The 111,980-nt window shown below is 41.3% G+C and overlaps 2 protein-coding genes across 15 annotated transcripts in view; both read right to left on the minus strand.

Annotated features, from left to right (window-relative positions):
• Positions 1–5,527: 5,527 nt before the first annotated feature.
• SNX14 (sorting nexin 14) lies at positions 5,528–84,310 on the minus strand. 6 transcript variants are annotated; one of them, XM_073336592.2, is made up of 29 exons: positions 84,055–84,310; positions 81,683–81,803; positions 80,629–80,705; positions 80,442–80,520; positions 76,208–76,251; positions 73,342–73,429; positions 62,789–62,873; positions 56,455–56,611; positions 54,725–54,800; positions 53,759–53,803; positions 53,591–53,671; positions 53,316–53,430; positions 51,932–52,087; positions 51,419–51,543; positions 46,086–46,144; positions 44,157–44,183; positions 41,550–41,682; positions 33,995–34,196; positions 32,891–32,974; positions 32,666–32,766; positions 32,216–32,327; positions 29,059–29,099; positions 28,772–28,891; positions 24,396–24,519; positions 23,694–23,858; positions 22,616–22,711; positions 13,871–13,962; positions 13,604–13,660; positions 5,528–5,725 (listed from the first exon to the last, which is right to left on the minus strand). In XM_073336592.2, the coding sequence occupies exons 1-29, from the start codon at positions 84,198–84,200 to the stop codon at positions 5,687–5,689; spliced, it is 2,847 nt and encodes a 948-aa protein (XP_073192693.1). In that variant the 5' UTR covers positions 84,201–84,310; the 3' UTR covers positions 5,528–5,686. The 6 variants fall into 6 exon arrangements, with proteins under 6 accessions (XP_073192693.1, XP_073192697.1, XP_073192696.1 ...); XM_073336594.2 differs by lacking the exon at positions 5,528–5,725 and adding an exon at positions 11,675–12,553; XM_073336596.2 differs by lacking the exon at positions 53,759–53,803.
• Positions 84,311–110,066: 25,756 nt separating this feature from the next.
• SYNCRIP (synaptotagmin binding cytoplasmic RNA interacting protein) overlaps positions 110,067–111,980 on the minus strand; it is an 81,701-nt gene continuing 79,787 nt past the window's right edge. For 5 of the 9 annotated variants that reach the window (XM_073336599.2, XM_073336601.2, XM_073336604.2 and 2 more), the window contains exon 11: positions 110,067–111,728. In XM_073336599.2, the coding sequence (XP_073192700.1) occupies positions 111,700–111,728 (29 nt within the window). In that variant the 3' untranslated portion in view covers positions 110,067–111,699. The remainder of the gene's footprint in view (positions 111,729–111,980) is intronic. The other 4 variants (XM_073336602.2, XM_073336600.2, XM_073336611.2 and 1 more) reach the window with 1 other exon arrangement.

A 111,980-nucleotide genomic window follows, 5' to 3' on the forward strand; every position in this document is an offset into this window, starting at 1 on the left:
CCAGCCGTGTTGTTTGACTCCTTCAATGGAGATGGAGGAAATACGGAAGCAGGTTTTGGGGACGAAGAAGATGATGATGAGGAGGAGGTTGTAGATAGCTCACAGCAAGCAAGCGGAGAAACCGGTTTTCCCGACAGCCAGGAACTGTTTCTCACCCTAGACCTGGAGCCAGTACCCCCCGAACCCACCCAAGGCTGCCTCCTGGACCCAGCAGGCGGAGAAGGGACCTCTGGTGAGTGTACCTTTTAAAATGCTATACATGGTTTAAAAGCAAGCATGTGAAAGGATTACTTTGCCCTGGCATTTGCGGTTCTCCTAGATGTAGTCCTAAAGCCTTTGCAAAAGGTTTCTGGGGAGGGCAGCCTTATTTCGTCCTTCATGGTAGGACACTTTATCACTCCAGGCCAGTAACACATACTCGGGAATCACTGTAGAACAAAGCATTGCAGTGTATGTTTGCTGGCATTCAACCAAAATCCGTTCTTTCTCTCTCTGTGTTATCCTCAGGAGAGTGAGATATAATTCATGGTCACCTGGTTGAAATAGGGTGCTTTTCTTCAGGGACACTCAGAGGAGCCCATTCCTGCTGGGCTGTTTGCGTGTGGCTGAACAGAAATGTTCCCCGCTGTTAGCCACAGGGAGGGGGGAAGGTTGAGGGGGTAGTCACGCGGTGGGAGGAGGCAAAATGCGACCTTGTAATGAAAGCACATGTGCTATGTATGTAATGTTAACAGCAAGGTTTACCCTGAAAGAGTGTAGCGACTGTTTTATAAAATGTCTCTTTTTAAATACCGCTGTCCCTTTTTTGTCTCCACCAGCTGCATGTGTTTCAATGATCACAGGATCTTCTCCTTCCCAGAGGCTAGTGAAGCTTAGAAAGAAAAAAAAAACGCACTCGCGATGAAATGTTCTCCGAGCTCATGCTGTCCTCCCACACTGACAGAGCACAGACGAATGCGTGGAGGCAAATAATGTCAGAGTGCAGGAAAGCACAAAATGACCGGGAGGAGAGGTGGAGGGCTGAAGAGAGTAAGTGGCGGGCTGAAGCCAGGGCTGAAGCTCAAATGTGGCGGCAGCGTGATGAGAGGAGGCAGGATTCAATGCTGAGGCTGCTGCAGGACCAAACCAGAATGCTCCAGTGTATGGTTGAGCTGCAGCAAAGGCAGCTGGAGCACAGACTGCCACTGCTGCCCCTCTGTAACCAACCGCCCTCCTCCCCAAGTTCCATAGCCTCCACACCCAGACGCCCAAGAACGCGGTGGGGGGGCCTCCGGCCAACCAGCCACTCCACCACAGAGGATTGCCCAAAAAAAAGAAGGCTGTCATTCAATAAATTTTAAAGTTGTAAACTTTTAAAGTGCTGTGCTTAAAGTGCTGTGTGGCATTTTCCTTCCCTCCTCCACCACCCCTCCTGGGATACCTTGGTAGTCATCTCCCTATTTGTGTGATGAATGAATAACGAATGCATGACTGTGAAGCAGCAATGACTTTATTGCCTCTGCAAGCGGTGATTAAAGGGAGGAGGGGAGGGTGGTTAGCTTACAGGGAAGTAGAGTGAACCAAGGGGCGGGGGGTTTCATCAAGGAGAAACAAACAGAACTTTCACACCGTAGCATAAAACCACCATAAAACTGGTTTTCAAAGCTTCTCTGATGCGTACCGCGCCCTCCTGTGCTCTTCTAACCGCCCTGGTGTCTGGCTGCGCGTAACCAGCAGCTAGGCGATTTGCCTCAGCCTCCCACCCCGCCATAAACGTCTCCCCCTTACTCTCACAGATATTGTGGAGCACACAGCAAGCAGTAATAACAGTGGGAATATTGGTTTCGCTGAGGTCTAAGCGAGTCAGTAAACTGCGCCAGCGCGCCTTTAAACGTCCAAATGCACATTCTACCACCATTCTGCACTTGCTCAGCCTGTAGTTGAACAGCTCCTGACCACTGTCCAGGCTGCCTGTGTACGGCTTCATGAGCCATGGCATTAAGGGGTAGGCTGGGTCCCCAAGGATACATATAGGCATTTCAACATCCCCAACAGTTATTTTCTGGTCTGGGAAGAAAGTCCCTTCCTGCAGCTTTTGAAACAGACCAGAGTTCCTGAAGATGCGAGCATCATGCACCTTTCCCGGCCATCCCACGTTGATGTTGGTGAAACGTCCCTTGTGATCCACCAGAGCTTGCAGCACTATCGAAAAGTACCCCTTGCGGTTTATGTACTCGCCGGCTTGGTGCTCTGGTGCCAAGATAGGGATATGGGTTCCGTCTATAGCCCCACCACCGTTAGGGAATCCCATTGCAGCAAAGCCATCCACTATGACCTGCACATTTCCCAGGGTCACTACCCTTGATATCAGCAGATCTTTGATTGCGTGAGCTACTTGCATCACAGCAGCCCCCACAGTAGATTTGCCCACTCCAAATTGATTCCCAACTGACCGGTAGCTGTCTGGCGTTGCAAGCTTCCACAGGGCTATCGCCACTCGCTTCTCAACTGTGAGGGCTGCTCTCATCCTGGTATTCATGCGCTTCAGGGCAGGGGAAAGCAAGTCACAAAGTTCCATGAAAGTGCCCTTACGCATGCGAAAGTTTCGCAGCCACTGGGAATCGTCCCAGACCTGCAACACTATGCGGTCCCACCAGTCTGTGCTTGTTTCCCGAGCCCAGAATCGGCGTTCCACAGCATGAACCTGCCCCATTAGCACCATGATGCATGCATTGTCAGGGCCCATGCTTTCAGAGAAATCTGTGTCCATGTCCTGATCACTCACGGGACCGCGCTGACGTCGCCTCCTCGCCCGGTATCGCGTTGCCATGTTCTGGTGCTGCATATACTGCTGGATAATGCGTGTGGTGGTTGATGTGCTCCTAATTGCCAAAATGAGCTCAGCGGCCTCCATGCTTGCCTTGGTATGGCGTCCGCACAGAAAAAAGGCGCGGAACGATTGTCTGCCGTTGCTCTGACGGAGGGAGGGGCGACTGACGACACGGCTTACAGGGTTGGCTTCAGGGAGCTAAAATCAACAAAGGGTGTGCCTGTACATCAAGGAGTATTTCAGGCAGGACTGCACGGAGGGTTCCAATAAGAAATGGTGCACCAAAGTTATCGTTGTTATTGGAACAAGGAGGTTAGCCTGGCCTCTGATTGATACATGGCTAGATTAACCTCGCTGCGCCTTCTCTGTGACTGACTGCAGTGTGATCTAGACAGGGGAGGAGGAAAATGAGTACAAAACAAATCTGGTCTATTTCTTGTTCTGACCCACTCCATCTATCCTTTACATCTTTGGCTGGCAGCAGACGGTGCAGAAGGACTGCATGCCATCCACATCTCATGGCTGCTTGGCAGAAGATGGTACAGTACGACTGCTAGCCATCTTCATCTCTTGCCTGCCTGGCATAAGATGGTACAATACGACTGCTAGCAATCCTCATCTCTTGCCTGCCTGGCAGAAGATGGTACAGTACGACTGCTAGCAGTCCATATCGCCTGCCCGCTCACCATAAGACGGTTCAATAGGACTGCAGGACTAAAGAGAATGACCTGGTCAAGTCACTCCAAATTTAGTCCCTGCGCCCATGTCTGCCCAGGCGCTCCCAGCCGACGTGGCCAGGAGCACCTCGGACACGACGAGGAGAACTACCAGTCGTATTGCACCGTCTGCTGCCAGAAGGCAATGGGTTGCTGCTACTGTGCAGCAAAGCCGTACCGCGTCTGCCAGCACCCAGGAGACATAGGGTGATGGTTACCTGAGCGGGCTCCATGCTTGCCGTGGTATGGCGTCTGCACAGGTAACTCATGAAAAAAGGCGCGAAACGATTGTCTGCCCTTGCTTTCACGGGGGGAGGGAGGGTGGGAACGGGGTCCTGACGATATGTACCCAGAACCACCCGCGACAATGTTTTAGCCCCATCAGGCATTGGGATATCAACCCAGAATTCCAATGGGCAGCGGAGACTGCGGGAACTGTGGGATAGCTACCCACAGTGCAACTCTCCGGAAGTCGACGCTTGCCTCGGTACTGTGGAAGCGCTCCGCTGAGTTAATGCACTTAATGCACTTACAGCATTTTCTGTGGGGACACACACACTCGAATATATAAAACCGATTTCAAAAAAACCGACTTCTATAAATTCGACCTAATTTTGTAGTGTAGACATACCCTAAGACTGCCACATTCTTAGAAAGGTGGGTTCCCAGGAAGTTGCAGAGTTTTTGGATTTCACATACCATTTCAATAGTATTCTGTACTTATTCCTTCAACAGGTACTCTCTTAGAGGCAGCAACTTCCACTTAGATAAGAAAATGTCAGAGGCAAAGACTTCCAGCAGAATAAAAGTTAGTCTGATTTACAGATCAGTGTCTTTTAAACAGACATAAAAAAACCAACAAAAGGTTACACCTATGGGCCAAGAAGCATCTAAACCTTGTAGATAGCTTCTGCTGTATCCTTCAAGTTATCCAATGAGGTGGATTTGGCCAGCGGAATTAACATTTTAGCTATCTTTGTGCAAAAGGGAGGAGGGAGTAAATGGGAAGGGGATATAAAAGTTTTGTGATTCAGAGGTTGACCAAGAACTCTAACAGAGTTTCAGATTTGTGTACTTGTTTTAAACTTCTTGTTAGAATACAAAGCTATCTTATTTGGTGTTGACATTTTCTGAAAGTGCTGCCCAGGAGTATCTGTGAAAAGGTATAGCATGGACATGTAATATGTAACTACAAAAAATAAAACTAGTTTAAAAAGGACTTGTCAATGGGTTTACTAATATCACTCAAGCAGAGGATTGTGTTATTTTGAAGGGGGAAAAAAAGCTTAAAATGCACATGGGGCAGGAGAAGGGAGGGCATCTCAACATGGAAAGATTCTTTAAACATACTCCATCAAGAACAGATGGGGCTCCTACTTCAGTTTTTTAGTCCTCTAAGGAAGACTTTGGCAAGACTTCATATTTGTGATATTTTTGAAGTAAAAACAGAAAAAAAAAAACCCACCAACCTAATTATGTCTGAAGTGCTTCATATTTCAACATCAGTTGCTAGATAAACTGAACACTTAATGATCATTTGCTCCCCGTTCTCTACAAAATGTAAGTACTTTTCATGCTAACAAAATATGAAAGGCCAAAAACTTAAGCTTTGAGATAATGATTTGCTTGCAACAGATTCAATTTTTTTTCATAGAAAGTGAAGACAGACAGAGATTTAGTTTGGGGAAATTTTTAGCAATATTTTACAACCTTACTCTATCAAAGCTAAGTTTATATACAGTAGCCACCTCCCCACAAAATCTTCCTAATTCCAGAGTTTTTCAAAATATCCTTTCAGGACGATGACCCCTTTGTTTTTAGCAGTACTCATTTACGTCCTCTACAGGTCTGCTTTTCAATGTACAATAAACATTACCATATTCTCTCCTACACTGACAATTCTTTGTAAAATGAATATTTTGTCTATTAGCAACAGTTACACTTTAGAGAAGAGGGGTAACAAGTTCAAATAGTGGACAAAGTTCTTTAATTTCAATCAGTATTAAATTTGAATTAATCTTTATTAGGCAAACAGACCTTCAGAAGTTAAATTTCACTGTTATTTACAAGAAAATATACAATTCAAGACTAAAATGTTTCACATCCATTAAATTAGTGCACTGCAGACATTTCCATTTGGTGTTCATCCAAGCTCCTGCTTTTACATCCAAGATGATACAGAGGTAGCTTCCTTCTGAACCTATTATAAGTAGTAATTGAGAAAAAATTTGCACTGTAATTTACTGACGTATGGAAACATATATTTACATAGAAACAATCACAATGAACAAAATATTTTAAACACATTAGAAACCATCATAATAAATATGGAGGTCCAGAAATTAAAGGATAATGTTCACAATTTTTCCCCCCTACTGTGCCTTAAATCAGGAAATGTCCTTTCTCTGTAATTTCCTTCTGTTCCCAAACCTTAAACCAGCTTTTCTCAACACAATCCTATGATCTAGAATCCCTCATTCTGAAATAAAATCTTTAGTCTTTACCTCTCATTTCTCTTCATCCCCTGCTGTGATTTCTTCCTCCCTCTATCATCCCAGCTCACCACCCCAGGGTTTCCAGATTAGATGTACATTGTGTTTGAGACTGAGTTTATATAATGGTACTTTACTGCTCTTCTAAAAAGACAGCTCTTATATAATCTATTTATGAATGTTTATTTGGGTGTTAAATCCAGTACATCTGAAATGATTAAATGTATACTGGTAATGACAAGTCTAGTCTTTTTGAATCTTTGCCTTTACATGTTGATGCTTGGTGTCCTTACCTCTCCTGCTGGTTAGCAGATTCTATTACTAAGGAGCCTGGAGGAGGATGAGAAAACAAGGGCTCATATCCTTTAGAACAGTTGTTGTACCTCCTCTTGGCCCATTTTGTTGTAGGAGATATGGGGGTCTACTCAAGTGCCTTAACGGTCTTCATAATTGCTTCATGAATCGCAGCGCCATTTTAGAAAGGGCCATTGGTAACAGAATGTCCACTAACTTGTGAGAGCTCTCACAGACCTCCTCTGCCTGAATGTCAAGAACAAGAGACTACCCTTCTCAGTAGATCTTGATGAGCCTCATGGTCCTCTGGTGGTGCTTAAACCTGCCACCTTTACAGCCTTGTCTGGTGATGAAGAGGAGGACACCACAGGATGCTGAGGTAGTGGCTGCTCTGAGTCTTATGGTGGAGAAGCCACCCAAGTGACTTCTGGATGCTCTCAGTACCAGGTACTAGAGAATGTTGTCTGTGGTGCCAATTCTTTTGGTGCACCCTTGAGGAAACCAAACAAGGAAAGTGAATAGAAGTACTAGCAGGTGGGGGGGATTCCCCACAGCATCCAGAATGGCAACAGATATGGGCCTAGGACTCCTGCTTGACTGGGCCATTGCCCCTGAGGAGGCAGCCAGTGCTGTAATTACTGTGACATCCATGGTCCCCAGTTCTCTGAGAACTAGCTGGGACACAAGAATGCACCCCCAAGTCTGACAAAGAAGAGCCTGAGCCCTCAGAAAATGGAAGAGCACAGCCAGTGAGAACTGGGGATAGGTAGCCAGAATCCAGGGATGGCAGTACCAAGGATATCATTGCTGTCTTGCCTCTCAACTGCACTGGCTTTTGTGGAAGTGTGGGCTGTAGTGGTACCGAATGCTCCTGATGTGGTGACTGGAAGCCTTTCTGTACCACTGGGGATATTGGCACTGAACGGCTAAGCAGGTCTTCATATGCCTCTGGAGTGGTTGGTAGTGGTAATGATTCCTGACACAAGGATTTTTCACAGGTCAGCCTTGATGGACCTGGCCAGGTTCCAGAGGCAGTGATCCCTTCTTTCTGGTCAATGAGTGCTCTAGGAAATGCCTCTAGAGTCTTTTCTAGAGCTTCTGCCTCTAGCTGGCTATGGTACTGGTGAACTTGACTGAGGCACCCAGCTAGCGGAGGGTGTCTGCGTTTTCTGCAGCACCACAAAGATCGAAGAGCTGCAGAATCTCTGGTGGGGCATGCTGCATCGAAGCTGCATTCCTAATGGATTCCTAATGCAATGACTCCAATGGAGTGGAAAGTATATTTATAAAATCTGCAGAAGACACAAAGCTGGGAGGGTTTGCAAGCACTTTGAAGACCAGAATTAGATTTCAAAACAACCTTAAATTGGAGAACTTGGCTGAAATCAACAAGATGAAATGCAATAAAGACAAGTGCACTTAGGATGGAAAAAAATCAAATGCACAACTACAAAATGGGGAAAGCTGGCTATATGGTAGTACTGCTGAAAAGGATCTTAGAGTTGTGGTGCATCACAGATTGAATATGAGCCAACAATGTGATACAGGTGCAAAAAAGGCTAATATTCTGGGACATATGTGACAGGGGAGTTGTATGTAAAACAAAGCATTAACTGTCTCACTCTGCTAGGCACTGGTGAGGCCTCAGCTGAAGTACTGTTTCCGGTTCTGAGTGCCACACTTGAGAAAGATGTAGACAAACTGGAGAGAGTCTAGTGGAGAGCACCAAAAATGATAAAAGGTTTGGAAAATCTGACACGTGCGCAAAGGGTAAATAAATTGGCATATTCAGTTTTGAGAAAATACAACTGAGGAGGGGGACCTGATCACAGTCTTCAAATGTGTTAAGGGCTGTTGTAAAGAGTGATCAATTGTTTTCTATCTCCACTGAAAGTAGGACAATGACTAATTGACTTAATTTTCAGCAAGGGAGAGTCAGGTTAGCTATTAGAAAGTTTTCCTGCATAGAGAGTCAAACATTAGAATAAGCTTACAAGAAAGGTTGTGGAATTCCTGTCATTGGAGGTTTTTATGAACAAGTTAGACAAACACCTGTCAGTGATGGTCTAGGTATACTTGGCAGAGAGCGCTGGGCTAGATAACCTCTCGGGGTCCCTTCCAGCCCTACATTTCTATAATTGTACAATTCTATGATCTTCAATGGGATATTTCAAAAATAAACGTCCTCATTTAGGTCTTCTGAACAAGCAATGCTGCCTCAAAATGCAGATTCATTCCCAAAATCCCAAGCAGTTGCTGAGGGAGAAGCATAAACACTTGATTTATTTTTTGAAAATTAGCTGACTTCTCTCCTGAGTCCCAAGATGTGTCTAGTATGTGAGTGTGAAACACTATACCTTGGGGGAGTGCCCTGTAACCCCCATATTCCTCATTTATATACAATTGTGATCTTGCATTTAAAGCATGCTATGTGAGGTATCAAGGGAAAGGTTATGATCTGCTGAAAGCCATTGTTCTATATAAATCAGGGCTGTCAATCACAGATAACTCACGCAATTAACTCAAAAAAATTAATTGCAATTAATTGCAGTTTTATTCGCACTGTTAAACAATAGAATACCGATTGAAATTTATTAAATATTTTTGGATGTTTTCTACGTTTTCAAATTTATCGATTTCAATTACAACACAGAATACAAATTATAAAATGTTCACTTTATATTATTACAAATATTTGCACTGTAAAAATGAGAAAAAAGAAATAGTATTTTTCAATTCACCTCATACAAGCACTGTAGTACAATCTCTTTATTGTGAAAGTGCAACTTACAAATGTAGATTTTTCTTACATAACTGCACTCAAAAACAAAACAATGTAAAACTTCAGAGCCTACAAGTCCACTCAGTCCTAATTCTTGTTCAGCCAATTGCTAAGAGAAACAAGTCTGTTTTGCATTTATAGGAGATAATGCTGCCTGCTTCTTATTTACAGTGTCACCTGAAAGTGAGAACAGACGTTCGCATGGCACTTTGGTAGCCAGCATTGCAAGGTATTTACATGCCAGATATGCTAAACATTTGTATGCCCCTTCATGCTTCAGCCACCACTCCAGAGGTCATGCTTCCATGTAGATGATACTCGTTAAAAAAATAATGCATTAAATAATTTGTGACTGAACACCTTGGGGGAGAACTATATGTCGCCTTTTCTGTTTTAGCAGCATTTTGCCATATATTTCATGTTATAGCAGTCTTGGATGATGACCCAGCACATGTTAATTTTAAGAAAACACTTTATCCGATGAAGTGAGCTGTAGCTTACGAAAGCTCATGCTCAAATAAATTGGTTAGTCTCTAAGGTGCCACAAGTACTCCTTTTCTTTTTGCGAATACAGACTAACACGGCTGTTACTCTGAAACTTTATCTGTGTGATTCATGAGTGGCTCTGGGAGCATTCATACAATCTAGCTGGCTGTGGGGCTCCACACGCAGTTGTGTTGAGTGATCACAGCTCCTGGAGGGGTTTGCTGCTTGTCACTAGCAAAGCATTGTGAGAGACTGCCCTGGCTGGAGAGTTAAGGGGGCACAGTGGTCCCACAGTCGCAGGCTGCACCGCAGGGATCCCGTCACAGTGAGTGTTCTGTAACAACAATGCTCCAAAAGCTAGGTTCAGCCTCTCTTTAAATATTGATGGGAGGAGCTCTCATTTTGTGTGTTCTTGCTCAGAATCTGAATATATTTTTAGTTTTAATACAATTCCTCAACTGGACAAAAAGAAAGCCAACATTAAACAGGGACCATTCTGTAGGTAACTAGTTGTAACTCTCTAATTTTTATAATGAACATAAATCTCAGAAGTCTTAAAGTAACTCTGGCCAGACCAGACACTTGAGTCAAGACTTTTGCCAAAAAAAAAACAGTTAACTAATAACTAAGCAAAAACCGGATTGTAATTTCAGGGCTCCCCGCCTCCCCCTCATTTATTGGAGGGAAAGAAGAGGAGATTCCCTTCAAGGCTCTTTCAAAAAGGGTAGCAGGAAGGGCATTTTTAGGAGGGAGACTATATATGAAAATTTCAGCTACCAAATCAATGGGAATTAGACAGATAGATTGGAGGAATGGGGGTGAAATCAAAATGTAATCCCCAACCTAGAATCAAGCGACTATCACCTATTTTATTCTCCCCTGTTTTCTTGGTACTTTGGGACTCCAGATCTTATCCCTCATCCTGTGCCATGTTTTCCACCCCTCTCATACGAGTTGTCTTTCTTCTGCCAGTCTCTCTTCTGCTGCCTCCCCCCAACCCTGATCCCAGACCTGTTATCTCCACTAGAATGCTTTTGCCTCCTAGGAGAAAAGGTCCCCTTCACACATGCCAAAGAGGGAGTAGCTGAATTTGTCAAGTGGGGGCCTCATCTCTGCCCTTTTTCAGCCACTGAAGTCCAAGAAAGAGACCTAGACCCTCTCAGCTTCCACCAAGTGGGAGGGGAAAAGAGTATCAAGCTTCCAGAGCTAGGGCCATAGCTCTTTAGTCAATTAGGCCAGTGGCTGCAGCAAGGAGTAGTTTCAAAGCTCCTTCTGCCCAGCTACGTGGCTGAAACATTAAGCAAAAGCAAAGTCAATCTTGCCTGAGTTAAAGGAATTGTGATGATGGCTTTAAGGGTGCAAATCCTTGTGATCACAGCCCATTTATAGCCCAGATTTTAATTAATCCTGTTTGACTTTCTTTGATTTAGAGAAGAAACTCAATTTGAGTAATGTACCATACACACAAACAGAAGGCTTGGCGTTCTTCCTGTACATCATCATCATAGCTAATTGCTTTAAAACAACAACCAAGACCTGGCGTTAGCACTTATCTCCACATATCAAATAGTTCCTTCTGCAGTGGAAGATACTGATAGAGAGCACTGCATCAGACTGTGTTCAAGTGGTTGTCTAGGCCAGTGGTTCTCAACATATTTATCACTATGGGCCACATATGTGGCCCAGAATATGTTACATGGGCCGCAGGTTGAGAACCGTAGCGCCCCCCTGCAAAACCTCCCACAGTCCCCTATGCCCAGTGTCCCCCACCCAGAGATCCCTCCACAGAGCGTGGCCAGGAGTGGAGCCCTGGGTGTGGAGCTGGGCAGCTGGGACCCAGACCCCACCACGCGAGGCTGACCAGGCAGCCAGGACCACAGGCCTGGGGCCAGGAGCAGAGCCCCACTAAAACCTAGGGGTGCTGCAGTACCCCAAACCTCTAGTTCCCACACCTATACTGCCCAGCGCCCCAACCCCCTCTGTGCTCAGAGCCCCCCCATAGACCCACTCTCCCACACCCTGCCCCCTGCAGCACTCACCTGCCCCCTGCTGGCAGGAGCGCTCCAGTAGGACTGCCAGATGCTGTCTCCCCTCATCCAACCCCACCCTCCGCCAGACTGGAGCAGCAAATTTTGAATTTTTTTTTTTTAAGCAGACAGCTGGGCCGCAGCTGTGTGCTAATTGGCCCACAAGTGGCCCGCAGGTTGAAAGCCACTGGACTAGGCTCTCCACATTCACATTTGGGGTCATTTATCAAATTCCGCTTGGTCATAGTATCACAAGGCTTTACCACCCTAGCTCTCACGTGATTTAGAGCAACCAGTTCGAGGTGTCTGGAGGGAGTTGTTCTGAAGGTTCTCTGGAATCATTGGCATTTCTCTCCTTCCACAATGGTATTCTGAAGTATGGGATATTCAAAGGCAAGTATCTTTCTGGACTTCAGCCTCTTGGATGGTGGAATGTGTCCATACAATGCGTGTCTTGGACCATGCATCTGTTTTAGTGTCCTTTTTACTGAAGGCATCCCACCTCACTGATGGTGGTGCAATCCCAAAAGGCAGTATAGTGACAGTGTGGGGGTCAGTTTCAAAGTCCCTGTGATGATCCTACAGGATTGACTGAGGTCAGTATCAATTGCGTGTGCATGGATGGAGCATGACCATACTGGTGCACAATACCCGCAATTGAGTAACACAAGGAGTGACTAGTTGCTTGGAGTATTTGGGGGTGAACTCCGCATTTTGTACTGGTCAATTTCTGGAGTACATAATTCCCAGAGTTCATTTTCTTTTTCAGCTTCTTGATAGGTTCTTTGTACATCCACATGCAGTCTAGCATGACTGCAGATTATACAATTCAACTTGTCCTGTAAGATTTTTAAAAACTTGAGCCATTTTTTTAACCTTCATTTTGAAGTCTTCAGTTGAGGGACTGGTTAATGTTACTGGTGATATAGCGTTAAGTACCAGGACACCTACAGAAATAGTTCAGTGCATTAGAGTAGCAGCCTGATAGTCTTGGGCCATAAAGCTACTTCTCTTTTCCCTTTACTTATTTCCACTGCCCTCAATTTGAAATCACTAGAACGCATAAATACAAGAGGAATTAAATACGAGTCCGAGGCACAAAGCAGTTTCAACTAAGTAAGTTAGGTCTCTCTTTCGTGAAAGTAAGTAATATAGATGGCCTCCATTTCAACCTCCATTATTAACTTATATTTACCAAGAAAAACTGAAATATTAATTTGGCTCCAACAACAGGGTATTATTTTTGAGTTAAGTGCTAAAACTCTGCTTGGCACTGCAAACTCTAAGATGCAGCTCCTGTGCTGTGGTGCTTACAATCTCAGTTGTTAAGATGCAAGTTCTATATTTTAAATAAAATATCAAAGTTACTTGGCTAACAAAAAACTCATTATGCAATTCTTTCAAAAAGTTTGACATACACAGTAGATACAAACACATCACACCCCTCCAGATTACTATACACTATATAAATAGTGCTTAGCCCTTATACAGTACTTTTTAGCCATGTGATTACTCTCTCCTTTATCTGGACACTGAGAATTCCAGAAAGCAATAACCAAAACTAGGTACAACAAAATACACATTCGATGGGAAAAATGCTGAACCTCCATCAGAATGCAACAAGCAGGATAAATTTTCCAAAGGCAGCATCTGCTGAAATTTGACAGTCAATAATGACAAGGCATATGGGGATAGCCCGCTGGCTACCCTGCACAGTTTCACTGGCACCTCTACTTCTAGCACAACTTACAGGCCTCATGAGAAAAATTTTAATCAGCAAAAATTAAAAAGTTTGGCCTTGGAAGATCTGAAGGCATCTTTCAACCTAACAAAATACAGACTCCTCAATGAAGTTAACCTTTCAATGGGTAATGATAACAGTAACTGTTGGGATTTCTTGTCTATCTGCTTGTGATTAATATAGTGGAGGAGTTTAAAGTGACTAAGATTAGAGGAGATCTATTCTGCAGCACTTATATGGGTTTGTCATCACATACCTTATTGAGCTCTGGGAACAGTTCTTGTATCCCAATATCCAGCAGAACATAAGTCAACTAAAAAAAACAGAAAAAGTAGCTGTTGTAAAAGGGTCAAGGTCAGTTCTAATGACAACCCTTAAGAACAACTATATTGCTCTTCATTTTTAATAATTAAAAGAGAATTTGCATTTACCTGGGATACACAAAAGATCACTGAAAGCCTTTATGAAACACTACACCAAGCGGTAAGGTTTCTCATGTAATTGTTTTCAGAATTAAAAGTACCTGCTTGTTAAGCACTGGCTGCTGCATTCCATCAAACAGAAGTCTGATGCCTTCATACTTGGCGTCTTCTCCAATGCATTTGCCTATCAAATCTAGACCAGATACCAACAAATACTAATCACAAAAAGCCATTACAAATTAGTTATGTGCTACAGTAAAGCATGGCTAGACCAAAATTCAGTAGATCATATCCTCCGCACTTCCAATAGCTCTAAACTTGTATGCTATAACTTTACCTTTCAAATGAATTTGTTTTTATAACCACGTAAGTCAAAAATCTTTCTGAACCCCTTTGATTATACTATTTTAGCTAAGAATTAGCCAAAGTGTGTACTAAATGAATTTCAAGAGGTACAAGTGGAAGCTTATGTCTTCAAGTTCTTAATATGAGATAAATTATTCCTTCATTAGCCAACTCACTGCAGCGATATACACATATATCTTTTCACTTGTAGTTTTACTTTCAATGGCATAGAACTAAGTCACTGCCAGATTTTAGGTGAAAAAAATACAACCCGAGTTTACTGCCCTAATGCTTTGTGTAATAAAACATAAGTTCCTTATCTGTACACGGAGGTTCTTTGAGATGTGATTTCTAGCAAGTAGCATCCATTAGTCCATGCCTGAGCAGTTACTCCCCTTCATGCTCTGTACTGAGGGTATAAGGAGAGATGTTGTGATAAATGAAGGGGGGAGCTCCCTTTTTTGGGCACCTAGCCAGATAGTTACCTATAAAGTCCCTCTTGGTGGCTACTTGCTTCACCTGTAAAGGGTTAAAAAGTCCCCAGGTAAAGAAAAGGGAGTGGGCACCTGACCAAAAAAGCCAACGGGAAGGCTAGGACTTTTTAAAAGGGGAAAAGCTTTCCCTTTGACTCTCTGGGCTGGAGACAGGGGTATCTGGAATGCTGTGTAAAGTTTGGACCAGGTATGAAAATTCATCGTCCATACCTAGAAGAATTCACTGGGACACGGAATGTTTAGATAAAAGAAATAACCCTAATTGCATCTATTTTCCGTAAGGCTTGTGGACTACTCTGTGCTAACCCCAGATGCTTTTGTTTGCTTGTAACCTTTAAGCTGAACCCCCAAGAAAGCTATTTTGGGTGCTCAATTTTTGGAATTGCTCTTTTAAAATCTAGCAAAAGCCTAAGTTCCAGATATATTTTCTTTTTTGCTTTTAATAAAATTTACTTTTTTTAAGAACCTGATTAGTTTTGTGTCTTAAAAGGTCTGTGCATGCATTTTTCCATTAGCTGGTGGCAACAAATAGGTTTCCCTTTTGTTTGTTTCTCGGCTTCCCTGAGGGAGGGGTGGAAAAGCCGAGGGGCCTCAGGGAAAACTTCCCAAGTGAGTTTTTCCAGGATTTGCAAGAGACAGTTTTTCACTTGGGGGGGTGGCAGCATTTACCAAGCCAAGGTCAGAGAAAAGCTGTAACCTTGGGGGTTTAATACAAGCCTGGAGTGGCAAGTATTAATTTTTAAAATCCTTGTGGGACCCCACCTTCTGCACTCGGAGTGCCAGAGTGGGGAATCAGCCTTCACAGGTGTGGACCAATGTCTCTCCAGTTCTTTCTCTTACTGAAAATCAAATAGGATCCAAAGCAGAAAGTAAGGAGGAAGGGGTGTGGAATACAGATAGAGACCATACTTCTCGAAGAACCTCAGGCTACAGGTAAGTGACTTTCATTTCTTTGAGCGCTGGTCCCTATGTGTATTTGACATGTGGATGATGGGTAAGCAGTATTCAAACAGGACAGGAGGTATCAGGATACAGTTACCATAGAGGTCTATAATACTGCTGTTCCAACAGCTGCATTTGCAGAATAGGCCTGGACTAAGGAGTGATGTTTCAGGTATGAATAGAAGTAGCATTTCCCCAAATGCTTTGCAGCAGGGGACACCAAAGCCGGCATGCTCCAGAAAGAAACTTCACAGGCTCCAGGACCGCATCATTAATAGGGAGGGTCATTCTCCCAGGAGCAGATGGCTGCAGGATATCCAACAATTTATGGACATTCTCCTGCAGGGAGAATGCCCAGGAAAAAAGTCATACACTGCAAAATGTCATGGTAGACCCTGAAGTCTTCAGGCACCGAAGGAAAGGAAGAGCCGAGCATTGTTGAATCATCTAAGGATGATGAAGAGGCAGTTAACTGCACCAGGACTGGATCCTGTTCTTGGACAGGTGGTCCTGGATGAGACAACTCTGGAGGCTCCACAATGGGAAGGCTCACTGGTGCCTGAACCTGTGGGAAGTCAACGTCCCTCACCACAGACATGCCTAGTGATCTCGCCTTGGAGCGAGATGTGGAGTGCGACCACCATGACTGAGGAGCGCCCCGTGAATTCTATGGAGGCCACTGGGCATAATGAGAGTGCATTAGTGGCCAGTAGGTGCAGGGCATGAGATCCTATCCCAACTGCCACACAAGTGCCAATCCCAGTACCCACAATATTCCATGAATGGTTCCCAATGTGGGCTACGTGATGGAGAATGGAAGGAGGAAAATCCCAACCTTGACACCAAGTCATCTTGGGTTTCCAGGGATAAAAATAGAGCCAGCCCTGAGGGTGTGAGCTAATGGTCTGATTAATCCGTCTCCCAAAACCAGGGAGGGACTGACACTGATGGTAGAAATTGCACCGCCGACACCAAGTACGCCTCCATTGTTTCTGGTGCTCCGAGTGGCATCGGCCCTGAAGTCAGCAGCAGTACTGATACATCTGACAATGCCGAAGTGGAGGGTGAGGAGTGCTACCATGGTAACATTGGTGGTGCAAGATGCTGCATGAAACCTGGAGGGTTTTGATTGGTCTTATGCGATCTCTGCCTCGGTGCACTTGATGGGAAGCAGCTCCTCCATCTCTTCAGATAGTCACCAGCTCCAGAGAGCAAACTGGCAGCACTCTCAGAACCTGACCTCGGTGTCAAAGCAGGCTGCATGGACCCTTTGAGCAGGTGCTGCTTTAGGCAAAGGCCCCATGCCACCCAAGTCCATTTTGTGAACAATCTGCAAATCAAACACCATTCTTTGACGTGAGCCTCACCCAAGCACAGCAAGCACCATGTGTGGAGATTGTTGTTAGGGGTAACACTAGGAAGTACTAACTAAATCTAACACAAACTACCACTAAGGGTACTAACTATATACGACAGGGTAAGACCATAAAGAGAGAGATTGGGAGGTTAAGAACCACACAGAGCTCCAACTCCAGCCACAGGGGGTAAGAAGCAGCTGTGGGGGTTTGAGGCAGCACTGCCTCATATAGCCAGGGGAGGCACTATGAGCGTGAGGCATGAGTGCTGCCTCCTATGGGTACCACTAGGCAAAATTCTCTGGCTCCGGTGCTCTGAGCAGTGCACTCACCTAAGTGGAATACATGGCTGCATCTACTCAAAGAGCTGCTTCAGGTTGCCACCTTACAAATTTCCAGCATAGATACTTCTCAGAGAGATAATATTGAGGTTGCCTATGCTGTAATGGAATGGGCCTGCACCCCATCTGGCAGTGCATTATATGCCAGCTGATAAAGAATGATATAGCCAGAGACCCACTTAGAGAGTCTCTGGGCAGACGCTTGTCCCCTTGATTGTTCCACTAGAGCAACAAATAGTGTAGGCCTTTTCATAATTGGTTAGTTCTTTGCAGATCAGAAGGGCTTTAGCATTCTATGTCGAGAGAGAGTAATCGTCTCATTGGTTGCATGAGATTTTGGAAAGAATACTGATTTATTGATTTGTTATTTAAGATAAGTTGATTTATGTGAAGTTTGGAAATTACCTTAGGGAAGAATTTTGGGTAGATGCAAAGAGAAACTCTCTCATTATGAAATGTGGAATAGGGCAAGACAGCTATGAGTGCTCCCAGCTCATTCACTCTTCTAGCAGATGTGATGGTGACTAGGAAAGTGACCTTCATGGACAGGCAGGACATGGAGCACATGGCCAGTGGTTCAAAGGATGGTCTGGTAAGTACTGAGAGGTCAAGATTGATGTCCCATAGCAGCGATGGTTTCACCACCAGTGGGGAGGTCCTAATGAGACCTTATTGTTGATAAGTAAAAACAGAACCGCCTTCCACGAGAGGATGGAAGGCATTGACTGCTGCTAGGCGGACTTGCAGTGAGCTAATGGAAAGTCCCAATGTCTTGAAGGTGAGTAGGTAGTCTAAAATAGCAGGTATTCCTGTTGATTTGGGGGATAATTAGTTCTGTTGTCTCGAGGTAGAGAAACATCTCCATTTAACTAAATAGCATTTTCTGATAGTCTTTTCTGCTTTGATTGAGGTTATCTTGAACAACCTCCAAACACAAACATTCTAGGTCTGTTGCCCATCCAAATACCAAACCATGAGGTGAAGAGGGTCCAGGCTGAGATGTCTGATCTTGTATTCTCCTGAGTTAACAGATCCAGGAAGGGGTTGAAGCTGATGGGAGAACAGGAGGACATTTGTAAACAGCAAACAGAAATATCTGAGCCAGTTGGATGTATGAGCATGGCTTGAGCCTTCTTGTGACAAATCTTTTGCAGAACCTGTGGGGAGGAAAGGTGTACCTCAGGTGGTCTGTCCAGGATAGAGCATTATTGCCCCCGGAGACCTGACCAAGTGCTGCTCTGGAGCAGTCTAGGTTGAACTTCTTGTTCATCCGGGAGGTGAACAGGTCCCAAGATGATGTTCTCCACTGGGTGAAGATTTTGTTCAGAAGAGAATTGTGTATCTCACATCTGTGGTATGTGGGAAAGTGTCCGCTGAGACTGTCTGCCAGAGAGTTCTGCGCACCTGGTGGGTATGTTGCCAAGAGCATGATGTGGTTCCCAATGCACTAATTCCATAATTGACTGCCTCTATACAGAGAGGAAGATATTTCGCTCCACCTTGTTTGCTTATATAGAAGATCATCGTCACATTATCTGACATTATCTGAATATGATGGAACCATGTAAGTTGAGAAATGCATTGCAGGCTAGGCAGACTGCCCTTAATTCTAAGAGACCAAGTCTGTATTTTCTCTGTTTACGCAGGTTCCCAAAGGTGGCAGAAGACAGAGTAAGGATATGGTCACTGACTGGGTGTCCTGACCAATCTGCCAGTTATGACCTAATGGTCCAGGTAGGGGAAGCTGGTATAGTTGCTTTGTCTCATCTGGACTGCCACCACTGGGATGACTTTAGTGAGGACCCTGGGTTCCAGTGCCAGCCTGAACAGCAGTAGTCTGAACTTGTAGTGCTCTTGTCCTACCAGAAATCTGAAGAACCTTCTGTGGGCCAGATGAATGTCATTGTGAAAGTAAGACTCTTCATGCTGAGAGCCACAAACCATGTGCCCTTCTCTGGGGCGGGGTGGGGGGGGCGACTTACTGATGCCAGATTGGTCATGTGGAATTTTGGATTTGCAAATAAAGAAATTCAACTGACATAGGTTGAGAATGGGTCTCCATTCTCCTTTCTTCTGGGGAACTATGATATATAGGGAGTAAAACCCTTTGTCTTGATGTTAAGGTGGCACTCATTTTAGTAGTGTCTACCTCCCAAGAGAGGATTTCCTTGTGAGAGTAGTTCCTGAGGAGGGGCCAGGAAGAGAAACTTGATAATGCAGCCAGAGTGGATGATCTCGAATACCCACTTGTCTGTCGTTATTGCCCTACAGTTGTGGATGAAAGGGGCCAGGTGGCAGTTGTGGGGGGGGGGGGAGTAGTAGGAAATTGCATCAACAAGGGTACACAGTTCTTGAGCATGCTGTCAAAAGTAACTCCTGGTTGGTGGGTGAGGTAGAGTGGCTGCAGCTGAGGTGGAGGATGTGCCCAGCTGGGTCTTTGTACTCCCTTCTCTTTCCACGACAGTTTGTAAGGGAACTGGTGGTAGAACAGCTGAGGGAGAGCTCTCGGCTTATATTCCTGTGTGTGGTATTTTCTCTTTGGAGCTGGGATATAAATGCCCAGGGGGTGGAGGGTTGTCCTGGAGTCTTTTAGCAAGTGTAAAAACTTGTTAGTCTTTTCATTGAAGAGATCAGACTCAAAAGGCAAGTCTTCAATACTATTCTGGACATCCTTGGGGAACCCCCAGGAGTGGAGCCAAGATTCACCCCCTCATAATTATTGCTTTAGCTATAACTCTAGATAAGGTATCTGCTTCATGAGGGCTTGGAATTGAGCCATGTCCTCCTGAGGGAGTTTGTCTTTGAATTCCAAGAATTTGGAGTAATTTGTGAAATCTATTTTGCTAACCGGGCCTGGTAGTTAGCAATTCTAAACTCAAGGCTGGTGGATTCAAATACCTTCCTCCCTAGAAGGTTAAGGCGTTTAGCTCCTTTGTCTGCAGGGGGTGCCTTGGTGTTTTCTAGCCTGGATTTCACTGTGGCAACAGAGAAAATATGTGGCTACTACTAGAGAGTTGGGACCAGAGTGAATAAACAAACAGAAACTGCACCTTTAGCGGGTATAAAATATTGCCTTTCAGACCTTTTTTGGGGTGGCGGGAGGGGGACGGGGGACGGAGAGGGGGCGCACAGGAAACAAGAGTATGCCAAACTGCCTTGGCTGATTCCATAATGGCCTCATTTATTGGGAGAGCCATCCAGCTTGGGCCTGAGGGCTGCAAGATATCCAAGAGCCAATGCTGTATAACATGGATTGCTTCAAGAGGAATCTGGCACTTAGCCACCACCCTTTGCAAGACCTCTTGGTATTGCCTCTGATCATCAAGCAGAGATGGTGAAGATGGGGCAACTGCCTCATCAGGTGAAGAGGATGAAATACCTATTGGTACCTGTGGATCTGGATTGATTTCCTCCTCTGCATACTCCAAAAGAGCCAGCTGGTGTCAGCTAGGAGGAGAGGGTGCAGTGGGATTCATGTTCAGATCTGGAGTGCCTAGCATAGGAATCCTGTGGTGCCCAATAGGGCCAATATGAAGAGTCAACAAGCTGGGGGCGTGGGGGGGAGACGACTGCAATGCATCAGGTACCATCAGTCCCCTAGGTTGTCATATCTGGGTGGAGGATGGGTCCAAGACCTCCTAGAGTCTCTGTCCAAGCTAGCCTCCCTGTGGGTCAGGAACATCAGATTCTGATAACGAGAAGGCAGGTTCTGGTTCCACTAGCGATACCGGTGGATGAATGTGCCAACTTATGAATGGGAGTATCCGCTTCTCTTCAAAGGGGTTTCTTCCTCTGGTGTCAAAATGTCCTTCAGGAGGGCTGGACTCAAAAGGACAGGAGATTGAGGGTAAGGTAGGGTGAAAATATTTTCTGGTGAGGTATAGGTTTCAGTCCATCCCAGGGCATGAGGTGTCCCTGTGATCAGGACTGACTGATCCAGTGCGTCCAATGGCACGGCAGTCAACGGATCCTTCTGGGAGCAAGTTACTACTGTGGAAGAAGAGTTCAACCTGGAGTTCTCAGTTGGTGTCAATAGGTGCTGATCTTTTGTATAGCTGTAGCCACAGCTGGTACCAATAGATCCTTTCTCCTAAACACCTTACCTTCATGGTTGGAAGGCTGAGGTGGACCTAAGTCTTTAGGACCCAAACATTAGGACTCACCTGACTGGACAGTCAGGAAAGGATCCTTTTTTGTAGGAGCAGATCTGTCTGTGTTCATGAGAGCACCCCAAGGCATTGATTCCTTGGGCTTAACAGCTCTGGCATCTGCTCCTGAACGCTTGCTCGGAGGAGCACCACTCTTAGACTGAGGCCAATGAACCAGGGGATCTCCTTGGCCTGGATCCTACTGGGTCTCATGGCCTTTTCCAAGGGGTACTTCCTCAGTCAAAGTTCTCATGCCACATGGGTCTGGAGAGAGGAGGAGAGTCAGATGCTGCAGCTGGCAGAAACATGAGCCTCACCAAGGCAGTAAAGGGAGCAATGGTGCTCACTGTTGACTGAGAACAAGCAGGGTCAGAAGACAGTTCTTAAACCTCAGGATTCTGGGCACAGTACTTCTCCCCAGGAAGACGATCCCTGAGGCAAGGGAAACTAAACTAAACTATAAACACACTAAGAATACTAAAACTATATACAATTATATTTCCAGGTTTTTGAGTGACAATGCAAACATAGCTTTGGACACAGAGGATTCCAACTCAGGCCATGCACCGGTGTAAGGAGGAACTGGCATCAGTTTACATAACTCCATATATCCTTGATATGGAGCACAAGGGGAACAAGTATTCAGGCGCAGACCAATGGATTCTACTTGCTAGAAATCTCCAGTATCAGGTGCATGGAGCTCATGCATACCCATATGCAGAACACACAGAGATCAGCACTCAAAGAACAACTTCAAATAACATTTGCAATGAATTATTATTGGATGACCTCTAATCACCAGATTTTTTTCCTAATTTATATAGGGAAAGTACAGCTCAGATGAGATTCTTCTTCAGGTTTTCACTGCATCCCTGCTTTTTACTCAGTTTTCAGCTGGGCCAAATGATGTACAAAGAAGTGGAGTGACTTGCTCAAGATCAGTGTCAGCCTTTCAACTGGTTCAGATCCCACGCTCCTCCTGACCTGCACAGTGTCATTACTGAACCATTACACCAAAGGCCTAGGGGTGCAAGTAACCCTTGTTAAAACTATGGAAGTTTGAAAATGAAAGTCTCATTAAGCAGCGGCATTTTAGGCAACTCTTTAAAACCTCAGCCAGATAACTACTTTATGGATTGGAAAATTAGCATTATTATATTATATTTGGGCTAGGTGCTTGACTGAAGGATTAAAAAGCTTATATAGGTATAAATGTGGAACCTGGAATGTATCTCATCATTTCTTCAAAGGTCTGCTTTGCTCGTTTCTGTTTATCTTGAAGTGAGCGAGGTTCAGTATTCTCACAAAACACAGCATCTGTAACCACCAAAAGAACAAAAATGTCATTTAGGAATTGGTTTTCAGTAAAGTCATACATAGTGTTTTGCCAACTCATTCCTTGTGTTAAGCTGTTTTTAAAGAGCATCACAATTCTGCAGCAGCACAGAATTCTGGCTAAATTCCACTGTAGGTTAATTATATGCTGCTTAACTATAATTCCCCCTGTACTTATAACTGTATAAAGATATTCTTCACATTATGTCAAACAGCCCTGCAGTACTGATGGGGCCTATTGCAAAGGACATATTTACTACAGAGGACTAAAAATATTTACAACGTTCACGAGCAGCTACCACTTTTGGTTTCAGTCACTCAAAGCTTCCTCGCTTTAGTTTCATTCATTCACAATAACTCTTCGGAAGCTGTAATTTTCATAACTGGCCTCCACCCAAGTTATTTTCCTAAATATGCCAATTTTGTTCAGTCTATGGTCAATTGGTACTTGTTAGCTAGCAACTGTGGGCTTCATTTTCTCTGCCACCCTTATAAAAAAAGGGAAACAATTAAAAAACCTAGCATTAATTTCCCCCCAAAAAAGATGAAAATATAACATACGCTTTAGGAATTTCCTACACTCAATATATATACTGCATCATTAGCTCCACCATGTTGATCATTAGTCTTTTAGTCTTCTTTTCCTTGCTCACTATAAGCCTTTGTGGATTATTGTTCACAATACTTAATTCTATAATAAAATATCAAGGATGTGCAACAAAACCAAACTAACACTGTGCAGAAACTAACTTTTGGAATCTCTTGACTCATTTATGTTGCGCAAGTGTTCTTTTTCACATGTTGCACTATATAGTTTGCAAAGCACTTTGGGTTGCTCACAAAAAAGGGTGCTACAAGTATAAAATTAAGTCATCAATATCTTATAAATAAGTACCACTGCAGTTTAAACATGTACAAGAAGCACATGATAAAAGAAGAAGTATTTGCATGACTTTTCACTAACCTCTCAGGAGTGTTATCAGTGATACCAAGCGGTGCTCCTGAAATAGCTGTTCTAATTTGTACTGTAGATAGTAGTCTGTGTACATCTCCAATGTGTTTTTGAAGATAATTCTTCCCCCCATCAAGAGGTGGTGCAGCCAGTCAGGAACACGGAAAACAACTCTACCTGCAAAGTTGTTATTACACATATGAAGAAGGCTCCCATCATCATTGTATCTTGCTTTATTTCTTAAAAAGTGTGCACACTGATATTTCCAAAAAAAAGAGATAGCTAACTTCATGCAATGTGACCTCATTCCCCCCAACCTACAGCAGATCCTTTAGCTTTTAAATCTGTTTGTGTTACATTTACTACAAAAATACCAAGTGTTGGTATTATTTATTTAAATTAGAGTGGCCACAGGAAGACATGGTCTATACCTCAAGCAGCTTTACACTCTAAATACAAAACCTAAGTGTGTAGGGGAGAGGAGGGGAAGGGATACAACATGCAAGCAGAGCAATCAGAGTGATACTGCTACATTTGTGACACCCTAGTAGCAAGAACTTTAAAAACAGGATAGTGTCCCTAACTGGCATCTTCCTTGTTATAACAAACTGTAAACTTTAGACAAACTTTTCAAACAGCACTCTAATCAAACACCCTGAATTTTTGCACCTCTGTTATACTTCATACCAAGTACAAAGAAAAATAATTTCTTACCAACATACATTAAGTAGTCATAGACTCCTTCTACCGTTATCATCTCTATAAAGTAGTTCTGATTTTGTCTTCTCTCTGTATTCTCAGAGCGGTTTGCATTGTTCTTGAACAGATCATTGAAAAGCTAAAATAGAAACATTACATCTTGAAAAACAAACAAATTAAAGAAAACTAGAGCAGTGGCTCCCAAACTTGTTCCACTGCTTTGCAGGGAAAAACCGGTGCGGCCCGCCAGGGGCTGTTTACATGCCGCGTCCGCAGGTTCGGCTGATCGCGGCTCCCAGTGGCCGCGGTTCGCTGCTCCAGGCCAACAGGAGCTGCTGGAAGTGGCGCCGGCCGAGGGATGTTGGCCGTTGGCCTGGAGCAGCGAACCGCGGCCTCTGGGAGTCACGATTGGCCGAACCTGCGCACACGGCAGGTAAACAAACCAGCGCGGCCCGCCAGTGGCTTTCCCTGCACAAGCGACGGAACAAGTTTGGGAACCACTTAACTAGAGTAAAAACAATCAGTACTAAAAAGTTCAGACTGGTCAAGATTTTCAATGGAAAAGACTTTGAACTGTTTTTCAATGGAAAATTTGATTTCAACGATGAAGTTTTTCAGAGAAGATGTTTACTTTCCAAAGAAAATTTCAATATTTTGTTGAATGTTGTAATGGGGTATACTGGCCCTTTAAGAGTAGAGGGGGCCAGAAGACTCCATTCCAGAGAGATGGAACAAACAAAGGCCCAGGAAATGGCCTGGTAATGGATGATAGGAAGCAGTCCTGGGTAATTCGGAGTTGTCCTGGGGTTTCCCCACCATCCACTGTTCCTTTACGGGCCGGAGATCAGGAGTTCTGTAACACAGGGTGAGGCTGTGCTCCCCTCTCTTCCAGCCAATCAGGAGGAGCTCTTTCAAGGAGGGCAGTATATAAACTGCGTTCTCCCTCAGAACTGAGGAGACACTGGCAAGAGAAGGAAGCCAAAGCCAGAAAGCTAAACTCTAGGGAAAGCTATGAAAAGGTGACCCTCTGAAGAGCAGGCTGTAGCAAAGGAAGATCTCTGCCATCCATGCAGAAGAGCTAGAGATAAGTGTGAATCTTTGGATTACAGTAATGGACTTTTTGTGGTCATTAAACCAGCCCCAAGTGGAGGACGGTAGGACTTCTAAGAAAGGCTGCGGGGAGTCTGTAAGGGGCCCCAACAAGGAAGAATGGAGGGAGGCTGCTGCAAAGGGCACTGTGGCCACAAGGGACCACTCATTAAGCAGCAGACCTGTTACAAATGCCCCCAAACCAATATATTGCAGCTAAAAAATAAAATATTTCAATTCAAAACAGGCATTGCAGTGCTTTATAGGAACTGTATTTTGATTGCTTTATGCTCTCACTCTTCCATCTGGTCTCGGTTCACTGGAAAAACTGCACTTCTCTTGTGTGGCCCAAGAGAGTTTCAGACAACTTTAAACAATTGCTTTGGATGTTTTAAACTAATCCCTTTCAAATTAACCACTAGAAATAGCGGGGATCATATGTATAAGACTGCCTTAAGACAAAATGCGACTTTACTCTTCGGAGAATTACTTGAAGAGTGATAAATGTATTAGAAATACTAAAGAACTGACTTATGACTGTAAGTAAATATAGAAAAATCAGTCAAATTCCTTACTATAGTATAACTGGTAGGCCCCAATACAAATAATAAATAATCATAACACTTATTCATGTCAATTGCTTGCAAGACTGCAAGTATACTTTATGTTCATTACATCTGGTAAATATGAGCCTATAATACAATGCATTGGCAAAAAGGGCTAATATTCTGAGGTGTATTAACAGGAGTGTGATATAGAAGATACAGGAGGTAATTGTCCCACTATACTTGGCACTGGTCAGGCCTCAGCTGAAGTACAGATGTGGACAAATTGCAGAGAGTCCAGAGGACAGCATGAAAAATTATAAGAGGTTTAGAAAACCTGCCCTATGAGGGAAGATTGAAAAAAACAGGCATGTTTAGTCTTAAGAAAACATGACTAAGGAGGAACTTCATAACATTCTTCAAATATGTTAAGGGCTGTTACAAAGAGGACAGTGATCAATTGTTCTCCATGTCAACTTTGTGTACTACCTTCAATGATCAGCTTAATCTGCAGCAGCAGATATCTAGGTTAGATTTTAAGAAAAACTTATAAGTAGGGTTGTCAAGCGATTAAAATATCAATCAAGATTAATTGCACTGTTAAACAATAGAATACCATTTATTTAAATATTTTTGGATGTTTTCCACATTTTCAAATATATTGATTTCAATTACAACACAGAATACAAAGTGTACAGTGCTCACTTTATTTTATTACAAATATTTGCACTGTAAAAAAAACAGTATTTTCAATTCCCCTAATATAAGTACTGTACAAATGTTGAATTATGTACAAAAAAAATAACTGCATTCAAAATAAAACAATGTAAAATTTTAGAGCCTATTAAGTCATACTAGCTCAGTGGTTTGAGCATTAGCCTGCTAAACCCAGGGTTGTGAGTTCAATCCTTGAGGGGGCCATTTAGGGATCTGGGGCAAAAATTGGGGATTGGTCCTGCTTTGAGCAGGGGGTTGGAATAGATGATCTCCTGAGGTCCCTTCCAACCCTGTGATTCTATGAATAACTAACTCTATAATAAGTCCACTCAGTCCTACTTCTTGTTCAGCCACTCACTCAGATAAACAAGTTTGGTTACTTTTGCAGGAGATCATGCTGCCTGTTTTTTGTTTACAAAGTCACCTGAAAGTGAGAACAGGCATTCGCATGGCACTTTGTAACTGGTGTCGCAAGTTATTTACGTGCCTGATGCGCTAAAGATTGTTATATCCATTCATGCTTCAGCCACCATTTCAGAGGATACGCATCCAGGCTGATTACGGGTTCTACTCGATAATGGTCCAAAGCAGAGCAGACTGATGCATGTTCATTTTCCATTATCGAGTCAGATGCCACCAGCAGAAGGCTGGTTTTCTTTTTTGGTGGTTTGGGTTCTGTAGTTTCCGTATCTGAGTGTTGCTCTTTTAAGACTTCTGAAAGCATGCTCCACACCTTGTCCCTCTCAGATTTTGGAAGGCACTTCAGCTTCTTAAACCTTGGGTCGAGTGCTGTAGCTTTTTTTAGAAATCTCACATTGATATCTTCTTTGCATTTTGTCAAATCTGCAGTGACAGTGTTCGTAAATCAAACAACATGTGCTGGGTCATCATCTACGACTGCTATAACATGAAATATATGGCAGAATGCGGGTAAAACAGAGCAGGGGACATACAATTCTCCCCCAAGAAGTTCAGTCACAAATTTAATTAACGCACTATTTTTTTAAATGAACATCATCAGCATAGAAATATGTTCTCCGGAATGGTGGCTGAAGCGTGAAGGGGTATACAAATGTCTAGCATATCTGTCACGTAAATACCTTGCAACGCTGGCTACAAAAGTGCTATGCAAACGCCTGTTCTCACTTTCAGGTGACATTGTAAATAAGAAGCAGGCAGCAGTATCTCACATAAATGTAAACAAACTTGTTTGTCTTAGCGATTGGCTGAAGAAGTTGGACTGAGTTGACTTGTAGGTGCTAAAGTTTTACATTGCACTCAAAAACAAAACAGTTACGTAACAAAGAAAAAATCTACATTTGTAAGTTACACTTTCACGATATAGACTGCAGTACAGTACTTGTATGAAGTGAATTGAAAAATACTATTTCTTTTGTTTATCATTTTTACAGTGCAAATATTTGTAATAAAAATAATATAAAGTGAGCACTGTACACTTTGTATTCGGTGTTGTAATAGAAATCAATATATTTGAAAAGGTAGAAAAACATCCAAAAATATTTACTAAAATTCAATTGGCATTCTATAGTGTAACAGTGCAATTAATCATGATTAATTTTTTTAATCACAGTTCATTTTTTTTCATTAACTGCGTGAGTTAACTGTGATAATTGACAGCCCTAATTATAAGGATAGCTAATTGCTGGAATAGGTGACCCAGGGAGGTGTGGAATCTGCATCACTGGAGGTTTTTAAGAGCAGGTTAGACAAACACATCAGGGATGGTCTAGGTATACTTGGTCCTGCCTCAGTGCAGGGAGCTGGACTAGATGACCTCTGAGGTCCCTTCCAGGCCTATGTTTCTATAAATTGTACAGACTCCAATCCATCCATGGATAAACATGGAGGTCAGCTGTACCAAGATGAATGGACGCTGGAAAAAAGGAAAAACCTCCACCCACCACCACAAGAACAGACATGAACATAGGCAGTCAAGCTGTCATCTTTATAGCTTCTCCCCTTTACTCTTCACATTCTCAGGTAAGGGTCAGTATTTCCCCCTCTGTACATTTACTGCACCTTCTTGTTGTTTTCAGAAGTGGGACTGAGAATTGTAAGCTCTGGTCTACTTGGTTTAGGCTTGGGAGATTCACAGGAGTTAATGAAATTCATGATGAATGGCTCCAAATGCTGACCTTTCTGAAATTAAATACACAGTGAACAATAATGATAGTTAAATAGTTAAAAAAGTGACAGTTTCCAAACTAAAATTTGTGCTGGACCAACATGTAGCAACCTGTCAGTGGACAGTTAAAGATACTAACTATAGTCACAGCATAGACTACTGAGACACGGTATTTACTCACCTCTTTCATTAGCTTTCCTGGAACAGATTTTATAATTTTCCCTACAATTAAGAACAAAAAAGTATATATTACCACATGCCCTTCTGAATATCATATCTGATATCTATTAGTTTCCTTCTGTTCTCCTCCCCTACCCCACTTATCTGTTTTCTCTATTTAGACTAAGATCTCCACGGCAAGGCTCGTCTTCTACCATGAATATATGATGTTTCTGACAAATATTTGCTGGGGCATTTAAGAGCTATTGTAATACAAATGAATAAGCCGCCATGATCTATAATAAACTATATTATAAATTTTTACAGAAGTGAAGCAAAAAAACCTACACATGGTCTCATTTTACCATCTCAGTCTGAAACTGATTAGCTTACACCACTGATATCTATGGCTTCATTTTAAGCATCATTGCACAATCTTTTTAAAGAAACATTTGAAAGAAATAAATTACCGGTACTTTGAAAAGATACTGAGTACATACAAGAAAGTTATGGAATTTTGGGTGCATCGAACTTTAAAAAGGAACTAAATATGTGATACCCATCAGCAAAAGCTATTTCAAATTACAAACATGCAAGAAAGTTTTCACATTCATAAAGAAATCTAAGTCCCATAGATTTTCTTCTGTAGTTTTCTAAAGGACCATGGAGAGATGAACAGCCTTATCTCCAAGTAGTGTGGATGGGAGGCATGTGACCGTAAGAAAAAATAGCAAGAGGCATCCTGAGGGTGCAGGGATAACAGGGACAATACAAAAAAGACCTAAACTGTTCAATAATTTAGGCTCCAACGATTTTTCTGTTTGAATGATCTGGATAAGAATAATTTTTCAGTTCTAGTCACTTATTCTCTGCAAGCCTTTATCACACAAGAAAGTCCTAAACCTCAGACTTCTGAGACAGTATTTACTCTCCTCTCCCCCAGTAATAAGAGTCATCCAGTCTGCACAATGTATTGAAATGCACAATGTTGCAAGTTCAAGAAAGTACTCATGTTAGAAAGGATTTACAGGGTTGGGGAGACTGTAGACCTATTCTTAAAAACTACCCACATTAACCTGAATAAGAATATCAGAAGCACAACAGAACAGTTTAAAAGGTAATAAAAATGAAAAATATAGTTTAAAAATATTGTAAAATTAAATATCAAATTCAATAATTATGATTTTCTTATCTTTAAATATTATAAAAGGGAAATTTAGGGAAGAAATTATATATCGTATCAACATTTCACAAAGTTTCTGGTCAGAGATTAGTAATTTTAAGACTGTTGTGAGATTATCTAGATAGCTAGATCTATATCATCTCACAACAACAGTCATATATCAATAATTTTATCTCACAACAAACTAACCTCTGACCAGAAACCTTGTGAATTGTTGAGAGGATTTCTATTTACTAAAAGCAAATGTAAGTTTGGGGAGGCACGGCACCTAGCTTGGGACCAGATAAGACATGCCTCTTCAGAACACCTGACACATTCACCCACCACATACATTTGTTTGGACATTGTGTCATACCAACAGGAAAAAAAACACTTCTACTGAAAAAGATGCTCACAATTGCCAAAACAAAAAAAAATGGGCCTACAGCTAAACAGGTCATCAGCAGAAACACAAATTACCATCTTGTTTAACTACATAGGGTGCTGTGTTGAATTTCGGACACCATGTTATACAATACACAGACTCAACATTAGTACGCGAAATTGACATTAATTCTGGTAGTTCTCAAATGAACTTAAATAGGGCCTGTCAAGGTTCCTCCCCCACTCTGAACTCTAGGGTACAGATGTGGGGACCTGCATGAAAAACCTCCTAAGCTTATCTTTACCAGCTTAGGTCAAAACTTCCCCAAGGTACAAAATATTACACCCGTTGTCCTTGGACTGGCCGCTACCACCACCAAACTAATACTGGTTACTGGGGAAGAGCTGTTTGGACGCGTTCTTCCCCCCAAAATACTTCCCAAAACCTTGCACCCCACTTCCTGGACAAGGTTTGGTAAAAAGCCTCACCAATTTGCCTAGGTGACTACAGACCCAGACCCTTGGATCTTAAGAACAATGAACAATCCTCCCAACACTTGCACCCCCCCTTTCCTGGGAAATGTTGGATAAAAAGCCTCACCAATTTGCATAGGTGACCACAGACCCAAACCCTTGGATCTGAGAACAATGAAAAAGCATTCAGTTTTTTACAAGACGACTTTTAATAAAAAATAGAAGTAAATAGAAATAAAGAAATCCCCCCTGTAAAATCAGGATGGTAGATATCTTACAGGGTAATTAGATTCAAAAACATAGAGAACCCCTCTAGGCAAAACCTTAAGTTACAAAAAAGATACACAGACAGAAATAGTTATTCTATTCAGCACAATTCTTTTCTCAGCCATTTAAAGAAATCATAATCTAACACATACCTAGCTAGATTACTTACTAAAAGTTCTAAGACTCCATTCCTGTTCTGTCCCTGGCAAAAGCAGCATACAGACAGAGACAGACCCTTTGTTTCTCTCCCTCCTCCCAGCTTTTGAAAGTATCTTGTCTCCTCATTGGTCATTTTGGTCAGGTGCCAGCAAGGTTACCTTTAGCTTCTTAACCCTTTACAGCTGAGAGGAGCTTTCCCCTGGCCAGGAGGGATTTCAAAGGGGTTTACCCTTCCCTTTATATTTATGACAGGGCCGATCAGCTAACATTCAAAGATAAGTTAAATCAATACACTGCCTCTATCAACATTAAAAAAAACCCCAAACAAACAGCTGCCTTCTTGGACTGATTCTTGAAAATAAAATCTGGGCTAATGCCATACATCATCTTGAATTACTTGAAGACGTAGAGGATCTGATCTCCATGAGCAATGGATTTTGGAAGTACTAGGCTTAGATATTCAGAAGGTATCCATATGCAGACTAGATTTTCCAAAGCTTCACAATACTTTCCCTCCTGGGAATGGATAGGAATGTAAGCGTCAAAATATCTGACTCTTGGAAAAATGACTGGATTGTAACAGCTGTATAGCAGAAGAGACACATCACATTTCACACACCCAGAACTTATGAAAGTTCAGTCTCTCAGTACTAATGGGCCCTCACTTAATTTTGGTGTATTAGTTTCTACAAGAGTGCTATTTACCAGAATAAAGAGCAACTATGTTACCTACCAAGATTTACATCAGGCAACATTTTATCGAGAAATTGCGTCTCTCCACCATTGGGAGACAGAAAGTCAGCCAAAAGCTGGCTGTTACTCAGCTCTGGATGTTGCAGAAGTTTCTTTGGGGGACATAAAAGAGAGTAGATGAAAGAACATTGTTAAAAATTTGTTTCTCTACAGTAACAACAGATTTTAAAAACAGTGCTATGGTATCCTAGAAATTATACATTCATCCAAATACTTTTTTTTTTTAAACAGAATTAAATATTTAAATGTTTGAGAATAGAACAATTTTAAACCTGTAGACTAAAAATGCCAGCCAAATATTTTACATAGTATTTGGTCACATAAAATAATTTTTATTATATTTGGGAAAAATTGGCATTTGTTAACTTTTATAAGCTTCACAATTATGCAATCTACTTAAAAAACGGAACAACAGTAGATTGTCTGGTACCTGCAGGTACTCCTGAAACTCTTCCCTCTTTGTCTTTAAGAATTCATAGTTCTTTGGACCAATGATCCTTTTTGATGGAAGTTGAGCATCAGGAAAGGTACCTATAAATTAGTAAAAAAGTCAAGCAGATTCATTTATTCTTAAAACCAAAAAGAAAAATTTTAGTATCTTAAATTTCTGCTCAATTCTAAAAAGCAATCACTGAAGTAGGAAGTAAAAACGTACCATGAAATTCTGTTAACTTTGACTCAAGCACATAAAATTCAAGGTATCTTCTATAGACAGACCAGCGTTCAGGTTCATGTCCAACTGAAAAATACACATATTGGAAGTAATATAGGTTCTTTTCTCCCAGGTGGGAGAAAAGAGTTAAGAACAGCAAATATACCACAGAGTACAGAGGAAAAGCCCTCAAATGTGTAAAGTAATCAGTACTGCCAATATTATAATACTACTCTAGCCACACTTAGTTATTTAAATAACTAAAGTAGTGTTAAATCACATGAGAAGCCCAAGGTATGGCTGGTAGACAGGAACGCTACTATGAAGGAAATCTGCATCTAATTCAAGCGTGGGTCTTCTAATTATCTTCTCTCAGTACAGGGCTCTTCCAGTCATCTCCACCAGCTGTTTGTCAAGTGCTACAGTATTCAGATAGCAGAAAGAAGCCCCATTAATGCCCATTTTTACTTCTCTAAAAGGGGAGTTAGATTTTTTTTCTCCCCAAATATCGACATTTCTCTAAACCGATGCTGAAATCCTTGGTTGCAAATAGTTTAAGTTTATTTCTGAGTTACCAAAAAATTTAATTTGCATAAGAAATCTGCTTTAAAGTTTATAAGAAAAAGCCATGTTCCTGCTCTGGAATGTTTAATAGTAAATACCTATTTGTCTACTTGTAACGGTGTCCATCTGAAAGATACCTGGGCACCAACAAATCTACTTAAAACAAAGTACTATTCAAGAAACAGTGAGTAGAGTTTTCCATTTAATGTACCAGCAATATATTTCAAACACATTCAACATTTACCAACATGAATCACAATATTAACATTTTTGTAGAGAAGGAGGAATTCCTAAGCCTTGGTTGGAATTCTGAATAGACTGGACTCCTTTTAGAAGTAATTTGTCACAAGTTCCAGATAGTAAGTGACCATTTTTCCTTCATGCCCACATTACCAAAGACTTAAAATTCATTAGTAAGTCATTACTTTGATGCTAAAATGTGTGTGTGTAGCACATCAGAACAGTCAGATAAATAAAACATAGTAGAATAGACAGTTTGAGCTACATTTTAACATAGTTTTATTTAATCACAAAAAGTCCTACCTGCCCTTCTATCGTTTCTCTCCACGTCAATACAAAACACAGGAATTCTCTCTTTTCTCTCTTTCCTTTCAAGGGAGGGATCATCAAAGAAGTCCACATATGGAATGCAAATTTTCCATGCAGCAAGGTTACGAGGTGTATTGGGAGTGCTAAGAGTCTCCACAGGAGAATCATCTTCCATTACCATAATGCCTTCTTCAATCTGCAGTGAAAGATTTAAGCATCAAGACCTCCCTGATCTGATTTTTAGTATAGGACACAATTTTTAATTTTGTAGAACATATAGAAGATCAATCTTTGCATAAGAAGTACATGTGATCAGGACCAAAGACAACATATTAAAACAAAATTCTGGAAGGGGGCACGTTCACGTAGTTGCTATTTTTAGAACTTCTGTATAAAAATCTCTAGACCTGTAGGTTTGTTTGAAGTTAAAAACAAAATTGTTAACAGTTTCTCAGGTGTCAATCTAATATATCACCAGCTGACTCACAGCATGTTAAAGTTTCTTCCTAGCTCTTGGGGAAGGATGAGGCATTTCAAGTACAATATGGTATACGGCACCATCAAGTTTGGTAGTCCATTACCAGCAAAAACAAAATAAAATAAAATATTTTAAAGATTCTAAAACATTAAAGGCCTTACATCAAAGGTTACATCTTGTTACCACTCCATTGATTAACTTCAAAAGCTACTTATTTCCCCCAAACATGGCTAGACAGAATCATATCTCAGCTGTCTGGAATTTGGCATAGAAATTAAAATGTGTGAGCAAAAAGAACATTTAGATACAGTGTGGTATGTGCACTGGGGAGAGGGGGGGAAAAGGCAGAAAAAGCTTTAAAGTCAATTTGTGCTTCTAAAATCCTAACCCTAAATAACACAGCAAAAATGAGAAAAGCAGAATTTTAGGGGAGATTATTAGGTAGAACTGGGCAACATTTTTCAGTTGAATTTTTTTTGGCTGAAAAATGCAGATATAGATTGACAAACATGAATTCATGTCAATTTCAGGTAACTGTTTTGGACAGAACAAGTAAGTATTTTCAGAAATTTTGATACTTTGGGGCTAGATTCACAGGGGGATTTAGGTGCCCCCATACGCCCAATTTCCCAGTAGTTAGGGAAATCACCTGGATCGTGGGCTACCCAAGTTTGAATTCCTGTTCTGGAGCAGAGACTGGAACATGGCTGTCCCCCCTCCCAGGTGAGTGCCCTAACCACTGAGCTATGGAATCACTCTCAAATTGGAACAGCTTCAACAGGGGAGACAGAGAGAATCACCTAAGAATAACTAATAGCTTGGAGGTTAAGGCACTCACCTGGGATGTGGAAGACCTGGATTCAAATGCTTGGTCTAGAAGACCACCCCCTCTTCCTTCTGTTTTATGAATCTAGCTCTTTATTTCCTTTACTTTTATTTAAACAGTTAAAAATGCCCCAAACAAAATATTTTGGAGCATACAAAATGGCACTTTTCTGACTTTTTCAATATGCAAAAAAAAATAATTAAAAATTGGTTTTGGTTTGACCCATTTTTTATTTTTCAGAATGGCCATCAATCAATCAATCAATCAATCAATCATTTATTTATATATATATATATATATATATATATATATATATATATATATTTATATTTATATTTATATTTATATTTATATTTATATTTATATTTATATTTGCACAGCTCTACTGTTAAGTACGGCCAGTTGATACATTTGGAAAAAACAGATCTTTACCAAAGACAAATACAGTTTTTAGAAGTCAGTCACGTCTTCCTAAATTGTTCAACCTGTCTGCAGTTGCCACAAAGCAAACTGAACTGGATTGTTTTCTTTAGTGGGCAGCCAAGTCCCTTCCCTCGTTGTAGACAGGTCTGGTCCTGCCTCTTCAGTTGCTGAACAGAAGATAAACTCCTGTCGGAATAGTAAACTTGGATATGAGAGAAAAAACCTCAAGGCCCTTCATTATGGCTGAGACTGTCAGCAAGGTTCATGAGCCTGCTTAAACTCCAGTGGCTAGTACTTCTCACTATAAGTTAGTACAGATAGAACTGATCTCCATCTTGAACCGTGGAGTAATAAGTGAACTAAAGGAATATCCCATTTTAAAAATAAATTATAAACACAGTAAATTATAAATCCCCACTTTATAAAATTAAATAAAGCAACTTCAATCAAGAAAAACACTTATGTGTGAATACACATCAAACTAAAGTCATTTTTTCCCCTCCCCTTTGACTTAATAAATTAGGGCCGAACCTTCTCACCTGCTCTAAATTCAAGTCCAGTTTTGCTTGAAGGAGTTCTGCAGAAATTGGGATAATTGAAGCTATCCACAAAAGCTACAGAGTATACCTGGAAGCCGTTCAGGGGTTGCTACCACAGCTCCTTATCCACTTCTATGGAAGGAGGGCAGAGTTGGCTAGAGGATCCACTTTGGCTTTGTTTACAATAAAGCATTCAAGTGCTCATGGACCAGCTAATTGTACTGCAGTGAATGAAGCACAAATAGAAGCTGGGAATGGGAGACAGGGAATGGATCACTTGATGATTACCTGTTCCGTTCATTCCCTCTGGGGCACCTGGCATTGGCCACTGTTGGAAGACAGGATTACGGAGCTAGAGGACCTTTGGTCTGACCCACTATGGCCGTTCTTATGTAAATAACTGAGTACATCATTCCAGTCATCTTTGATTAGTTTAAGATTTGCCCTTGCACCTAGCTAGGGCTGCCCTAACTGATTACCGTGTGGGCTGTCATTCTGGTCATGTTCTTTCCCAGCAATAATGGCACATATATGTAACCTCCAGCTCTGCAATTGAGCCAGTGAACCACTCATTGTTTGCCAGTTACAAATCTTGCTCTGATGAACCATGTAGTTCACCAGCTAGAACTGCAGCAGAACTGATTACTGCATTCTTCATGACCTCATAGCTACCAACTTCCCCCTGTCCCTAAAAGGAGGCACCAATAAGTGAGCTGATAGCTGAAGGGCTGGGAGGAGCCCATTTACCAGTGATGCTCTTCCTACTTCAGTTCCATCTGGTGAGTCAGAGGTGTCTTGCATCTATGTGCATCAGGGCAGGATCTACCATCTATGTGCCTCAGGGCAGGATTTACAGCTGGCAGACTTTCAGTGGTGCACTGGCTGAGGTAGTGCAAAACTATAGGGCATTATGGTGTGTCACCTAGTGTTGAGGAAATAATGTGAGGAGCAAAGAACAGTCTCAGCTGGCAATCCACAGCTAGATGATCTGTGGAGCTGAAGCAGTGGGAGCCCTCTCTCAATTGATGAGCTATGGAGGTTCATCTGAGGGACCATTTCTGCCAGCATGTTGCTTCTATCAAAGCACTCAATCATCTGAGCCTGAACTGAGTGGACCTCTAACAGTGTTTATCCCCTATAAACTATAGGGTAATCTGAACCAGTTGAAGGCCCACCAGCAATCAACCATAGAACTTTTGAGTGAGTGAGAGGCAAGGTGCATTTCAATCTTTTGAGAAGCAACAATTTTTAACCCCTACAAAAGGTCTCCAGTATGAAGCCTTAATCAGACCCTGCAGCTACAACTGGTGGTAGACACTGAGTAAATGGAAAACAATATTTCAGGCCCTGCCATGCACAGTAGGAGCACACTTGTTCCACTGTCTTTTAGTCCTTACATGCCTGCAAAGTTGGTTTGTTTTACATTTTGTTAGGTGGTGGGAGGAGGTAGAGAAAGGATTTTGCACACTGTACCTAGAATACCAAATTTCACCACTCTGTTGCACTTTTGCCCATGTTTAAAGTCGTCACTTCAGATACTGATCTATTTTATTCTACACCTATTACAAAAGTAATTCTAGATATAAACAGGTAAGAGCTAAGTAAGAGTAATCAGAAAAAAAAACCTGTTACTAATCTTTCTGTAACTTATTCTTCAAGATCATAGAACTGGAATGGACTTCGAGAGGTCATCTAGTCCAGTCCCATGAACTCATGGCAGGACTAAGTATAATTTAGACCATCCCCGACAGGTGTTTGTCTAACCTGTTCTTAAAAATCTCCATCGATGAAGATTCCACAACCTCCCTAGGCAATTTATTGCGGTGTTTAACCACGCTGACAGTTAGGAAGTTTTTCCTAATGTCCAGCCTAAGCTGTCTTTGCTGCAATTTAAGCCCATTGCTTCTTGTCCTATCCTTGGAGGTTAAGTAGAACCATTTTTCCCAGTGGCATCCTTCAGGCAAGCTCTAGGGCCCGCTCATGCGCTGGTATAAGGGACCCGACTGGCCCCACACCCTCCCAGTTCCTTCTTGCCAGCTAACTCCGACAGAAGGGCAGGAGGGCGGGTCATGGAATGAACATCAGCAACACATCTCCAAGAACAACAGTTATGGAAAGGTTAGTAACCATTTTTCCTGCTTCGAGTGCTTGCTCATGTCCATTTCATGTTAGGTGACTCACAAGCGGTACCCGAGGAGGTGGGCTCAGAGTTCATGGACATGCAGATTAACAGGGAAAAAACACTAAATGATCACATTGCTGAAGCAAGAGAAGCTGTTTCAACGACCGTCACGGGTGGTAAGAAGGAACTGAGAGGGCACGGGGCTGGCCGGGCTCCTAATATTAGCGCATGGCACCAGAGGGCGCTAAAGCCAGCCCAACGGATACCCCTGAGAGAAAAATCTCCAGCAACAGTGCACGTAGCTCACGCACACCTAACATGGAATGGAGGTGAGCAAGCACTCAAAGAGAAATACAAGTTATGCATTTCTGTTATCAGCAAAAATAATATTGCTTTGGCATAAGTGGCATCAGTCAACTATCCATAAAGATTTTACAAGCAAGCTTATCAAGTTTCACTAAAATTAGCTTCAGGTCATTTTGCCCACAAAAGCCCTGTAACTGGCAACTCACTCAAATTATTTCCAACATGAACAGCCTTTGCTATAGAGCATAATCCCTTACATCATCTCAACCATCCGTTTCTAGAATTCAATAACAGACTGAAGTTGTATATTAATAGTTTTTTTTGTAACTTTGTCTTTCAATTAAAAAAAGACTGAAGTGTAACATAAGTATGTGGAGCTATTTATTTCAATAAATATGAGATTGTGTTTAAAGTTCTTTATACATTTCTGTTATGATCTCTCTCATTGTACCTAAGATGTTAGACTCTTTAACGAATCTATAGTTTTTCCAAAAAATCAAACTTAAAAAGAGTTGATTACTGAGGAATGAAAAATTCAAATACAATTCTGCTTTTCTTGGATAGCTGAAAAATTAGAAGAGAAAAAATACACTCTTGCTTTATTTCAGCCTAGTAGGATGAGAATTAATCCTTTAAGAGCAGGATACTGGACAATCTGTTTTCTGCCCCTTCCTCGGGAGCATTACACTACAGTCCAATGATGAGTGACATCACAAGACCTAAACTCTACAAGACAGCAAAGCAACACTGCTCATTTGAAGATATGATAGTCTGAAGAGCTATCCTATACCTTGTGGATCCTTTAAGAAAAAGGGGAAACATACAGATTCCAAAATCAATTATTCTGTTTTTACCATTTTGGATACAAGTTGGGTGGGGAGGAGCTATGGGGGGGAGGGGAGATGAAAGATTCAAATTCATGTAAACCTTTTATATTTTTAATTTTCCAGTAGTGGAAAATGGACCAGCACAGCATCAAATAACATAGCACAAAGTTGATTAAATGTAATGTACAGTGGAATAGTTATAAGTGCCATAGAAAGTCTCAAATTCACATGACTTAAAAACCAATGTATTTCCATAAATTCAGGAGAAATCATCACAGAAATAAATTTAAATAATTAAAAATTCATGACTATCAGGCAGTTTGTGACCAACTTAATTTCCCTCATTTCCCACACCGTCCTCATATTTCCTTGCCTACATCTGTGCCATGGATACCAGGGCATCAACCTCCTGACAGCCAGTTTGCTATTCAGTCACTGCTGTTGCTGTTTGGTGTACAAGAAAAAATCTAGTTGCAAGAGAAGCCTGGCAAAATAGCTGTGGCAAGCATGAGTTATGGACCCACATGGTTACTCCAGTGTAAACAGCTCATCTAGGATCAGGGAAATGAAGGCAGTGTGAGTGCAGAATATACATATTAACACATTATTTCAATTTATTTCCCTCTGAAGAACAGCTGTAGGGACACCAGGGTTCAGAGATTTTTAATGATTTCTCTTATTGTATCTTGTGTATCTTATTGTGTCACTGTATCTGTCTTTTTAAGGAACTTGTGACAATTTACAATTTAGGCAGTGTCCTATCTGCTCCATATTAGCCATGATCACTAAACCAAATTTCCATCATCTAACAGTAAAAGTTTGAAAAATGTAATCAAATATAAAAACTATGGAAAACCCAATTAGCTCAGTTCCACCTAGAACTGGGATTTCTGCAATAAATCGAAACTAAGGTTCTTCTTTTAAAATACAAGAAAAGTGAATTGCCTTCTAGTCAAGAAACAGCAGAGTACGTGGTCCCACCATCTGAGCTGAAGTCAGTCTAATACTGTATTTTGAAATTTTCCGTGATTTAATAGGTCACCCCACAAAGCAGATGGTTCCACAAAAGAAATAAAGAAAAAAATTGGAAGTAGTCTTAATGCTCTTAAGCCTTACAGGCAATGTTCCATTTTGCCCGTGTGTACAGAGAAAACAGTGTGGTTCCCTCAAACATCCATCCTTTAACCGCAATATAGCGTTGTACCCCACCCAAATCCGTGATCTCCTCTCTCCAGCATAAGGTCAGACATACACTTGGCCTTCAGGAACATAGCTTAAAGGCAGCTATGCCAATTTTTCAGACATCCAGTTCCTATAGCTTTATCACAGGTTGCTTCTACCACCGCCTATCACCAAGAGCTGGAATGGAAAATATTATAAACACACACACACACCCCAACAAACCCCCCCGCAATGGTTTCCTCTGAAATGCTACTAAAAGATACTCTACTTCAAAAATTCATGAGAATGAGACTTATGGAGCAAAACACAGTTTTGTACATTTTAAGTGATACTTGTTTATGTATCAATTATGCAACCAGAAAAATATTTTCAGCCATTAGTATAAAAGCAGTATTGTGAGAGATATTATTCAAATAATTACTAAAGATTTGGCCCTGAATCACGATAGCCCTATGACAAAGAAAGGACTGAGGTATGAAAGACCCCAGGACTTTACTGCAAATATTTACTAGACTGAAAAGTAACAGTTGGTCATGACACTACTTGACAAAGATTACTTTCGTAAAGAGAACATTACTTTCTAATACTTCTCTTTACCCCAGCAATTAACTCTTGGAATTACCCGAACTGGGGAGATGCCCAAATCTTGTGCTCACTGAGTAAATAACTTAGTAGTACTAAGAGAACAAGGAAGCTGGAAAAATGCTGTGACCCCTAGGATGGCACGGTGGAATAGCCTATAATATAAAAAGGAAAGGAAAAGAAGGGACAGAAGCTGAAAGTATTTAAAGATTCTGGAAAACCAACAGCCCTGTGATTTAGGAAAAATGTAAAATTTCTACTCACAAAATCATCCTCTCCTTCAGTTAAACCATAGTTAGGTAGCACAGCTCCTTCCATTGTGTTGCTCTTGAATACTCCTCTAATTTTGCTGCCTAATCTGCTGATTGCAAATGATTCTCCTCTTTTCTGTGTGGCCCTAAGGATTATACAAAAACAAAATTCACAGCATAGGGCAAATTGTAGTACTAGCCACTGAATATAATTTAGAGATAAGAGTGAGCAATTGTATGAAGTATGGAACTGATGTGTAGGTTTACACTTTTTAGTATTACAGATTCACTGGCTGTATTGCATATTACAGAACAATTTAAAATGTATCAGTAAAATACATCTGCTAGGGAGGAAGAAAATGATTTAAAAAAGAGCATTTAGGACATGGACTAAAATTTCAGCTATAAACTAACACTGATGTTCTTATTACAGCATTACTTTGGAATGAAACACACAACAATCTATTTTCATAACACTAACTTCCTAATACAATGTGTTTTAGTAAAAGATTGCAAGGACTGACAATGACCTTTTCAGCGAGTGATTGTAGCAACACAACAGTTTCTGGCATCAGAGCGTTCATCCATATTTGTCAAGTACAGCACATTTAAACACACTGTTTATTTTCTTTATAAACATCAAAACATTTATACAGACGCATGTGATGCAAGATGGACTGTGACTTACTTCAAAGCAGCAGGGAGAGTAGGCAGAAAGCCAGACAGGAGGGTCAGAACTTACAAAACATGAAGGAAAACAGAAACAGATGAAGACTCCTAGCTCAAGAAGGCAATTTGCCCTAGAGATGAAGGCTTAATGCAAATTTAAGTCTTGTTCAGAGCTAGAACTACTTATGATAAAGAGTATCCAAAAGCCGCAAGTTCAAGGAAAAAGGGCAGAGGCATTACGCATGAAGCCTGCAGTCTTCATTGTAGCCACATGTTACAGCACATAAATGCATGCACGCCATATATACTGCCCTTACATCAGACCTGAAAAAGAAAACTTATTTCTTGTACTAGAAATGTACAAATTAATAGTCTGAAAAAACCCTATTGGGGCAGGAGGGTACATATTCCTAATGAATATAGTTATCTGAAGTTTTCATAAAGCTTGTTACAAATCTGCTAGGTGAACTGTAAAACTGAAAATTGTGAAAAAAGTGGATAGCTCATTTGGCATTCAAAGGAGTAATGAACATTTTAAAAAAACTAAAAACTATTCAATGTTTATTTTCTAATTATATGAAAATTTTTAGTAATAGTTACAAAGATTCTTTAAAAATCCATCAGGAAAGCAGAACAGTGGGCAGAGCAGGTGAAGTGTCTTTATTGCCTTAAGAGCTGCAGTGACATCACCAGTTGACTCTGAGGACTTTTTGTTAAAAGGGGACTTGAATGTTTGTTTTCAATCTTACCTGCTTATAACTCTACTCAATTTTTTCTGTATATTGAATTTTAAAATTCAATTGTTATAATCAGTTCTTTGTTCTCCCAAGCCCATTTTGCTCTCCAAAGTCTAATTCACTGTCATCTCCTACCCAAAGACAGGCCCAAACACATACTTATTTTTATAGATGGTGCTCGTAGCGCCCCCTATTATTACATGTCTTACACTTCCTATTATAAGACCCTGTTTTCAGGTGCTTATAATTTTGCCAAAGTTTAACCATTTGTACTGAGTTTTTTCAGATAGACGTCTGCCTCAGGCTGAATTTTGTGGAAGAAATCAGCCAAAACCGTTCTGCCATTTCCAAGAACGAGGCTAGAGGAAAATGCATTGTTTTGCCAATGTTAAAATAATTGAGAAACTCTAACACCCCATGCTTTGGAACAGGAACTTGATGTTTGCCATAAGGTTTGTGTCAGGAATGTGACTTTTGCTGTCCCTGAGAAAATCTGGCCCAATTGTAAGTCTTCACCAATCATGGATTGTACTACTCAGCAGAGACTTGTTAGAGTTTCATAGCTAGAATCTCTGAAGATTCCATCAGCGCTGAGCATGACCTAGCCCAGGGCTGCTACAGGCCCAAGGGGAGCTGGGCGTCATGACTAAGAGCACAGAGCCTGTCTGTCCTGTGCTCTCAGTGACTCCCTGTTGGGTGCAGGTAAAGTGGAGGAAGTAGCTGCCTGATATTCTAATGCCAAGGAAGGCACAATTTTCTTTTCTCTCCTTCTCTCCCCCTCCCCCCCCCCCTTTTTTTTTTTAAGTGATAGGCTCTGGAAGCATGTGACAAGGAGCAAGGAAAAAACTTTGAATAAAGTCTACAAAATAACCAGCACCCTATCAGCAATAAAACTTTGAGACATACAACTAATATGCTAAGTTAATATGAGAGAACAAAATAGGTAAAGGCCAGGAAGATTATATTTTGTATATTTTAATATTTGTGTGTATGAGAAATAGTCATTAAACCAAGACCAAAACCACTGTTTGCTAAAAACTTAGAGAATGAACATGCAGTTAGTTTGCTGTTTCAAATGAATTTAGCCCAAAAAGAGTTTGCATGTGTTTAAAAATGAAACAGTTAATGTCTGTTAAAAAGGCAGTACGATGCAGTCATGATAGATGCAATTTAACATTAACAGGCAACAATTATGGCATATTATCTTGACTTACCGAAAGTCATCCAAACTCAGGCTACCTCTGCAACAACAGGTACAAGAAATTACCCCACAAGCCCAGAAGGAGAGAGACTCCCAAAGACAGAGACAGATTTATTTCAAGCAACACTAAACATCCTAGAACTTTCATTGCAATTAGCATGACTGCTGTTGTATTTATAAAGGTCTCTACCAATCTCCAGACAAATATTCTCAAAATAGCATGTAAATATCCAAAATTTACCAGAGATCAATACACATGCATTTGGCTGGGATAGTTGCATTTAATTTTTAGACCTCAATCCTGAAAACATTTAAGTGTGTTGTAGACGTTAAGCATTTAAGTAATTCCAGCTTAAAGGGACTACCCTCATTCCTAAAGTTAACCATGTGCATAAATGCTTGAAAATTCAGAACCTTAGGCTGTAATTCAGGTTTGATTCATACAGGAATTTACCCTGCTTGATGGAGTCTTTAAAGAAAAAATGTTTTCTGGGAAATATTTATAGACATTTTATAAATGAATAAAACAGTTTGTAAAGAACTTTAAAGATGCAAAGGGCTTTTTATGTTGATTCATAGATTTTAAGGACTGAAGAGACCATTTAATTATCTAGTCTGACCTTTTGCATAATATGGGCTGTAACATTTTCCCAGTAATTCCTGCACCAAGCACAATAACTTGTGGATGAACTAAAACAAATTCATGCTAAAACCAATAATAAACAATGTTCTTAAAGAGAAGTTATTGGTTCTGATACACGGGAGCCCCCACATACTGGATAGAGTAAAGGAAGGGGGAAAAAAAGACTGAGATCAAACTTCCTACACTTCTAACAGTGTTTTAAAAACCACCAACTCATTCTACAAGGTCTCAGACTGTTCTTTAGTCATGTTCACTGTTCCTTCTAAGCTGTGCCCGTGTGCGCACGCACACAGATCCTAAACCCTGCACACACGGCAAAACACCGTGCACACAAAAATTTGCACAGAAGAAATTTTTTGCGCATACGGCCTGTCAAAAATTAGAGGTAACATTGGTCATGTTACTTGTGAAACCTGAATTATGTTCAGCCGAATGGAACCTAACACTGAAGTATAAATAGTACACAGCACAACTTGACAATGATACTGGCCACCATTTTTGGCCTCCACTTGGCAAATCGGTACTGTATTTTGTTGTGTTTCTGATACATCAAAAGCTAGCATGTCTATTTTTTATATATTTTTCTGTATACCTCTGCCACACAGGATAAAGCAGGTACATCCAGAGGTTTGGAAATCTGGGTATACTGTATGGTTTTTGTTTTTTTTAAAACTCTGCCATCTTGGAAGCAAATTCAGAATTGAAAAGATTTTAATTTTTTCTTCCCAAACTCCAAGATCAAGGGTATCTTAAAGAAATCAGATTCAGAGCTTAAATGTGTTTTTGTTATAACCATTAAATATTAGCGGGAGAAATTGTTACAGTTCTCACAGGATCCTATTGAGCTGATTTGTAAAATGAAACATCTCACATGGCTGTTTTCTACAGTTACTGGAAAAAGTGATTCAACGTGGAAATCAAACACTAGAGTCAACTCTTTCTATTTTGCTTTCTCCAGTGTGTTCTGTATAACTCACTATTGCCATATTATCTTAATGTTATTGGACAGGTCCTTAGTTTGAAGGGGTTTTTCACTCTGACATTTCAAAAAAAGGATTGTAAGTCTGAATCTCATACCATTTTTTAAAATAAAAAAGCAATAAAAACACTAAGTGAAGTACTGCTTCACATATTACTTGCTGCTCCTGTAAGTAATCTACAAATCTAAAACTAAGTTTAGAAATCTAAATAAGTTAACATTGAACAGTACTGTATATTTGGCAGAAGATTCAATCATATAAACAAACATTTTTAAAACTTTCAACTGCAAAAACGTATTAAAAGGTTTAACACACCTACCTGTTAAACTTTGAATTGCGTGTTGGGGATTCAGCTCCTCTTAAGAGCTGCCTGAAATACTAAAATAGAACAGTTAATATGCACGTAAGTGTTGGCTTCAAGTTTTCTATTTTTTTCATTCTCTCTCTTTACTAGTAGTTTACAGTTGTAAATATTAATAATTAATTATGTTTCTTGCTTCTAACTTCACAGCTGTTGAGGATTTAATACAAGTATATTAGAAACACTATACAAGTCTCTGCAGTTGAGATATTGTATTTCACATAAGACCACTTTAAATGGTCAGTTCTAAGGAACTTACAACATAATTTATGCTTTCCCAAGGGCAGCCTTACAGGCATGGAGGGGCAGGCTTTCTACTAAAACTAGGTCTTCACTAGAAATATTGCAGCACCACAGCTGCAGCAGTGATGCTATATATAGTGCTTCAGTGTAGACAATCACTATAGCGATGGGAGGGGTTCTTCCATCACTGTAATTAAGCCACTTCACCGAGAGGCAGTAGCTAGGTCAATGGAAGACCTACATTGGAGGTTGTCAGCTTAACTACATGGCTTGAGAGATTTTTCACACCCCTGAGCAACGTAGCTAGGTCAACCTAACTTTTTAGTGTAAAACGGATACGAGTCCTGAAGTGCTGTTGTAGTCTGAAAAACAATTAAGAAGAACATTCATGGTGTTCCACATGTATTATATGTCCATTACTTCTAGACAGAAATTGAAACTATAAAAGTAGAAAAAAGCCTTTTTCTAAAAGAAAAGTAAGTGCTGCAAACTCAACATAATAACTGAAAAGGAAGTTTTATTCTTTCAGGCTCTTGCACCATCAAAAATTCTGGAACTGGAACTAATTAACAGTTCTGTAGATGTGAAAGCCACTAAGAACCTAGCTCCCTTTAGGAGGCCACTTCTACTCCACAAACTTATGTCGATGCAAGTTATATCATCATAAAGCTGTCACTGTTAGTACATCACTTGTGCGACTGCACACTTGGCTCCTTGCATTGGCGCTACGTGTACTCAAAACGAGTGCTTGCATTGATGCATGGTGAGGTGCGCCATGGGCAGGTATCCCAGCGTGAAACCCACCAGATTGCAGTGCTCTGTCTTTTGGAAGTTTTGGCAGTGCATGGTGGGGCCAAAACAAGTTGCACGGGGTGACGAGTAGCTTGAGGTCAATTTCGCAGTGTGCAACTGTCTCCTCCCATAATGTCAACTGTAAACCATAATTTTGCACCTTTTTTTCAAAATCCCACAAAACCCGCACAGCCCTCCTCGCTGACCACCGTCTGACAGAAGCATGAAGCCTACACAGCTCTGCACTGCCATGGGTGTTGGAAACACAGAGCACACGATCATGAACTATTTGCAGAGCTGCAAGAAGAACCGAATCAGTGGGGAACAGGGATTTCTTGGAGGCCAGACTGCTGTAGGAGATAGTGAGAACCAATTCAAGGTTGGTGGCATTCACAAAGTAGCTGCAGATGGTGGAGCACAACTTCTTGGCCCAAGAAACGATCACTGACTGATAGGATTGCATCGTAATGCAGGCTTGGGAGGACAAGCAGTGGTTGCAGAACTTTTGGGTGCACAAGGCAATATTCCTGAATCCATGTGCCGACCTTACCTGGCCCTGCTCTTTTGTGGGCTGTTAGGAATTGTGTGGTGAATGCTGTATGTTTAGGAATATAACATTGTCAATATGTCTATTAATTTTGTTTGCATCTTATCCTATGAGTTGTGTCACACTGTTAGTAAGAGGTAATTGATTACTTTCAGACCTGCTAAGCACTCGGTAGCAGATGTTACAAAATAGTTCTATTAGTTTGCAACTGAATTCACTGTAAAAAAGAAATCGTGAAATTTTAAAACAAATATATTTTAAAAATTTACTAATACTTAAGAGAACAAAACTTAAGAAGCAGACAGAACATTTATGTCCATTTCAGCTATTCCTATGCCAACCTTGGTTTTCAGAGGTCAGTGTACACGAAGCCGTGATTGTCTTTAATGTCTCCCAAGGTAGTGGTAAGGGTAGTGTAGTGACCTCTGATGCCACATGGAGTGTTGAGAGGAGGGTACAGGGAGATCCTGATATGGAGTTCTCAGTGGGTTGCAGAGGAAGGCAAGCCTGGGTACACCAGAGACTGCAGCATCTGTATTTGCTGCCTTAAAAGCCCCATTATGTCCTGGAGCATCTCCCTCTTCTTTTCCTGTACCTTTCTCCTCTCTACTTTCTCCTTCTCCAAGCTGTCCCCAGTGTTCATCCTCCAAGCCTTGTACTCATAGTCCAATGTAGGATATCATTGAACATGTCTGTTACATACCAGTGTGCAGTCCATTCCAGTGAGGGGCTGTGTCACCTTGGCTCTGCAACCTTGGGTGCCTTAAAATGCTTTGCTATAGTAGCTCCCACCTGGGCCGCTCACAAAAAGCCCTCCAGCAAGCAAGTCAGACCCTGAGTGTCTATGTGTAACTGCAACCCGCCAGCCACACTTGGGTTACACTTCTGCAGGGTGACCCCAACACACTCCCAGTCCCAGACTTTCTCCCAAAAATGTATGTTCTGGACTGTCCAGAGATATTAGATCTGTTGTCCCTTTAAGGGAACAAAACACAATAATTTACCATCTTAAATGGAGTTGCCCAACAACTTAACTTAAACACACTATCAGTTTCAATGAAAGAAAAAAACAAGTTTATTTAACTACAAAGAGATTTTACGTGAGCACAACGACGCATAAAAGTTAGAAATGGTTACAAGAAAAACAAAGATAAACTGCTTCCTAGTGCCTACCTTAAACTATACTTGATTCAAAGTAGAGTCCTTACCACATCCTTCTAGCAGCATTACTGACCGAACTTTTCAGGTCAGGACCCATTCCTCAAAGTCCAGCAGCTGTTTCTCTGGTCTTCTCAGGTAGAAAGAGGGAGATGGCCAGGGAGAGAGAGGTCACTTGGGGTCTTTGACCCTCTTTTTATAGTTTCAGTCCCTCTTTTGAAAGGCATTTCCAGCTGACCATAAGGAGACAGCATGTCTGGTGTGGAAGGAGGCTTCCTGCTGGGTTCTTTCACCTGTTTATGTTCAGATGCAGGTTTCCTTTTGTTTCCTCCCTTTCTGTTTGATGACTGCATTTACTGCTTAAATGCAAATCAAGGCAAACACATTTTCTTTTGCTCAAGACAGCCCTGTTTGACAACTTCTCCCTGGGAGCTAACAACGTTATACAGGGGAATTTTATAACTTCACATACAATGTTACTAGATATATTTTACCATGATAAGACTGACCTGTGAGTTATTAGCTTTTAAATGATATCTTACAAGGCATATTTTGCACAAAGATTATTACAGTAGTGTGTAGGTTGTGAATACACCTGCGCATTCCATCATACCACCCCAAGTCCCTTCTCCTCCTTATTTTGGTCAGATGTTCTGCAGGTATGGAGGTGGAGTCCCTCAAGGCTGCAACAGCAGCACCTACAGAAGTAAAACAGAGATACCATTGTCAGTATATTTACTACAGGAAGCAAACCTGCAGAAATCACTCCCCTTGCTCTCCTAAAGTTTTAAGCACTACATGCTCATTCTCACTTTTGTTTGCGATTGCTTGTGCATGGCACCAGTCACAGCATCAGCCACTGTGAGTATGGCCAGCTGGGGATGAGGGAAATGAGGAGGGAATTGCTTGGTTGCATGAACCTAGTAGCATAGGGCATTGGCACTGAATGCTGGCAACATTTTCCACAGGCATTGGTGATTTTAGCCGATATCTCACTCCTGAGGGTAAAAAGGGAGAAAGAGCACAGTTGCTGCTAGCGTCCCGAAGCTGCCTGGGCCCGTATGCAACTAGCCTATGTACTGCAATGGTGTAATGCAAAGTTATTGCTAACTGGCATGGGAAAGTATCCTATTGCAGAAGAAGAAATAAGGCAGTCACTCCCTAGAAACCTTAAGCAGAGGACTGCAGAGTACCTCCATGAAAGTTTCACTGAGACCTCTCAAGAGGATTCAAGGAACATCCCTACATATATAAACAAACTGTCCCACTTGGTCCCCCCTGCCTAACTCTAGCGAGAAATAAAAAGCAGATAGCAACTCTACCTCTCTTGGTTGTTCCGTTACCTCTTCTAGCACAAGTAAATTAATCAAAAGTCAAAAGCCATGTCCTCCTATTCTACGGGGGGGTCGGAGGAGCAGAGGGGGAAAATGGGGGTGGCATTTCTGTAATGAAAAAATGAAAAAAAAAAACCACACACTTACCTGAGGTTCCTTCCCTTGCATCAGGTTTGCCCATGCTAAAATGGCAGGACTGCGGTGGATCCCCCAGTCACCTGTCCCACCTCCTCCTCCTCCTCGCTGTTCATGGCCGAGGCCTGGGACTTGGGTTCCCCGAACGTATTGAGAGTTTTGTGCTAGGTGGTAGTGGGGTCTCCGCCATATATGGCATGCAGTTCTTTGTAAAAGCAGCAGGTCTGTGGCTTGGCACCAGATTGATTGTTGGCCTCCCTGGCCTTCTGGTATGTCTGCCACAGCTCCTTGGTTTTCAGATAGCACGGCTGCTGGTCCTTGTCATACCCTCCTCCTGCATCCCTCGAGCCATCTGCTCAGAGATGTCCATGCTTCTATGGCTGGTTCAGAGCTGTGCCAGCACAGCCTTTTGTCCCTACAGGCCCAAGAGAGCCAATATCTTCTGTCCACTCCAGAGAGGAGCACGTCTGGAGCGTGCAGCTGACATGGTCAACTGGGCAGTTACACTCAATATGGAGAGTTGCTAAATGTGATTGCCAAGCCGGACAGTCAGGAAAAGGAGTTCCAAAAATTCATGGGGTTTTAAACAAGGAGGGGGGAGCGTCTGGTCCTGGTGACCTGTGGGTAGTGGAGTTCATAACGGTGACCACAGCAGTCAATGTGAGGCACTGTGGAACAGCTGCTGGAGGGCTGTTAGGATCGATCTAGGTAATGCAGCATCTACACACGTGCTGCATCAACCTCTGTACATTGACCTTTGCTCAATTCTGCTCCGGGAGGCAGTGTTATTATGTTGGCCTAATGGGAAATTTACATCAGGGTGAGACATATTTAAATATAGAAACACAAAACTAGGTCAACACAAGGCAGCTTACATCGACATAACTTTGTAGCGTAGACCAGGCCTCAGTTATATTGGCTCTACCCTGATAATAAAAGCACCTATTTTTACCAGTTAAATAGATAAAATTTTGAATACATACAAGGAGCAAAACTATTGTTTAAGCTGTCACATTTACATTGCCATTTTAAAAAAGAAACAACTGTGCTTAAAGGCAAGACTTCAAGTCTTTCATGCTTACCTCATCACTGTGACAGAACATAGGGGTAAAGACATTCTCTAAGAGGGAAAGAACATGTTCATATGCTTCAAAAAGGCATCGCATAGTTTGAAGTTTCACAACATCTACATATTCACCTTCAGCAACTGCAGAAAAAAAATCCTGCTGTGAATATTAATTGGATGTGCCATTGTTGTTCATAAAGTTTTTCTGATTTTTACAGGTCGCAGTCTCAAATTAGTCTGTATAAATCCACGCAGGATGCAGCCAAAATATTGGAATACTAAAGTACTTTGTAAAGCAGGATTTAAATACATTATCATTCACAGAGAACATTAGGCAGGGAAACTCCAGAGATAGGAGTATATGTATTCTTACACATCTTTGGTTTGTTAATTAGGTTGTATGGTTATGATAAATTTAAAGTTAAAGTTATTTATTATTTGAATTGACTAGGACTTTTTTTTAGTCTGAAAGAATGCTTTATAGATTCCAGTATAAATTCTTGATCATTCCTTTCAATCTCAAACTTACTTCTTTGAATCTCTTCCACGATAAAAGGATCAAATCTAATTTTGTCAATACTTTCATCCAAACAATAGGTTTTGTAGATTTTCTGCACCTCTTCATGAAGAGACATTTTTTCAGTATCTGATAATTCTGGTTGCAAAATTCTGTCATTAAATTCCTCTGGAAGGTGAAGAAAAGAAAATGCATGTGTTGATCAAACTTAGCTAATATAAATGGTGGCACCTTAAAGTGGCACACAGATCAGCCATCAGGGTATGTCTACACTGCATTCAGGACATGTGATTGCAGCATACCTGAGCTAGCTTTGATCTAGCTAGATCAAGAGCAGCTGGAGTAACAAGAGCAGTGAATCCAGGGTAGCGCAGGTGGCAGCACAGGATAGCTCTGTCTGTGCAGGAACCTGGGTACATACTTGAATGGCTGCTAGTTGCCTTGGTTACACCTACACCCGCTGCAATCACACCTCCAGACTCCAGTGTATACCCTCAGATACCTTTCCAGCAGATGTGGATATACATAAAACCTTAAATGTTTTAAAATTTATGACCAAGCTGATAACACCAAAATCTCTAATGCAGTTTAAGTTGTATGAATACTTATGTTTTAAATCTAAAGTTATATAAATTGATCCATAAAAATAAGAGCTGCAATAAAACTAATTATTCCCTTCCACAGTAAAATTCACAATGTTCCTTTGGAAGACTATGGGTTATGAACATTTTCATTATTTCCCTTCTGGTTGAGACTTCTGGTTGTGCCTCTTTGCTGAAAATCTTGCTTACAGACCACAGCCATTGTCCATTCTCTACCATTTGATTCTCAAATGAGTGCTTAGAAAGCTGTCTGTGTAACAAAATTTGAATAAGAAATGGCAAAAGGGACACAGCTGCTGAACAAGTTTCAACCTCCTTTACATTCTGCAAAAAAAGGGAGGCACACCCAGAAGTCAGAACTTTCATAAGCTAGAACTGAGATTCTCACAGAATTTTCATAGTCTGCAGTACATCTTTTTAGAGAGACTGTAGCAATGGTAACTACAATAGTTTTCTTTTAAAAGAAATTCAAGATATCCCAGGCTTTACATTGTATAATTGACAAGTGCATTTTTTTAAACTCGCAATGAAAATTTTAATAAATAAATAAATAGTCTTCTCAACTAAATAGAAATCCAATTAAATGCAAAAAACCCACAATGAAGCAACATTAATGTTGTTAAGTTCAGCATTAAAATGTCAGGAAATATCTAAGTAAAAACTGAACACAGAACCTCAGCTCAGTCCTTTGCTTTAAGATGCTGTCTTTGATTGCAGAATCCACTAACGGACCAACACCTAAACTCACTGTTTAAGTTCAATGAGTACACTTAAGCATACTAGGGTAATCTTACCTACGGTCAGACAAAACTGCAACACATGTACTGCCCCTTCCTGTTTCAGAAAGTTCATGAAGCGAAACAAAAGGTCTTGCTGTTCTCTAATCTCCCTCAATTCCAGCTTCAGGACCTAAACATGAAGAGGAAAATGCAGTTAGTTTGTATATTTCTCAAGCTTTCATTAAAATAAACCTTTTCTAATAGAATCAATGAAAAGAGCACTGGTAATATGTACAGCTCATACAATACTTATTCAAAATCTGTATATAGTGAGAGTTTTCTTCACTTACAGATGGTTTTTTATTGCGAGGGTCCGCAAATTTCTGCAGGAATGGAATCAAAGAAGCAGCTGGCTCAGTTGCTTTTTCAGGCTGTAGAAAGAGTGTTGACCTACTGATTAAGATTGACACTGACATGCGTGAATCAATTATAAATGTTCTCATTTTGTCAGTACTCACTGGGCTATCATCAATGAATTTGAGAAGCAAATGGTTGACAGTATCCTAATGGAAAAAAACCAAACAAATGACAACAAACCAATCTGTCTGAAAATCATTTCATTGCCATCCAAGTTTCTAGCAAGATTCTGACCATTTTTATATCTTAAAATTGCAAACATAAGCAGAATAATTAAAAGATGGTTCTAACAACTTCTAAATTGACACCTGAATAATCTCTACATCCAGATTCTTAAGTCAATGAACTTCCCAAATGAGACATGCACAGACACAAGTTCTCCATCCTGCTGTTTGGCATTTTAATGCCAGTGCAGGTCAGGTGAGTTACAGCCGACTACAGGCAGTTCCACAAGCTCACCTAATCTTTGCCTGCAGCCAAGCTGTATTCAGACAGTTGTGAAATTTTCTTCCAATTGAAAACCAAAGACCAGACAAGTGACTTTCTATCCAATCTTTATAAATGCAGTACCACGTATCTACATAAGCAAGAAGTAAACAAATTTGCATCTATGGGGAGTGGCTTTTAGAAAGGCCTTGTCCACACACAAACATTGTAACTATACCGGTATAGATAAAGTGGTACAACTCTAGTGTGGATTAATTTATATAGTTATAAGATGTGCCATTGTAAGTACCTTTATTGCATACACAGCTTTAGTAAGTATAACTATTCTGGTAATAAATCATACCTCTAACAAATACAAAAATCAGTTTGTAGACCTAGCCTAAGTATTTTTCTTTTATTAATGTAGCCAAATAATCCCTAAAACCAAATTAACACTGCTTCACCAAAAAAATAAGAGGATTGGGTATGGGGTTATTTTTCTTTCTGTAAACCATTAAGCAGTCACCAATGATAAAACCAATGTGAAGTACTTGTTTCACCACAAAGCACCTCATCATCGGACAAAAAGGAACACAATGATAGAGTAAATAAAAATTATTTCTACTGCTCCAAAATCTCACCGGGTCAGCTAAGAAGTCCATGGAGGGTAGGAAAACAGAACCAGACAGGATCTCTCTTATAAGCAATGCCAGGGATCTGAAAGGGAAAAAAATATGTATTACGTTTTCATAGTAACTCACGTTATTACATTCATAATTTGTAATGGGATGAGAGATGTAAAGTTAATATTTTTGTACTAAAATGTCTTTCCTTATTTAATAAAAACATGTTATTTTAAAGATATTCCAGTACTCCACACATTCACTCTCAGAATCACAAGATATCTAAACTGATTCAGCACATGGAAACTAAGGGGCAAATACATCTCTTTTCACTCAGCTCATTGCTTAATTCTCAGCACTCCCTTTTAAAAAGGGTCATGCTTGTGTTTGGAAGCAGGTCCTTATCTCAACACGCAGGTTGACTTGTTTTTAATACTTAGACTGTGCTGACTACCCCATCTTCCTTCTTTAGTATTGAAACATAGGTTTTCTATTGTGCCAATGAAAGAAGTCTAGATAAGGATCATGTAGATTCTGAACTTCTTCAGCTGGGCTCTGCTATATATTCTTCCTATAAATCCTTTCATGGTACACTGACAACCTAAAACAAATGTTCTGAAGATGAGGCGCTTGTGAAGCAGGTGGTCCACTGTTCTACATCGATGATGCACCCAAGCACCACTTACAGAGTAAAGGCCTGTCTATGTAGTATGAGTCTGGAGAAAGGGGGGAGGGAGGGGGCAGTTTTCAAGAGAGACCTAGTTTGATGCCACACATGGAGCTCAGAAAATACAAGCTAGTGGCCAGCCTGCTACCAGTTGAACATTTACCAAAACTCACTATACTGATAAGCAATTTTATACTGGTAACTGCACCACATTAAGGGGTTCCACTGATTTAACTAAATTGGTTTTTCAACATATTCAGTTAAATTGGTGCAAAACTGCATGTAGATGACTCAGACTTCAGTGCTGCCACCTATCTATGCGAGCACAGCTACTGATGCCTATCAAGCTGCCCACCCACCCCCAGTCACCAGCTTGCAACAACACCTCCCACCCCTACAGTTCAGTTTTCAAAAATCAACATTGTGTAGGAACTGGACATAAATTCACGATGCATGCATATCTCACTAATGCTAATGGGAGACTCCTACAGAACAGCAAAAATCATATTTTAGCTTTAAGACAGACACTGGTAATTTCCAACTGTAAAAATGGGTAGGTTGTTGAGAAGCAGCTACTTTTCTTTGCTGTTTCCTGCATTATGAGAACCACTAGTATCCTGAGACAGCATTATCCAGTCCAAATACCTTATGAGCCCAATAAGCTTCATCTACTTCAGGGCACCCAACATCTAGAACAAGCACACTAACCTATCACTGCCGTGGATCCCAGGAAGCAACAAATTATTCTTTCATTTTATATTTTTGTATTCGGAGTTTCACTTAAGATCACTACTGTAGAAGCAAGGAAACTGACCAAGTGCTGCTACTGCATCTCAATTCCTTTCCCTTCTCCCTAGTTAACAGATACTTAGTCTCTTTTGTACAGAAATATACAATCAACAAAAACATTAAATAAGAATTCACTCTTTAAATTACACTTAATACGCTTGGTACTTACACAGAAAAAAAACTCAAAGTTCAGGCTGACACTGTCCTTTACCCACTTTACCACCATTAAGAACTACAGCGCTACATGGCATGCAACTGTTGTAAATAGTACAACTTCTAATATATTTGATACCTGCAGTCTGTTGCCTTTGGGGGAAGAATATAAGGGAAAAGAAGTTCAGTAAGTTTTCTTAAATAGTGAAGTTCATCTCTTCGACTCCTCAAAGCCACATGGAGCTCTGGTCCATATTCTTCTAAAGCAGCTTGCTGTAAAAATTCTGAATTTTTCACTGCAAGAAAACAAAGGTTTAGCATGTTCTACTCTTTTCCTTCCTACCGTTGTGAAATAATGGGTGAGGAGATTTCTTTCCACTTCGATATGTGACAGCAGTTTTTAACCTTTTTTCAATCTACGGACTCCTAAAAAATTTCAAGTGGAGGAGCAGACTCCTTTGGAAATCTTAAACAGTCTGCAGACCCCCACACACTGAAAACCACTGATAAAAATATTACCTTGATAATGTCATGTAACATATGCACAGTTGTCAAAGACACACAAAGCAACAACTGTATAAGAAAAAGACACCTGTACATGGTCTTTTCACAGTAGAGCCATACTTCAAAGCCTACATAAAATTTCCACCTTCTTCTGTAAAAAATAGTAACTTCTTCACTGGACCAATTCAATATTACCATTTAGTGGACAACTTAAGCCTTGTTTGATTTTTAACTATACTACAGCTTCTTTCCATTTGCTTTTACCTAAGTTTCACTCTCCAAGGCTAGGCTCTTATTTATTGGTTTGCTCTAAATATAATTTGGAAACATCTGAGACTAGAACTTTTATAGTTATGTAATGTGTTTCCTACTTAATTTATACTCCAAAGTTGCTTTGGAAGAAAGATTGAAGCAATACATCTTTTGTGCTGCTTGTCACTGTGTTTAAATTAAAGTTGACCTGGGACTATTTGGTCAAAAAGTATTCACATATCAGTAGCTATTTGAAAAAAGTATTCTTTTTTTTCAACAGGTAAAACCTCTGCACCTTAATTAGCAATAAACATTTTATAATCCCTTTAAATCACTTTAAGGGCAAGGCCTGGGTTGTAGTAAATCAGCACAACAAGGTGTGAGTTAATTCAACATAGGCCCTATGCCAAGAAATACACTAAAAATGAATTAATTGCAGAACAGAACCTATGAATTAGAGGGCTACAGATAGGTGTATTTAGTTTACTAGAATCTGTATACAAAATAAATCTCAGTTAACAAATTCTGAAAGTGAGTCAATTATTATAGATCCTTATACCACCTGATGAGATTTAGCTAACTGGCATTGCTGAAAGCAGCAGGAGGAGAGACACTCTGGAAACTATAAATAAGGAGTCACCATAGGAGATAGCAGGGAGCGATCTGAAATAGAGGAGAGGAAAAAGTTGGAAGAAAAAGGGAGAGAAAGAGACCTCGGACATGAAGGGTGTAGAAAGAGGAAAAAGAAAACAATGGGAAGAGGCCAAAAGAGAACTGGAACCAAGGCAAGGCTTGAAGTCCAGATCTCTGAACCATGGTGGTGTATATAGCAACACCTCTGGGGAAGGCTTAGGAAACCTTCACGTTACAAGGAGTTATTTTCAGCTATTTACACATTTCCTAATTTCACAATTACAGCTGAAATTGGGTATATCTGCTCTCAGTCAGGTAGCAATATTTTTCGCGAAAAATCTCAAAAAAAACCCACCCACAATATGCCATTTACAAGCACAGAAGTGAAAAAATGCAGCTCTTCTGGTAAGAAAAATGTTTGCAATTTTTTTTCTGAACAGCGTTAGCACCTTAGCAAGTGGCCATGGACACTTTAAATTTACTATGATAGCACCACAAGATGTACCTTTCATTGCTTGGTGAAAGTTAGATTTGATTTGTCTAAATTATACCTCATGCAGGCTCCCAAAGTTCCATTGACACTCCGCAAAATAGAGTACACAACCCGAATGGAAATTTCCATTGAAGGAATTGTCAGGATTCCAATGGACATACTCATCCTTAAATGAAGTGGAGTGAAATTGCAGATTTAATAGACAAAGGATTGTGGAATATAATCTGAGAATGGGCATATGAAAGAAGGCAAGGCTCCATGGTCCTGTCTTCTTCCACAGGCTATGGACTGGTGCATAAAGAACGAGGCAAAGGTCTCAGTCACACTGATTACACCACTGTGCTGCACAGAGCATTCTACTGCTTCCAAGCAAATAGCCAGATGTGGCAGAGTTTTCATTTTTCTTTTTAAAGAGCATAGGAAATTCCATACATAAAGACTACAGTTAAGAGAACGTCAAGATTGCAAAGCAAAGCACTGAAAACTCAGGAATGGATGAAGTTAAGGTTGCCTCTGCCACCTTAACTCTATTCCCTTTTGATTACTAAAAAGACTGTTGTATTGCATAAAGTGATTACATATTACTTTTTCTGCAGAACCCGTGCTTTATTTAGGCCCCAATTCAGCAAGTAGGCCTACTTAACTTCAAGCATGTAAGTAGTCCCACCAGCTTCAACAGCACTACTCACATGCTTAAAGTTAAGCACATTCTTAAGTACCTTGCTGAATCAGAGCCTCAGTGCACACGCTGGATGGTGATGTGGTAAATTTGCACAGTGACTGGGTCCGGGTCCAAAGCATCCTACCCCATTCACTCCAACAGATATACAATCTGTGGCGAATGAGACAAGAACCTGGTGGAGATGAAGAATGGTGGTGCTGTTAAGACACTGGACTAGGACCCCGGATTCTAGTTCTAGTCCTGCCTCTGCTATAGATTGTGTGTGACACCACGGGCAAGAAACAGCCTCTCTATCCTCATTTTAGAGATGCAGAACAGAGGTACAATACTTGCTAACGTCGCAGGGGTGACAATAAATTCAGCAAAATCCTGAAGAAAAAGTTCCTTATTCAAGGCAGGTGTTGGATGGTGTGCAGTAGCTAAGGTGCAGGGGGGAGGGGAAGGAACATACATGTCACATGTTGAACAACAAGGATATTAAAACAGTTTTTTACCCCAAGAACTTCCCCGTTCGTTCACTAGGCGCCGTCTAACCTGCACATTGAGGCCTGAAGTCCGGCAGAAATTTGACTAAGTACAGACTGTATTTCAATGCATACACTCACAGGGCAAAGTTAAGGCTGCCTATGCATTATAAGTCACATACTTGGATTGGCTACATTTAATAAATTATGGATGTCACTTCACACTAGCTATAAAATTAGCACAGTTTGCAGTTATTTAATTATAGTTTCATTTTAGTTTAGCTAGTAAGTTATAGAACAGTTTATTTCAGTTAAATAATATATTCACATACACATGCATCCTTTCATTTATTGTTGCTCATCTGGAATGTCTTAAGAAAAATATCTATATTTTGCTCTGAACTGAACAGGAAACACAGTCCTGCTCCACACTCCAGGAAAAAAAGACCAGTTTTCTAAATTAACTAAATGAAATAAAAATCTTAAATGAATCCACATGCTCCATAGAATCTCTAGGGATAATAATTCCATGCTCTAATAAGAATATAACAGTAGGAATCTATTATCGACCACCTGACCAGGACAGTGATAGTGACGATGAAATGCTAAGGAAAATCAGAGAGGCTATCAAAGTAAAGAACTCAATAACAGTGGGGGATTTCAATTATCCCCATATTGACTGGGTAACACGTCACCTCAGGACAAAATGTAGAGACAAAATTTCTCGATACTTTAAATGACTGCTTCTTGGAGCAGCTGGTACAGGAACCCACAAGGGGAGAAGCAACTCTCGATCTAGTCCTGAGTGGAGCACAGGATCTGTAACTATAACCTTGGAAATAGTGACCATAATATAATAATATTTAACATTCCTGTGGTGGGAAGGACACCTCAACAGCCCAGCACTGTGGCATTTAATTTCAGAAAGGAGAACTATGCAAAAATGAGGAGGTTAGTTAAACAGAAATTAAAAGGTACAGTGACTAGAGTGAAATCCCTACAAGCTGCATGGACACTTTTCAAAGACTCCATAATAGAGGCTCAACCTAAATGTATACCCCAAATTAAAATACACAGTAAAAACTAAAAAAGAGCCACCGTGGTTTAACCACCATGTAAAAGAAGCAGTGAGAGATAAAAAGGCATCTTTTAAAAGTGGAAGTCAAATCCTAGTGAGGTAAATAGAAAGGAACATAAGCACTGACAAATTAAATGCAAAAATGTAAGAAAAGCCAAAAAGGAGCTTGAAGAACAGCTAGCCAAAAACTCAAAAGGTAATAAAATGTTTTTTAAGTACATCAGAAGCAGGAAGCCTGCTAAACAACCAGTGGGGCCCCTAGACAATCGAGATACTAAAGGAGCACTTAAAGACGATAAAGTCATCGCAGAGAAACTAAACGAATTCTTTGCTTCAGTCTTCACGGCTGACGATGTTAGGGAGATTCCCAAACGTAATCGTCTTTCGTAGGTAACAAATCTGAGGAATTGTCACAGATTGAAGTGTCACTAGAGGAGGTTTTGGAATTAATTGAGAAACTTAACAGTAACAAGTCACCGGGACCAGATGGCATTCACCCAAGAGTTCTGAAAGAACTCAAATGTGAAATTACGGAAATATTAACTATGGTTTGTAACCTGTCCTTTAAATCAGCTATGGTACCCAATGACTGGAAAATAGCTAACATAACGCCAATATTTAAGAAGGGCTCTAGAGGTGATCCCGGCAATTACAGACCGGTAAGTCTAACGTCAGTACCGGGCAAATTAGTTGAAACAATAGTAAAGAATAAAATTGTCAAACACATAGAAGAACATAAATTGTTGCGCAAAAGTCAACATGATTTCTGTAAAGGAAGATCATGTCTTACTAATCTGTTAAGAGTTCTTTGAGGGGGTCAAACAAACATGTGGACAAGGGGGAATCCAGGGGATATAGTGTACTTAGATTTCCAGAAAGCCTTTGACAAGGTCCCTCACCAAAGGCTCTTACGTAAATTGTCATGGGATAAGAGGGAAGATCCTTTCATGGACTGAGAACTTGTTAGGAGACAGGGAACAAAGGGTAGGAATAAATGGTAAATTTTCAGAATGGAGAGTGGTAACTAGTGGTGTTCCCCAAGGGTCAGTCCTAGGACCAATCCTATTCAAACTTATTCATAAATGATCTGGAGAAAGGGGTAAACGGTGAGGTGGCAAAGTTTGTAGATGATACTAAACTGCTCGAGATAGTCAAGACCAACGCAGACTGTGAAGAACTTCAAAAAGATCTCACAAAACTAAGTGATTGGGCAACAAAATGACAAATGAAATTTAATGTGGATAAATGTAAAGTAATGCACATTGGAAAAAACCACCCCAACTATACATACAATATGATGGGGACTAATTTAGCTACAACTAATCAGGAGAAAGATCTTGGAGTCATCATGGATAGTTCTCTGAAGATGTCCACGCAGTGTGCAGCAGCAGTCAAAAAAGAAAACGGGATGTTAGGAATCATTAAAAAAGGGACAGAGAATATCTTATTGCCCTTATATAAATCCATGGTACACCCACATCTTGAATACTGTGGACAGATGTGGTCCCCTCATCTCAAAAAAGATATACTGGCATTGGAAAAGGTTCAGAAAAGGGCAACCAAAATGATTAGGCATTTGGAACGGGTCCCATATGAGGAGAGATTAAAGAGGCTAGGACTTTTCAGCTTGGAAGAGAGGAGACTCAGGAGGGATATGATAGAGGTATATAAAATCATGAGTGGTGTGGAGAAAGTGAATGAGTAAAAGTTATTTACTCGTTCCCATAATATAAGAACTAGGGGCCACCAAATGAAATTAATGGGTAGCAGGTTTAAAACAAATAAAAGGAAGTTCTTCACTCAGTGCAGTGTCAACCTGTGGAACTCCCTGCCTGAGAAAGTTGTGAAGGCTAGGACTATAACAGGGTTTGAGAGAGAACTGGATAAATTCATGGACGTTAAGTCCATTAATGGCTATTAGCCAGGATGGGCAAGGAATGGTGTCCGTAGCCTCTGTTTGTCACAGAGTGGAGATGGATGGCAGGAGAGAGATCACTTGATCATTACCTGTTAGGTTCACTCCTTCTGGGGCACTCGGCATTGGCCACTGTCGGTAGACAGGATACTGGGCTGGATGGACCTTTAGTCTGACCCAGCATGGCCATTCTTATGTTCTGCTAAATCGAACAAAAACTGTCTGCATTCAGTCCTTGCCCAGGTTTGGCCCTCTATCCCCAGACAAGCACCACAGCAGACAGAGTGATGGAGTTTTTTAAAAAATGAAGGCAACAGTAGATTTGAGAATGAACAGATTAGCCAAAGTACTGGCAAATGTGAAGCATCAAAAGTTTTAGGCTTAGCATTTTAAACTTACAAACCATTTTAAATCTACAAAACATTAACATACATACAAATGTTTCACAGTACCTTTCTGCCTGGCTTTAACTATGACTTCTATGTGTTTCATTGCTGCCTTTAGCATTTTCTTTGTTATAACAGATGGAATGTCCACCTAAAAGAATAAATTTTAAATTAAGGAAAAAACCAATTCTCCCAAAGTTATTAAAATAGATTACTATCAAAAGTATGTTAATGCAATTTATTAGTAAAATAATCTATTCAAAAAAGTAAGATTTGTTTTTATCAAAAGTAACCACAGTAATTGACAGCATGCTCATTTTCATGGGAAAGCAAGGTACTTACAATTACTAGTTAATACCGTAGAATTCCTATTTTATGAACCATTTGGGGACTAAAGTTCATAACATTAAAAAAATCAAAATATTGAGCTTTTCAAAGTTAGTTGTAGTAGATAAGGTGCAAAAGTTAATTTACTCGTTCAATGATAATGTACATAAATGGTAAAAAATGTATGTAGTGTGCATATTACGATCATACATAGGCTTGGCAGAATTCAATTTTATTTTATTTTGTAATTTCAATATCAAAGTTCAATTTTGAGCATTTTTTTTAATTTATTGAAATTTTCACAGTTGCTGGAACTTACGGGAGGCATTCAGACAATGGAGAAAGATCAGACAATTATTTAATGACAGCAAATGTTGAGATTCAACAAGTTAAAGCTTTTTATTTGTTAAAAATCATGAATTGTCAACATCACACGTCAAAATATACAAAGTAAATATCCTTAAATAAACTTTAATAAGTTCTCAAGGAACATTTCTTACTTTACCAATCTGCACTTTTCTATTATTGATGGAATACTTTTTCAGCAGTTTGTATATCGTGAAATCAATGTTTACCAATATTTCTCGATAAAAATCGAATCCCTCCAAGTCTTGTCATACAGTACTGTAGGTACATACTGTACTGTAGTGTCCTGTAGTAACTAGTGAAATAAATCATTGATTTTTTCTTTGGGGGATAAAAATGGTTCACTTAACTGGTTGTTCATTATGATTGCTGTTTATAAATTTGGGGTTCTACTGCATTTAGAGTATCCGACAAACATCCTAAACATCTTTAGCATATTTACTGTCAAAATGGAAATCTGTTGAAGTATACATCTGTAGTAATAATAAATCTTAACTCAATCATTTTAGAATCAATTTAAATGAAACCTCAAGTTCTATTCCACAAGGGCTGTTCTGGCCACTATCAAGGCAATACGCACTCTCCAGCTTTGGCTCCTGAGCATTAAGGCCAACAAGGACCAAGAGCAAAGCGACGGCCATACTCAGTCCACAAGCAGAGGGTATCCTGTGTCACTCATTCAAGTTCCTCAAGCCAACCAGCCACAGAGTTCCAGAGTGCCGAGTCCAGCCCTCCTCATGCACAAAAAGAAAAGCATTTAGGAGAGTCAATAAAGGGGCGGTGGGGTTTGGGGGCGGCAATGAGCGCTACCTTTCTCCTGACATTTCAAACCAAGACGATTTTACAGTACAAAGTCTAAGCTAAACAAAAATAAATAAAATGTAATGGATGGGATTTGTCCTTATTGTCTTCACCCATTTTAACTCGTGTTTAAATACATTTAATCTGAGATTTAGACATATTTATTCCAAGCAATTAAAAACAAGCAAAGACTTATCAACTAAGGCACAGCACTTCAAAAGATAACTGAGGCCACAACTACACTAGAGCTTTAAATCAACTTAAGTTCTGTCAACAATCATAAATCACTTTAATAACATCAGTGGAGCATGTCCACACAATGCTCCTTGTGTCAGCTGAGCATGTCTACAGTGGTTGCTCTTGCATTGACAGAGAAAGTGTTGAATTACGGGTAGCTAGCCCACTGTGCAACTCGCTACCCTCTGTCATCCTCTGCTGCTGGGAGCTCTGCAAACAGATGGCAGTGCATCACTGGAATGTGCTTGCTGCCCCGTGATGCAGTTCTTTCCGTCCCATCATTCCATGGATTCCTTCTTTGTTTCACGCTGTTTTTCAATAGACCTCCAACTCTGCCTGTCAGCATGGATCCTGAGCTTCTGACCATTGTGGTGATAAGTGTTATGAACACAACACGGCTGGTCCTACAGCATTTCATGAGCTGTGAAACAGATGCCCACCCTGCTGCCTGCCATGGAAATGAATCATTCATTATTGCTGCTGACATTCATGGACCAGCTTGCCATAGTGGACAACCAGCACTGGATTTAGGAAACAAGCACTGAGCAGTGGCATTGCATCATGGTGCATGTATGGGATGAGAAGCAGTGGCTGTAGAACTTTCAGATGTGCAAAGCCACCTTCCTGGAACCGTGCGGTGCTCGCCCCAGCGCTGCAGTGCAAGGACACCAGAATGAGAGCTGCCCTCACTGTGGAAAAGTGAGTGGCGATCCATGTGTGGAAGATGGCAACTCCAGTCTGCTACCAGTCAGTCGTGAATCAGTTTGGAGTTAGAAAGTCCACCATGGGGGCTGCAGTGATGCAAGTGTACAGGGCCATTAATCACCTCCTGCTACGAAGGACTGAGACTCTCGGTAATGTCCAGAAAATAACATTGCTTTGAGGCAATGCGATTACCTAACTGCAACAGTGGGAGAGATAGAACACATATCCCAACCATCTTGCAATGGAGTACAACAACCAAAAGGGCTACTTCTCCATGGTCTTGCAGGCACTCGTGGATCACTGAGGCCGTTTCACTGACATTAATGCCAGGTGATCAGGGAAGGTGCATGATACACACATCTTTTGGAACACTGGACTGTATAGAAAGCTGCATGCTGGGACTTTCTTTCCAGACCAGAAGATTCCAATGGGGAACATGCAAATGCCCACAGCAATCCTTGGAGACCCCACATATCCCTTGCTCCCGAGGCTCATGAAGCCTTACCACTGGGAACCTAGACAGCGGCAAGGAGCACTTCAACAACAAGCAGGTGCCAAATGACCATTGAATGTGCCTTTGACCGATTAAAAGGTTGCTGGTATTGTCTTTTTGGCCGGCTAGACCTCTGTGAGGAAAATATTGCGATGGTCATTGTGGCCTGCTGTACTCTATAATATTTGCGAATCAAAGGGGGAAAGTTTCCCCAGGGGTGTGCTATGAGGCTGATCAGCTGGCTGCTGATTTTGAGCATCCAATACAGGGGCAATTAGAAGGGCATACTGGGAGGTTATTCAAATCAGGGGTGCTTCGAAGGAGCATTTTGACAACAATTCCCAGTAATGTGTCCATATAGAATGCATTCGGCCAGGCAATGTTTACTTGCCACCATGAATTACCTGCGTCATGCTTGCTTCTTGAACAATAATTGCAAGGAGCACATATTTTTACCTATAGCCAATGTGTTTCAATGTCAGCACTGAATGATTTACGTATTTATCTATGCATTTCACAAATAAAGACATTTAATTTCAAAAAGACTCAAGTTTAATAACAGGATCAAACAAATGTTTGGTCAAACAGGGGACATGACAAAGAACAGTCTCACGGTTAGGGCTCTCACAGCTGGGTTTAACTCCAGCTTTCATTGGTAAACTCCAGACATGGAGTGCACAGGTACTGTGCGGGACTGGGAACACACAATGAATGCAGTGGGGGAGTTTGGGAAGGGCATGGACAGGAGTTCTGTAGTGGCTGAAGGGGGAGTCGGGCACAGATTTGTTGTGATTGCAGGCTAATGAGGGACTTCAACATCTCTGTCTGGTCCTTGAGATGCTTTGTCATCCGCCCCGGCCCCTATGTCCTTTCCTGTCTACCCAGCCCTCAGTCTTTCATTGTCTCCCTCCACGCTCTAGTTTCACTCTGTGCTGAAACTGTTGACTGCAGCGCTTGGCCAAACACATACTCCTTCTGGGTTGGCACTTTATCTGATGGAGGTGCTCTGCCGGTATAGAGGAGTGTTCTCAAAGGCACATCTGCAGAAAGCAAACAAACAATGAAAAGAGATAATATTGCAAGTGCACTCACAGCTATGAATCACAAAAATAACACCTATTTCTCACTATCCCTCCGCTAGCACACAGGTCTCCACAAGTCTCAATTATGGTTAGTTGGCAGAGAAAGGGGCAATTGGCAAGGGGAAAGGGACAAACAGTGGTTTGGGAAGGGGGGCACTAAATGACTAGAGAGCCTATTCTGAATACCGGTATCCTTTTCCACAGGCTAGGGTAATCAAACCTGATATCTCTCTCCTAAGGGCAATCCAAGATGTAAGGGAGCATCTCCTGCATGCGTGTGGCTTCAGACTGACTCCGTGTACTGCTCACCTGTGTGCCACTCTAGTCCCTGCAGAAATAATTGCTGGGTGGCGCGGCAAAGTTTCCTACAGTGGGGGCAGAAACAAGGCAGCTCTCCCAAGGAGCCTTCGGCAGAGGATTGCAGAATACCTACAGGAAAGTTTCCTAGAGATCACTATGGAGGATTCCTCAGACATCCCCATGTACATTAACAAAATTTTCCACCATGGCTCCACTGCCTAGATGGACAGGCTCTGTTATTAATTTCTGTCTCTTATCCCTCTTCTACCATATAACGAAGTACATGAGAGCTCAATCTCCTCTCACTGTGCAATATCAAAGCAAAATGCACACTTACCAAAGCTCCCCTCTCCTGCCTCCAGAGTGCAGGGACTGGCTAGACCCCTCTGGAGTGGAAAAGAGGTCCTGACTCTCCACGCCACCAGATAAGCCTGCCGTGGGCTCCACATCATCCACCACTTCCTCATTAGGGTTGAGTCCACGGGCTGCTTCCTCCAGTCCCTGTTAAGTATCCACGGGCCTCTTGGTGGGGAAGGTGGGGTCACTGCTGAGGATGGTATGCAGCTACTAATAGAAGCAGCATGTCTTCGGCTCCTCACCAGAGCGACAGTTGGCCTCCCTTGCCCTCTGGTACACCTGCCTCAGTGCCTTGATTTTAGCACGACACTGCTGCTCGTCCCTTTCGTGCCCCTTCTCTTGCATGCCACCAGCAATCAGCCCATAGGTATTGAAATTCCTACAGCTGGTGCAAAGCTGCAACTGCACAACCTTCTCTCTCTGTATACTCAGCAGATCAAACAGCTCCGGTGTGCTCCATGCGGGAGCACGTCTGCTGAGTAAAGCTGGCCTGGTCAGCTGTGAAGATGCTGTGTCAACTGTGCCAAGCAAACAGGGAGAAGAATTTCAAAAACTCCCAAACCTTTAGACAGGGGAGGGGCATAGTTACATAGTTACCTATGTAACTTCAGGGCAGCAGAGTTCAAACTGCTGACCAGAGCAGTCATGTTGGGCATAGTGGAATACCTCCTGGAGGCCAATTAGGGCAACATCACCAAGTGAGGTGTCTACACTGATACTACATCGCAAAAAGCTCTATGCTGTTTGTCAAGATGGTTTTATTAAGTTGGCAAAGCAGGGGAGTTACACTGACAGGATGAACATTTCAGTATGTACACCTCCACTGTTTTGTTGATATAACCATGTAGTGTAGACAAGGCCTTAGAAAAGAAATGTAAATCTGCCACCTTTCACAATGTATTGTATTCTCCCTCCTTCCCCCCAAAATAAGTCCAAAATAAGTCCATAAGAAGCATTACAGTACACCTGAAACCTTTCAAGAAGGAAATGAGTTCTATGTCACAGATCATTTTCACCTGACTATTGAGGCATTAAAAGTAGATTGTTACAGAGGAAGGAATTTGACAATTTTCTTTGTAAGTTGCTTACCAAGTCAGTTTCTAAACCCAGTACATTCAGTGATCTACACATCACAAAACCACCACTCCAGTCTGTCCACTTCCATATATGTAAATTTTCACACTCTGAATTACATGCAGTGTAGTTGTAGCCCTGTCAGTCCCAGGAGATTAGAGAGATAAGGTGAGTGAGGTAATACGTTTTATTGGACCAACTGTTGGTGAGAGACACAAGCTCTCAAGCCACACAGAGCTCTTCTTCAGGTTTGGGAAAGGTACCCCCAGCAAAATGCAAGGTGGAACAGATTGTTTAGCATAAGTAGATAACATATATTGTAACGCACCATTTAACGTAGAGTGTCCCATTAACACCTCTACAGTCATAGTACAAAGAGCAGGTTAGTGGGTTACAGATTGTTGTAATAAACCATAAATCCAGTGTCTGTTTAGTCCATGATTTTTAGTGTCTAGCATAGTAATGAATTTAAGTTCCCAGGCTCATCTTTTGAAAGTGTTATGCAGGTTTTCTTTTAGGATGAGGACTGAGATGTCAGATATTGAGTGATCGCTTTGTGAAAAGTGTTCATCCACATGTGAGAGGGCATTTTTGTCCTTTATCATTTTCCTAAAGGAGTTTACTCAAAAGCATAGCGATTACTGTATCTGGTTTCACTCACATAGTTGTTATTGGGGCATTTAGTCCATTGGATGAGGTACACTACACGTTGTGATAGGCATGGATCCTGAAAGGTGCGTTGGGGATGTTGATCACTGTAGCAGAGGATATATGTCTGTAGATTTCGCATCCAATGTTCTGGCAGGGTCTGGTGCCACTTTGAGTTGGTGTGTCCTGGTCTGTATGGAGCTTGCTTTTGTTGATTTAGCTTAGAGAAGTTGAGGGGTTGTTTGAAGGCCAACAGAGGGGGTTCAGGAAAAATTTCTGTCAGGATAGGGTCCCCATTGAGTATGGGTTATAGTAGTTTGATGGTATCCCTTATGGGTTCCAGTGTGGGATGGTATGTGACGGCTAGGGGTGAATGGTCAGAGGGGGTTTTATTTCTGTGTTGAAGCTGGTTCTCTTTTGGTATTTCAGTGGACTGTTCTATGATGCAATCTACTTCTCTGGTGGAGTGTCCTTGTTTGGTGTAGGCAGTTTTAAATGTGTTAAGGTGTATATCCTGGACTTTCCCCTTGGAGCATATTCTGTGGTCTCTGAGTGCCTGGCTGTAGATAAACAGTTTTCTTGCTGTTTGGGTTGGTTACTGGATCTATGAAGGTAGGCATGGTGATCCATGGGTTTCTTGGATATGGTTGTCTGTAGGGTTTTATTGCTGAAACTAACTGTTATGTTCAGAAAGTTGATGCTCGTGTAGGAGTGTTCCAGAGAGCCTTCAATGGACAGGTGATGGTTGTTGAAGTTGTGATGGAAATCTATGAGTGAGTTTAAGCTATCTGTCCAGAGGATGAAAATATCATCAACGTATCTCAGGTATTTGTTCAGAAATTCTTCAAATTGGCCCATGATGAGTTTGGCATATTGAGGAGCCACCCTAGTACTCATGGCTGTTCCCATAGTTTTGACAAAATGTTTGTTGCTGAACGTAAAACTGTTATGGGTGAGAATGAAATGGATGAATTTGGTGAAGTGTTTGGAGTGAATATCTCAGGGTTGTCCATTGTCTTGCAAGTATTTGAGGCAGGCAGCTATGCATCATTGTGAGGGATGTTGGTGTATAAGAAATGACATCCACAGTGGTGAGGACAGTGTTCTGAGGAAGGTTGTTAATATTGCAGTTTATGGAGAAAAATCAGTTGTGTCCTGGAGAAAGCTGGCCCTTTGTGTGGTTTGAGGGTGGTTTCTAAGAGTCTCGATATACTTTCAGTAACAGTGCCGTGGTCATATATAATGGGTCTGCCTTGGTTCCCTTTTTTGTGTATCTTGGGAAGCATGTAGAAGGGCACTGGGGTGGTTTCATGGGGGCGGAGTTTGTAAAGTTTCTCTGAGTTGTTTGAGGAAGGATTGGATATCATCCTTAAATTCCTGGATAAATTGTGGTCTGGGGTCATCTTTGAGTTCTTTATAGTAGGTGGTGTCAGAGTGCTGTTGGTTAGCCTCGTTAACTGTCATCACAGTTGAGGACTACAGTGGTGCCTCCTGTCTGCTGGTTTGATCAGTATCTGATGGTTAGATTTCAGGGACTTTTATGGCTCTTTTTACCCTATGACTGCAGAGATTTTAACGGGTCATTCTACCTTGAACGGTCCCTTACAATATGTGCTAACTAAACCACCTCTTCCACCTTGCGTTTTGCAGTGATGCTGCAAGTACTTTCCCCAGACCTGAAGAAGAGCTGTGCGTGACTCAAAAGCGTGTCTCTCACCAGCAGAAGTTGGTCCAATAAAACATATTACTTCACTCACCCTGTCACTCTGAATTACACTTTTGTGAGCTCCAAGACCTATTATTCTGTCATCTCACTCACGCACACAGACTCCACCTCCCCTGCAGAATTCATACAGCTCAAGCTATCACGACGACATCTAATTGTGTGTTATTTAGAGATATTCGCAAAACTTTGCGCAAAAAAACACAGAAAATAAGTTTAATGATACTACATCAGATACAACCTTAATACAAAATTTATGAACTAATCATGTATAAAGGGGAATGTGTTTTGATTAAACTCCTGTACCTACTAAAGCTATGTCTACACTAAAGACCTTACAGCAGCACAGCTGTACTGCTGCAGCTATGCCACTGTAAGGTCTCCTGTGTAGCCACTCTGCCAACAGGAGAGAGCTCTCCCATTGGCATAATTAAACCACCCCTAACAAGTGGCAGTAGCTATGTCAGCGGGAGAGCACTATCAGTGAAACTTATATTGGGCGGGGGGGCGGGTGTGTGTTTTTTTCAGACCCCAGCTGACAAAAATTTCATGGACAAAAGTGCTAGTGTAGACATAGGCTAAGCTTCTGCAATTCTCCACACAGCATCTAACACTTAACACAGCTTAACTGCCACAAAAGATCAAATATCTTTTTGCTCTCAGCCAAGCCTGACTGAAATTATTATAAATCTTTTGTTCCTGACAAGAAAGGTGGGGAATTTGGGTGATCTTTATTATTCTAATTCACAAAGGATACGTTTAAAAGATGTTTATGCTAGATTATTTCAGTTCATACATAACCATTTCCTTCAGCTACCTGTATAATAAGGTATTATCACTGTCATATTTAATCTTTTCATGTATGATAGCAATGGATCAAAAAGTCAACTAATAACTCCCAAGTATGCTCAAGTTACATGAATTAAAATTCTAAAGTAAATTTAAAGACTTATGCTACATTTCCATTTTGAAACATTTGCTTCACTTACAAACCTTTATGCTTTCCCCACCATAACTTTTAAACCATCTGTAGTACCACAAGCATGTTAACAAGCAAGACATCCAAATCTGATATTCAGCTAGGATTGTGTCAGGTTGTTCACCAGCTACTGCAGCATGTGTGGTATACCTCGTAGCTCAGGAAATAAAATGTATTAATAGTTGTTATTGAGGTGGAATAACACCCTTAGGTAGCTGTGTCAGCAGAGGGGCCAGCACTGAATGGGCACGGAAACTGAGCTTGCTTCTCACTCCTGATTGTTGTAGGCAGAATAGAGGTACTTAGAGATAAGTGCATTTTGCAGGAACTGAGACACATTGCCACAGAAAGTTTCCTTTGCATATACTGTACCTATTTAAAGGACAGAGGGTGGTCAGTCCAAACTTTTTACAGGAACTAAATTCACGTACAAGTTGCCATGACATGCCCCTTCCTGGATAAACATCTTGTTCGAAACTGATGTCTGAGTCACTAGTACAGCCCTTTTACCCCTATAATCTTCCTCTCAGGACACTTGCCTGTGAACATCGGGCAATGCTGGATGCTATTTATATTTCTATTTCAAGAGCCCTGCAGATCTCTTCAAAACCCCACTAATGTATTCCAACTCCAAAATCTGTTCTTTTAAAAAAATCCACTAAACGTTTACTGTGGTTAAATACAAAAAACAGAACAATCATGTCTGGTAATACCTCCACTTCTTATTCTTATTACAAGGAAAATCTGATCTTATAAAATCCTGGCAATATTTCCCTTCCTGATTGCAGACCAGCTCTCCCACCTGCTCTGAAGAGAGGGAGCAGGATCACAGAAGCCAACTGATGATCATTCAAATTTAAAAAAAAAAAAAGTTCTGAATGAGCAGTTTAGGTGGAGCTCCCATACAGAAGTCCAAGCCTCTGTGTTTCTGTGCACCTACATACAGTATGTGTTCGTTGGTCTTTGTCCAGCAACATACCCCCATCACACAATTTTACTTAACACTTATATCAAATGACTCCAAGTTAGCATAGTCCCTTCTCCACACAAGTCACATCTACTGGGATTCTCAGAGTGAGCTATTTGAAGCAGTTATCCTCTTACCAAGTATAAAAGTATCTTCAAAGAACCAAAGCACAGATGGAGAACCAGGTGGTAGCTACAAGAACTACAGCTCCCCAATATCTAGTACTTCTCTCTACTCCCTTCAAATGAATCACCTTAGAAACAGCCAATGCAACATAGAAGATAGTCTTGTGCCAACACAAAGCACTACTAAAACAGCAGGAACAAAGACTTTAATTTGCAAGGATTCTATAGGATTGGGCTGTGGCCAAGAGTACCATGGGAGATAAGTTTCAGAGGAAGGAAACTGGCATAAAGAGGAAGAAACTGTCAAATGTAATTCTATATAGAAAGTACAATATGTTTCTTTTGGTAACATAATTAAAAGAAAGAAGATTTATTTTGGCATTAGATACTATTTCTTACATATAAAATCATGTTCTCTCTCCATGCAATTTTTACCTTGTGAATTCTGCGAATTAATACAGATGCAAAAAACCTCAATGTTACTCTCAGCTCATCAACGAAGGACTCATCATCAGTTACATCCCTGCGAAGTTTTAAAACAAAGTAAACCAAGGAAAATATTTAGTTTGAACTTTAACCCATCCATGTTACATTTGACACTTACAAAAGAAAGAATAAAACCATTAAAAGGTGGCACTTGAAAGCATAAGAATTATCTCCACTCTAAATGAAAGCACAAAAAGTGGGCAAGGCCAGCTGGTGACTGGTCCTCTATTCAAGCATAGAAACATACAGACACCCCAATATAGTAGATATATTTGCACTTCTAATTAGCTGTGACTTGAGAGGCATGGTCAGAGCATAAGACTAACAGCCAGGAATTATGTTCTAATTCCTGTTCTAATACTAACTAACTGAATAATTTTGAGCAAACAACCACCTCTAATTCACTTTCCCCATATGTTAAAAAAAAGATAGTTACCCAGTTAGGTGAGACAGAGTGAGCCTAAATTAATGTTTGCAAAGCTTTAGAAGAAAAATGCAGTAACTGTTCAATATTATCAGGAGAGCTGGTTGAAATTTTGCATTTCTATCTAATGACAAATTCTGAAATTTCAAAATGTTTTGTTTTGATAAGGTCAAAATGTTTCTACTTTTATATATTATAGTATAGTTCTGATCATTTCCTGTAAAAAATTAGATGAAATTGGTACATTCCGAGACAAGATTTTGATTGTGTGGAATCAACATTTTCTGACAAAAGTTTTCCCACCAGAAAGTTTTTGGCTAGCTCTAATTATAATACAATATGCATGTTACCTGTAGTACAGCATTTTTTGGAATTCTCATTTGTTAAAAATTGACCAAAAGTATATCATCCTATTGCCCTCCCAAGTAGGGAAAAGCATGTTAGAGCTCTAATATACAAAATATGCATGATGGTAGAAGATGGCATCAGCTGGTGAGGCAAAGGAAAAATCCTCTTGTGCCCAGTTCCCATTTTTCCTGCCTAAAAGGGTCTAGCTGGTGTCAAGGAAGTCTGTGCTCCTTTCCCTTGACAGGAAGATATCATCCCAGAGTCCTTTCCCACCCTAAACTCTGGTCCAGCTGCTCTAGCCTGGGACAGAAAGAGATCCCAAACCTGTCCCATCATTGCAATCTGCCCCTTCCTACAAAGCTGTGTCTTCTGAGGGCCTCATTTTCCTGTTTGGGACAAATGGATTTCCCCAAAGATGCAAACCGAGAGAAGGGATGAAAGACTGGAACGGGAAGAGAAAAAAATCCTAGAACATTAGACAAATTCTGCCCTAAAGACAGTCAAACATGCTAAGAAGATTTGCCTTTAAGTAAAAATAAGAATTTTTGTATATTGCCCCAAGACTTTAAGCAATAAACCATAACTTCATAAATTTTCCCCCACCCCGAAGTGCTAGTTCACTTCTTTTTATTATCACAATGCTAAGGTGTTCAGAGGACCCAGTTATGACCAGGACCCCACTGTGCTAAGCACAACATGATCACATAAGAACTTTTTTTTTGGAACCTGTGATTCTTAAATGTAATATCTTCAATCTAAGTTCTCTCTGTCAGTCTGACGTAACATAAAAGATACAATGCCCATAGATTCTCCACCGATTTTAAATTATAAAATATTAAAGACAGCCACCTATATGGCCTCCTTAAATTTTATTTTATTTAAAAGGAGCTCTGCAAAATGTCCTCTGGATTTCATATACTTGAAAGTTTAGTCAGCTAATAAACACCCAAAGATTATCCATTTGGTGATGTACACCACAGTGTTTGGGCTCCCTCTGTTGTCCTGCAGATAAGTGTATAGCTTTGTTCAGTATATTCAAACCAATATTGACACACCCAAAGCAAAGGCATAACTAAACAGAGACATGCAGACTTCAGTCATATTTAAAAATAAATGAGATAAATAGAACACCCTGTAAAAAAATTCTGAACTTCCAGTGGGTAAGACTGACAACGTAAAATAAAAGATGAGAGTAGCTGACTGATTCTTTTAATGAACATCACCTTTAAGAAGGGGAAAGTCAAATTCAGAGTTGAATTAGGTAAATCCAGTGTTTTATTTGTTTTAGAAATTAAAATAATCTTACATCATGGCATTAATATGCACCAAGAATTGAAATATTTAAGTTATTTTCCTTCAAAGTGCTTAGAGTAATATGCCTTTAAGTTAAAAAAACAAAACACAAGAAACCCATATAGGCCCCAGTCTTGCAAAGACTTATTCACACTCATGCTTAACTTTAAGTATGTGAATAGTCTCATTTGAGTTTAACAGAACTATTCACAGTCTTAAAATTAAGCATGTGTAGAATCTTTGCAGGGTCAAAGCCTTAGCTCATATTTTGAATGTATTTTCCTTTTTTTTTTTAAAAAAAAAAGGATAAAAACGTTTATTTTTAGATTAAGACACTACATGAAATACCGGGTCAGAGGAATACTTTTAGTTTAGAATCATAACTCATAAAAGAAGATTTTTAAAGTTCTTACAGTTTTTGAACCTCTTATGGTTGCAGCAAAAATGTGTCTTTTTCCAGGAAAGCCTCACTAAGATACAGTGTTTTTATAGTTTCAATACAAATTTCACAAAAATCTTTGTAATATTTTAAAAATTTAGAACAAATTGATCCACTCTACTTAACTAATAAGATATAAAACAAACTAAGGTGATAACACTTATATTGAGAAAGTAAAAAAAAAAGTCTTTGTATTTTATTATTTTTAACACAAAAACTGAATATGTATTTTGTAAAGGACTGTTTCCACTATACTGCTTTGAATGAAGGGTTATTATTAGAAGAAAAAGTAATTTGTGGAAAACTCATACCTGTACCATGGATAAACAAAATTTTCCAGCACCAGTTCAAGCACCTGTGTAGAAAAAAGACAATCACATTACAAAATAAGGGATCTATTTATTCTATATACTTGTTCGAAGAACTGAAAGAAAAAAAATACACAAACATCTTTTCTAACCTCACTCAATGTGTACATTATAACTCTAAAACAAGAGATTAAAAGTGGAGAAACAAAATGAACTGGCTAGAGAAGAATATGTTAAAAAAAGGGAAGACATCTAGAGGAAAGGAGAAGAGGAATGTATTTCTAAGCAAACACTGTAAGGCTGAAAGCCATAGAGTCAAATGCTCTATGTAGGACAAGCTTTCTGTGGGCCTCCAAAGAAGGGACCAAGGCTGCCAGGAAGAGGAACTATGAGAGTACAGGTCTAGGGATGAAGCACTCAATACCAAGCCAGAGCAGTGAGCCTGGGGACCAACTGAAAGAAAGCAAGACCTTGGAAAGTTAATGTGCAACCCATAAGAGGAGAGTCTTAGAAAGCAGTGATCAGATGACCAAGATGATATCTGTCTCCGAGATGAGGAACTGATCCCAGGTGATAGAGAACATACCCTGCCATGCTGCTGCTGTGTTCTGGATTGCCTCAAGGGCCCAGTCTGACAATGCTAGACAATATGATAGCTTATAGGGTGCTTGTCAATCAAACTGATGGAGGGATGAATTGGACTGACAGGTGAAAGAACCATCCCTCCCCTCCTGCCCAAGAAAGTAAAGCATTATCCCTTAGGTCTATTCTTTAAGAACATGGAACCAAGAATTAAAAAAAACCCAAAGAACTAATGATAAATTTATGATAGGAGTTCTGAACCAGGTACACCACTGTCTTTTGTGATGCTGGCTACAGACATCTCTGATCAGCTCTCTTTCACAATGACACATTAGCATGGTTTATGCCACAAAGCATCTCACAAGTGCATTGATCAAGAGGTAAGTAAACCTACACTGTAAATATATTATTGGTAGATCATTCAAGTAAGCAATTTTTCAGTCAGATTTATTTTATGCAACTTGTGACATTTAAAACTATATCACATATCACATCTTGAAGTCAGCCCAAGATGAATTGGACAACAGAACACAGATTTTATGCAATTTACATGAGTTGCAGCATCATTCTATAACTTAGAATTTGCAATGAAACATGGAAAATCATGCCCCACTCCAGCACCAAGTCTTCTCCATTCTGTCTTCTTTCAAGCTTAACTGGAGTAGTGAAGGCTGTAAAATTCATGATTCTCTAAGGCACAATGCTGTAGTATTGCCATACAAACAACAACTCTGAATACCATACACCACGATCCTCCAGGATATTCTCACTGCATTTATTTCCAAAAAGACTTCTTAATAAAGATTCTACATATGTTAATCTCTTGATGGGATTGAACTACAAGTACTAATAGGTTTGCTAATCAGAGCTCTTCAACTCATTCTGCTCTCAAGATACACACTGTGCATTGTCAAGATGCTGTAAAAAAGTCAGCTATTGCATAAGAAAGTGCAATATTTTTTTTTTAAATATGCACTCACATTTAGGAAGGAAATAACTCTAGGCGATAGGTAATAAATAAGTTCTTCGGGTAATCATGGCACATCTTAATTATTGGTAATATTTAATATTTTAAAGAACCCAAAAACATGCTGGCTCCTTCTCATAAACAAATGCCCCCATCTTAGAGAACTTAATCTAAATTTAGGTCATAATAGAGTGCATAACAGTACGCTGGAAAGAACAATGGATAAGAAAGAACAGTATTTTATTATTTAGTATTGGTAGTATTGTAATGACAGTCCTGGACCTACCTTGGAGCCTCAGTTTAAATATACACTCATTTTCATAGTTAAGGTCCCAAGACGCTATCATGATAATCTAGTCTGACTTCCTGTTCCTGTACAACACAGGCCATAGGATTTCCCTGAATTAATTCCTGTTTGAAGTAGAGCATATCTAGATTTTATAAATTGCCAGTGATGGAGAATCCACCACAACCCTTGGTAAATTGTTCCAGTGGTTAATTACACTCATTTAAAAATCTGTGCCTTATTTCAAGTCAATTTCTCTTGCTTCAACTTCCAGCCACTGGCTCTTATTATACCTCTGTCTGTTAGATTGAAGACCCTTTTATAATAAAATTTCTGTTCCCCATCTAGGTACTTATAGTCTGTGATCAAGTCACACCTTCATCCTGTGACACTCTGTACCTCGGAAGAGCACCCTGCACCTCCATGTTCGTCCTTATAATATGATCGTGTGGTATCCAGTGCAAAGTTTGCCATGTTGGGTGTCTTCGGACGGCTCATGGTACACCGAGCATTGTTATAGTAATGTTATAGGTTGTAATTTCATGTATATAGTTATGAGGCTGAAAACGTGTCCTCATGGCTTAAAACAAGCCCAGGCAAAATCTCCCCAGGAGCAGAGGGGCAGCTCACACCTCATCAGGGCATGTGTGGGACAAACCCAGCCCAGCTTCACAGGAACAAAGGACAATGGCCTAGGCAGCAACAAAGGATCTGCTGGTCAGTTCGGCACTACAATGAGGTAATGCTCACCTGACTCTGAAGCTGGAGGGTGGGGCAAAGCTAAGAGGGAAGAAAGAACATGATAAAAGAGAGAGACTTTTGCCATGCTTTCTCTCTTCCACCTCCATCTACAGACACCACCCCCAAGCGACTGAAGTGCTGATCAAAAGGGGAGAGCCTGGCTGAAGGGCAACCAGCCAGCCTGTGGTGAGAAACCTAAGTTTGTAAGGGCACTGAAAGTGTTAAGATCAGCTTAGAATGCATTTTGCTTTTATTTCATTTGACCAAATCTGATGTCTTGTGCTTTGACTTATAATCGCTTAAAATCTCTCTTTTACAGTTAATAAATTTGTTTATTCTACCTGAAGCAGTGCGTTTGGTTTGAAGCATGTCTGAGACTCCGCTTGGGATAACAAGCTGATACGTATCAATTTATTTGTTAAACTGACAAACTCATATAAGCTTGCAGCGTCCAGTGGGCATAACTGGACACTGCAAGACGGAGGCTCCAAGGGTTGCGTCTGGGACCGGAGATATTGGCTAGTGTCATTCAGTTGCACAATCCAAGCAGCGACTGGCCAAAAGTGCTCATTTACATAGCTGCGAGCAGCTTACATGATATAGAGCAGGGGCGGGGCAAACTTTTTTTTTTTCCCAAAATTGTATGGAGGGCCGATTAGGTGAGGTTTTGTCTCCCCAAACAGCCAGGCATGGCCCAGCCCCCACCTCCTAACCGACCCCCCTGCTTCTCACCCCCTAACAGCTCCCCTGGGACTTCTGCCGCATCCAACTCCCCAGCTCCCTGTCCCCTGACCACCCCCGGACTATGCACCCCAACTGCCCTCTGCCGCCCCATCCAACCCCCGCTTCTTGACTGCCCCCCCCAGTCCCCTGCCCCCTTATCACGCTGTCTGGAGCACTGCTGGCTGGCAGAGCTACAGCTACGCCACCCAGAGCACAGGGTCAGGCTGCGGCTCTGCAACTGCGCTGCCTGGCTGCCCAGAGCTGCAGGGGAGGTGGAACAGTAGGGGAGGGGCTGGGGGCAAGCCTCCTGGCCCAGGAGCCGGGCAGGAGGGTCCCGTGGGCCAGATGTGGCCCATGGGCCATAGTTTGCCTACCTCTGCTATAAAGGCTGTGCATGAACAGCCCGGGAGTGGGGGTTCTTACAGCAGAGCAGGGTAATGCTGGCTCCCCGAGTCGTGGATTGGAGTGACCTAGCAGATCACCGGTCCAGATAACACCCGGGAAAGATCACACACTCTGTCTGACAAGATAAGCAGATTGAGCTCCTTGAGGGTCTCATTATGATGCATGCTTTCCAGTCCTTTAATCAGTCTCATGGCTTTCTCTGAACTCTCCAATTTTTCAACATCCTATTTGAATTGTGGACACCAAAATGGGACACAATATTCCAGAAGCAGTTGCACCAGTGCAAAATACAGAGGTAGTATAATCTCTCTATTCCTCCTTGATTTCATATTTTTTAATACATACAAGAATTGTGATGGACTCACTTCTGATGTCCAAAAGTAATGATGAGTCTTAAGGAGGGATCTGAATGATAAAACCTTAGTTTTGGATTTCAATGCACTGAAATCATGTCAAATAATTAACATTAACTGACAATTAAATAACAAAAAGAAAAGGAGTACTTGTGGCACCTTAGATTAAATAACAGTTACCTCTGAGAGAGAGGCATCAACCTTGGAAGACACTTGTAGATCCAACCATGGCTGGTAGTTTTCTAGAAGCAATGCAGGTCTGTAAGAAACCAAGAGAAATAATACAATATTTAATAGAAGGTTCTCTCACCCCAAAGTACAAGATGTAACAACTGTTATGATAAGAAATGCCAAATATTTAACTTACCTATGCCTTTTGCATTTGACATTACCACATACAGCACAGCTGTGACCTTGGGGAAATAGCTCCTGCAGTTCTAATTGCTAAGAAAGAGAAAGTATTTAACAAATCTCAGTTTTTCAAAATCCTCTCTCTCAATGCATTTCTGCATTAGCCAATTTGCTTTTACTGTATGTGATTAAAATAAAATTAAATTGCACAAAATATCATAGATGGCTTGATTTTTTTGGGGTGTGTGGGGGGTGAATACAAAGATAATTAAAAAGAAAAGGAGTACTTGTGGCATCTTAGAGACTAACCAATTTATTTGAGCATAAGCTTCATCGGATGCAAGTGAGCTGTAGCTCATGAAAGCTTATGCTCAAATAAATTGGTTAGTCTCTAAGGTGTCACAAGTACTTCTTTTCTTTTTGCGAATACAGACTAACACGGCTGTTACTCTGAAAGATAATTAAGTTAGTAAAGTACCAAATGGAAGCACCTGAATTTAAGAAACTAACTTACAGATTAAAACTAATCAATATAAAACATTGTTCTAAATTCAGCAGAAAGGTGATTTAGAATAGACGTTTCTTTTTTTGAAACTTTCAAATTCATGTAAAGCAGGCGGAGTGTGGCCAGTAAGATATATTCTGAATTCATTTTGTCAAAGGAAATGCATCTCTTTTACAAGCATCATGCAGGTTTAGGATTTAAAAAAAAAAAAATGCAACTATTACAGACACTCTAAAAGCATTATACAAGCTGCAGCTGAATTACCCACACTGACGACTGCATATTTCAAGCCTTTAAGTAATAAGGCCCTAATCCTGCAAACACATTTACTTAATTTTACACATGTAAATAGTCCCATTGGGTTCAACCCAAATATTTGTCAAATTAGAGCCTTCATTTGTATTTGAAGACTGTTCACCACAGAAAGTTACAAGTTAATATCAACTACATTCACCACTGTTACATTAACAGAGCATAACATTTTCTAAAATTACTGGTTGTACATATTGCTACAAAATAAATGGAGAAAAATTAAACAAACGCTACAAAGAAAAATTAAATTTACCTTGGGTTTATATTTTATTGTAAAAAAAATATTTGGCAAGAGAGAATCTGGTCCTAATGAGCAGTAGAATGTGACAACGCCAGCAACAAATGACCAGAAGATCATTAAAATGTGAAGATACCTTGTAAACAAACAGGAAAAAAAGAACTGTATGACAAGGTAGACAATACCATATGGTATGTTTACAGCAGAATTTTTCAGAATGACATATGAACACAAGTATTTCTTTTAGTGACTACTCTACCAGAAATTAACTGAAATACTACACCTAGCTCTATCTCAGGAGTTCTCAAACTGGGAGTCACAACAGGTCAGGTCAAGAAGTGGTTACATGGGAGTTGTGAGCTGTCAGCCCCTGGTTGGCAGGGCTGTGGCTGTCAGTCTCTGGTGGGGTCACAGTCAGCCACTGAGAGAAGAGGGATGTTGCACTCAGAGGCTTGCTGCGTGGAAGGGGTCACCAATACAAAAAGTTTGAGAACCACTGCTCTGTGTGTTCATGAAAAGAGTGTGATAATAATCGGAGCTGCCAGTTACGTAAATCTAAGCTGAACTCATCCACAGACAGGACTAATAAAACAGCAATACTAATACAGTAGTTTACTTCAAAGCATATTACAAATATAACTAATCCCCATAACACCACTGGCATGCAGGTCTATGTTCAGACTAGACAACATTTCATCTCTTCTTGTTCTAATATTGACTGACAATCCAATAAATTAAATATATTTTACATTTACTTAATAGTATCTTTTAAGCATTAAAATATGACTTTTTAACCCTACTACAATAGGTGGTGAGCCTGAATACTAATTTTGTATAGGGACACAGCACTCTCTACCTTCATGCTCTGTGGGAATTGTTTACATTTGTGGGGGTTTTTTTAACAAGTATTGAGTTTAGTAACGGATGATGAAATAAGGTTTTAGTCAGTATCATAATGACCTCTTGCAGAGCTGTGTAGGATGTAGCTGATAAATGTCTTTCTGTCCAGGAACTTTTTGTTAAATTTTAAGAAACCTAAACTAGCACTCTCCTCTTAGGGCATGTCTTCACTAGCAACATTAAAGCACTGCTGCGGCAGCACTTTAACGTGGCTGTGTAGTCGCGGCACCAGTGCTGGGAGAGTTTAAAAAAAAACCCATTGTCTAACTGCCACTTTTCAGCACTCAGGGGGTATTTTTTCACTCCCCTCAGCAAGAAAGTTGCAGTGCTGTAAAGTGGCAGTGTAGACACGGCCATAGTCTCCCAGTAAATGTAGTTTTATCAGCGTTAAGTCTCACACTGAAAATGCCTCAGGGCAAAAAGTATGCATGTGTGCCCTGTACAGCACAGAATCAGCACCAAGACTTTATTAAGCCTGTACTCATTTCTTTACAAATAACGGTTGCTCATACCATGTACAATTTATGTTTAATAATTTGGGGATGGGTATGTTGCTATTCTGGATTGCAATGCACACAGAGCAGGGAAACTCTGGAGACTGAGGTCAGAAAGGAGTGTGACCAAAAAAACTGAGTGAGACTACGCAATCACATGCCGGGGGCACTAATAACAACACACTGATATTGACCCCCAAAGTTATTTATTCACAGCATAGGTAAAGAAGAAGGCTGGCTGACAACAGTATGAAGGGGGATGTGAAGCAAGCGTGGGGTCATGGGAGGGTAAAGATAGAGGGTGTCACTTTCTGGCTCCCTTTCTCCCACACAGTTTGGCCCCTCGCCACAACTTTCCCTTGAATTGCTAGGCGCTAATACGTTGCCTCTGGGAGGGAAGAGGATTAAGAGGAGAGGACGCTGTTTGCCGCCTCTCCTCTAAAGTTAAGGGGATAAACTGGACACCATCTGAACTAAGCCCTCATTTTCCCTGCTTCCCAAAGTGCCTGGGCTGTGTCAGGGCAGCTGCTCCTGACCGCGGGCACCGGGCCGCACATGGGCAGCAGACGGAGCTAAGCCCGTGCCTGGGGGAGGGCTGAGTCGTCCCGGCCTCTCCCCGCCCCCAGCAACCGGGATGACAGCGCCACGCAGCTGCCCCGGTGGGGCGCCTACCGCTGTCCCCGGGCGAGCTCCCGTCCGCGCAGCCCGTGGGACAGGGGAAGCCAGTTCCCATCCCGCCCTCCCCAGCCGGTGCAGGAGAGCTGCCCCCAGCGCCCCTCCCGGCCCGACGACCCCGCTGCAGGCGAACAGCCCCCACGGGCCCCGGCCAACACGTAGGGGAGCGTCTGCCCTGCTCCCCCACCCCGGGCCCCGGCCTCCCTCCCAGACCCTTCCGCGTCGTGCCCAGCAACGGCCGCCCTCGCAGCCGCCGGCTGCTGGGGAGGGAGCAGGGAAGAAGCGGGAAGGACGCGGGCCCAAGGCGGTGGCTGTTACCGGTTCAGCAGGAGGGTGGCCGCGCTGAGCCCCAGCAGGATGCAGCAGAACAGCGGGTACTGGCGGCAGGCCTCCCGCAGCGCCTCGAGCCCCCGCGCGCGCTGCCTCAGCCGCTCTCCCGCCGCCCGCGCCCACCCCCACCCCATCGCCACGAGGGGCGCGGCGCACCCAGCGCGGAGACCCTCGAACCCACAGGCTGGGGAGGGGAGCAGGGAGCCGCAGCGCCGCTTCCGCTCTTTGTCATGTGATTCCACCACCACGTGATTGCACTAGCGTGCGTCGCGTTCGTGCCGTGCGTGCAGCTCGGGGCGCCGGCCGGCGCCATGGTGATGGGGGGCGGGGCGCTAGGACCTAGCTTCGCTGGAGGCGGATGGCGAAGCTCCGATAATGAGGGTCGAGCCGAACGGCCCCGGCCCCTGTGTACCCCAAGGGCTGGATGGGCCCTGCCGCCCCGCGGTCGGGTTGGCTGCGCGACGCCGCTGCGAACGCCCCGGCCCCACCGCGGGAGACGGGGCAAGGCCAGGGCTGCCCTCAAGATGGCTGCGGGGGGCGGGGGGGTGCCGGCTCAGCCCGGCGGCGGGGAACCGGATTAGCGCGGGAGAAGCGGCCTGCTCCCCTCGCCGTAGCGAGAAGCGTGGCGGCGCCCGGGCAACAGGCCCGGCGCAGGGGGCAAATTCTTTGCTATGGCGCGAAGCAGCGGGAGCGAGGCCGCCGCGGTGGCGGATATCGCTGTGGCGTGCGCGGGGGTCAGGCGGGCGGGGCGGCCCGGTGGAAACAGGGCTGCGGGAGGAGCCGAGAAAATCGATCCGCTTCCCTTTCTTAGTCGTTCACCCGCCAGCAGGCGCGGGCCACGCGCGGCGAGCCCAACAAGCCTGTACCGGCTGTCGGCCTGCTGCTGGCTCCATGGTCTCCGCTTCAGCTGCTGTGTCCTGGGATACTTTCCCCCTTTTTTACATTTTGTTCCCGTTAGGAGCCATTTAGATTCTTGGCTCGAGAGATCCCCGTGTGAGAGATGGGTGTGTGGGGAGTCCCGTTAGTGCACACTTGGCTGCCTTGTCCTCTAGCTTCGCTGGGGTGAATGGTTTTATTTCCAAATTTGACATTTTCTTGAGCCAGAGATTGAGAAGAAAGTCAGCAGTTTAGAACAGTTTTAAACTAGGTCTGATTTGGGGCAAGAACTACTCCCCTTGTACCTCATGCATAAAAAGATCCTTTCCAGCAAGTGGTCAGTGACCAGCCTAGATGACATTTCAAGCCCGACTGCATAACATGCTGTCCCAAGCCCTGGAAATAGAAGATCCCTGATGGCAGAATGCTGACATAGAGTTTTCATTACTCACTTTCTAATGCAGCAGGGATTTAGACCTGTGGCATTTAGAAACTGTATATGCTATATCTTATTAAAGTGGTGTGTGCATATGGTGACTGAACTGAAGAAGCTGATTAATCAGGGGAATGAGGAAATATTACAAATAGTGTATTCCAGCTTCTCAAATCCTTATTTGCAAAGTAAGTACTTGAGGGAAAAGGGGATGAGGGTCACTTGAAAAATATTTTTTAGGGGGGAGATTAGCTGGTGAATGCACAGTTTGTGCTGTTGTCTCTAAGGCAAAATAATAGTCTGAAAATTAATTTTTAGGTCATAGTGGCTAAACTTTAAGGTCTAGTTCACATTAATAACTACTGTTAGCTGCAAAGTAAGACATAGACTTTCTAATATTAATTGAATGCACATCTGTACTTACTAAGTTACCATGAAATTGAGAGATATGATGGTACAAATCATTGTTTAGGTGCAGATAAATCAAATGTAAACTTCAGCCAGGATGTTATGGGGAAACAAACCAAAAAAGACATGAACTCCTAAGCAAGTTTTCATCTAGGATGTGTACAGGAACAGTTGGATTACTGTCATGCAAAAGATCTGCTTCAAGAGGACTCTTCTGCTTACTCCTGGACTGGCTAAGAAGCAGGTGCTATTTTTAATCTTTTTTATTGCCTTGGGGGCACACTTGGGTAAGAGACTAATAAGTGCACTCAGGACCCTCACGTGCAATATAAGAGCCATGTTTTCAAATCTCGTGATAAAGTCAAGTCATTCATGAAAAATCCTGCTAATATCAACATCTGGGTGACTGAAGATGAAGGTGGCTTTAAATATTTCTCCAGCATGTCCGTCTGTCATAAAATCCAAAGCTTTTATTGATCTCAACGGCAGGTGAAGTGTCACAATTTGGTATGTTGACCTTTTTCAGGTTTGGCAAAAATCCCTGTGTGGGATTGAATTGCTGTAGGAGCTGCTGCTAAAAGATTACATGTCACTATCGCTGTTAGTAAAGTGTGTGTTTTATTAAGAAAAACTACATGTCTAACTAGATACGTGCAAAACAAATGGTGTGATCTGCTACTCAGAGTCCCAAGAGAAGCATTTATTTCCCACTGTCTTCCTACTCCTTCCCTAACTCTACTGCTCTTGCACAGTGGGAAGGGTTTTTTTTGTCCTCTTAGTTTTATTATAATGTATTAAATGATTTAGCCCTTTATATTGGGCTTTTTAGCCATAGTTGTCAAAGTGCTTTATGAAAATAAGAAGCATCATCCTCATATTACAAAAGGGAATATTGAGGGACAGAGTGAAGTCACGTGTCCATCATCACATAGCAAACCAATAGCAGAGTTAGGAACATAAGTCAGTTCTTAACTTTACTTCAGTGTCTTAGTCATGGGTCTATACTGCCTCCTTAGTTAAAATGCATTAAGAATCGTGTTTGTGTACCTATAAATCTCTGGGATTACTAATCATTTGTCATCTGCGAGGCAACAGTGTGATTTCTTCAGGCTCACACAGAAGAGTCAGTCCTAGAATATTAAGTATGATTTAGAAACTTTCCTTAAAGTTTGCAAGTGTTCACTAGTTCCACTTGTGAATAAGTGAAATCTTTGTCAGCCACACAAAATCAATTAAACAGATTTTGTGAATGTAACCAAGCTGGCAGTGAGGAGATGCTGAGTATTTATAGCCCATACTGTCTCAGAAGTCCAGTATGTTTTTCTTATACTGTTTTTGTCCAGTTACACAAAGACAGTGAACACAGTGACCATGTACACCTCAGCAAGCTGCTTCTCCTCCACTTCTTCCCATTTCTCATTGCTGCAGACAGTGATGCATGCCTCTCTGTGCTGCCCTCCACAAACATTCAACAAAATAAATAGTTCTGCTAGGTTTCAGCCCTTACACTATCACGCAAAGAGGAACACAGCTAGAATTTGCTTTCTACAAGAATTAAAGAGCAAATGAGATACTCACATCCCAAAACAACTGTATTTTAAAGTGTCTCCATAGGGTAATGTCTTAGGAGGCAGGAGCACTACCTGTTCACCAGTAAACAAGGAGCCAACTTTAGTAAATCCTTTTGCACAGGTATTTAAGGAACACCTATAGGCTGGATGCTTGGGAGGCAGAGGGGGGAAATCAGGTCATAGGACTGCTTAAAGCCAGCCAGATGCGGAATTTTCTTATTTTTTTTTTCTTTCTTCTTAAATTTTTTAAGAACCCTTTGCTGTCCTTTCAGGTTGAAACTAGTAAAGTAGTTTTGTTTTTGTTCTTTCAGAAAATTTTTCAGTTCAATTATTTGGGTTAATAATGAATGGGGAGAGCAATTATACATATGCGTATTAGTACACTTTTTGCATTGAGTTTTCTTGGCAAGACTTTTTCCACCCATAACTCTGCTGAACCATCAAAGTCATACTTGGGTAGTAGGGCTGGTTCTTAATTGGGGACCTGTAACCATGCAAATTTTGTAAAGGTTTAAAGGAGAACTTTTTTAATCACGTGAGCATTCTAAAGCAGCAAATTTCAAAAGTCTCAAAATAGGTCCGTCAACCCAGGAGTGATGTGATAACATCACTAGATGGTGGAGTCAAATATGTAGAACCCTAAGAATAGGTCTTGAGGCTTCATTTGTACTTAAGGCTATTACTGATCAGGATTCAGGCTTCACCGCATCCATGCAAAGGCTCTTTCTTTACTCTCTACTACTGACTAAGGAGGGGACCTTGTGCTTTCGACTTAAACAGCTGGTCAGGGAGCAAGGGAAGGAGGTTGTGGCAGTGCTCTGATCCTGAAAAGTATGGTCGAGACTTACATTGAATCATCACCCAACATCTTCCCATCTAGGGTCAATTTTCAGACTCCCATCACCTCTGAATAGGGAAGGGGATGAGAAGAAAGGGAAGAAGAAAGTAGTGCAATGACTGGGTAGCAGGGGAATGAAGTACTTTTTTTTTTTAATTTAAAAAATAAAAGGAAATAAAATGCAAATATTATATTAGTGCAAGATTTGGGACCAGTTCCTGCAAACATGGGTGACTTTAGTGAAACTAGTTATGCAAGTAAAATTACACATGTGACTTTCAGGATTAAGACCTAATTTTGAAAATTTAAACATTTAAGAAATGTGGTGTTAACTTGCTCCCATTACACATACTATATGTTGTATTTTTGCTTATTAGGCTGCTAAATGTTGCCAAGTTAAAATTGCAATTAAATTATCAGCATTAAATTTGCAATCTTAACAGTCCATTACCATAGCTTACATGTGACCTCAGACTCATTAGGATGAGATTTAGTCAATTAGAGAACACGGTTTTCACTGATTTCATATATACTTATTTAATTTCCATGTATTTACATAATAATGAGGAACAATTGGTAAACATGAATCAAGGGCAAATCAGAAAAAGAATGGTTACTTACCTTACAGTAACTGCGGTTCATGATGCTTTGTGTGGATCCCACTCTGGATGTTCAGATATTGAGATTAGAATCTTTGAACAGCAGGGTCCATTGGGGCTGTTCCTGAGCATCCTTGGTCTCCTCCTACCACAAGCATAAAGTCTATCCCTCAGTTTCCTTGCTAATTCAGTATCTCAACTGGAGGAGACTGCAGAAGTGGGGATGGAGGAAGAGTCATAGAATCCACCCAGCCATAACATCTCAAAGAACCACAGTAACTGGAAGGCAAGCAACTTTTATTGGAGAATTTCTGTTAATCCCACTCTTGGTGACTGGCCTGCAGTGCTCTATCAAGATCAAGGAATTCTAGCTGTCACTGATTGTAATAACGCCTTCCCAAATTTGGCATCTGATCAAGGACAAAGTGTTTGACAAAGGTGTGGGGATTACTTCAAATGTCTGCTAAACTGACCTCAGTTGTTGGAATATTTCTGAAACATTCAAAGGAGGCAGCCTGAACTCTGGTTGAATGAACATTGATATTTGGAGGAAGGGGAATGCAATATAACAGACTGAAATACTGGGTAATCTATTTAGATAATCTTTGAGATGAGATAATGTGCACTGCTAATAGGCAAAGACAATAAGAAGATAGCCCTTTACACACTTTCCCTTTATCCTATTTAGGTAGTATAGCAAGGACCTAAAACATCTAAGGTGCAGAGTTTGTTTTGCGTAGAGAGGAGTGGGGGCGTATGAAGAAAAATTGGGAAATAATTGACTGCCTTAAATGGAAACCTGAAACAAATTTGGGAGTACGTTTAGGATGGGGTCTCTATGTCACTTTATGAAATGCGGTATAGGGAGATAGGGGTGAGCTGTGATGGCTTGGCATTCACTGACTTGTTTGGTTGATATAATGGCCACCAAAAATTTGTTTTGAGAATAAGATGGTAAACAGAACATTTAGAGAGGAGTTGAAAGGGGGCCTCCTTGGACCTGGGAGAAGGATTTTAAAATCTCAAGAGGGAGGGAGCTCTTTACTGGAAGATAAGGGTAAACTGATCTTTTAAAAAACAGAAAATGGTGGGAAATATGGAGCATGACTGGACTTGAGGGTGGCATGTAGAAATTGCAAGGTGGGAACATCATAGAAATAATGAAGAGGCAAGAGATCTTCAGATGCAGAATATAGCTGAGAATCTTGGTGCTAGGGGCCTCGAGAATGTGGTCATGGTTGCATTGGACGGCCCAGGTAGACAATATTTTTTATTTTGGCGGAGCAAGTTCTTGTGGAGGTCTTATGGCTTTGTAATATATTTTCTTGTACTTGCAATAAACAGTCTATCAGAAGCACTTAGCCTACATCCAGGCTGTTAGGTGTATCAGTTTTAGGTCAGGCTGGAGAATCTGACAGTGATTTGTCAGGATAACCTGGAAGTGCAGTTGGAGGTAGAGTGGTTATTTGAGTAAGTTCTATCAGCCAGAATTGTGTGGGCTGATGAGGCGCTATTAGAATCAGCATAACTGCCTGATTTTTCTTACTACCTAGTTTTAGAGGGATTGAAGGAAATTCATACAGGAGACATAAAAATGGCCACACTGGGTCAGGTCAATGGTCCATTTAGCGCAGTATCCTCTCTTCCATTAGTGCCCAATGATAGATGTTTCAGAGGGAATAAACAGAACAGACAATCATTGAGTGGTCCATCCGCTGTTGTCCACTCCCTGGCAGTCAGAGGCTAAAGACATCCAGAGCATAGGGTTGCATCTCTGATCATTTTGGCTAATAGCCATTGATGGACCTATCCTCTTAACTAATTTTCTCATTTTTTAATCTTATCTAATTAACTTATCAGATTATTTTTTTGAACCCCATTATAGTTTGGCCTTCACAGCATCCCCTGGCAATGAGTTACACAAGTTGACTGTGTGAGACTTTGAGTCCAAGAGATGAGAAAAGTATCTTGTAAGGATTGTGGGCTCATTCCCACCCCAGAGCAAAACATTGGGCATTTTGTGTTCTCTTGTGGCAAATAGATCCATGATGGGGTAACACACTGGTGGAATATTAGTCTAATGGGACCCTCCAAAGACCATGCATGATTGATAGCAGTCTGGTGAGAAAATCTGCTAATTTGTTGAATTCCAGGAAGTGAAGGTCTGTTGGGAGTTATCCCATGAACTTGATACCATTTCCAAAATTTGATTGCCTCTTCACATACAAACAATGAACAAGCACCTCCTTACTTATTTGCACAAATACTGTTGTCCAAATACCTTGCCAATGTGCTGTCCGTGAGGGCTAATATGGTGAAACTCTTTAAGGCTGAATGGAAAGTTTTGCATGCTAGCCTGATTGTCCTGAGACCATATATAAAGTCTTATCTGTTCATGAGACCATGTATCTGACATTGGTCCAGGTGAGCACCCACGCTATACTGGAAGCATCTGTGATCAATGACTTTATACATGGAGAAGGCGGGATCCGCTTTGTAGATATTCTGACAATCTGTCAACAAGTTGAGTGCTAGTTTAACGGGAACTACAACATGTACGAACATCTGATGTCTTGAAAGGCAATACCCCTAACCTCAGCTATCCCTATAATAGTCTGGCTAGCAGCATCACATAAATGCAATCTGTCATGTGGCCTAAGAGTGTGAGGCAAGTTCTCAATGTGGTAGATGGAATTAATTTGATGGTGAATACTATTGTCTGGATAGATTGAAATCTCTCCTCAAAAAGATGTGTAATTTGTTGGTTTGTAATCATTAGAGCTCTTATGAATTATCATCTGTGATAGATAATTTGCTGTAGTTTCTCCTTGAATAGAAGGACAGAATCTAGGGCCATGGAGAACTCCTGATGGGGGAATGCCTTTGATTAGCCAGTCATCTAAGTATGGGTAGACATGAACACCCTATCTCCAGATGTGCTGCTAGCACTGGTAGGCACTTTGTGCAAACTCTTGGTGTTGTGGAGAGACCAAATGACAGGATTTTATATTGCTAGTGGTTACACCCTACTGTGAATTGCAAGTATTTCCTGTGGGCTGGAAGGATAGTGATATGGAAGTACGTGTCTTGGAGGTCAGGAGCCACAAGCCAGTCTTCAGCTTATAATGAAGGGAGGAAGGCTAAAGTCACCATCCTGAATCTGAAATAGCATATATATTTTTATATAGGGCAGGACAAAAACTTGCTTCAGTGTAATGAGGAAATACTGGGAATTAAAACCTCTTCTTCTGAATTCTAAAATGTCTCCTTTTATGGCCCCTAGTCAGAGTAGGGAAACTACTTGTTAAGTAATTGGGGTTTCATGAGAAGGGTCACTAAGGAAGAGGAGGGGCAGAGACTGGAATTGAAAAGCATACCCTTGGGAGGTGACTTCTTGTACCCATTTGTCATTAGTAATTCCAGTCTAAGATGGAGAAAATAAAGAAAGACAGCATCTGAAGGGTTCTGGTTGGGGTTGGGTTAGAGAGAAAGAGTGGTTATGTACTGGCTGAGTTGTGACTCTTTCTGCATGTCAAGCCTGATGCCTGGATGATGAAGCAGGATGGCTAGTGCTGGAGATGATAGTAGTCTCCTTTGGCATAACCTAGGCTTCTTCCTGGGGGGTAATCAGCAGGCTGTTGTTGAAAATAGTGCGTGTTCTGACTGGTCTGTTGTGGATATTTTGAAGGGTTTTCTCCTGGAGGCCCAGACTATAAATATCAAGGGATCGTCAAGCAGCTCTGGAATCCTTCAGTGGATGCAAATCATCTTCAGAACAAGTGCTAAATAAGTCTGTTCTCTCAAAGAGCAGGTCTTCAATGTCATTCTGTATCTCCTTTTAGGATACCTGACATTTGTAGCCACAACATTTTCCTCATTGTGACTACTGTGGCCATGGATCTAATTGCTATAACCAAAGCATCCATGGCTGCTTACGTGTTTTTGCCATTTCCTGACCTTCAGATATAATTGCCTTAAATTTCTCACTAGCATCTTGAAGTTACTCATAAAAGGGTTGCCTTGTCCCAGGTTGTTATACTGAGCAAATAGTGCTTGCTAATTTGCTAGTCACAACTACAGAGAGTCAATGGAATAAGCCTTTTCTCACAAAGACATTGAGCTTTTTAGGGGCTGTCTTGGGGAGTAGACTTCACTGGGCAAGGTTGTCTGTTACTGAAAAGGTCTAAAATCATGTGTGAGCTGGTATTGGAGCTGAGGAGACTACTTCATCAGGCAATTACGCTGAGGGATCTTTGAGAAGAGATTGGCATATACTGTTCTTGAGCTTTGGAACCTGCCTTTTCCTCACGTGGCTCTCTAACCGTGTTAAGGCCAGGGGACTTGGGTGGTCTCAGGAAGGAGTATTGAAATTGCAGAATTGTCGAACCTTTGTTTGCACAATGGGTGAGACGGAGACCCACTTCTAGACAGTTTTGATGGAGGATGCCACTAAGCCCAGAATTACCATGGTACAAGATTGTAAAGGTAGGGCTGGTTGGACTGTTTAGACGAGTGCCAGAGGTATGGAGGATAAGCTGATGCTTAGAAATGAGTGGCCCTCATCTCGGGGAACCATTCCCTGATCTCTCTTTTTATGGTAGGATAGTGGGGAAGGATCTTGAGCAGAAGGAGGGGAGAAGAGGCATTCTGAAGGTGGTGGTGTCAATACTAGTTTACTCTTGGCACCTACTCATTCTAGTATGATTGATATGAGAAGTAGTGACTTCTGACAACATAGTAGAACTGTTAGGGCTTCTGTTGTAAATGTCAGCTCAGGTGTCAATATTACCAGCTTTGGTACTGAGAAAGTGGTAGCAGATGGGTAGCAGGATTTTGTTACTAACAGATACTAGGTCGGAATTCAATCCTTTGTCATCTGCCCCCTATAACAAAAGGGATTTATACTCCGTTCCCACTTCAGGGGAATACTGAAAGCAAATGCGTCTTAGGCCTTTCTGCTTTTCCCATTTTTAGGGGCGGTAACTCAGTTCTGGGAATTATATTGGTCAATTGTTCTACTCTACCTTGTCTTGGTGTGGAGACGGTGGTGCTGGCATTCATCACCAGCGCAGTTATTGATGCTGAGTTGATTTTGGTATTCGTGGATCAGCTGTCAGTGGTGTGTCAGATGTCTTACTGGGAGCAGGCTTAGGAGTCACAGTCTAGCTCAAATGTTGACTAACTGGGAGTTGCAGGTAAAAAGTGCTGTCTTGGAACATGATGCCCATTCTTCTGGGCCTGAAGTAGCCTTCCCAGAAGAAATAGCTGTAGCTGAGTGTCTGGATTTTCCCATTCTTGAGGAGAAGGATTTATAGAGCCATAGTCAAGCACAGGGCTGTCACCTAGATAGACCTAGCTGTTATCTGTTCTATTTGTGAGAGGAATGAGCCAGATTAAGTCTATATTTAAGTGTCCTGTGGGATGGGACCTCCTATACTTCTCTTTGGAAACTAATTCCACAGTATAACACCTCTTTCTGTTAGACTTTCAGCCTGAATTTTCTTCTGTTTCGTCCAATGGCTCAATCATAAGCCCATTTTACCATCCTAAGTACTTTCTCTCTGTTCTTGGTGTTAAACCTTTAGGTAAGTCATAGACCATGTGTGTCTTTTCCCCACTGTCATTTCTTCACCATGCTCAATATATTTGCCTTCTTAGGTCCCACTCCTGCAAGCTGTTTTATGCAGGCAGTTCCTTGTATCTACACAAAGCTGAATTGAAACCAATAGGGGGCATTAACCTTTCTTGCTAAAACATTCCCTGCAAACCCCTGAACATTTTTCTTGCTCTTCTTTAAGGAAACTAGAATAATTTTCAGACAGTATGCCACACAATGTTAACTATGTTTAGCACAAGACTTATAATTAAGGTTTTTGATATAGGCAGAAACTTGTGATAAAAGCCTGCCAAAATTAAACATTGCTAAAAAAACCCAAAACATTGTGCTTTCTAGCTAAATGTTTAAAATAGTCTTTGTTGCCTTGCTTTATTTTATTTAATGTGCCTGACAGAATGCTCAAGGCATAAGTACAATTTACAATAATAATATTGATGTTCAATTTAAAAACAGAACTGAAGGCAAAACATGACCGATTTTAAAATCAATTTATTGCAATGTACACTACAAAGTAATGGCATTTTCTTTCACAATCTCCTTGAGTGTTAAGTGCTGTGATGTACTGAAAACACAGCACATTAGAAATATGACATTGAAAACAGTTTTAGGCAGTGGTCTTTGTGAAAAAATGTTACTTTGACAGTATTGGTACTGTTTTTGCATAATTTTTCTGAGTAATGATGGGCTGGAATGTGTACCTATAATATTTGGTTCAGTATTGTATAGGTGCACCACTCTGGGAGAGCTAAATCTGACTCAGAGTTGAGGACATTCAGTTTTTCTCAGAACCCAGCTCTACAACTGCTGTCAAATTAACCCTCTTTCTTGTAAAATGTCTAGGAAAGCAGGACCATCTTCGCTTTCCCTTTAGAATGGCTAGTGGCCTATGTTTCAGATATGGACAAGATGGAGATTGAGCAGTAAGCCCTTTCCATAGAAGGTGGTGTTGGTTTTTTTAAATGGTCTGGGTCACTAATATGGGTCAATAGTTATCTACTTACCCCACAAATGTGTAAGTTAATTTGGTTCTAGAGCTTTAGCTGCCATAGGCAGCGTGGCCACAGTTAAGAGAGTTAAGGAATGTAAATTCACAGGCAAAAGCAAGGAGAGCTCACATGTGAAAGAATCTCAACCCCATGTACTGTTAACGCACTGCAGCTCTGAGGTTGATTTTTGCTGGCATGGCGAGGGAGGAGGACACAGGGAGAAAGTTAAGGTGTCTGAATTGCTGTGGATAAGATATTTAGTCAACAGTACAAGATATAGTTGCGCTGCTCAGTCCTGCATTAAGTTGGTTCTCATTTTTATTATGACCCACTACAAAAATTTAAATCTTACCTCTTTTCATTTTCAAAATATGAGAGGTTTTGAGGGAAATCATCAACAACTTCACGTGCCAAACCAGCTGTCTTGCAAGGTAGAATCCAGTTGATACATTCCTGGACAGGGCCAGGACTGAAGGTGAACACTGATTCCACCATTTGACAATTTTGTCATATTGTCCTCTTTCCCCCCCCCCCTTCTCCCCTGCCAACAGCAGCCAGCCTTGATTCCTCCTCTGGCTACTGGGGCAATCTTAATGGTAATTTTAATTTCAGATATCCTTTAGTTCCCATCCTTAAGGGGCAGATACTCATCTGAGGCATCTTCAGAGCTAAAAATGGTGGTAGTTAGGGAAGGCAGGGCATTATCCAGATCTAAACACACTGACCACCTTCAGAAGACAACTGGAGAGTGGCCTGCCTTCCTCCCCCAGGATAATAGTCCTAAGCCTCCACAGAGAAAGGGACACAACAGAAATCCTGGGTTATTTTAGGGAGCTTCTCCGGAGGTGCTGGGTCCTTTAGGAGGGAGGCTGTATAAGCTTTATTTATCCAGGAGCTAGTCCCTCCATAGAGTTTTACTGGAAGTTGGGAGCATGGGGAGAGAACAGAAAAAGGACCAAAGCTGTTTCTTCCACCTTGTCTTCCTCTAGCTGCCTGTTCACCTCTATGCTTAAGTAGTATTGTGATTTGTGAGAGACCCAGAGATTGCGCAGTCCAGACCTTACTCTTAAAAATGACTGCATTGACCATAGTATGCCACCACTGCTTGTGTACAAGTGCTGCAGTGATGAGCTGCACACAGATGATACATACTCCTTTCTTCCCATGGTCTCTGTATTGCTAGAAGTTGGCCAGAAATACCTTATAGGTTAAAAGAAGGCAGATACCAGGTAAGTTTAAGGGGAGGAATGGTGGCAAGTTTCCTCTTCTGGGTGGATATCTTCTGCCTGAGTGACGGTCAAAGATATGTTGGGTTGTATTCTGCTTGCAGACAAGTGCTGTCCTGTGTGCTGAAGTCAATGGCAAAACAATCCTGTGTACATGAAGGGAAATAGGATGGGATATAGCCATCTAAAGTAATCAGCTTTGCTTAAAACCCATTTCATGTAGTGGGTACATTTAAGGAAATGTAGGCTGGTTGAGCATGAGGAGATAGAATTCTACAGGAAAAAAAGAGTGAGGTACCTTCCCTGGAGAAAATATAGGATACACTAAAGGACTCCTTAATTCAGCAGTGAAAGGCATAACAAGAACCAATGGATGGAAGCTAAAGCTACAACAACTCAAATGGGAAATAAGGAGCACATTTTTAAGTGAAGGTGATTAACTACACAGAGAAGTGGTGGATTCTCCAAATAAATACTAGATGCCTTTCTGGAAAGCCTACTTAAGGCCAATACAAGGCCTCTCATGAGCTCAGTAATAGAGATAAATGGAGTCAATGAGCTGTGAGCTATAGGTCAGACTAGATCTAATAGTCCCTTCCTTTAAATTCTACATAACTGCTAACATTTCAAATCAGGATTTATTTCAAGTCACATGTAACAAACAATGACAGTCTTCAAACTTTACAGAAGTACTATTACCTTCATTCTGACAATCAGACCAAACCAGTTTTCCAAACTAAAATCATTGGATGTGGTTAAAGCATAGCTTTATAGTGGAATCTGGTTTCAGCCTTTGTTAGCCTTTAGAAAAGGTCTACATTAAATAAGTTAAACACATTCAAATAATGTAAAATAGATTAGTTATACTGGATTAACCCTCAATATTACTGATGCAAGCTAAACCAGTGATCAATTTAAGCTAAGCTAGGCAAGAGTTAAGAGGTGTGTCTTCATTAGAGACTCAAACTTAAGATTTTAAATTTAGTTAAACCTATGCAACTTTTTAAATCTGGATAACGCCTAGTGGATCTCCATACTGCATTTAATATTGAATAGCTAGACAGACATTTCAAAAAGTGCCTCGTTGTGGGCAATCTGCAAAGCTACTGATACTTCATTATTACCTATAGGAGATGACTGCCCCACTGAGCAAAGAAATTATTTTCTTCCACAACACCTTCAAGCATGTTAGTAACTTACATATTGTTTCAAAATGTAAATGAGCATGCATTTGGGAGTGAGGCTCCCTACCAGATCTACTTTTAAGACCTTAAATACCTCTCCAGGCAGGGAGTACATAATGTAGAAAGGCAATTTAAATTAACAGTACACTATTTGGTCTATTTCTAGACAGACCACAGGTTATAGGCTTTGGAACTCACCCCCCTTTGTGTTATAGCTAAAAATCTATTGACATCAAAGCAAACTGCAAGGCCCATTTATTGAGGCTTTTGAAGAGCAAAAGATCCCATGAGGTCAAATTCGTGAATAAGGCAGGTAACATTTCTGGTTTGATTTTTTTTTTTTTTTTTTTTTTTTTTTTTTTGTTATTTTCACATTTTGAGAGAAGTCTGCTGGTGGTTTGACTATTTTGAGAATTTATCCCAGGGGTCTTTAGATTATGTGGTCCACATTCTGACCAGTAAGCCATAACAGGTGTAGTGCTAGAGTTTTACCAGAAACAAAAATTGTTCACTGGGCTTAATGATGAGAAGAGTAAGGTAAGTCGATGGGAGAGTTTTTCCTGTCGACCCCTCATCGTGTAGACCCTGCGGTAACTCGACCTTAGGTACATAGACTCCAGCTATGTAGCGTAGGTCGACTTACTGCTGTAGTGTAGACATAGCCTATGGCATGAAAAACTTGAAACTATAAAACAATGTCACATACATAAGATTACTCATTTCCCCTCCTTTGGAATCAACTATATAGTATTAAATAGCAAATTAGGATAGGGAAAGGGCAAATTCGAGTTCCTGCACATGTCCATTCCAGTGTAGGTGCATGCATGCCCTGGGCACAGTTGCTGGAATTTTTTCCCCTAGTGATCTCAGCGACCTCCAGTGTTGCATGCTCAAAGTGCTGATATGAAGAGCTCCACCAACCCAGTTCCCCTTCAGTTCCTGCTTACCACCTGTGACGATTGCTGGAACCCTTTTTTGCTCAGGCAGTCCTTCTAGTGGCTTTTTAAATCCAGTTCTTAGTGAGGAATTAGTTTAATAATTTTTAGAACTTATATAATTTCAGACACCTCCACACTTAGCTAGCAGGATTGTCTGCTTACTCCCGTGCTGGGGCATGCCTCGGTCACTGGCATGCCTCTTGTGGTAAGTCTATAAGTGAGCCTGCACTCACATTGTTTGTTTCAAGTGCTTGTGGGAAGCTCATAGGAAAGACCACTGCCAAGTCTGCAGGGACTCTGATCCCAGAACCAAAAAGGAGCAAGCAGCAAGACTGCAAGTTATCCTCATGGAGGTAGCCTTAAAACCTGCCTCCAAGCTGTGCTGAGGCTCAATACTGAGCACCTCAGCCTTGGTGCAGAGCGCTCTTCCCATGACTTGGGATTCTCAGCCACAGTGGGCACGGGGGAAGACAAAGAAGCAGCACCAAATATATCAAGAGAAGAGTTGCTCCCTGGTGCCAAAGGCAAAAGGAGACTGGGATAGAGTGAGACCCATGTTAGGCCTCTCTTCTCCCCGGCACCACAACATCAGGTGCCTGCAATCCTGGTGCTGCTGTAAGCACAACGGACTTCGGCACAGGAGCCTCCTCATCAGGGCAGACAACATACCAACCAGTTTGTGGTACCATCAACTCCTGAGGCATTTGCAGCAGCCAGGGATCTTCTCACCCTACTGGTACCAGCATCCCCAGGTGGTCAATACTTGGCACTACCAGTGCCACCAAGCAGCACAGAGTTATCACCAAGACTTCACTCGGTGCTGCAGCCACCTTTTAGGGAAAAAGTCCCGTTGACCGCCTCAAGATCTCCACCCCACAGCCCATCTCTGGCATGGAGGAGGACAACACCGACCTGGTCTCTGCCTCACAGCTCAACTTCCCTCTCAGATTTGGAGGTGGGATCTTATTCCCTTCATCACCACAGCAGACCTCACTGCTCCCTGGGCTATTCCTGTTCCACCATGGCCCAGAAGACAGCAGTTCCTCCAAATATTTGGCTACCAGGTCCATGGGGACAAGCAGCTATACAGTGGCTATCTTGGGACTCTTGGAGGGTTCCCCACCATAGGGCACCTCCTCAACACAATCACACTCTTGTCTCAGAGGCTAGGGCACCCTTGTACTGTGCTGAGACACCACAGATCTGGACTCCGGTACCGAACCTCAGGAAGAAACCCCACAGGCCCCTGCAGACAGCGAGGAACCAACGGAGGGTCCTCAGCCCATTATAAACTCCTCCTCTCCAGTGAGGCAGTAGTGGCACCAGGGGTCTCCCTGCCACAAGGCGCACTAGGACCTCTCAAAGCGGGTAGCCTCAAACTTGGGGGTCCAAGTGGATATGATCAGAGACAACACACAGTCTCAGACATTGTGTGATTTATGGGTCTCTCTGGAGTAGTTTTACCACTTACTGATGCCATTATGGACCCAGTCAAGGTTCTGTGGCAACCCCCTGCCTCTCTGCTGACTACAGCAAAGCGCACAGAGTGCAAGTCCTTTGTACCCACCAAAGGGTATGAATTCCTTTTGTCGCACCCTCCCCTGGGATCCCTGGGTGTAGCAGCTACCAACAAAAGGGATTGCCAAGGATAGACTGGTCCTATACTCAAGGTGAAGAATCCAAAGAAATTGGACCTGTTCAGATGAAAAGCAAATTCCACAGAGGGCCTTTAGCACCACAAAGCAAATCAGCAAGCATTGCTGGATCAGTATGAATTTAATATATGGGAGTCTATGCTAAATTTTAAAGACCTGCTCCCCCAGACTCTAGACAGGAGTTCTCAGTCTTAGTCAAAAAAGGGGAGACAGTGGCACAATCTTCTCTTCAGGTGGCCCTGGATTCACAGCAAGAAAAATTGCTACAGTGGTTACTATGTGCAGAGCTCATGGTTGTAGTCCTTGTGGCTTCCACATGAGGTGCAACAATACACGACTGTTCCTTTGAAGGGTCATTGTTCTTTTCTGAGCAAACAGATGCTAGGCTGCACGGTCTCAAGGACTCAAAGGCAACCGTGAAATCCCTGGAGCTGTAAAAATGAGCAGGATCAAGGAAGCACTACAAGTTACTTCTCACAGTCAGAGCAAGGGATTCAGGTGCAGACCATGTCCCTAATCCTCCTCAGCTTGTCCTGCGTAGTCCAGCCCCAGACACACAGAATCTTCAAAGCACTTGTTTTGACAAGACACAAGGTCAGCATTGTAAACCTCTCTACACTGGATTCAGCTACCCCTTGTTCTCCAACTGCCTTTCCCACTTCCTGGATGTCTGGACTCAGATTACTGGGTTCTCAGTACAGTAAAACTGGGTTACACCATCTAACTTCTGTCTACTCCACCTGCCTACCCCACTACCCCTCCTTGCCTCTCTCCATGGACACTTCTCAAAAGTAACTGTTGGAACAAGAAGTTAAATTCCTCCTTTGGGAGGGAGCCATGGAAGAGATTCCGTTTCCCCCAGAATGAAAGGGGTTCTAGTTCTGCTACTTCCTAATTCTGAAAACAAAGGGTGGTCCATTTTAGACCTGCAGCATCTCAGTTGCTATCTCAAGAACTTAAAGTTTCCCATGGTCTCCTTGGCTTCCATCATTCCCTCGCTGGATCCAGGGGACGGGTATGCCACCCTCGAGCTAAAGGATGCTTATTTCCATATTTGATCTTCCAAGGCCACAGACATTTCTTAAGTTTTGTAGTGAACAATATCAGTTCGCAGTACTCCCATTTGGCTTGTCAGCCACCCGGGAATTTTCATTAATTGCATAGCAGTAGTAGCAGCCTCTCTCAGAAGGAAGTCCACATTTTTCCATACCTTGATGACTGGCTAGTCAAGGGCCAATCTAGAGCTCAGGTGGAAGCAGACATCCATTTTATTCAATTGACCTTCAGTGCATTGGGTCTTCTGCTGAAGGTCCAAAAAGATACAGTTCATCAGTGCAGTCCTCTACTCCGTGCAAGCAAGAACCCTACTTCCAGATGATAATTTTCATAGTTACATCCCTGATAAGATCCCTCCAAGCTCATCCGATCACAACAGTGTGAAAGCATCTGAGCCTCCTGGACCACATGGCATCATGCACATATATAGTGCAACATGTGAGGCTACATCTCAGACCTCTCCAAGCCTAGCTAGCCACAGTATACTCCCCCTCATGTCATGACCTGGACTCACTGTTCATGGTGCCTGCAGAGGTCCTCAGCTCACTGACATGGTGGCTGAACCACCACATAGCATGTGCAGGGGTACCCTTCTAAAGGCACCACTCGTTGTCCATAGCATCTAACACATCAGCCCTCGACTGGGGAGCCTATCTAGGGTCCCTCAGGACTCAGGGCCCCTGGTCTCAAGAAGGGCTTGCTCTCTGCATCAATGTCAGGGAGCTCAGGGCAGTTTGTCTAGCTTGCCAGGCATTTTTACCTCACATTACGAGCAAGACTGTTTTGGTTCTTATGGACAATACGACAGCCAAGGTCTACGTAGGCAGGGCAGCATGTGTTCTTCCCCTATGTCAGGAAGCATTCCACCTGTGGGAGCTTTGCATTGCTCATTCCATCAGCTTGAAAGCATCCTACCTACTAGGAACATAGAACCAGCTGGCAGATCACCTCAGCACTTTTTCTCCTCTCACCAAAAGTGGTCTCTCTGACTGGACATTATGAGGGACATCTTCCAATGGTGGGGGGCTCCCCTTATAGACCTGTTTGCCACCTGCAACAGGAATGCCATCAGTTCTGCTCTCTGCAAGGTCAGAGTCTGGGGTCCCTCACCATGAACAAGACACCTGTATTACGCATTTTCTTCTATCCTGTTGATTCACCAGGTTCTGATGAAGATCAAGCGAGATCATTCTCGTAGGCCCACTGTCTCACAGGCATCATTAGCTCGCCTCCGGGGCTCTTAAATCTCTCAGTGGAGGCACTGCTACGGCTTCTGCTGCAACTGGACCTGATCTCCCAGGACCATGGTCGGCTGCTCCACCCAAACCTCAGGTCTCTTCATCTGATGGCCTGGAAGGTCCATGGCTGAATCCACAGGACCAAGCTTGCTGGGGACAGGTCCGTGAGATCCTACTGGGCAGTAGGATGCCCTCCAACAGGGCCCCAGCCTTCCAAAATGGAAGCGCTTCTCCACCTGAAGCTCCCAACAGCAAATTTCACCCTTGCAGTCCTCCCTGCAGCTCATTTTAGAGTACCTCCTACTGCTGAAACAAGATCTAGCTGTCTCTTCAGTCAGGGTTCACCTATCAGCCATCCCAAGGTTGACAACCAATCAGTTTTTTCACATGAGATGGGGATCCGTTTTCTCAAAGGCCTGAAGAGGGTGTACCCCAGGTTAGAGATTCAGTCCCTCCCTGGGACCTGAACCTCATCCTGTCAAAGGTTACAGGGTCTGTTTGAGCCCCTAGCGATGTGTTTGTTACCACCCCTTTTCTGGAAAGTGGCCATCACTTTAGCCAGAAGATTCTCAGAGATCCAGGCCCTCATATCGGAGCCCCCATATATGGTCTTCTTCAAGGACAAAGTTCAGTTATGATCACCTAAAGGCGGTCTCACAATTCCAGTGCAATCAAGCAATCTTCCTACCACTATTCTACTCTAAATCATATGTGAATGGAGTACAGAGCCTTCACTCTTGGATGTTAGGAGGCCCCTGGCTTTCAACATACATAGGACTAAACCATTCTGCAAAATCTACTCAACTGTTCACAATGACAGCAGAAAGATGGGTCTCCCAGCTAATCTGATGGCTCACTCCACAAGGTCACAAGCCTCCTCCACTGCTTTTCTAGCACAAGTCTTGATTCAGGACAGCTGCAGGGTAGCAACCTGGTCGTCAATCCACATTTGCAACGCACTGTGCCATTACCCAGCAGGCTGGAGCGGATGCTGGCTTTGGCCACACAGTATTGCAGTCAGCCTGCCCTCGAACTCTGAATCCACCTCCTGTACAGCTGCATGTGAGTTACCTACATTGGAATGGACATGTGCAAACAATCAAAGAAGAAAAAAATTACTAACCTTCCCATAACTACTGTTCTTTGAGATATGTTGCACATGACCATTCCAGAACCCGCCCTCCATCCCCACTTATTGGAGGCAGTCAGTAAGAAACTGAAGGGGAGCTGGTCGGCAGGGCCCGTTATACCAGCACTATGAGTGTGATACACCAGACATGCTGGAGACAACCCAATGGATACCACTAGGGGAAAAAATTCCGGCAAGTGTGCTCAGGATGTGCACACTCCTACATTGGAATGGACAGTGCAACACATTTTGAAGATCAGTTACAGAAAGGTTAGTAACTTATTTCTCTTAGGTGTCTGAAAACTACTACAAAGTTCCCAGGTTTACCAAACACCTATCCTATGGAAGCACAATCCCCCTTTTCAGACTTAAACGGAGACAAAGGCAAGAAGTTCGGATCCCATGTGAATTACAGAAACCATTTTAGAGAAGAGCAGCCCCAAATTGGAGTCCTTATGTCACACAAGTTAACCAGAAGGAAGACCTAGTCATTAAGCAGCATTTGAAATGGCTTTTTCTATCAGCCACCTGTCATGGAATACTCAACATGCTTTTAAACTATGGTTGATGTAGTTTGGGGAAACTTATTCACTGCTAGCACCTACTACGTTCTAGACTTGTTAGGACTGATAACTGAAAATATTGACAGAAGGCACACCTGTTTAATACCACAAACCAGTTTTTTGCTTCTGTGTGTTTGGCTCTAGTCATTCATTAACAATTCAACACTTTGATGGTCACTTTCCCTTGCAAGTCATTCTGTATTAGTTTGCTCAGATACTTAGCAAGAACATGGATTGTGTTGTCTCCACCCTTGCTTTGCCCACCTCAAAGTAACTTCTCTTAAACATAAAATAGCCAAATACTATATCATGATTCAAGACAGAAGTGAAAAAAGATAAATTACTAGCTACTACAAGATGGAAAGGTAATACCTTATGATGACTAGAGCACAGGATTGGGAGCCAGATGCTGTGCCAATGGCTCACTGTGTTACCTTAGCTTCTGTGGCTTGGTTTACCCATCATTAAGGCTATGAGCATGTTATGGAAATTGCAGAAGTCACGGATTCCATGACTGTGACATTGGAGCCCCACAGCAGCCCAGCCACCATGGCAGGAGAGGGCCCCTGCAGCTCCTAACCACCCCAGGTAGTGGCCCTCTCCGCCAGCCCTGCAGTGCAATGGGGAATCCCATGGAGCTCCCCAGCACCAGTGGGCAGCAGGGAACCCTGCAGTCCCCCATTGCTGCAGGGGAACCTCCAGCCCCGCGGGAGAAGGGGAGGAGGGTTCCCCTGAGCTCCTAGCCTTGTAGTCAGGGGGTCTCTCCCAGCCACTGCATGCAGTGGAGCAGGGTGCTGGACCCTCCACCCCGTTTTGTCAGAGATGTTTTTAGTAAGAGTCAGAAGGTCACAGCTTCCATGTATTTTTGTTCATTGCCCATGGCCTGTCCCTGATTTTGCTAAAAATATCTATGAAAATCATAACCTTACTCATCATATACATACATGCACAACCCCCTTTCCTCCCAGGTAGGCTCAATATTTGTGAAGCCTTTTGAGATTCTCATATGTGAAGTACATTATACATTAGAGAAACGTAATAAAAACTACATTCTGGAAATTAGCTAATACTAAATCCACACCTGGGTCACAGGAAGTTTAGAGGTATTAGACACTTGTGATTTATCTTCAGCTATAGAGAAATAAAAAAGTTGAGACCAGATAAAACACTATTTGATTTTAGATCATCATTTTCAAGAATGATGGAATACTTATCCAGAGTTCCATAAGGTTTTTACTCATCACATTTTCTATAAAGGTCAAATTACAGTATGGGGGGTGGGTGGGTGTGTGTTTATCTAGAATGACTAGGATGGGTGGTGGAAATAATGTACTAAGAAAATTTTTAGCATGGGGGTGGGATAGAGAGGAGATGGCTCAAGTCCTATTTTGTTCTTTCTGTGCATCAGTGACCAAAGAAAGCAACATCCCATTTAAAAAACAAAACTACAATGCAGCGCTAGTGCTATTAAATAGAGATGTTACAACAAAATTCAGGAGTTTTGATCAAGATAGAACAAATGAAAATAAATATTTCAAGCAAATTGGCATACAAATTTAGAAAGGAATATGATCTTAAAGTGGTCACGCACAAAACAAATTTTGGAAAAAAGACCTGGCGAGTGTGCTGCACAAAACAAAAACCCTGGTAAAACACAAAGTATATCATTAAAATAAGCTCTGAGTACACAACAGTTCTTGTATTATAGGAAACTGCTGATGTCATATTTAGAACAATGTCCTCAATGCTACTTCTCTTACATTAGGTCAGGAGATAAATCTGTGTGGTCCTTAGTGTCCATTCAGTCACCCACAGAAGAGAGTTTAAACAAATTAAGTAACTGCCTCACCAATACTTTGGTGAATGCAGTCTTTCAGCCTAGAAGGAAACCAGACTTCTTGTGCTGCTGGTTTTGGCTAGTATATTACCAGTTACATCACTGTGTGAAGGTGACATGGAGCAGATGTTTGACTCCTTTAACATTCAGAAACCAAGAGAACTCCTACAGCCACATAGTATTTTCTGGTCTTTGTAGTTTGCCACTACCTGAAACTAATATAATCCAGATACATTGCACTACAGTCAAGAAGTTGTATATTTACTTACCTACCAGGAGGACTAGTACTCCTAGACTTGTGATACTGCAGAACAGCAGACAACTGTTACAATTGCTGCTACTCTCCAATGAATTATCTAGCTCTTGCCACATGTTCAGAAAAATGTTGAGGCCTTGGGAAGATATTCTCATTAAATGTTAATGATACTAAATTTGACCAAGTGTTCCCAGGTGAGCTCAGCTATCCACTTGAGTGACCACCTTAGGTTGGGGAAAAAACTATTCTTTATCCCATCAACCAGCTAAAATTTTATCTAGGACTTCGCCATAACAAATGTCCCTTTCTCCAAATTTAAATAAGCTAATAAAATATCAGCATTTATAGTAATATTGACACTCAAAGTCCTTTAGTGACCAGGATGTCCTGTAAAAGCAGGACTGAAAGCTACAAACAAAAAAAATCAGCTTCCTTTGCCCTATATGTCTGAACACAGATCTGGCAAATTTGCATGAGAAGTTTTAATCAGATTGGTCCAAAAAAGCATTATACAAAAGTAGTTTTGCATGGTGGGACAGAGGTTTTCAGTGGCCTAATTTTGGTATCTCATCACAAAGTTGTGGAGAACCAAAATAGCGGTATGTCTTTCTGTTTTCTCCCTGCCTCTCTCACACAAAAAAGGATCTTTAGCAAGACTCTCTTATGCTTTACCAGAGTGGCATGCAGAAAAATGGACTAGAAAATAACTTGTCATTTTTATTTGGCAGGCAGAGTCAGTGAGAAAAGCACTTCAACGCAGAAGCTTGGCACTAGAAATCCTGGCTCAGCTGATGGAGCTGGTCCTCTCTCAGACTTGAGATCAGTTAAAGCAAGTGCTCATAGCCAGCAAAGATGGCTGGTTAACAGTTTGAGCCCCAATTTAAAAAATTTAGCCAGATCCCTATGCTCATGCTGAGCTGGTTACAGAATTAGGAACCAAGTCATCTAAGCTTCATATCTGTGCAAACAAAACAAAATCTGAGAGTTTTCAGATTACAGAGCATTTTGAGAAATAATGCATTTTTCTTATTGTGTGTGTATATATATTTCCAATACCTGCTTCTGAGATGATTTTAAGCAAGCATCATCCTCTTCATTAAGTCCTCACCAATGTGTTTGATTGTAACTAATTTTGGTATGAAAGGAGCACTATCAGCTTGAGACTTGGTGAATTCAGAAAACGGTCACACTTATTTTTATGTAGCCACCAACCTAGGTCTCCATTTCTGTGTATGTTACACTTAATTTTTTTTCTCCTATTGCTTTGTAAAAATCACACACAAATATAATAGACTGGCTAAACAAGGGAAGAGTGAAACAGACTATAAGTACTGACAAATGCACAAAGTGAAACTGGAAAAGAAAAAACAGGTTTTAGTAATAGCAATTGTGTGAGATATAGAATAGCAGGTAATATTTTCAGACAGAAGTTTGATTTAGAATTGGTAGGTGTCACTTTAAGAGAAGACTTGTGTAATTTGAAGTTCTAATGTCATCCTGTTATCACAGTATAGCAACAATAGCAATTTCCCTTCTTTTAAATCTGTAGTGTTTACAGGGACATTCAGGTAAAAGTAAAACAAAAATATAATTTTTAATTACCTATATTATTAAAATAGTTTCTCCTTTCACTGTTATTTCCTTTTTGCATTTCTCAGCTTAGACAATGGAAGTATTTTAGTCAATTTCACTTTCACATGCTCAGGAACGTGCAGGATGCACACAGGACAGGACTAAGTTTATTTTTAAAATGGTCTTCATTCTAAATAAGTTCCTGGTAAGGTACTGATCTGAAGACTTGTAAAAAGCTTTTTCACATATCCTAAGTTTTGAGTGAAGTTGGATTTAACCATGCTTCTTTAAAAAAAGAACACAATAGTAACAGGACTGTACAACCCCCTTTTAACAAAAACAAACTTGAATTTTAAAACGAAGCATACTTTCAAATGACATTTTTGGAGTGTTTATAAACCAGAAGTGTTAAGCAGCACAGGTTTCTAATTTCTTCTTAAATTCAACTATCCTGTGAATTTTGGAAGAGATCTGCACACACTAGTGTGGAACTATTAGAGCTCATACTCAATTCTTTCCAACTATTTCAGCAGAGAAAGACCCCATGAACACAACTGCAGGTAGTAAAATATTTTAGATAGTAAACAGTTGCTTTTAACATGTTGATAGGAAGTGTGTGTATTATGTTCATTTATATCATATTCCATAAAAACTGCATTATTGCTGTAGAACATTTCAAGTTTACCAACACCCAGTACAACCAAACCAACCTTTTATATATGCACTTGCCCATCTTCAATATCATTAATACGTAATATTGAAGTTTGTTTTGTTTCCTTTAACAACCAAATTTAAAGCTTTGCAAACATCTTAACATTTCTTGTTTTGAAAACTTATTTTGCACAATATCATGAAGTCATCACATGCATTTTTACTTTAGCTTTCAGATCATATTGCTAAAAAACTGCACCAATATCAGAACAGTGCAAATCATATTTAATTTTAAAAGTTATAATGGCTTGAGTTCATAATTATTAAAAAGAACACTGTCAAGATTCTGGTAGTTTTGTTTACTCACCATTGCTTACATTCCATTCAAACAAAAATACTTCCTTGTCAATTTTAACGTTTTCCAATATTTTCCCTCTGTACTTTAATTAGAGCTGAAATGGATGGATATTTGTCCACAATTTCAACTTACATAGTGCCTTAGTGTCATATCTTCTTTGCCCACCAGCACCAATTGTTAACACAATTCTGAAAATAGAAGGTTTTCAGTTTTTCCAACAGAGAGGGAAAAAAAGTAGCACTTGTGAGACCACAAAAGCATTTTTCAGTTTTTCAGCAATGGAGAGATTTAAGTGATATAGAAATTGGAGGATTTTGCCTCTTCCCCAGTGCCCAATTCATTAAACCCAAATTTGTGACTTACTGTAAAAGTGATACAAACACCCTGACAGTGTTCCTTATAAAACCATATATGACAGTAAAAGTGCCAGTAGGCATGGCAACCTCTTTTGAAGGGAGCATTAACTCCTTGACACTGGGAATTGCCAGCATCAAAGATTACACTGAATTTCAAAATTATACGTAAGGGTACATGTATTTAGCAAACCCACTTTCCATTAGCCTAATATTCTATCAATGTTTGAAATTTTAGAAGCTGATTCAATATCATACTTTTATGCTCAAATCTGAGGAAAAAGAAGTACTTTCTTTAGCATGGGCAGTTTACGAAACTGTGGCAGCAAATGCCTCATTAAGCATTGACTACTCAATTTACCATCATCCACTTATGTTTAAGGTTCATAACTGGCAAGGCACATTTACATATTCCAATGAATACTTGACAATTTTAAATTACACTTCATGTCCCAGCTATCCCAGTAATTGACATACAACATACTAAAATGGTTTATTAAGGTAACAAAAAATTCAATTAATGTGAAACATACAGGCTATTGGCAACCACTATTCTAAAATTATGTAAATACAAGTAAACATACTGAAATGTGTGCGATTCTAAGTTTTTAAACCAGAAGATCTCTGTACTAACACACATTTATATTAATGACACATAAAAAAAATAAAAACTTTATTACAAAAATAAGTTACACTCGCCTCCAGCTTACAGTATAAAACAATTTTATTTGCAGGAATGCAAAATGATTGTTTGCCATGAGCATTTTCAACATATGACATATCTAATTTTTTAATAAAATTTGCATTTACTGGGGGGAACTGGTGTGTATAAAACCTTAATTAGGTATAAGCTTCAATTTTCATTGTGGTGCCTATGGGTATGTAGTATAACTGCAGTATCCCTTTGGGAAAGGGGATAAGGGAAGCTCATTATGTCAAGTCCAAGTTAAATCATAATTTCACTTGTCTTTACCTATACGAGTTTGGACTTAATTTTTTTTTTTTTTTGAAAGGTGATTCAATAGAGGGTGCTTCACCACTGAACGCTCACTGTCATCAAGGTGCTTTAGAAAATTAAAAACATAGCACAAATGATTGTACTCTACTCTACAGGTTATCATGATCTGCATAAGAGAAATGGAAAGCTGATCCACATGTTTTTACAGCGATCAGCAATAAGAAATGCACTAATGAAAACATACCTTTTACCTAAAAAGCTAAACTACAGCCATATACTATTTTCTATGATTTATGAAAAACTTCAAAATATCCAAATGTCAGGCTTCACTGTACAGTTGTCAGTTTTAGTCTGACCTTTTATAAAGGGACACTGCAGTATTTAGTACAAGTTGCTGATGCACTTTTTTGAACATCTGATGTCTTACAAAAGTAACATCTTGCTAAACTATTATACATCCAAATAACTACAATATCTGAAGAAGCAAGGCTGCTTTTTCAGCCACAAAATACGACAAAAGCAAGGCCTGTTATGATGGTCATGAGGAAATCTTACAAAGCCTCTGAAACTAAAGGCAACTAAGAATGTTACATTTGGTATATTATCTTACCCTCATATCATATTAAACAAGCCTTGCTTTTATCTACAAAGATTTTCTATGTACAGTACAGACAGGGTATAGTTCAATCCTCTGCTACTGAGGTAGTTAACCAACCCTTTAAAAAAGGTTCTGAAAAGAACCACTATCTGGAATGCCTGACTAACCAGCTCTGATGATTACACCTGAAACTGCTGTATCTGAACACAATCCAAAAGTGATTACTATATAGACAATCATGATTAACCTTCATGAGCAGAAATAAAATTTAAGGATACCAATGATGGCATTCATCTATACCACTGCAATAAAAATTTCAATGCAAGAATTCAAGAGAATACCACTTTTGGAATCCTTATAATTAAGAAAACCTGGGAGGGAAAACCTACTTAAAGCAGATTTTTATTTTTATTTTTTTAAAGAAGAACTTTATTCTTTATGAAGATACCATGCTAGAAGTTAAGGATTTTGTTGAACACATTGGGGTAATAGAGTAGCTTTAGTTTAATAATTTGCACTGCAGAGAAAACTGTTAAAGAAATTCATATCAAAGTCCAAGTATTAGTTCAAAATGTCCCATATTTGAATCCATGATCTTCGCAGGAAGGTCTTCTGCAATAGAATATGCTCCTATACAGCCGAGATACTTAAGGTTGCTTGATTTCCTTACCATTACTCCACTGCAAGCTTCTGGTGTAATCCCACATAGCAAGTCAGTCTTCATTGTAACAGGTCAGGACCGGCCTCGACCCCTTTTCCCTGCTAGCCAGGTAACAAAAGGAATCAGTTAGATAAATCATTTTAAACTCAGATCTGTACATGTTAACATAAAATCTTAGAAAGAATGAATTTAAAAGTAAAGAAATTACTAGACCAAGAGCATTTTGTCATTTGATTGCCACTAACTTTGGAATTTTGCTTTTTTGGATTCCCCCTTCCCACAGCCCGCCCCACTTTTGTTCACAAACTGATTTTATTTAAGAAAATTAAGCTTAGAATCTCAATCATCTAGGA

The sequence above is a fragment of the Lepidochelys kempii genome, chromosome 3 (assembly GCF_965140285.1).
Source record: "Lepidochelys kempii isolate rLepKem1 chromosome 3, rLepKem1.hap1, whole genome shotgun sequence".
NCBI lineage: Eukaryota > Metazoa > Chordata > Testudines > Cheloniidae > Lepidochelys > Lepidochelys kempii.

What these genes read in the sequence shown, in the direction of transcription:
- SNX14 (XM_073336591.2), bottom strand. Translation starts at nt 84,200, where the DNA reads ATGGGGTGGGGGTGGGCGCGGGCGGCGGGAGAGCGGCTGAGGCAGCGC. An exon ending in CAATAAAATATAAACCCAAG is followed by an intron (nt 80,706 to 81,682) that starts GTAAATTTAATT and finishes TCTCTTTCTTAG; the next exon opens with CAATTAGAACTGCAGGAGCT. An exon ending in TGGACTTCTTAGCTGACCCG is followed by an intron (nt 53,804 to 54,724) that starts GTGAGATTTTGG and finishes TTTTTCCATTAG; the next exon opens with GATACTGTCAACCATTTGCT.